This window comes from Apostichopus japonicus, chromosome 8 (assembly GCF_037975245.1).
Source record: "Apostichopus japonicus isolate 1M-3 chromosome 8, ASM3797524v1, whole genome shotgun sequence".
NCBI classification, from domain to species: domain Eukaryota; kingdom Metazoa; phylum Echinodermata; class Holothuroidea; order Aspidochirotida; family Stichopodidae; genus Apostichopus; species Apostichopus japonicus.
The window spans coordinates 19,520,678-19,664,856 of record NC_092568.1 but is presented as its reverse complement, the minus strand read 5'-3'; the positions used below and the strand labels follow the sequence as shown (position 1 = coordinate 19,664,856).

At 37.6% G+C, this 144,179-nt stretch overlaps 3 protein-coding genes, 1 long non-coding RNA gene and 1 pseudogene across 8 annotated transcripts; 2 read left to right on the top strand and 3 right to left on the bottom strand.

Moving 5' to 3' along the window:
- Positions 1–12,203: 12,203 nt before the first annotated feature.
- LOC139970986 (potassium channel subfamily K member 1-like) lies at positions 12,204–38,897 on the bottom strand. 2 transcript variants are annotated; one of them, XM_071977101.1, is made up of 5 exons: positions 38,491–38,897; positions 29,108–29,976; positions 16,717–16,875; positions 15,294–15,542; positions 12,204–13,894 (listed from the first exon to the last, which is right to left on the bottom strand). In XM_071977101.1, the coding sequence occupies exons 2-5, from the start codon at positions 29,436–29,438 to the stop codon at positions 13,677–13,679; spliced, it is 957 nt and encodes a 318-aa protein (XP_071833202.1). In that variant the 5' UTR covers positions 29,439–29,976; positions 38,491–38,897; the 3' UTR covers positions 12,204–13,676. The 2 variants fall into 2 exon arrangements, with proteins under 2 accessions (XP_071833202.1, XP_071833203.1); XM_071977102.1 differs by having other exon boundaries at positions 29,108–29,973.
- Positions 38,898–65,447: 26,550 nt separating this feature from the next.
- LOC139970936 (uncharacterized) lies at positions 65,448–70,065 on the top strand. The gene is made up of 2 exons (XM_071977013.1): positions 65,448–65,780; positions 67,687–70,065. The coding sequence occupies exon 2, from the start codon at positions 67,735–67,737 to the stop codon at positions 68,356–68,358; it is 624 nt and encodes a 207-aa protein (XP_071833114.1). The 5' UTR covers positions 65,448–65,780; positions 67,687–67,734; the 3' UTR covers positions 68,359–70,065.
- A 2,836-nt stretch (positions 70,066–72,901) lies between these two features.
- Positions 72,902–140,406, top strand: LOC139970934 (uncharacterized). 4 transcript variants are annotated; one of them, XM_071977009.1, is made up of 30 exons: positions 72,902–73,180; positions 80,476–80,564; positions 99,476–99,641; positions 104,434–104,627; positions 106,072–106,202; positions 106,645–106,788; positions 109,576–109,815; positions 110,571–110,759; positions 111,559–111,783; positions 113,070–113,192; positions 115,226–115,348; positions 116,515–116,637; positions 116,893–117,015; positions 122,104–122,226; positions 122,482–122,604; positions 123,790–123,912; positions 124,928–125,047; positions 126,114–126,236; positions 127,240–127,359; positions 127,619–127,741; positions 128,568–128,684; positions 129,082–129,204; positions 129,730–129,852; positions 130,830–131,066; positions 131,837–132,008; positions 133,470–133,627; positions 134,488–134,617; positions 135,441–135,556; positions 136,166–136,286; positions 137,317–140,406. In XM_071977009.1, exons 1-29 carry the CDS (start codon positions 72,986–72,988, stop codon positions 136,282–136,284), a joined length of 4,215 nt encoding a protein of 1,404 aa, XP_071833110.1. In that variant the 5' UTR covers positions 72,902–72,985; the 3' UTR covers positions 136,285–136,286; positions 137,317–140,406. The 4 variants fall into 4 exon arrangements, with proteins under 4 accessions (XP_071833110.1, XP_071833109.1, XP_071833112.1 ...); XM_071977008.1 differs by having other exon boundaries at positions 124,925–125,047; XM_071977011.1 differs by lacking the exon at positions 115,226–115,348 and having other exon boundaries at positions 124,925–125,047.
- On the bottom strand, positions 75,132–104,396 carry LOC139970935 (uncharacterized). Its single transcript, XR_011794257.1, has 3 exons — positions 104,172–104,396; positions 88,233–88,282; positions 75,132–79,940 (listed from the first exon to the last, which is right to left on the bottom strand). It is a non-coding gene; the product is annotated as an uncharacterized lncRNA (long non-coding RNA).
- Positions 108,471–108,546, bottom strand: LOC139972687 (U2 spliceosomal RNA; annotated as a pseudogene).
- Positions 140,407–144,179: the final 3,773 nt, after the last annotated feature.

Genomic DNA, 144,179 nt, shown 5'->3' with positions numbered 1-144,179 from the left:
TAAAAGACAAATGCCAAACTTTGGGCCAATCAGGACCCTTCAAAATACCATGTGCACTACAATAGCATCGCAATAGCATCGAAGAATGGACGGGTGACGGAAGGGGTAACCTGGAGGGAACAAACTTGGAGGGGCAGTTAGACTTTGATTTGTCAGGGGACATACCACATAGTTACCCTCAAACTTTTCAGACAAATATGGATATCCTCTGTGTACTAAATTCCAATTATTTTGAATGTCTCATGAATAAAAGTGTACTTTTTTATTACAAGTTTTGTTGTTGTTGTGATATTTTCAACAACATAGTAGCATGTCTTAATGTCTCACTATATCCATATGATAATTGGAAACTATTCGAGAGGAAAGGGCCGTTGCTAGGAAGGCATTCTAATAAGGAAACATTCCTAACAAGCCTCGGGTATCCGTCAAAACGTCCAATACACTTAGCTCGTCGAATGAGTTGTTATGCGTGTCAACTTGTACTGAGAAGAAGCTGTAAAAACATATGCAGACTGCAGATGTGTCCTCCAGTTTTTTTTTTCTGTATGTAATGTTTTGCCAAAGTACGGATGGCCGAATATGCATTAAATGTCTGCATGGAAACAACTGGACCGTACCTAATGGGTATGACAGGTCGCTTATGAACAGTTATAGGTAAAAAAAAAATTATATTTACTGGTATAATGTCTGAAATTATCACATCGTAACAGTTTACGCACAAGCATCTTAATCGGACAATAGTACGGTAGGCTACATACAGTACCAGGGTACTTCCCACTAGAACCACAACGTACGTGCGTACAGTTACTATATACAGTTATTTCACCCAATACTCATAGCTAGTACAGTAACTACTGTTCATGTTCCACAGCCGTGCATCAGTAACTACTGCGCTGTGTTCGTAACACGGTAACATGTGTTACAGGTGGCACAGTAATTACTGCAAGTTTTTTCTTACTGCAAATTTTAACATTTAATTTTAAAATTAAAAAAAAAAATTAAATTAAATAAAAAAATTAAATTTTTTTTTTTAAATTACTGCAAATTAATTTACAGATTACTGCAGACGGCGTAACTTAGCGGTGAAATAAGAAACAAAAGGCTTGTTACTAACTGACTAGAGTACATATTACCTATATCCGGAACGTTGCTAGGCCCTTGTGATTAGGGGGTAGGGGGGGGGGGTGTAGAATCATAATATTCCAACTGGTTGGAATCATAGGATAAAACTGACTGATATAGAAATCTACTTTACTTTATTAGTTAAGGTAGGCAGGTGGCCTATACTGTAGTTTGCATTATAGCTATACCTTAATTTGTGAAATGACGACCGTAAACACCAACAAATCTTTCCAAGGAAATTCCGATTTCGACATTTTCAGCAGCATAACACGCTTGGGTTGTCAGTTCTGTGTACCTTCAATATGCTATACCGGGTACTGAGTTAATATGCTATAAGGTGCTAAATCGAACGCCAATTAGCCGTATTCAGACAAGTTTAAAAGTTAGTTTGTAGTATTTTCAACTTTATTATGGGTTGTTCAAGGAGTGAAACAACAAATTTCGGTTAATTGTAATTCGAATTTTGTCAAATCTTGTACTAAAGTAAGCCTACAATCATAAGGATTAAAAATAGCCTAAAGTTATTGGCTCAGAAATCAGAATGATTTTGTCAAGAGTGCGATCAGCTTAAATTATTTTAAGATATCTTGCATAAATCAAATTTTCCATCAACTGTCATGTTTTTGAGCACCGATATTCCATCTATTGGAGAGTCAAGCCAATTGTCTCACATGAATGTACGTCCCTGAATCTAGTGCTGGTGTTTTTCGTACTAGAGACCCACAATGTTCATGTATGCAGTTACTATGCAGTTAGATACCGATTACTACAGAAAGCGTAACTTGACGGTAAATAACAAAGGTGTGTATCTAGCGTGTAGAAAGGGAGTTTCTTTTCACCTTAACAATAATAATAATAATAATATCAATAATAATCAAGCAGTTATTTAAAGCTACGTTTCATTTTGTGGCGTAACATAATGTAACTGGCCACGCTATACACAGTAGTCTAATATTCACAAAATGAAACGGGATAACTCTCAATATGATTAGGGGGCCTATTTTATGTGGTTGAAGTCATATCATAACCCTATTTCGAAATAAACGAGCTTATATAATAGTTTAAAGCCTCATTCAAGCATTACATTATTAACACAACTTAACCGACACCAAAGTCTACACCATATTTTGTGTGGTTCTGTGGTATTTAAATAATGACACACTGATGACGTGGAACATTTTTGCCCATTTTTTGGGCCCATTTGCAGTCTAGATTGAGTGAATGAACCAAAAAATTGCTGTCCGTGAAGGTCAATACATCTGTCTGTGTTTTACACAAACACGGACTATCCTAGATCCCCCCCCCCCCCCCGCTTACGCCGTCCCGCCCTGTCCCCACCCATGCACCAGATCAGTATCTTATTTCAAATTGCAATAGTCCTACTCAAGACATTCTCTTTGTATAATTGTCTATGATACAAACGGGTAGGTTAGAGTAAAATAAATTGGTATACGCATGCCTTGATAGTTGCAGACAATAAAAGTTTCAGATCATAGTCTTCAAAGTATAGACAAGGCTGGTAAATCTATGATGATGTTATATGCAAGTAAATGTCCCAAATTTATGGCTGATGTTTTGTCTGGAAGGCGAGCGGACATTCTAAATATTTTAACAAAATAAACTTTTTGTGTATTTTATGCAAGACTATAGCAACATTGATTTATTTCCAAATATGTACTCGGCGCGAAAAGTGCACATCATATATAAACAACTTCCATTTTAAGGATAATATGTATAAAGAGGTTATATGTATTCTATACAATGGTTGATTATTATAATGGTCGCAGAATGGCTTCTTCTGTGACGTTATATACTTTTGTTTTACGGTGTATGATAATAAACTTGTAATAATGCGAAACATGTACTAATCTATACTGGTGACAATTTATGAATGCATCTGGCAACAGTAGAGTTAGTGAAGTCATCATGACGCAGGGCGCAACCCAGTGTAACCCACCGGCTGACAGAATGCTATCAAATTCGTGATGTCTGTACATACATATACAGCTAGTGAACGCAGTAAAATCTAAACAATGGAAGAAAATTCTTCAACATTGTTTCAAAACTTTCCAAGTATAGCATAATGTTGCATCTAAGTACCCTCCATTTCACCAATGGAGGTCAACCCCTCCCTTCAGACTCCTCCTCTTAACGACATAACATCTTATCCCCGATCACCCCAACCCCCACCCCCCCCCCCCCCACCAGTACAAAAATGGTGGTTGCACCCGGCCAGACCGCGGGATGGCATTCATTTCCTTCTTAACAAAAAAATGACTTGTTTGTGGAAATAAATCATCTGTTTCACATTAGCAGTACATTATCTTAGCACTCTATGTATGAGTACATGATGTGTAATGCAGATATAGGCCTACAAACGATGTAAACACTGTCAAACTAACCTCCCTTCAAAGTCCCCAGTCTCTTGCCATTCTATACGTCGATTGAACTAAGACCTTGGCATGCAGGCACGTAATATCTTCCAATTGACATAATATGAACGATACGGACCAAGTGGTTTGTGTGTATTGAGCTTTCAACCTATCCATCGACATTTCTAACCAAAGAATGTTTTAAGAAAGGAATAAATTCCAGTCAGTGGACAACCCCAGCCATGGAAAAGGGATTCGATATTATTATCAGGTTTAAGATTGGTGAGCAATATACTACTGTTTATAGCGGCCACCTGAAAGGAAGAAATATATTGCACAGTTCTACAATACACATGATCTTAGCCAATAGTTAAATCTAATTCCTATTTGAATTAAGGAACATGTTCAGGTGCAGACGCTATTGATGAATAAGTTTAAGACGTAAGAAATGTATAGAGTCGTTGCATGCACTTAGATCAGCAGTGAGTTCTTGTGTAAGTCTCAAAGAAGTCATTATGAACCCAGACGTGGAATGCTGCAACATTCTCTGGTCCTGTACGCCACAGGCATAATCATTAAATCCTTTAACTGCTATTAAATGATCAAAAAAGGGTGGGGTGGGTGGGGGTGGAGGTGTCAGGTCTTATATATTTGACTTGGAAATTATACAAAACAAGGACTGAAATATTTATTTGCAAAAGGGTAAAGATCTGTGACTCCTGCCACCTGGATAAACTTGTGGTTGTTACTGAGTGGCAATCGTCGAGAGTTTTGAAAAACGCCAGAAGAAATTTTATCCATTTGTTAAAACAAACAGCACATATTCAATATTTGTATTTATTACCGGAAAAGGCTGATGACTGTGTCGTGTTTTGATCAACAGGTTCAACGAAAGAGAACCGACACCCACTATACCCTCACCACACCCTCTTCGCCCCTCTCCACTCCCCACCCCCCCCCCCCTCACCTACCAGATCCTTAGAAATAGATATTGAAACACTGTTATTAGGATATAGATTGTGAAGTAGTTGATCTCGAAACAAAGCTTTTTTAACTCTAGGTTTCTCTCCATATGATGTGGTTTGGTAACAGGCCCGAATATTTCACTGCTTGATTGCTGAGGTGTCCATATTAAATTAGTATCAATGAAAACTGACTTTTAATTATGTAAACGATCCTTCAGTATGGTAGCGTCACAATGACGTCATAATATATTTGAATTATACCTGGTGTTGCTTTCTTCTGGATTCATGACGTTATGAACTCTTAAGCCCGGGTCACATCTGCGCGATTCAACACGCGATTCAACTCGCAATACAATTGAAGGTTGAATCGCGTAGTTAGACACGAGTATCAACTTGTTGCGCAATAAAAGTTGCGCAGTCGATTTGGGTTGATTTGCAATAGAGCAATGTCCTAATCAGCGCAACTTCTCAAAAGCAACTTTTCTGATTCGCGTGATTTTAGTTGCGAGTTGAATCGCGTGTTGAATCGCGCAGATGTGACCCGGCCTTTACTTGCCAACATGAAGTGTACATTAGATGGCGCTATTCATTTACGTTGTCTAAACATTTTATGAAAAGCGTAATGGCCTTTATAAGCTTCCGTAGACAAAATTTTAGGAGGGGCGACTCATCGGGCCACGTATTCACTGGATATGGGTTGCACACATGCCGGTCACAGAGAGTGTCTTGCCCTCTGGCCAAAGGCAAGGACTCACGCACGCCACCTAGAACGCTTCTGGCCGACCTCTGGCCAACCGACACTCCTCGGTTCCTCCCGGTTCGTTACGACAACAAGGGAGACATGGCACGGGATCCTAGGCCGCAAAAGGTACCATACCTACAGCCGGAGGAAGTATGCCTCCAGCCTGTCTCGAACCCTAGCCACGCTTTACTCGATTAGCAGTGCAAGGTCTTACGCTTACACCGTCGCGCTAACCAACACATCAGCTGAAATAATAGTTTCAGAAATAATATTTAAAGATCCGACCCGGAAATTGTTTGTGAATGAAAAATATTTCAATCCTCACAGTTTCAGTGGGAATCGAACTCGGAACTTCTAGCTCATTGTCATTAGATTATCCACTAAACTATTCTGAACTGACTGTTCTATGATTACGGGTGTTTAACTTTGCTATACTGTTGCAATCACTCTTGCATACCAAAGGAGCATATTCAGTATCACAGCTTTGAAAGAAGTTACTATGAGGAATGTGAATGACCGTACTTAAGTTTACGCAGTAGTTCCTTTAGTCCTTTTACATGAAACAATGGGGAATTAGAACTGTCAATCCTAGCAGCTACTGCATAGACAGGGGGAAAACAATATTAAAAGTTTTAATAAGAGGACTTTTTCCTAACAGTTAATCAATAAACCTATTCACAAACAAGCTCTATGTGTATTGTGCTTCTTTAGATTTAAACTTTGTCAATTGTACTGAAGTTTGACTGGATGTCAACAAAACCAAAACAAAGGATGAGCCATTTCAGGTATTTATATATATATATATATATATATATATATATATATATATATATAAATAATCAATTCCGGTATATATTCAGTCCCGGTGGAAGCTAGAAGTTTTTTCACTGTTCTGGAATTTCAACTCACTGCGATTTAAATTGTTATATATACATTTGCCTTTGTCGTTTACCTCCATTTCACTAACAAAAGTCTGTTCAAAGTATCTCTTTCGAGATCCGGCTTTAGGAATCACAAATTATTTCCAGTTGGTTAGCATCATGTTTGATCTCTAGAGTTAGGCAAATGTGTCACCAAAACAGAACAGTATTGTTCGATACAGGTGACAAACGCCTACAGTGAAATTACGACCTTCCTTACCGGTTTCGAACCTCTGGACATACAATCAGCGTCCACAGCCTAGTGGTTAGGGTGTCCGCATGTAAAACGGGTTTTTTCACTGAAAGCTTTTTCACTGTTCTGAATTTCCTAACTCACTATATACACGATTTCAATTATATATATTCAATATATAACTATACAATTCCGTGGGCGAATTCTCCTTTTGCTCCTATTTTCCCCTGTTTTCTCTTCTTTTTGATATTATCCAAGTAACCTTCCGAGCTATTTATGGCATAAGTTTGTGCCACCAATATATGGTAGTTGATAATGTATATTCTCTCGAGTTTCATTACTAATCTATTGTTTTCCATACGACAGAATTGTCATCAAACGACCGCGCTTTTCACTAATTATCTTGATGGTTAGCCAAACGCGAACTAGTCTAAGCATCATGGCTGCCCACGCGTAATTTTGATATAGCTGAACACCAGCTGTTTCCCATGATATATATATATATATATATATATATATATATATATATATATATATATATATATATATGTACCTTAGGTCGACCTAGTGTCGACCTAGTGTCGACCTAATGTTTTCACTACCATTTTAAGACACTTTTTCTTGTCGCAAATAGCTTTATAATGTTCTCCGTCCTCTAAAACGTTCATTTAAAAGTTTTGGTTAGGGTCGGTTAGGGTTAGGGTTAGAAAAAGGGTTAGGGTTAGATTAAATTTAGTGTGTAAGTCAATGTAACTGTCGACCTAACGTATGATCCATAGTTATATATATATAAATATATATATATATATATATATATATATATATATATATATATATATATATATATATATATATATATTATATATATATATATATGTATATGAAAACGTTATGAGAAGGAAAATCCAGAACAGTGAAAAAACTTCCAGCCTCCACAGTGTGCCAAAATAGAAGAAACAATAGAGAGAGAGAAAAACACAACACTGGCAAAATTATTCAAAATATAGTTAAACCGTTTATTTTAACCTACATTCCATAAATGTCACACATTGATTTTCAGTTTATCTGATTTTTTTTTAAAATTAAACCTAGATTCATTCGGTCAAGTAATAAAGATAAGTATCATTATTATAATATGATACATTTAATTTGGGTATAATTTTCATGACCACTATAGCTGTGCACCTTTTATTGTAACTGAGGCCCGGCTATATAGCTGCCTACCCCCCCCCCCCACACACACACCCCTCCACCTCTACACCCGCCCTCCCTCTTGTCAGGCTTGGCTATAGCATTTTTCTTTCAAAACAGAGAGAATTACTACTCCATGGGAGGAGCTATTTAGATGTTGCCTCTTTAAAGGAGTGAAATTCCCTTTTTATCAAAGAAGTCACGGCATGACAATGCAGCTCTCCTTATAGAGGAGCACAAAATTCCAAACGTCATTTATTGGTCTGTGTGATATATAGCTAACTGTCATTATAACAACATCCCTACTTAGGTAAGAACACTCTATTCCATTTGATGCTCTTTCACAAACACAGGGCCGAAGACTTGATCAAGTCTAAATATGACGTAATCAAGCCACATGCATAAGCTTCAATCTTATTATTTATGAATTTTTCTTTTATATTTATTGCAATGTTATTTTTTTTTTTTTTTGTAAATGAAGAAAGGATTTTGCAAACAATGAATGTAACATTTTGAACAGATTGCAAGACCAAATTATGGCACTGGGCTCAGGGTCAAAACTTAAATGTTTAGACTTTTTAGACTGCAAAGAAAAACAGAGTAACATGCCTCGGTAAATCTGCAGTGGAAAAAACAGGTTGCAATAACATTATTAAGCTAGAAAGCTAAATAGTAATTAAATATTTAAAAAATAACAACAACCAGCCGTAATGAAACGAATCCAGCTGCATGAATAAGACGAGTTCTATCTACTTGAATAACCTCATAAATTTAAGAAAATCTAGGAAAAACTGATATAACAGGAATCAATTGAAAAAAATCTATAATTTAGAGGTCTCTACTTAAGAATTATTTATTTTAAAATGAAAGAATTGTTTTTTTCTATCATAGTTTGTCACTTTCAAAACAATTTCTTTGAATTCACGAAAATGTATTTTTTTAATTTTTTTTAATTTTTTTTTTAAGTCTGTTAACATCTTAATATTATCGATCTTTTTTTAAATTTAATTTGCATACGATACATATGCAAGGTTGACATCGTCTCTTATATACAGTTATAAATATAGATACAATATATATATATATATATTTAAACATTCGATCACATATATATATATATGAATATATATATACATATATATATATATATATATATATATATATATATAAACATTCGATCACGTGACACGAGTTATACATATATCAATCTATCTGTCAGTTAATACATTTCAGCATTTCAGACGTAACGAATACACATAATACTAGACAACGAAATCCGAAAGGAACAGGAAACAAGTAATAAATAACCAAAATGACAATTAACCAAACAAAACTAAATTAAATTAGATCGTCACAATGAATCCATTGTTTTTAACTTGTGACGTCAAACTAATGAATACTGGAATCAACCATCAACACGATATCATAATAATCACGAATGAATCAAATGTTGTAACATCTTATTTAAAAAAAAAAGAATAAAAAAAAAAGATAAAGGAAAAAGAAAGCCGAAGGGTTGGCTTTAGAATTGTTTATATTATAAAACCCAATTATTTAATAATAATTCAAAGTAAAGAATATTACATATAGTATATGATATTAAAGTGGAATGGCAACGTCCAATAAATACAAAGATGGTTACATCAAGACAGACAGACAGACAGACAAATTAAAGGACGTTTGATGAACACATGTCACGAAACCTTCGGTAAGATCTATCAGAACTAGATTATGCATCATGAAGGTTTTACTGTTAAGGTCTATAGATCCAGTTTGGGTCAGTCAAAATCTCGAGTTTGTGAGACTGAAATGAGTCTAGCTAGTCTCTTACTATCGTATTAAAGCCTGGTGTCAAGTCTCTAACACTCGGAAGAGTCCTAAAGTAGCGAGTCTGAGACAGTCATATTAATCATTACATGGAGTCTGTGAGAGTCGCAGGAAGCCTTGTATCAGGTATGTTGCACTAGAGTTGGATCCTATTATACTTTTTTAAGAAAAGTAACCCAGGAAAGAACCTGCATGGTCACGAAAACCAAACTACCGAACGACTGATCCGCTCTCAACCCCAGTCCCCTTGCATCGGGACTGATTGTGTTATTATCGTCGGGTGTGTATCACCATTCCTCTCAAAAGGGAACATATATCTTAGCCAAAAGGTCAAGGAGCGTTCCTATTATCACATTTGTAACAGACAGCAGAGTCCTTGTAGCGAGTTGTGTGACAATCGGATGAATACTTCTATAGTTAAGTCTGTGGCAGTCGGACGAAGCCGTTCATCAAGTACGGTATGTTGCACTAGTTTTGGATCATATTATCAAGTCTGTATCCATAATACATTTTCAAGCTAGTCTCTCGTTGTTCTGCTCCTACAAGTAGAATCAAAATGCTTAAGCACCTGTGTCACATCCCTCAAACACACACCGACTAAATGATTTCAAGAATAGTCTGCCTAACAATATTTAGTTGCATTCCTTAAGTTGAAAAACAGCAGATGTCAAATGTAAGGAACGATTCACAAATTTATAAGAATATCATGGTACAGTGTCCTCCTTTGAACTAAGCTTGTATTTGCTATACCTGTCAAGGGTGCTCTAGCAATGTTTGTAAGGAGATAATGTGCTTCGTAAGCAAAGGACCGATAAAAAAAAGAATATAACCACCGATCCGCTGAGGCCGGCCGTCGGCCATAATCACCGATACCCTGAGGCCGGCAGACGGCCATAATAACCGATACCCTGAGGCCGGCCGTCGGCCATAATCACCGATCCGCCGAGCCCGGTCGTCGGCCATAACCATAACCGGCGAAGCGTCCAGTATTGATACAAAATATGAAGTCAGTAAATCAAACGGGTCACAAAATCAGGAATTCAAGAGAAATCCTGTCCACGACATATAAAGCATGAGAGTGCCATATCCGGGCGTCTAGGGGTGCAACAAAAATTGCTCACCCAAAGCCCAAACCATGGTTGGTATTGGCTGAATGTGAACTCTCCTTTGAGGGCCTATTCCTATTTTGGTACCAGGGTCTTGTTGCTGCTTGTTACGCCACTGTTGACAATGACCAGCCCGTGTACGTCGTTGTTAAATGTTAAAACACTTAATGCATTGAACAGAGGACATTTCAGACCAACACATTGTTCAATATCTATGAGTTTATATCTGAGTCTAACATGCTCGGTGTGCTAACCTTAGTTTTCAGTCATTTTGCCTTATAAGAGCCCTGGTGATTAACGGTCAATTTCATCAAAACATGAACATATGATAGTAAAATGCAAACTATACATGCACGTGCATGTATATTTTTAGATGTTTTACAATGTTATTTTCTACCGCCCCTCCCCCTCCCCCTCCCCCTCCCCCTCCCCCTCCCCCTCCCCCTCCCCCTCCCCCTCCCCCTCCCCCTCCCCCTCCCCCTCCCCCTCCCCCTCCCCCTCCCCCTCCCCCTCCCCCTCCCCCTCCCCTCCTAAGTTATCCTGCCGTTAACTTTCTGGAACAGCCTGTCACAAACAGATGATAATACTAACACTGCCCATAGAAAATCCCAGTACAATACCGATGTCTATAATGCTATGCTATATGTAGGAAGTACATGTCAGTAGGCTGCATCGTGAAGTAGAAAATCTAAACTGGAAACGAGTCATATAAGTAAAATATGTAACAAAAGATGGGTCTACATTATTGTATCTTTCATATTTTCAGTTGTTTCTTTTTTTTCTTTTCTTTTTTAAATGTTTTCTTCGTATTTCATTCCGCATTATTTTTTTATCGATTTTTTTATTGATTTTTAGGTTACTATAACTATCTACCCCCACCCCCTTCCCGACTTTAAGAGAAAGAAAACAATGATAAAATTGAATAGAAAGAAATTAATCTACTAAACAATAGCGATGTAAATGAAAGTTGAAATGAAAATTACAGCGAACGAAATATAATGACGACGAAAATGATTTCAATTTTTATACGTATAATGCTCATAAATGTCTCTCTCTGTCTCGTATATTTTCGGAATACATAAAATGGTTTAAGACTACTTTCGTACTAAAAGAGAAATCACTTTTACAGAAAGTACATTTGTGTAAGAACCATGATTGGTATAGTAAGAGTGAGTGAAACAGAGGCACAATACCTTGGGTACTTTGAGCAGAAACCTCTCGGTAAGTTACAGATTCCTGTAAATTGAAATCGTATACTTGTTCCTACAATTTCAACTCTAGAAAATATCTTTATACAAAACGGAATTGTGTATGACACTCCAAGCGTGTACTATGAGTACCGGTATTTAGTACAAGTAGAATTCTATCATAATATGTCCAAACGTTCGAGTACAGGATTCTAATCACGAGTATAATATATACGTACTATTGCAACTATATAGTCTATACTATAGACAAAACTATTCCAAAATTCCCCGAGTTTTGCGAGTACACAAATCCTCGATGGTGAGTACGAGAACATGTTACATTGCGCTAAAGAATGCTAGTACTAGTATAACGGGCTCACTGCAAGTCTGCTCATTTTAATGTGTGACTTTAGTGGATGAGATTTCAACAACAACAACAACAACAAATAAAGAAAAATTAAATTTAGGTAAACTATAGGGGAACACATTGAAAATGACGCGACTTCAAATGAATATGCATCATTCTTAAAAAAAATAAAAAAATATGGAAAGTTAAATATGTCAGTGATAGCATAGTGATATGTCTATATACCTCCCTGTGTTATTATGCTATTGTTTCCTATCTAATACTCTGCCTTATATCGACATAATTCATCTGTTACGTGCCTTGTGGTATACACATATACGGTTGCGACAATCAGTTCCACCTGAGGTAAGTCACCATAGACTGACTTTTCGGGTGAGAGATTCAGGCTGTTCTGCTTGAAGTAAGACGTTGGCTTTCAAATTAAAGTTACTTCGAAGTGTATACAGAATCAATAAGGGAAAACTGTTAGTGTACAGTTTTCGACTGATGTGATGATGTTAATTGCTTCTCTTTTCTTCTGTATTAAAGGGAGACGGTCAATAGGGGCCCTTTTTCAAATTTCAATATAAATATAAATAAACAATTTCAATATAATTTATTAACTTAAATTCGATCTTACCATTTTAGAACTAGTGACCAATATTACCATATGAAATGACAAATGCATTTTATTCTTTCAACCTAGCAACGAAAACGTGTGACGTCATCAAACAGGCAGGCAGATCATGTAAGTTTACATTCAAACCTATACAGTGTACAACAAGATTTCTGTTAACGTCAGAGCAATCTATCTAATTTAATTTCATTCTAAAACTAGATAGAAAATTTTAATCCGCGATATATAGAGAGCAGTGCCGTGGACACATTGTGATATGAATTGTTCAATGCTTAATGTTTGTTTATAAAGTTATCATTGCATGGACAAATAATATGACTTAAAAAAACGAGTTTCATTTGGAATACCACAAGTTGGTATAGCCCCATCCAAGGGAGAAGGTATTATAGGGGCAAGATCAATTAGGAAATAACATCCAATTAATTTAAGTGAGTGAAAGAAGCAATTCCCCAAATAGGAACACCCCACCCCCTCCCCACTTCACACACACACGGACACACACCTCGCCAAATTGGTAAATATCCTATTTCGATTAGATTCAACTATAAGTTGCAACTCCTGCTTACATTTGAATGGGACATTTCATATTATAAATATGGTCTACTGTTTCCAGTGTTTCTTATGTTTAGTCCACTCCCTGCATCCAAGTGTGCTCATCCCTCGTGGATTGTGTATATTTGAACCCAATCATCTTAAATGGTAAATAACACGCGACATGGCACTTATAGACTACTGTGATTTTCAGTCGATTAGTTTTCGAAAATTTGGTAGTGTTAAAAATAATCATACCGTAATATGTGTGATTATAACGCAGATGTTTTGATAATGCAGGTCTATGCAGGTGTACACTATTTATTAAAAACTTGCAAAGTATACATCAAAGTATACGCATAATAGTTCCATTTTCATAGTATGATTTTAACTAAACTGTTGTTGACTGCCATGGTTAATAAACTCCTGTGAGTTGGAGTCACCGCAACGAAACGTTGAAATGTGTTTTTTGTTTCTTTTTACTTTCATTTCATCTGATATGCCGCTGTTCCTTCAAGCTTGTTCGTGCATGGTATCTCAAGGAGGAGATGGAGTACCTTCACTAGCTCCAATACTACTATATTCAGTCAGTTGTTGAAGGGATTCCTTGAGTTTAGCTTTTTCGCTGGCTTTAGTGAGGCTGTTTCTTCTACTCGCACCAGGAGAAACCACATCCCATATCTGACCCACAGTAGGAATAAGAATACAAAACTCCACAATCAGAAACATCATGCAGATTCCCACGATAAGGTACACTGAAAGAGAGAGGAGAAAATATAATTATAATAACAATAATAATAATAATAATAAACTACATTTACATAGCTCTTAATACAGCGTTTCAAAGAGCTTAAAATATATCAAAATTAAATAAAAAAATAAAAAAATAAAAAATAATAATAGTAAAAAATAGTAATTAAACAAATTAATTAATTTTTATTATATAAAAGTTTATCTTTTAAGAAAATCCAAAACGTCCCCCTCCCCTCCCACCCCACCCCCTCTCTCCGCGTCCAATGGCGGATTGACGTATACTGGCATACTGGCTTAGAACCAGGGACGCAGCTGCGTCCGCCGCGGCAGATTACGGTACCGAATGCGCCTCCTCTTGGTTTAGTTCTGAGGTGTTATATTCTGCACTTGTTTCAAATGCCCTAATGCCGCCGGTTTGATCACTAAGGCGGCAGCAAGTATAATACTAAATGTCCGCGTTTCTTCGCCAGTGACGAAGAGGAAGCTTTCCTAGTATATATTTTTTTCACACTCTTAGAAGTTGACAAATCCATTCCTTTTCCATCCTCTTCCTCTCTCCTTCCTCACCCCTCCCCCCCCCCCCCCCCATATCCTTCTACTCCTTTCTCCTTCTGTGAATTACGCCTTGCTTATACCATCTTATGCTAAATTCCACTGCACATATTTGGCTGCATGCATGCACCACCCTTTTAAAAATTACCCAATGACCATAATTTTTACCTTCAGTACGTTGTTTAAGCAAATCTATTTTGTTGATACATCGCACCCTTCGAGAATAACAAACACCCAGAAACCAATTAGGGCTGGCGTAAATGCGCGCCGTTGTAATAAACTAAAACAGTTACGATATTTAAGAGCACGCGTGATTCGTTTTCTGTCAAACAGAAAAAATGTGTTGAAATATTCATTCCTTTTCGTCTGAAAATAAACATTTGTATTGCAGGATGTCCGCGTTTCTTCGATGATGTGAATGTAGAAGAGATATCAACTCATATTCGCATACGGTAGTACTATGTGAATGTATGTATTTGTATGTAAAAGTACATAGTATATATTTATTTGTATGTATATGTATATATATTTGTATGTAAATGTATATGTTTATTTGTATGTATATGTATATATTTTTGTATGTAAATGTATATGTTTATTTGTATGTATATGTATATATTTTTATGTAAATGTATATATGTATATATATATTTATTTGTATGTATATGTATAAATATATATATATATATATATATATATATATATATAAACATATATATATATACATATATATATATATATATATATATATATATATATATATATATATATATATATATATATATATATATAAAACATATGGTTACATTTATCATGATCATATATTATTTATAAGTTCTTTTCCGTTACCTGATGTTGCGATTTGATAGAAGGCACGCTGTGATATGTAAGTTGCTTCGTGATTGAAACCAGGCACGAAATCTCCCAGTCCGACAGTTGTCAGTGATATAAAAGTAAAATAGATGGCGTCGAGAAAGTTCCACCTAGGTTCCAAATAGTCAAAGAGGATCGCGGGAGCAATGAAGAATATCCCAGCCACAAAGATGATGAGCAAAAACAGATGAACCAATCGTATAGTTAACTCTGGCATGTAAGACTCTGAATAAGAAAGTGAAAAACAACGCAGGAAAAAGTGAAAATAATCAGAAATGTAGATCTTTATAGAGATGCAAGGAACAGTCATCTCGTCTTCTCTTGGATGTAAATTCGTCAGTCTGCAGGAATTTGAAACCTCTTAGATTCAGTCAGATCATGTTGATTCCTGAATAAACACTTGTTGAAGTTTTCATTTTCTTAAAGTATATATACTATGAAAATTACAATACATTATTCTTTATTTTCCAAGTTTCGCCGGCTTCCGTTATTGACCCCGTGCTAGAGGACTGTGGCCCCTCGGGTACCCCCCCCCCCCTCTCTAGTCAGGTGTTTGTGTATATCACCCGTTCTTTTTTGATTCAACAGATTCAACGCAATATTACAAAGTTATCGAAAGGTTATAACAATTCTTTCATCTGCAAATTGCAGCGGCTGTATCAGTCTGATGGTTTAGAAAATAATTGATTCTTTTTGTACCATGGTAACCAAAGTAGGCGTCGCGACGCTTTTTAATAAATAATCGCAAGGACAAAAAGAAGGTGCCGAAAAATCCTTTGCCAGCAATTATTTCCAAAGTTTCAAATTATCACCATTGGAACCAACTTTGAGGAGCAGTGGAACATTGATAGGAAGGGACAAACCACAAAACTGCTCAAAACTCAACGACAAAATGGATATTCTGCGCCACGTTGTACCACAAAAGTTTTTTTTCATAAAAGGGCAGCTTTATTTACAATTTTTTGTTGTATATTTCAACAATTGGGCATCTTCTTTTAACTGATCAACTTAAGGGGGACTTTTCAAATAACAAACGGACACTCTTCTTAATTACAAACATGGATATTTAAAGAACAGGGATTCTTTTTTTTAATGTGTCTGTTATATTTTGTTCGCATTTTAAATGTAAACTTAATTGAAACAAATGGATGTATTAGTATATTTGAACGGTTTTTTATTACTTTCACATAACATGATGATATAATATCTATCGAAGCCCCTGCCCCTCCCAAAAGGAGTACCCCCCAAAAAAAGTATTAAATGGTATTATATTATTATATCTTATATCAACAATAAGACCTAACACGTCACTGCAATTGAACACAAACTGATAATCCTCGTCTCCTTTGTGAGGGTTATAACTGAACGTTCTTTTGAAAAAAAGTTTTAAAAAACTCACCCCATCTAGATATCATTTTTTCTAGGAATTTGTGCACCGGTTTAGCAACAATATAGGTGAGTGTGCCCACAAAGAGAAAGGTAAGTGGAATGCCGAATAAAGTGTAGAAGATACAAGCGACTTTTCCAACGGGCGTCAAAGGCGTAACTGCTCCGAAACCTGGAGGAATCAGATAAAGAAATTATGAAGAAAATATATCAGAAAAGTGTTAGAACTTAAATTGAAATGAAAGCATGCCTGCCTTACCCCACCCCACCCCCACCTAGGCGATCCTTGACAGACATTTCAAACATTATACGGTAAGTATATAGCGTGCTTCGTTTGAAATGTGATGTGTAAATCTCTATATATTATTCACTCATTCCATGTCCCCGTCCGGGCCGTCCCTCACCCCCCCCCCCCCCTCTCCATCACACAGTGAGACCATTTTTCTGTTCACTTGTTCCATCCTAGCTCCTGCAAAAAAAGAAGTTGTATAAAAATAGTGCGTTTGATGCTATACGCATGGCAAACGTGGTAATATATATTTGTATATTCCAAATGATATACCGGTAGTGCATGTGAAGCTGGCCTATTAACCCAAGTTAATTTGATGATGAATTGCACGTTTCTCAATCTTGTCATATTTTTCTAATGAATCTATCGCACGTTTTACATTATATCAATTAACCCAAACTTGGTGAAATCCTTCACTTGGCCGCCAAACAAGAGAGATAAAACCCCAGTTATTAGTACGTTATGTTTATGCGTGCACTATAGCTCCTTAGTAATTAATTATATATTATTAGAAAAGCTCAGGTGCGTAAATTTTTAATATCATTTGTCTTAAGAGTTTATTATAAGGATAAACTGAGAGATTGGACTTTATGGATGGTAACCTCTGCATGGGGCTCTCTGACCGTGATGGGAGACAATTAATAAAGGAGAGCGTGACGTCATAGATGAGAGGGGGCACTGATCCACTCAATCTCACATGGGTGATTTTGACGGTGAATTTGTCCTTTTTAGGCTTTTGTCTGTGATTTTCGATAAGGAATGAATCACTGCCCATGAGTAATAATCCCATATAATGAGGCAATGTCACCAAATCCCATATTGTCTTTTTTGTTATTTAAAAAAAAGTGAATTTAACATGACGAAATTGATGTCTTATGAAAAGTACTTATAATTGGACAATTCTGGTAGAATTATAAACTAAATTGTGCCCAGCCCCCCCCCCCCCTCTCTCTCTCTCTTCTCTCTTACAGAGACGCCGAGAGATAGTTCAGGAACCCGGACACTTGTCTCCGGGCCCCCTTTTTCTTTCATTCTTCATTTTCCATTAGTATATTATGAAAATGACAATAGGCTATTCGTTATCCCGTATTTTCACGGGCCCCCTTACGTGGACCCCAGGTCCGGAGCTGTACCCACTGGCTCCCAACCCCCCCCCCCCCTCCGCCCTACACCTCGTCAGGTCTGTAGACCTGAGACTGACAGCTTAAATTGACTTAATTGTAAGTGTAGTCAGCAGTTTCTGAGTTGATTATGGTTGATCTGAAACATCTGATAGCCACAGAACTTCAACCCCTCCCCACCCGCTCTCCCCCCTCCCCCTTCTCCCTCCCTCCCCCTCCCCACCCGCTCTCTCAATTCCTTTGTTCTACAAAAAGGGTAAATCGCACTACAATATAAAGGGTCATCCGTATAATACAATAGCGTAAACGCCACATCACCAATATTTACTGTTTGTGTGTGTTCAATCAAAAATCTCCTTTAATTTTCAGAACTGTTTATCAGACACTGAAGCGCGATAAACCTTTATGAACTATATTGCAGTGGATATAAAATAACAGAAACTACAGTTCTCGATAAAATAGATATGAAATCATTTGTCTATTGTAATCACATTTTGCAGTGGTCTTTCTGGTACATTTTACGACCGCTATTTTTGTCTTTACGATAAATATTTTGTTATATTTGTCAGTACCCCCTGCTGTGCATTCGTTATTGTATGCATGGCTCTCCGCTGTTTACGGCGCCATTGTTGCTGGTCCGACGTTCTGTTTGTTGTCAATATTGCTGTTCCTGTTGTTTTGTATGTATGTATGTATGTATGTATATGTGATCTTCCCGCAAGCAGGAACTCGCGTTTTGTTGTTGTTGTTTTGCATGCAAGAGACGGCGAGTCATTACATGATTAAGGGGGTGGGGAGTCAACGTGGCTTCGGCCCTGACCCCCCCCCCCCCCAATTTTAGGGCTCCAAACAATTATTTCGACGTTAAAAGATGGGCAATATGATTTACATGTATACGTCATGGTACACGATATGTGCTTCAACAGTCTCATTGCGATGTGAACACATAATGCGATGTGTTCACGTGATATTCAATTATACCGCTCTAACGAAATACAGGACACTGTCGCTATGACGTAACGCAATACTGGGCAACATTGCAGTTATGCATATAGGAGTTTACATTACAGTGATGTCGTTACAAGTGACCTAACGTTAGCTAACTATCAAATATACTGTCAGTACCCTAATAGGCTATTCTGAAAAGCCCCTATACCGCCCCCCCCCCCCAAGCTTAATCTAGTCCAGTGGTGAGTGTATAAGATGTAAACATAAAGAGGGATTCTTTGACCTATGTTTTCAATGTCACGTACAGACGGATTACGGCTCAAAAATAAGTAACGTGTGCAAAATGTCACCACAATATTTACGACTCTCAAGATTGCCGCCGTACCACGTGATTGGCTGTTTCTTCTTCCCTGTTTTTGTTTTTGTTGTTGCTTTTTTTTTCCTTTGAAAAGCTAAGTTTTCTGCTCTTTTGTTGTAATAAAGTTTGGCGCGTCCTTTTGCAAAATTTGCGACTTTGCCAAAACTTACAAAATATAATCTCGACCAATACGGCTTATGAAAATTGAACTAATGTGAATTTTTGTTTTTTACTTTTTACCGTCTCCATGGTGATGACATTGGGAAAAGATACACTGAGAATCCAATAAGATGGATTAAAGTTAAAGACCCACTTTACTTGTGACGTCATCATTATTTATACGCAAATTCAGGAAATGAGTTCGCTTTCAGTATATATCTCTCTTGAAAATTGAATGTATTTATATATATTATAGTGAAAGTGATTCGAGTTCGTTGTTCTTGTATATATAAATATATATATATATATATATATATATATATATATATATATACTGTATGTAATCCTCAATGTAGATGGTTATCTTACACTCAGCTCAAATCAAAATTTATTACAAGATAACAAAGACAAATTAGTATAAGTAATATACATCTAAAGAAATTAATCAATAGAAATGATGATATAAGAAATATATTTAACTTACGAGAAGTAATAGTCGATCAGAAATTTAGTATTAAAACACAAGCTTAGGTTGAAAACCCACAGGAGAAAGGTTTTTAACAAAGGTTGTATATTTGCATATATATATATATATATATATATATATATATATAAATATAGCTATATATATATATATATATATAATGTATATATATGTATATATATATATATATATATATATATATATATATATTTATATATATATATATATACCAAATTTTGATACCTTTTCTTAACAGAATGATTCTAATAATTGTTCAAATTGGAAGGGTGTCTTTGGTCTGGTTCATTACACTGAGGGGTTGATTCGGAATGGATATGATTTTAGTTACGGTAATAAATAGTATTGTAAAGCCTTAAAATTGTTCTATCTGTTAAGGGAACGTTATGGAATACATTATAACAGCCACTGCACACACATCATTGTTAAGAATTTAAGATCGTTTTATTTTTAAGGATATTAGGGACAATTAATTTAATATTTAGTTCTTAATATTGTGTTTACCTTCAACCGGATAGAAGGTGTAGCCACACAGGAGCAAATATATCAGAAATAAAAGAAAAAGGTCTGAGGTAAACGTGATGAACTAAACAAAATTCTTTTCAGCTCTATACAAAATAATTTGGAATAATAACTGTTTTTCCTTTCACAGAAAGTCTCATCCCACTTATTAACAAATGAAGAAAAATGGTCTGAAAGTACATTTTGGTATTTATAAATGATAAAGCTTTCGACTCTTAAGCGAACGAAAGGATTTTGGAAACCATATGCGACCTTCCTTGTTACTTCTTTTATGGAATACGTTTACAAAGGCATGACCTTGAAAACTGGAGAGTATATTCGATTTCAGTTCAATGGTTAATGGTTTTTAAACAGTTTCTCTACTGCAGAACGGAAACCAAACAACAGGTCGGTACGAGGCTTAAAACTGGGTGTGTCCATACAACTGAGTTGCCTCCGTATATATCATATACGCATGCAGCGTGACACATCTTTCGGCGAATCCATATATACGTTTTACGTTATCTAAGGAAGTAAATTGTTGCTGGTATCCATCTAAACTTGACGGGAGATAAAGTCTATGTCGTACACGTTATTGCTGTATACGAAGCTGAATATTTCCCGAATAATATAATGGTATATCTGCAGGGAGACACGATACTGACATTGTTAGGAGTTAAAAATCACAACTATAATTACGATGAAAATTGATCAATGTGACGTCACAGCATCACGTTTGGATCTTCTAATTTCATTAAAAATTTCCATTGTCTCGTATATATAATGATAAAACGTTGTAATAATATTATTCACCTTAAAGTAAAAATTATCATTCCCAAATTAGTATAGGTGATTATTTCATGACGGAGACCTATGCTATGTTTACACCTATTCTTCTCTATCTCCCTCTTTCTCTCTGAAAGTCCATATTCGTGCGTGTCAATTCGATCTGGTAGAATATACACGCTGAAGGTAATGAACTGACATTCTAAAAAAAAGTATTGAAATGACGCAGATGGCCATTTTGCTTTTTTTCTTTTAGTTTAATGAGTCTTAAAAAGTGAAACATTTAATTATTAGAAACAACCTGAGCAAAAGCATTCGCGCGGAGGTCGGTCTAACCGAGTCCTCTTCGTCTTTTTCAAGCTATATTTAGGCCTATATCAGATTTATATATCCTTCTCGTTTGTTCGAAATTTCCGGCAAAACTAAATTAACTTTTCATTGATTATTATTATTGTTATTATTATTATTATTATTATTATTATTATTATTATTATTATTATTATTATTATTATTATTATTATTATTATTATTATTATTATTATTGTTATTATTATTATTATTATTAATTTGATTATCATTATTAATATTCAAGGAATAATTATGCAATTTATCAAGCAAATAAAGCTATTGTCTAGCTTTTGTTCACAATTGAACATTAATGAGAGTGTATTTCATGCTATTTATGATATCTTACTATTGTCCACAAGAGTACTGTTTTGGTGGAAGACGATCAAAGTCATTGCTAATTTTGCCCGGAAATTTTGAGCTGATCTTGAGGTTTGCCTCCTCAACTCAAAGCCGTATGTTTTCCCGATGCCCCCTCAATGCCTGCGCCCCTCAGGATTGAACCCTTTTGGAATTATTGACAGCTTCTTCCATACGGCAGGTATATATGGCCTGACTTCATCGCATATTTATAATGGAGTAGAAATTGATCAAAATATGACAAATTTTCTATAAATGTTTTCACTAAATGAAAATGCAATAAACTTGAGCGAGTGGAAATTGGTTCCAGCTGACTCATCAAGGACAAAAAAAAAAGAGATGCCGAATGCTTTTAAAGTGTGAATGTTTAAAAGCGTTTACACCGTGACAAACCTTGTAAGTGTAGGCTACTAAAGGAAAACACAGATATTTACATATATATATATATATATATATATATATATATATATATATATATATATATATATATATATATATATATATATATATATATATATATTTATACCTATGGAACTGTTATCAAGAAAGTAACATATTGCAAAGGTACTGTACGATAAGTAAATGATATACAGTGTGAATAGTAAAATGTGTGACAATTGTATACCTGCATAAACCAGCATGAAAGATACAGACAGGGGGCGGCGATCTGTTTCAAATATTGGGGGGGGGACATTTGCTTGGATGCAGGCGAATTACTATCAAAGCGGAGCGCCACCATTGGTTGGCGCGCAGCGTACAAGAAAATTTTTGGTTTTGATAGCCCCCCAGATCACTGGAAATGGCACTTCTCGGGCTTGAAAATGACCAACCAGATGTACACTTTTGCCTGAGAACCAAGGTTTACCTAATAGATTTTTTTCTTCATTCATCATACCTTTTTTCAAGATTGTCACCAGTCACACATCATGTTCGACCTCATTGCATCTCCTGTGGATCATTGCTTTTGTAGGTAATTCTACGTAACGCCCCTTAATACCCGTCAGCCCCACTTTTCAAGGTTTTAAGCCCATTATTTGTCCAGAATTTGAATAATAAATTCACTTCAAAACATACCCATAATGTTGCACAAAATTTAATCTATGGACAACCAATATAGAAAACCCCCCTCAACCCCTAACAGACCGGTCAAAATTGCACGAGTAGAGGGAAGTATGATGAAGAATGTTGTTCAAAGAATTTTCGAAAATTCAGACACAGTTAAATTATTGGTGTAAAAATATTGAAACCTCTTATAACGGCTACTATAAAACTTCGATATCATAGAAAATCCAAAAAAATATGCTCGAGGGGGAAGGCGGTCTCCACCCTTCACCCCCCCCCCACCTCCCTTGGCTAAGCACCTGCGGTTAGAAATCTTGTAGGAAACAGGCCAAATGGAAACCCAGTGAACCCATATCGATGTGGATCATATGTGTGATTGTACGTACTTACACTCATACACAAGATTCCAACCAAATTTCATTACGGATGCGGTCCGTCTAGCTATTCATTTCGAAAAACAAGTAAAAACTACTTTCGGTCATATATAGTAACAAATTGTGACACGGTTAAACAGGCGCCTTGTGAGGAATTTGCCAAGGGAGGGGCAAAGCTTGTACCCAGACTATCTAAGCGTAGCGCCACCATAAGTTGGCGCGAAGCGCAAAAGAAAATTTTGGCCGAAAATGCCTCCCAGATTGCTGGAAATGGCACTTCCCAGGCCTTTTAAGTTGCATCTAAGCATTTTCTATTTTGAAATTACTAGCGATATCATAAAAAAATACAAAACATATGCTTAAAAAAAAACTATGCCACCAAATATTGGGGGGGGATATTAGATACTATATCCCCCAACAAAAATATTGGGGGGGACATGTCCCCCCCGTCCCCCCCCCATGATCGCCGCCCATGGATACAGAATCATTAAACACCCAAATGCTGTAAATGTTATAGTGTGGTCGTTTTATACAGAGAATGCTATTACTCAACCTGATAATATAGCCTACACGATGGCCTTCCGGTGTGGAACGTTTGCCGCATGTAAAGGCATTTATCTTTTAGTTTATTATATAATATATAACATCATTATACCCGCATGAAAGCAACAGTTTGGAGCTTGATATAATAAAACGAGCAAATGCGATAAATGCTTTTAACACTGCATCGCTGTGCTGTGTCGTCGTTATATATAGTGATTGCTCACTCAAGCCATATACACACGGCCGGTTGGTTCTCGCATCTTTATGATAAAAGCAAGATGGCCTATTGGGGATACATTATTCAAGTTTAGTGCAACATTTACACACGATTACAGAGACTAACCGAACGGTTAGAGAGACAATTTGGATTTGCCTATTAGCCCATCACTATAAGTATTGGTCTGTAGAGAAATATTAGTTGGGGCAAAAAAACAGGGAGAACCAACTAAATCTCACTATACCGTAGTGTGCAGGGTTTATATGCATGCGTAGGGTGATCAAGCATAGAAGGCTTTAAGAACCCACATAATTGATAAGTGTAAGCTTTGCCGGAAGAATTGAAATCCTTCGGAATGGAGGAGGGAGAGGGAAGGATATTGACCGGACGGGCGCCTATTTTTGTATGTATGTATTTTAGATCCTCCTGCAAGCAGGAACTCGCGAAGAAGCCATCGTTGGCTTGTCAAAGCAGCAAGCTCACCGAAGTCAGTCTCTTAGATTCATATTTAACGTCCATGATTATGAATTGTCAATTTTCATCAACTCTGTAACTGGACGACATACATTACTCTTTGGAGTGACTCGAACTCGGGACCTTATGATTGGAAGGCACCGGCGTTAAACACTGAGCTAACACTCCTAGAACCATCTTTTTTTAGAACCCTTGATGTATACGGTCTTCTGGCACAGTATTTTTAACGTTCGGAATATTTCAATGGTTTAAACGATTGTAAGCAATTCTATCAGGAGTTGCCGGTGACCACAAGGCATCAATGTTTCCACCCATTACTAATGTAGACTCAACCGAGATTGTTCTGCGAATTTCTAACGTTTAAAATCCATCTTGCTGGGCATAAGCAATCCCCACCCCATGAATTCCCAAACGTTTAGGGTATTGGTACAAACAATTTTCTGCATGAAAATAGGACCCAACCCTGCATAGCTCCATAAGCCTATAGATTGATTGGCAGGACCGGATTTAGCCTTAAAATGGATGACCCGGGTTGTGGGGGTCATTTCATGACCTATCGGTGTAATGGCAGTATGTATTAGTGAACATTAGACTACGTGTAACGACAGCCTTGTAATATAAGCTGCTAAGCAGTGTTAGCAATATTGCGTTACGCCTTTATCGGTAACATGTTAGTATAGGTTATTACTTTGTTATTATACTTAACATGAATAACAGGTAACCTCATCTCAGGTACACACATACTCACACAAACACAGTCGTAGTGCCCATCGTGTACGTGTATAAGATGGAGATTTTTTAATTCTAACATATGCGGCGTTGGGGAGGGGCGGGGGTGGGGGCGGGAGCAGAGCCACCGACACTGTTCATGGGTATCTAATGAATATCGAGTAAACATCAACGTTTGTGTTCACTGTGAAACTAAATTACAAATGGTTATTTCCTTTATAAGATTACATCGGATATTAATTTTTTTATAAAATACTTGTTAGCAAGCCGTGTGTTAGGTAATATTGAGTAAAAGAGGATGGCTTAAATGACAGCAAACGCAAAAGCATCTGTTGGCTGAATGTCGACTTTTTCATTTCGATGATTTTGAAATCTGACTGATTTCTTTCTCTTAGTATCTTCTGTTTGCATCTTACAACCTCAGGATGACTGGATGCATACGTGATATAGCTAGGCCTATAATATACAACAAAGATACTAAAACGGGTCGGGTAGAAGGTAACGATGTGGGTCCAGTGGCGGAGCGTCCATACAGTCAGGGGCGGATGCCCCCCCCCCCACCCTGACGGACTCAAATGGACTGCTGGCGCCCTTTTCAGCTCTTTACCACTTTTTACTTATTCGCGATTATTGACTATTTTATTGCGCTCTCATCTACCTATTGACATTTGTCACATTTTGTTGGTGTACTTTGGCGATGACACCTATCTATTCTTCGTTTATTTGCAAATTAGCCAGGCCCGGAAAGAGACATTTCCGGTGATCTAGGGAATATCTTTACTGAATCAAAAATTGTTGTACGCTACGCGCCAACCTGTGGTGGCGCTCCGCTTAGATAGTGTCGAAAGCGCCCCTACAGACCATTCTCGCCCCTCCTGACCAATGGCCCTAGCTCCGCCACTGTGTGGGTCATCATATAGGTAACGCCATTATGACGTGTTTGCGTTATATATAAGCTGGCGGATGAAAAAATGTGAAATCTATGCTGCATAATGTATCTGTAAAGTTGTATGATTAGGCCTGTATTTGAACACATGTATATAGTCAGTTATTATTAATGTCCAAATAATTGAGTAAGTTTGCTCCTTTTCACCTCTCCGCTTTTGCACGTTTCCACCCCTCCACCTCGCTACACATACCTTCACCTGTACCTCATCTCACACAGAACCGTCGAGAGGTAGGTCCAGCTATGAGGACAATTCCTTCTCACCGGGTCCTCTTTCTATCCTTTCCATTTTGTTTTAACTCAATAAGTTGAATGAATATTATTACTATCTTAATCACATATTTTTCCGGGGTCCTACCTTCATACTTCCCGGGCCCGTTCCAAATTTTCTCGGGGCACGTATATAATTTGACTCAGCCTAGGTCAAGGGCCCAGAGGCCGTAGCCCCCTCTGACCCCCTAGCCCCCTTCTCCTCTCCTGGTCTGCCTCTTCAATCTCCTTCCTCCAATTGTTACATTTAACTATATGCATAGGACCTGCATCTGTATATTGTTATCTATGCTTGTTAGAATTGACATGTAGTTTTCAACTGTTAACACCCTTCTCCCTGCCTGCCTGCTTGCCTACCATAGATAAATTACAGATGAAATAAACATGTTTTTCTAAGTTTTTGTGTCCGTATGGTATACACTTCGTGATTATGCGTAAACTCTAAAGACAAATATTGACTAAGTGTAATAATATCTACATCCTGTATTGACTTTTCACATAATACGGATATAAAAAATGCGTGAAACTAGACCATCGGGTGTTTTTTTAATATTCTTGTTTTAATATATGTACTTTTATACAAACTGTAATACCATATGTGCAGAGACAATCGATCGTACTTCGCTTGGATTAATTCATAGATAAAAGTGAAAAAGTATAGAATTTTAAAGGCCAAAACGTCACAGTGTCAACACATGCTAAAGACGTAGAAGGCTTGCTCACTTTTTGTGTTGTTGCTAGAACTGATGGAATTATTGCAAGTTTCACAGGCATGTTCGTGAGAGCGTTTTTTTTTCTCTTATTATTTCAGCATGATAACAATTCACTACGGTACCGTAACAGAGGAATTTCGTTTCTTCGCATAAATGCGCTTTATATGCACGGGATGTGTAAACGAACCTTTTTCTGAACATTACATATGATGCTGGCCTTTATTGTTGCTTAGCTTAACTTGTCTATACAGTACTAACATATAGCACATATATTCTAATCTAATTTGCATATAAAATTCGGGCTGAAATTGTCAAATAATCTAATGAGAAGACCAATGATTTGCAATGTATGTGTTCAGAACAATGTACTAATGAGTATACACCAAGTATAGTCTATAGTTTCAAACAAAACATTTCGCTCTTAAACAACGTCACACACTCAGCGTTAAAGATTTTACCTCACACACATTAACAAAAAAAGTGACAAATATGACGACGTAGTTTAATCAATTTTAATGATGTTTTTCTGCCGTTGTTAGTCTCAAATCGGATATGTTCAAGGATAGTGGTCTAAGATAATCGATAAACAATAGTGTTGAAAGAAGTTGTGTAAGAAACGTAGGCTACTTTTGCTGAAAATGTTTATTGAAAACTTTAAAAAAAAAGAAAAGTGAATTGAGATCAACGTTTATGAATATTTGAAGACTGTTGAAATCATGCTGACATATATGTCAGTCAAAGTTGCTGGGGTGAGGTGTGGGGTGGGGGGGGGGGGTGAACGGAGAGATGGTGCAGTAATGTTCACAACACATAAATATAACATCGTTTAACATAAAGTGTTACTTTTAGCTAGTTGATGCATTTATTACCAATTATCTTTTAGCACTAGCCATATGGACCTTTCAACCTCACATGTAATATGTGTGTATAATAACGCTTGCGCACTGGTACGTACGTTGTGCTCGTTTGTTATATATAGCTTAAATATAGATTATTTCTTTTCTTGTTTGTCTGTTTGTTTATTCATTCATTCATTGTTTAATTATACATTACAAATGAACCGTCAAGTTCTTATTTTCCTGTTGAGAAGGTTATACCTGTATATCTATATAACTTCACAAGCTGTGATACGACATTTCTTCTCAACATCTGTTAAATTGCACCCCATGAGAACAAACAAATAGTGGGACCTAACGACCCCCTCCCAACCCCCGTACCACCCCCACCCCACCGCCTTTACCTCCCCGTTCCCATTATCGCATTGTTATATTCTCTTCCATGGTCCCTTTTCAGTATCTCTTAAAATGTTTTATGATACTTTGGGGGGGGGGAGGACAAACTGCACTGAAAAGTCTTTTCTCGCACTATAACAAAATATTGAAACTATATGTTAACTTGTATTATTTGAAACTATGTTATCTCCCACTTTCTGACAAAATTTTGTATTAAATAATTCAAAGGGGTTGGTCTCAAAATAGTTTACACTAAATCAAGTTTAAAGGGATTGTCTCATCATGTATAGTGAAAAGTCTATAACTTGTAGACTTCAGTTTCTTCAAATCAATTCTCTTTTTTCCAAAAATTTATAAGAACTTTTTACTTGATTTTCCAGTTTCATATTTGTGCTTAAGGTTCAACACCATTACCAACAACAACACCAACAACAAACAACAACAAGAAAGTAATAAACAGTGCGGAAGGACTTACCTATAGTTGTTAAAAGCGTCGTTGAGAAGAAGAAAGCCGCCCCGAAGTCCCAGCTTGATAGTTCAGTGGTTTCGTTGGAATATAATATTGGAAGGCCGAATTCCCATGCTTTCCTTAGAGTCATCAGTAACTCGTCAAATTCACTTTCGTCCACACAATCATATTTATCTAAAAATCTTTGTTTCTCATTGATCACGTCGTTTCTCAAGCTTTTCTCCTGCGGTCCTTCGATTTTGGCGAACATTAAAGCACCTAGACTAAGGTAGGTGATGTAGAACAAGCCCACGCACAACAGGCGACTCCAACTACCTTGAAAACAATTCGCGACCATTTTCTTATTCCAATTCGATGTTTAGACTTGCCCCTTTTTGGAAGGAAGATGAGAAACTTTTCTGCTTTCGATCCTTTAGTCTTTAAACAGAAACATATGTAAACATCACGTATAGGCCTATATTCCGTCCTGTCAGTTAAGTCTAACGAGAAGTAACGATGAAGACAGTTGACAGTATAATTTTCACTGTTTTACGACGGAATTTGACTTCTCATATCGAAAGAATCCATTTTGCTGAGTTTTGTAATATATCCGAATGAGGTAGCTGAAAATATTATTTTTACAACGTCCAGTTTGAATTGGTGATGGGGATGTTAGTTTATCTCGATGAAACTGGGTCTGCGAAAGTTAAAATTTAATCATCTTAAACTTACAAACCCGACAACGGCTATTCACAGACCACGTCTTCTTTTCCGAAAAAAACTATCACATATGGATGCGAAATATCCCCCTAAGGATTATTTCCAACAGCACCTATTAACTGCTACACTGGATACACTGATATTTGTGAATATCTTCTCGATCAGCCGCTGTTCTGCTGAAGCAAAAGAAAGAACCTGATTAAACCAAAACAAAATCAATTATAAGCTTGTGCAACCAACTGATTAATATCCCCTACTGTAAGAACTTACAGTTGAAATATTAGTAATGAAATCTAACCCAAATATGCCGCCAAACAAAATACAGCGATATATGTATCAAAATAGCTTACACAAATGTCCCGTATCGTACAAAAGCAGGCGTTACGGTAAAAACTCATTTACTTTGCGTCTGTGTGTGTCACGAATACAGGTGTAGTAGTCAAACGTATAAAGCCGTATGTCCTGCAAAGCGACTTATAGTAACACATCTATATATTGTAGCGTGTACATTCAAATTGTTGATTCACTGTACGCTCTGTGCTTCATTGGTTCAAAAACTGGTAATAATGTACAGAGAAAAACTTGTATCATATAGGCGCTTCGCATCGTGATTGGACGACTCCACAAGCTCTCCACCGCTCTCTCTCTCTCTACATCTTACTCTTTCTTGATATAAAGGCATCTATAGACTGCTGGGTGCATTAAACCTCAAATGACTTTAAAAATTTGGTGGGAGGTCTATTTCGTCTAATTAAGTCTTCTGGGAGTTCATGAACCATTATATACATTGCTACAAGAAAGAGGTAAACAAACCACCGGAATTCAAAGTTTTTTTGTGTGTGGTTGATTGTGAAGATTACGCGTTAATGATAAAACATATTTGCATAATATAAAAATAAACATCTTTATTGAACACTTAGATAGCTTTAGCTTCAAGGTTTTCTTTATTGTATATAGTATTATTTTTTCCTACAGATGTTTAAAACTGTGCAGGAGGAATACAACAAAGAAGAGTAGAAAGCGAAGATTGCGATAACAAAAGAGAAGATAGAAAGATAAACAAAAAGTAGAAATTTAGAAGTCCGAATGAGTTAATAGAATCATGCTTTAGATCTAATATGTATAGAATGATGAGCACAGCACATATATAAAGGGTGTGGTTTTTTTAAAGCCTATTTAGGACTTCATATACGGTATCATAATAGGGATTTCACATCGGGGTGGGCGTAGGGGGGGGGGAGATGAGGTGACGTTGACGTTGACGCAAGAGATTAACATGTCATCCTTTTCTGCCCGGATTTATCCCCCCCCCCAAAAAAAAAAAGATAATAATAAAACTGATCATTTATGCCGTATTTTCTTTCGACTCTATACTCTTTGAGTTTATGAACAGGATTGCCCCTAAATATACCGGAAAGTAATAAGCAACTTTCACAGTATTATGTATGTAATACTCATAATACCAATTAACTCCCCACCCACCTCTCCCCCATAGAGTCATTGAATAACGTATTTCCTTATTAACGTACCGTACTGTGTTTTATATATATATATATATATATATATACACCGTACATATATATATACACCGTATATATATATATATATATATATATATATATACACCGTGTATAGCTAAACAGTGATATATTGTATATATGTTGCCCTGTTTGGATGTCAAATTGTAACTACTTTATGCATCGAACCCGATTTCTGCAAAGCCTAATTACCGAATCTATACATATAGAACAATTCAACGCATGCGTGTTATGTGGAAAGCTTCTGTTTCCAGTTATTCTGGCGGAACCAAACTCATGGTGTCTATAGTAGCTATCGCAGCGTTGTCGTGTACTATAGGCTATACTATTGAAATAATTCCCACCGATTTTAATTGGCTTGTAGTTATGGATGTAACAGGCGTACCATATCCGGGTAACATATCCATGCTTATACGCTTCTATAACCGTTAAGGAATAAGCTTCGAATTTAAGCCAGGGAGCTGCCAATTTTTGGTCCTGTATGTAATTTTTGTGGGTAGGTAAGTTTCATGAATTGACGCATGCTAATACTTGGCGCCAATGTATGTTACCTACCAACTTTCACGTGTTGTTTTGTTGCTATGGAAGCTTTCATGTACCTCCATGTTCTATCCGCCACACGAGCTGTTCTACTACTGTCGGATATATAGTAGTACGGTACGAAAGAAAATAAACATGTATGTCCCCATAAATTAATGTTATCCACACAAACAGTCTTAATATTGTCCCCATAAGTAGTATAACTATTTTTCTCACGACCCATATTTAAGAAATAATATAAACAAGAATAACAAACACCGTATGGCTCAAATTTAAGTCAATTATTTTTAAAGAAGTAAAGGATCAAAGACAAACAAGAAACCCTTATAATGGGCAGATCAAACATAATGACTTCCGAAGAACGGAAGAATCTTAAACATTTTGAAATAATCAAATGTGTTAGTGACGCATATATGTTGTCCTCTAACTAAACCGTTAAGGCAGGCCGAATTATATTTTCCGAAAAATCTATAAAAAAAACATAGTAATTGTTTAAAACCACTGAGCAGATGTTTCCTCATCAATATATCTTCTTTTCAGTTTATCTTCATGAAGTGTTAAGTCTTTTTTTTTATTTTTATTAATTCAACATATTACATCATATTCAGCCTCAGGATAGGGCGAAGAAAATCATATAGCTTGCCTATCATAATAACGGACGCCCCCACCCCTTGCACACAATGTCAATGTCACACAATCATGGATGTGACCACGCTGGGCGGCACTGGGCGGCCCCGCCCAGCACTAAAAATTACCGCCCAGTACTGTCTTAAAAATCGTGAATCCCGCCCAGCACTATTTTCATCTAAAATCCCGACATTCCTAACAATATATTCAACATAAGTTGGGCCTAGCCTTTGCCAAAATCATACAGACTAATAATGCATCAGTTACGCATGCGAGAAACATAACTTACGGCTCTTAATCGGTCCCTTGTAAAATCTCTTTGAAACAAACTAATCACTTTTACCAGGTACGTAATATATTTCACTAAAAAAAATTTAAAATGTAAATTGTTAGCAAAACTACTACTTGTGTATTTGCTTAAAAAGCTACACAAGTGCCAGCATTTGGCATCTGAGCACCTTCAAAAATCTCGAAGGGGAGGGGGTTACCCCCTCCCTCTTAGACCCATCCCCCAGGACGGCTATCAGTATATCCGGCACTAAGGAAATCCTGGGCATGCACATCCCTGCACAATGTCAATCTTCTGAAATATAATAGTGCCATAAAAGCACTGTTATGAAGACCGGTATAACATTATGTCTTTTTGCTGAGATAGCATTATCCATATACCCTTAACCGTTTCTTGAGCTCCCCAAATAGTAAGTCAATAATAAAATCCTTTTCAAAATTAATTGAAAGCTCACGACTATGAAAAAAAACCCATTCTGAATTCATTAACCGTCACATGTTAACTCATCAAAACTCCTACGGGCTTTGTTACCGGGATAGTCGGAAATTTAAGTAAATAAAGTTCTATATAACCTTTATCAATGTTTTTATACAAGCATACTGGTTGAAGCTTACAGGATATAAGGTATTAATAAAGTAAATTACTTTTGACTGGTTATGCCAGCAATGTCATTTACTTCTTTCATCCTTTATTTTATCCAAGTTGACGTTCCTGTTTTATTCCTTTCCTTCTTTTTCAAAATGAGTATATCTCAGCCCATGCATGCACTCCAAACCAGTGGGTGGCTGAGCGGCTCCCACGTACCTTTAACTATAAAAGCTATCCATTAAAACCGACCTTTACGTTTAAACCACATTCTCAATACAAAGAGCTATAGAGTTAAAAGAGAGTTTACAGGGCGATGTCATTTGAAAGTTTAGTCAAATGAATATTCCGGTGGTTGAAGTTGATTGATGAAAAATCAACTCAATCTGTGCATGAGATGACTGAATTGAATCATCAAGTGGCGATGTGTCATAGGGAGGGGGGAGAGGGGGAGGGGAGGAGGGTGGGAGGGGAGGAGAGTGGGAGGGGAGGAGGGGAGGAGGGTGGGAGGGGAGGAGGAGGAGAGGGGTGCATATGTGTTGTGTACAGGGCCGTTTGACAGACAATGTTGGTATATGCTTTACAGTTAATCTTGTTACATTCATGCAGCGTATATGAATAATTATTTGATGATTACCTGTGTTGACATGACGAGAAATGTATCTTGCCAAATAGAATGCATGTCACTTTACAGAAAATGCCTTCTTATTGATTTCACTACAAATATGCTTAGATCCACCCCCCCCCACCTCCCTCCCATCAGAAGACACACAAACTCACCTCAAAAGAAATGTAGAAATTGGTACCGTAACAAGCTTGTCATCTACATTTTGAAATGACCTGTACGCACAGTTATAATAGTACTTTTGCGTATGTTACTCAATTTATGACTGTGAAACAACTTGGCATGCCCTCGACCATCTGTGTATTGAATCATTTTCTTACCCCCAAAAAAGTAAACGTAAACTTAAATTAAATTTACTAACTTTTTATTTTAAAATGAAAATAAAATAAAACTGTTAGCAAACTGCTTATCCACTAGAGAGCCTGTGTAGGAGAATGTGAAATGGCCTTTGAAGAAGATCCTGCTAGGATCGAAACGTTAGGCCAACTTACTTTTACACACTTTTTCTTTTAGTCTATAATGTAGATGGATTTTGACACTTACCATCAGAAGTTAAATACGTCTAAGTTGCAGTTTGTCAAACCATGCATATATATCGCCTGCATGATGACTTCGCGTGCGAGCACAGTCCTTCAGTCTGACAAATTAACATCCATCGTGTACAGTTATTCGCCGGCAACTTTATTTAGGGTATCTATACAAATCTATATATATATAATATATCTATATCTATATGTATGTAACAGGAACGTAAGGTAAAGAATGGATACGCTTGGCGGCACAACTGCTGCAGATTGATAAAATGAAAATGGGTCATTGCAGAAAAAAAAGTGCAAGACACCTCTGTTTTGGAGGTACGATCTCGTGACACCAGGTCAAGGATGTGACGTCATGCGTGACGTATCTTATACTCCATCGTATTTTACTCCATCGGTTCGTCTAATACTCGATCGTACCTAAATATTGGTATATATAATGTATAAAAACTATTCGGATATCCATAACTCGCTTAATATTTCTACTATTTTTCATATTCATCCACTGATATATGCGCACCTCCATCTTCAAATCGGAGAAGAACGTTCAGTCGATTGATTTTTCAAAATTCAAAAATATTTTCTAGCGCAACATTCCTTTTTATACCTAACTATAGACCTATTTTATGTCTATACTGCCTTAGATTGCACCATTTGACGTCCGCCGAAAGCCCGTCTGCAAAGGTGCATATACCCCTTACCAAAATCAGTCGTAGGAAATTGGAAATTCCCCCCCCCCCACCCCAACCCCACATTAACCTTTGAAATCATGGGCACGACATTGCCTTCCCCATCTCCCTTTCGTAAGGATTTGCATGGAACCGTTATCTAACAACAAAATGACGTCATATATACCCAAAATGAAGGCATATGACAAGGTGCATATCGAGTTTTAAAGAAATCACAGTTCTTGGGAGACCACCCCCCTCCCCTCCCTACTACAACGCTGCTGCATAGACCGCCCAAGTCATATTTCATTCTAATCGAAACAAGAGAAAATTTTGTTCGCGTTTTAGTTTTATAACAAAAGTGCAAGAGACTTACAATTTTTTAAACAACAATTCATTTCAACTGATGTTCTATATATCGAAAAATTAGATGAATAATTAAATTTTCAGACTTGTTCGTTCTTTATGTGTCCCTCTCTTCCAACAACTGTCATCAACATGGATATGGCTTAGTCATGTACAACATTCATGTCATTAACCGTTCAGGTACAATGTCACAGTGCTCATTCACCGATGACGACTGCCCTGGGGCTGCAGGGTATAGACACCACATTTTCCAGAAATGTACAGGGAAAGATATGTACGTAAAATTTAATATACGAAGATACAATGCGAAGAACTGTGGAAGCAATCCTTTATTAGCTAAATAGGGAAAATATGGCAATGTCCCTTCCCCCTCCCGTGCATATTACTTTGCGCCCCGCTCCCACACCCCACCCCACCTACACCAAAACACCATGTGTATACAAAGGCTACACAAGTACATAGGTCAAAAGTGTATAAAATTGTTTGATGCCCATCCTTAAATTGTCAGGGTGCCCCTCCCACTCAAAATTCCTGTAATCCTTGATCCGCCCCTGCGTATAGCACCCACGCGAATAAACAATGAAGTAACCGCTCTATACTAACACGATATGAAAGATCTTCCCATACGCCCCCGCAGCCCTTTATCAATAAGTATCTGTTCCATTTTTGCCTCCGTAGTCTAACTCGGTCATTGTTTTAACGATAAACTTTGCATATATTATCTACCTTTTATTTTACGGACGATAATATAGAGTTTAGGACTTTGAGCTCTACTCCGTCGTATATACTATATGAAGTTATAGCATTAATGTGTAAATAACTTGAGACTCGTCTGGGTTATATGTTAAGGAATCCTATGCCTTGAGTGATGGGCGGGAAACACGCAATAGAAAGGAATTCAAACCACCACACCAAGGCAACGCAGTGCAAGGCAACGCAGTGCAACGCAAGGCAAGGGCAAGGCAACGCAGTGGATATTAATATCTTTCGCTTGAATCGTCGTCCACAACATTAATGCATTAAAATAATGAACTAACATTTAAAACCTTATAAAACAATATTGATCACCACTACATATGAGAATAGTGTTTATTTGGGGGTTGGGGAATGGGAATGGTGCAATTAAAGTGGGTGGACAGGGATAAGCAATCAGTTGCATGCTTTACGCCACGAACTTAGGCATTCAAGAGTCAAGTGTTCCCTTGCTCTCCTGTGTATTTCCCTCCAATGGGTTAAACGTTGTTTGTTGACGAGTGAGAAAACGGTAGCCTCCTCCTCTCCTCCTTCGGTATCATGAGCTCTCACCCCCCCCCCCCCTGGCCAGTTCTCTGTACTTGGCATGAGTGGAAAACTGCACATGTATCTGTCTGTATATTTGGCGGTTAGTGTTCTGAACCTTTGTAGGATAAAAGGTGGGGAGGGGGGAGGTGGTTGCGGACGGAGTAGGGCGGTCTGTGTTAGCTTACATTGAATGGTAGCTCACCCCAGACTATGCCAGGCAACGCAACCACGAACATTCCACTATATTTTCGCGAAAAATTTCTACCGGTAATGACTAAATCTAAGTTTCAAACAGACTGTCTGCAAAATATAGAAAACAATCTTCAATCTGCAAATAAGTACACTAATATCATAGGTCATAATTACTTATATGTTAGGCAATGTGTGCATATAGATTACAAGCACGACAGCTGTAGGCTATATGTAGATGTATGATATTATTATATATGTGAGAGGTTTATATTGTATTAACCGTTAACAAAGTAAAAAAATATGAATAATTCGTGAAATACATTTCCTTCATCGCCTCTCTCCTCGAAAACAATCGTCAACTATAATTTTACAGTATTCCATTTTCAATACATTATAGGTATCGACTGTCAAATTTTTTGGACGAAGTCATATTTCTGAAATTGAAGTTCTTGAATTACAAATTGACAAAGATTTGAAACTCAGCACTGATTATAGCGACAATAACACATTCAGCCTGGATCTAATGCTACTAAATAAGCTAGGCTAGTTTCATATGCGGTGAATAGTGCGGTAGGCTTACGCTAACTGTTATTGTTAACAGGCAAATACTTTTTAAAGATCTTTGACAAAAAATAAACACAAAGTTTCTGGTAATGGGAGATTATACTGCCAACTGCATCCCTACAAGAATAATCCAGGGGTATGTTTATTTTTGACTATATGAAAGAGAAACCTTGTTCCTGTATTTTTCGTGAAATGTACCCTCAAAGTCTCTGTGATGTTTTCGATATATTGATACCAGAATATGTACAAAAGTGCAAAAAAGATACCATAACTTAACTTGAAGCAATACAGGTGGTATGTCATAGTTGCGAACTGACATCAAAATGTTTTGTTTAAGCTGTACTGTTTTGGTCTTTTTCTGGTGTTTTGACCGGGGAATGTATGGTTATATACGGTTCCACCACTTTGCTCTACCAAGGGATATGAATTAGTTAACAGCCGATGTCATGTATGAAACATATGATGTTTGATCCAAGTTTTTTTAAGAATAATTGGACAGGATTTTTGAAGAAGAAATAAATTGTCAGTGGTGAATCGATGGCATCACACCGTACGGTGTATCAGCCCTACCAAAGCTTATAGTACATACGAGAAAATATATAGAGGCCTAGCTTTATCTATAGGACATGGCATTTACCTAGCCTTATCTATAGGACATGGTCTATACCTAGCCTTATCTATGGAACAGGGTCTATACCTAGCCTTATCTATATGGACAGGGCCTACACCTAGCCTTATCTATATAGGACAAGGCCTATACCTGGCCTTAACTATGGAACATGGCCTATACCTAGCCTTATCTATGGTACAGTGCCTATACATCAGCCTTATCTATAGGATATGGCCTATATGAGGCTAACATTAAATTATAAAACTTACTTCATAAGTCGTATTATGATCCTTCTCATTAGTTTGACACGAACATATGCCTTGACTTTATGCAGGCATATAGGCTAACACACCTCCAGTTCATTGTTTGCATTCCTTACTTGTGAAGTCGTTCACTGAATTTACTGTACCGTACCGTTTGAACTTAAACTATTTACTTTTCAAAATCTCGACAAACAATTTGGAGTGGCTTATATTAGCTATAGCAAAATCGAATATATCAATAACTGGCTTTATTGTCGTCCAATATGCCTTCATGCCTATTAGAACAAAATGAACGATAACTATTTATCGTCATATTCAGGCGATCTCAGTCACTGCAGCGACATAGTCTTCGAAAGTTGATATATATGGCAGAATAGAACCTGGTGCGGTGTATTGAATATTTTGTACGTTAACCGGTGCATAAGCAGGAAATATATAAGAACGAGCTGGTATTATAAATAACTGATTGAACAGCATCATGTGATAGCGTTAGCGTATACCTGCATGTAAGGTTTCGGTTTCATAAATATCACAAATGTAGGACCGCAGTTAATGAAGTCTACGAACTTGGGTTTTTGATAATTGGTGTAACGGAATCGTCCGTACGTGATAGAACATTTGTTTACGCTGTTAATATTGATTATTGTTGTTATAGTTGTCATTGTTTGGCGTTGTTTCATTATAAGCAAATGACTCAAGGCTTGTAGTATGAGTAGGCTACAATCCTATCTGTAGTGCAAATACAAGACGAATTCCTCTTGGTATATGAGTACCAGGCGCGGCGGAACGTGAAAATTATTGGGGGGGCTAATGTATGGAGACTATCTAAGCGGAGCGCCACCATCAGTTGGCGCGGAGCGTACAAGAAAATTTTCGGTTTTTTCAAACCCCCAGATGGCCGGAAACGGCACTTCCCGAGTGTTTTATGCTGCGAATACCTAGCCCTAAAATATGGGTCTCAAGCCTGCAATTTCTCAGATTGCACGTAAAAATCTGTAAAAACATTGTAATTTGTATATTCGATGGTGTTTTAAGAGAGTAGCTATTACTCGTGTAGTGTACTCGCAAAGACGTTTTTGACTGTAGTAAATTACTACTTGCAATTACATGCAATAATTAAATAAATGTGATACGAAAAAACAGAAAGCATTTCAATAATGTCAACAAATGGGTAATTCCGAAACCATGTGCAGTTGCCAACAAATTTCTATGAACCAAGCACTGTCACGAATACATGTACCCTATACAGTACAGGTGAAATGCTAATATTGTGTTTTTGTTCGTTTAATAATTGATTGCGTTTAAACATAGAGCCATGTTCCACGCCTTGCGTGTAATCGTAGTGTAAACGCAAATTTTGATGAGTGTAGCGTTTAGCTTATTACACTCTTATTTAAAACACTAATATTCGATGAGGCATGATACAGACAATCAATTATCAGCAGCCCCCCCCCCCACATTTACTAAAATTATTACACCTATATATAGTATACGTGTGCATCGGACAGATCGACAAGTATATATGCATTGAAAAATGGGCAGATGCACGTTTCGGAGCCTTGGTAAATATTGGGGGGCTTATCATGCATTTGCCCCCTCAACTTTTTCATGGGGGGAGGGCTGAGCCCCCCAAGCCCCCCCCCCCCGGTTCCGCCGCCACTGATGAGTACAGATATGAGTACAAGCCTCTTAACGTGAGACATTTTGCACGTAGAGTAATCTATACTTTAGACTTCCAAAATAGCGGAGAACGAGTATAATCCACCGGTGCGACAACAAGTACAAGTATAATTATGATAGAACACGAGTTACATATGCGGACTCACTACACCAGTGGCGTATATAGGGATCTCTCAAGACTTACAAGGACAAAAACTCGAGAATCTGTTTTGGTTTTAAGAAATACTATAGTGGCCGTGATGGGTCATTCCTAATTTCGACTGTGACTAATTTCAACACTTTGACTATTTTGATCTCAAAATTTTGACCATTTCCTCGAAGTTCGACTTTTTATATATACCGAAAATTCGACGTATCTCAAATTGTTCACCATGTGCATCTTGAATTGACGATCACGCCCTCTCTACTTGACGTTTAATACCTTTTGAAGTTTCGATGATTTAATTTCAAAATGTATGTGCAAAACTTTTATGTTGAAAATGTGGTAGTTAATTGTATGTCAAACGTTCGACTTTTCAACTTAAGATATCGACTTAAAATAATTTCAAATTTTCTGGCGAGGCACAGAACTTGACTTGCCTGCGGGTAGTCTTTTGCCCATCTGTGTGTTACATCCATGCCTAAGGATGGCACTCTGTTCGCCTACATGACATGTTAGCTAAAATGTCCTACCCCCCTTCCCCCGCCCACTCTCAGCTCCACTTTGAGAAGCAAATCGATATCCATGATGCCCTTACAAATCTTGCGATCTGCATTGAATTTACAGTCAGCCCTGCACATGTCAATATGGGACGGTGTAACATTACATGGATGCGGGTAAATGTCATGTTTACTCTCCCGTAACCCACGTGGCAGTTAACAGGAGACAAATACCAAACCAACATTATTATTATTAACACACGTGACAAAAATGACTATACTGAAAAGGAAAATCATTAAAAGCTAAATGAATTTCATTTCTAGAGTTATGAATTCCAGAACAAGCGTGGGTGACATAGGCTATTATAAAGGCGAACTTTCACCTATATGTAACATCACTGAACTTTGATCTGATTCCTGCCATCGCCACCTACTTTATTAAAGAAACGAAGGACTACGGTATTTTTTTTTTACAGCTTAATAACTGTTACAATGTGTGGATATTTGTAAGTGAATTAATTCCTTTCTCGTGGGATATATATATAGGCTATACACAGTGTTCGATTTTTCCGGTATCGCATCGCAAAATGCGATCCAAAACGACAAACTTGCGAGACGTTTCCAAATCAGCATCGCACATTGTGCCGATTTGTGCGATACAAATTCCTAGTCAGATTTGGGAGCAAACACTCAAACCTTAACTTACGAACTGTCGATCACAATGTAGAAGTTATAATTTATTGAGTTTATACTCAATGTACAACTTATTCACTTGACCGTATAGCGAAAAAAAAACCTGAAAAAATAATATCCTACCATAGTTAAGTGTGAAGCAACTAGCCTAACCACCTCGGCGGTTACGGATCTCACGTAACTAAAAGGTTCCCTGGCAACGTGCCAAAAAAATGTTAACAAACAGGTGTTACACAGGGGATGAGCTCACAGTTGTTGGGAAGGTACCTTCGCAGCACATGTACCGTGGTACAGTAGTTGGGTATAGGGTTAAACACTGCAGTTGTAAAAATGTACGCATAGTGCACGCTATTCATTGTTAGGCAGTCTAGAAACGGGGCTTTGCTGAACGTTGTTTGTTTCATAATATCGGAAGTTTTGTAAGTTGCACTTTTTAAAGATTGAAAGACAGATTAAATCTCTTTTCATTTTATAACATAATATAGCTACTTTAACTTGTCATTTTAAAATTTTCATCAATTTCGTGACAATTTAAATAAAAAAGTTGTCAGTATTTTGCATCCTCAACTGCGAATTTGTTCATCGCCAGACATCGCAAAATATGACAACAATTTTCGGGGGCTTTCGCCCCCAGGATCCCCACGAGGGGTTCTACCCCATGACCCCACCATAGCCCTAAGACGGGCCCCTGGACACCACGCCTATGGCAAGCCATGTGGGACAAACACCGCATAATATATCCGCGTATTAATTCGAATATATACGCGTATTAATTCGAATATATGTGTTGTACATGTGTAAAGTTTCGCTTTATGAAGCGATCTCGCGAGCCCGCCAAAACATTTATCGTTGGTATTAATACACAGCAAGAGCGGAAATGTGTTTTCGTGTATATTCTAATTAATCCGTGCATATATTGGATTTAATCCCCATATATATTCTATTTAATACGTGTATATAAATATTCGAATTAATACGTGTATATATTCTAATTAATACGTGTATATATTCGAATTAATACGCGGATATATTCGGGCCATATGATTGGCCAATAATATATACGTGTATATATTCCAGTTAATACGCGTATAAATTACGATTAATACGCTGATATATTATGCAGTGTTTGTCCCACATGGCTTGCCATACACGCCTTTATGCTCGCACGTTACGCGTGCTAGGCAGGCGAACACCAGCGGGAAATCGGCAGTGTGTTCGCGGGAAATTGAACAAGGTTTTCCAACACTGCTGAACTGTGCAGTTACTGTATGCATCATGTTCAAGGTTTTCACGGAGGCCTTTGAGGAAATGAATGGTTAGTACAGTGTATATATGCTGCACTAATGCTGTTTGTAGGCCAAGGTTCACGAAGGTCATTGGTTATATTCGCGCGCCGTAGACGTGTTTTTAGATGTTACGGAGAGTCAGGTTTCCATGGATATTAATCGAAAATGAATCTGAGTTTAACTGACGCTAAAGAAATGGATCGTCTTGGGCAGATTAACAAATCATTGCAAGTATAAATAAGTACAGGTAGCTCTGCTGTTAAAAAGAAAAGTTCAATATCGGTTTGCTGTTATCGGCAATTAGGCAAAATTTTCCCGATACCGATATGCTGCCGATATTGCAAATATCGGCCGATACCGATATTGAAAACGATTATCGTAGCAACACTAGTATAAATAATAATAAACACACATTTTCTAGTTAATACATTGATCGCCAACATTTGGTCCGTTTTGTGGTAATTTCAAAACTGCTATTCAAGATTGGGGAATTGCTATGCAACAAAAATATTGTATAGCAATTGTCGAAATTTGTTGCTATGCAATTTTTGGGCCATAAGTCGAACACTGGCTATACACATACCGAAGTATTGCACATTACACAAGCGTATTATATGGTACGCATTTCATCCCATTGTCACTGCTTGTGCATGAAAAGTGGTAGGGGGATGTGCTATGTGCATTTACTATATAGGGTCTGTATATACCCAAGTTACGCAAAAAAAAACCGCGCTATTGATGTCAACGTTAGAATCTTCATTAAAATCATTTATAGGGAAGAAGCATTATAATTGAAACGGTGGTACTCCATCACTTTATAATATAGAGAATATATATAGACAATCAGTGCGTTGTTTGCTTAGGCAATTAGCTGTCGAACTCAACGGTCCACAAATTACGATCTCAAGTCCTGCAGGCTCAATTAGAAAGGTCGTGGAGGCGTATTTGTTTCTGTACTTAAGCATGATACTTGAAAAATAAACGAGCCATTTAATTAGGTAGTCATTTTAAAGAATCATATAACTATTTCATATAGATAGAGATTACATAACCAAGGCAAGTGAGGTTTGTTCGTAAACTGACGCAGTTGTACAGATCGTTCCAAAATATACTCAAAACGCATTGTGGCTTAATAATGTTGCTAAGGTAACATGGTATACGCACATCCGTTTATTGATATAAAGGCTACTCAAGTCAGTTCCGATATACCAATCCCAGGTTCGGGTATATTTACAACTGCCAGCACAGAGTCAGCACAATTTTATCCACATATACATATCACCGTATCGTTGGAGTTGTCAAACACTGACAGAATTCGAGTCGGAATTTTTGTTGTTTGATACGTTATGCATATATATATATATATATACACACATATATACACACATATATACACACATATATACACATATATATACATACATATATACACACATATATACACACATATATAAGCAGCTGTCACCTGCATTGAAAGTGGGGACTGGAATATGTTTCTGCACCCTCTCAAAATGTTTTATGTTTTACCTATAGTAATACCCCCCCCCCCCCCCAAGGAGTGGTAGGACCATTCAGGTGGAAACTTTGAGTGAGTGCGCGGCTATGAAATGACGAATCTTAGATGAATCAAACATTACCAAAACAAGTTTCACGAGTGCTAATATTACCTGCTTAAATTGTTTATTGGGCACTTACTAACATAGGATGTCCTTCTAGGCAAGGGCCCCCAAAATGATCGGCTTTGTGCTCCACCCCTCCCCCTCCCTCAAACACACACACTTTTTGGAAGCTTCCCTACACCACTTATGTACGCCATAATATATCATTTATTAATTCATGCATAACATGTCGTGTATATGATGATATACCTGTAAATCCTGCCGACGATTGTGAGTATAGGTTGTAGGCCTATACTTTGCCTCATACTAAAGAAATCTTGTAATAGTGAGACATAATTTGATTCCCTGCATTCTAACAGAGAGTTGCGTGATAACGTATTTGCTGGTACTCGTTTAATTGTTTCTAATTAGCGAATAATTAATGGTTTTAAACCTCCGATAATGAACGAAACCGTATACCATGTATTACATTATATTATTGCCAAACATTTGAAATGATTCTTGGTAAGGTTTTGGTGTACTATAAGGACAGTAACAGATTCTTTTTTAGGATAAACTTTATCTATTCCAGAGCCGTGTTTAACATTTGGGCCAGATCAACCCAGACTCTGCCACCCCCCCCCCCAATAAAAAAAAACAGTGGACACCAAAACTTAGAAGGACATCAGGGGCATTTATCTATTAGTACATTTTCACCGAATAGTTTTGAATAAACGAGTTTTATTTATTCATTTGATTTTTGCTGATATATATTACATTACTTCGGTATGGCTATATGGAATCGTTGCAATCGACTCCAACGAAGCAGGGTCTGGAGATGTTCCCTGCAGCCTCGAAAAATAATAGAATTTTAGACGTCAAATTGTCACGTGCATTCAGACACATATTCGTAGTTTAAATTAGCTCTTTATAGTAAGGTTTGAATACACGGTTATGTTAACAATCTTACTTTCGAATTTTTTTTGTTGAGGTTGAATGGGGGAGTGATTAACACACACACACAAGAAAATGGCAAAGCCCATGCATGTAACATGTAGTTAACATATATCCTCTGCTTACTATGTAGCCTATATATCCCAACTGACACTGAATGACAACAGTTGTAGTATCTTGTATATTTATACCACGTAAGATAATCTACCTATATACTTTACCACATAATTATCTCTATATATATGGATTGCCTATACCCTCATCATACACCGGTACGTCGTTTTCACCTATCACAGTGTGAAATACGGCAGGTTGTAAGAAATTTTATTTTAAGAAACTCTTTGTACTGGTATTATTCTATTCAAGTCAAGGGTGCCGAGTTTGAAGGCCATTAGAACTAAATCAGTGTCACTAGAAAGTCAGGCGCGTATCCAGGGGGCGAATTTTTTTTTCCAAACAGGTTCTCAATTGTGTATAAATAGTCGCTAATGATTGGTCGGAAAAGTTACGTCATAACAATATAACCCTTCACTTCGAGGTTATCAAAATGTCTGCATCCATTCGTTGCAACGAAGATATACCCGTTCAAAATTACCCGCAGCTTTTCGTAAATATATGTAGATGTGTTTGGAATTGGTTTAGACATAATGAGCACACTAGTATTGTATGATCTACTTTGATCGAAGATTTCTGTGAAGGCATTTATCGATAACATCGCACAGTGAAAGTTTCGTACAGGGGTACATAACACATGCGATATAGGCCTATATGTATTATAACTGTGTACACAGTGCAGTGACGGAAATACATCATACTGTAGCATGGTGGGCTCATAATTGACGCACTTAAGGATTTGATCAACGATTTTTATCAAGGAAAAATCAAAATCACTCAACTGTATGTGTTTTTCATATGTGTGGTTCCTCAGAAATGTAATGATCTCAATATATTTATTGTTCTGTGCATATGCAACGTACAATTGAGCAGAACTTGACCACAAAATGTCTGCCGTGTCAAGTTCTTTCATACCCCTAAATTGACACATTCGTCGATAAGCTAACTGTAGTGAAGGCTTTAGTATACATCCATTGACTTTAGATGCTGTTTGCTATACTTTGAGCCTCTAAGCTTAGACAGATCAGGTCCCAGAGAGTAGTGTTGTCCATGATATTGAGGAAATGTTGGTTATTTTTAGGGTGCAAGATTTCCAAATGCCCAAAAACTGAACGTACAAAACCGGGGGGAAGGGTGTTAAAAGCTTAAAAATTCCATAGCTGAAATGGATTCAAACTCATGAAATATGTAATTCTGCTTGACTGCAAAAAGTTTAGGTGGCCTGCTCTATCGTTGCTAGTAATAATTGAAGGTGCGTCAATTACGGGGGTGCGTCAATTATGAAGCCTTGACTATACACTAAACTGTTTTGCGTATATTCATTCAAGGCTGAACTCGCGTCGTGAAGTTGATTTTGGTGTAGGCCTACCCATTCCACGAAACGAATTCCGATTTCAATAGAACGGCTGACGAATCTTGGATGGCGTAAACACGAAACCGATAGAATGTAGCGTATGTATCATAAGTAAGGTCAACATGTTATCCAAGCATTAAAAGTAAAAGTTAGGGCGTTTGCAGGGAAACCGCGTAACAAGACTTTATAAAGTGTCAGTGTGTAACTCAGTGTATGTCTTCGAGCTATCAAGCGCTTGATGATGACGTCACGAGCAATCTGATTGGCTGAAAACTCCGTAATTGAGAACCTGTTTGGGAAAAAAAAATCGCATCCAGGGGGGGCGTTGGGGGCGCGCGCCCCCCGGGTAAGGAAAAGAGGAGAGAAAAAAAGAGAAGAAAAAAGGGAAAAAGAGGGAGAAAAAAGAAAAGGAGGAGAGGAAGGAAGGGAAAAGAAAAAGAAGAAAGAGAGAAAAAGGAGAAAAGGAGGAAGTAGAAGATAAACGCCAAGACCTCGGGAAGAGAAAGAGGAACAGTCATAATTACAGCGCTGATCCCTATTATATACACATGGTAGCCAGTGACAGATCGAAGATTACAGAGGGGACGTGCGCCTCACCCGACCCCTTACACCGACAACTCCATATTTAGCTCATACCAGCATGCTGGTGTGAGCTATTGTTACAGTGCGGCGTCTATCACTCTATCCGTCAACAATTGCTAAAACCGCTCCCACTCATACAGTATTTAATGGAATTTCATGAAACTTGGACACAAGGACCATTGGGTATAGGGCCATCAGAGATGGTCCGAAATTTGGGGTCAATGGTCACCTGTGGGCCATTTTGTGGAAATACGCAAAATGCTTCTTCTCCTACAGATTCCATGGTACAATGTTGAAGGTTTGTCACGATAGTACTATGGAAGTTTTACCTTCAGGGTGTTCATGAATTTGAGATCAAAGATCAACTAGGGGTCTTTTGTGGCCCGGGCCGCGGCCCTATATTTTCAAATTGCTCCTGTTCGTACAGTGTATGGCCAGTTATAATGAAACTTGGTCACAACGTTCCTCGGGATGAGGGTTATGAGGGGTGTTCGGAAAATTGAGGTCAAATGTCATTTAGGGGGTCATCAGGGGTCATTCTTTGTAATATTTTCAAATATCTCAATCTCCTCAAGATTTTGATGGATCATATTCAAAGTTGAACTGATGATTGTTGGATTGTGTATGAATAAGATGATGCCTAATTTTTGGTCAAAAGTTAATTAATTACAATTAATCCCCATTGTTTAAAAAAATCTGAGCCTTCACCTTTTGCCAAAGCTCCTTTAATTTGTCTCCCAGTCTCTGCAGTGTTTGTTTACATTTGTGGTTAAGCTCTGCAGAGGCTGTTAGTGGAATTAAAGCAGGACTGGGAGTTGTTATTAATTGTTGAACTGTAAGCATGCAAGTAAGTAGCCAGCCAGCCAAAATTTTGGCAAGGAGTGCTTCAGTATGGAACGCGAAAAGGGCAACCATATTTCGTTGTCTAAACTAAGTTTGTTGCAGTCTAAACTAAAGTTGTTGCTGCTGTTTTACCACGTTGTTGCTCAAACTCACGTTGTTATTTTAACTTCCATTGCCTAAACATACGTCGTTGTCTAAACTTACGTTGTTGCTATCGGCGCTGTTCAAAATTGCTCAACCGCGTAATGTAAACCAGAATGCAAAATGCATTGAGGTTTCGATGACTTCAGTACACTAGAAAGGTGTTAGTATAAGCAGAACTAGCTGTTACTATAGAAATGGCCCGAACCACCATTTTGATACATTAACACTACGGCATGATAAACACAGGTCAGTCTACTGTGCGTGGCTATACACACCTGCACCAAAAACAATAGGGGTCTTGGAGGTCCAAGTCCATTTGGAGTCACCAAACGCAAACTTGTGGAAACCTTGTTTTATAAGCTACCGTATCTCCCACAGCCAGCCTATCAGATAACATGTGCGTTAGTACAACTCATACGAGTAGGAGGCTGCACGGTAAACAACTTTTAAAATGTTATAATGTTATACTTATAGGCTATGCATATACGCTGTGAATGTCGGAAATCAGGTACAACGTCGAGTGTCTAGACAAAGTACCAGCATAAAAATACTGCACTTTTAAACTGATTTCATTGAGCCCCTCCAACAATGTGTAGAGATAATCTGGGAATGTAAAGTAAAGTAAAAAGTCAAGTAAAACGAGTGTCGAGACAAAATGCCAGCATAAAATACTGTACTTAAAATTGAATTATTGAACCATTACATAATGTCTGGATATGTTGTGAATGTCGGCAATCAAGTAAAACGAATGACAGTAATATTACTAAAGACAAATGTTTTCGTCCCGATCGAACACCAATTGCGTTTATTATATTACCTATCTTTTTACTAGTGTTTATAGTTGAGAAGATGCGATCTTATCACTGCCTGTACTTTGTGAATGCTCTACACAATATATATATATATTGCGGATGCCATCCAGTGCCCTAGCTTCGCTGTTTTACAAGGGCGGCCGTCCGACCTTCATTTTGCCTGCCCTGCCACTCTTTCCTCCTCTCCAACTCCGTATATAGTACCTCGATGCTTTGACCTGCAGCGATTTCACCAGCAACCCCAACTCTTCAAATAGCCTATCCCCGCAAATGTAGTGTGCATATCTCGCTAAATTCCACGCAATTTGTATTAGGCCTGTTCAAACTTCGGAGTTTCAACTGCACATGCGCATATCCTGAAAATTTGTGGAGAAAAGATCATATCACCTTACCTACAACACATAGCCTTAGTCAAAACTCGAGTGTATCTTGGATGATTCGTTTCTTGCATAACATGTTAGCGGGTTTTTTGGTCTAAAATTCTTAACAATGCTGAGCGAGGTTTGTGTATATTCCATTTACAACACAATCCCTTTCGCAAATCGAAACTCCGAACTGGATTGGTGTTACGAATGGACTTGCTTGGCGGGTTTAGTAAACTAGTTCTGTGAGTCGTATTGCCTACGTACTTCAATACTGTGCCCCTCTTGTTGCTCACGAAGCGCAGACTACATCCAACCATAGAGCAACTGATCCAACATTTACCCTGGATGCTTTTCAGTATTTGGAAACAACCAACTCCACGAAAATTATAGTATTTAAATAACATTTTTACGCAATGTCGAAACTTCAATGACTACTTTTGACGATGTATGACTGCAGTAGTTTATGCACACGAATTAGTGTTGCACCAGAATCATGACTTGAAGCACGTGGTCAGAGGGACCGCAAAAATTTACGCAAGTTTGCAACGAAGAAATAACTGTGGTATAAATGCACATTTTACATTATCAACTCTCAAAAGGGAGAGAATATAACATACTGTGAGACCTAAAGTCCTTTTCAGTATCAGAGATGTTGTGGTAGCTTCCCGCAAAATTCATAGATTGTCTCAACTCATAACTTTCTGTGATAAAACAATTATTCAAATATGACATTAACAATATAAATGTAAATAACGTCCTCGGAGTTGTATCAACTATCATGTAAATATCGTTAACAACGTGATTTTGTTCGACAAATCAGGTTGTTAAGGATATTTACATGGCTGTTGCTACAAATCCGGCATGACATTAACGATTACCCCCCCCCCCCCCCTTTTCGCGTTACATAGTTAAACCATCATACTTTGCGTTCATTGAGCACCGAAGATGCAAGCATGTTTGCAGACAATGGGTAAGGGACTATTAACCAAACAAATCTCGGGAAATTTGAGAAAACATCATTGGCTGTATTTAGCATGAAAATCTCTGTAATAGATATGTTGTTAGCACTGCACGGAAGCAACTTGCGGTTGATTGTTATAATTTTTTGGAAAAGAAAGCATGATGTTCGTTCACAATGTGTTCACAACGGAACTTTAGATAGCAACGAAAGTGTAGATATCAACGTGAGTTTAGACATCAACGTAAGTTTAGACATCAACGAAAGTTTTAGACATCAACGTGAGTTTAGACATCAACCGTAAGTTTATAAATCAACGTGAGTTTAGACATTAAGGCGCGTTTAGTCGTCAACGTGACTTTAGACATCAACGTAAGTTTAGACATCAACGGACAACAGCAACATGGTAAAACAGCAGCAACAACTTTAGTTTAGACAGCAACAAACTTAGTTTAGGCAACGAAACAAACTTAGTTTAGGCAACGAAATACGGTTGCCTTTTTCGCGTTCCATACTTCAGGTCTGCTCAGGTAGAGGGGAGAAAGTTTAATAGGGTAGGTCAGTGGTATTGTTTGAGAGAGTGGGTAAAACAGGATTTAAAGGGGGAATATAGGAATTATAGCCAGTGGTGTGGCCAGTATTCTGCTAACGGATGGGGGGGGGGGGGTTATCCCTCATGGGCCCAAAATTGGTGGAATCTGAAAAATGGCCTGAAATTTGGTGGGCCATAAAGTTTTGTGGGCCCTTCATTTTTAAGCTCGAAAAGGTATGAGCTTCTGCACCATTGGTGCTCTAGTTGACGTTTCCATTTTTCCTCTCTCACTAATGTATCTATATATATATACTATATATGGTCTGGCATAACGCGTGTATGTGTGTATGGACGCCTTAAACAATTGTTCAATTGTGCAATGGAGCCAACTGTGGCTGGTCTTGAACTCGACCGAGTCGTCGGGGAACATGACGCATTTCGGGAAGGGGCGACCGCCCCCCCCCCCCCCCCCGAGCAAATTTTCTCTATGATATCGCTAGTAATTTAAAAATAGACAATGCTTAGATGCAACTTACAAGGCCTGGGAAGTGTCATTTCCAGCGATCTGGGAGGCATTTTCGGCCAAAATTTTCTTGTACGCTTCGCGCCAACTCATGGTGGCGCTTCGCTTAGATAGTTTGCCTACAGGCTTCGCCCTTCCCTTGGCAAATTACTCGTTACACGCCTGTTCGAATTTGTAAAGCAAAGAGCAGACATCACATAATATCAGTGAGCATGAAAATACATGTTCAAAAATGAACAGCCTCAAAACTGTCTATGTGTGTAGTCAAAGGCGTAGGAGCCCAATTGGATTTGGGGGCTGTAACGACTTGCCCGAAAAATATAACCAAAATTTTTCGCGCGCGACGCGCGCGTTCAACATGTTAATGTCAATATCATATAAGCAAGCAAAGGTCATTACATCGCATGGCATCGTGTACCGTACGGTCTGTGAAAGTTGCGCAGTATTCCGCAGGATGCTAATGTAAACAACCAAATGTCTTATGTAGATGGAGAAAAAGCATACAGGTCCAATTATGTCAAAACTCTCTTTTACAGTAGTAATGGCGAATTAGTCTGCCAAGCTTACAACTTTATTTTAATTACCAAGGAGATCATTTTTAAACTATTCATTTATTCTCAGCATATTGCCCGAATTTTCAGGGGAAAAAGTTTGGTTGGGGGGGGGGGGCTGCAGCCCCCGCCTCCTACGCCTATGTGTGTAGTGTTCGGTTTCGAAATATCTGATATCGGAAATATCTGGTATTTTTCATTTCCTTCAACGAAGTTTTATAATTGCCGTTATAACAGGTTGTAATATTTGTACACCAATAAATTATCTGTGTCTGAATTTTCGAAAACTTCCAGACCAACATTCTTCATCATACTTCCCTCTACTCGTAGCAATTTTGACCTGTCTGTTAGGGGTTGAAGGAGGTTTTTCTTTATTGGTTGTCCATAGATTGAATTTTGTGCAACATTATGTATATGTTTTGAAGTGATTTTCTTCACGAGAAATGTGAATTTTCAAATTCTGAACAAATAATGGGCTTTAAACTTTGAAAAGTGGGGCTTTCGGATATTGTGGGCCGTGACGTAGAATCACCTACAAAAGCAATGATCCACAGGACATGCAATGAGGTCGAACATGATGTGTGACTGGTGAAAATCTTCAAAAAGGTTATGGATGAAAAAAAATATTGGGAAATACTTGGTTCTCAGGCAAAAGTGTACATCTGGTTGGTCATTTTCAAGCCCGAGAAGTGCCATTTCCGGTGATCTAGGGGGTATCAAAACCTGAAATTTTCTTGTACGCTCCGCGCCAACCGATGGTGGCGCTCCGCTTAGATAGTAATTCGCGCCCCCCGGGTTAGAAAATCCTGGATACGCCCCTGAAAGTGGTATATGGTCACTCATGCCCAATAAACCGATTCCACGCATGTATGTTAACTATAGACTCGTAGTTTAATTCTACAATGAATGAATGAATGAATGAATGAATGAATGAATGAATGAATGAATGAATGAATGAATGAATGAATGAATGAATGAATGAATGAATGAATGAATGAATGAATGAATGAATGAATGAATGAATGAATGAATGAATGAATGAATGAATGAATGAATGAATGAATGAATGAATGAATGAATGAATGAATGAATGAATAAGTTTTGAAAAAGTTTCCAGCGATTTAAGGGTTCCTAAGCTCAGTGGATCTATTATGCTGATGATCTTTAAGTCATACGCTAACTGGGTAGGAACGTTTAGTCCTTAAACTATCTAAAGGAACAATCTACTTGCGACCATTCGCTGTTCATATTCTGTGAGTTAATAAGCATTGTAACCCGACACACTAGCAACACACTAGCAAGCCGCCCCATAAGTATATATCTGATTACATCGTTTCTGGTGAGATATTTTTGTGGATTGAATTAACCATGTTGTTTTAGGTTGCCAAAAATGATGCAACTTAAAATAATGTTGTAAATTTGTTAGAAGGATCAAGGTTTATAGAACTTTATAAAAGGGTAGTTAAGTCCACGATAACGAGTAACAAATCAACATGGCGCCTAAAGCTTTGTGCCCATGCGCATACATACGTCGTTCTCTAAGATATCTGGTATTCCAATGTTTTTTTCCTTCGTGACGCCAATTTCCCTCCACCATCTTGCCGACCTTCCAGTGGCGGGTATTTTGGCCTGGGGAAGGGGTCAACGAGGAGGAGCCACCTCCTCTTCCTTTGAGAAACTTTTATATAATGAAAGTGTCAAGTAAACTATACTAGTTAAAAACTTTTGAATTTTTCTTTTTTGATGATTTTAGTTCATTGTTTCACATATATCGGCAACTTCTCTCCCTTTTCTTGCGAAATTGTTGACGACACTCCCAAAACGATTGTGGCGACCCTTTGAATGCCGGAGCTCTAGACTATGCTTTCGGAATGGAAGTCCGGTACAGATGCGCGTGACGGATTACCTTTTTATACAGAAGTTTGCCAAACGCAATTATTACTATGGCATCTATAGGCGACGAGTTAATGTCGGATTTAAACTCATTCCAAACACTTGTTGTAATTGAGTTTCTATTCAAATTATAATTTAAAACAAAAAATATGAAGAGTACTTTGAAATGTATGCGCGCGTTCTTGTATGGTTTGTATATGTGTACATGCATTCGTGTATGCACGCATACATGTAAATCTGGTCAGGTTTCGTAGACAAGGAAATATAAACTTTAATTAGTAAAGAAACAATTTTAGCTGACCCTCTAAGATGTAATTTCTTAGAATGCTTGGGAGCATTCTCCTTGCATTCCCTTAACGAAAACGGATGAAGAACAGAATTCCCTTGAGCGTTACTTGCTCTCTCTTGCAAGACAAAATATGTAAAGCACATGAGAACTTTGAGACTTCTGCAAATAATTGTGTTCATTCTCTAGATTTGTAACTGATGCACGCGCCTCATTATACCGGGTTTTGGTTAATCGTATACAAAGCATACAATTGCACATGCAATTATTGATATAGACAGGATTTCATTTTTGTTTCTTTGTTTGTTTGCTTGCTTGTTTGTTTATTTCGCAAGTAAACCCGAAATACGAATGGAGGCAAATTGTAATAAATTATGATAATTTGATATTATTTGGTACTAAATTATATCTCATAATATATAGATATTTGCCTATAGCATGATTAATCAACTTTCATTTCTGCGTCTCTGGTTTGTTACTAATTCGAGTTGCCGGTATAGAGCACGGAGTTATTTAGTTTTTTATACATGTATGTATACAAATAGCCTATATGTGTGTATGTGCGCATGTAACATCTTACAGCACTGTATATATACATGTAATCTATAACGAATAGATACGGACGTGATGGCGACTATGAGAAAAATGATCTTGAAAATGTCTGATTGCGATGCGATTATTGATTCTTACATTTGGGGTGGATATATATATATATATATATATATATATATATATATATATATATATATATATATATATATATATATATATATATATATATATATATATATATATATATATAGATAGATAGATAGATAGATACTACATATACGTGAACATGTGTAGGCCCAAGTGTTAGTCTGCGTGTGTGTGTATTTGTGTATGTTGAGTGCCTGTGTAATATGTTTATCGATTGCATATATCCTATACCGTGATGCAGATAAAAAGAAACATCAGTAGATTACCGCTGCAGTTATATACCCTGCCCGATGGTTAACAGTTTTAGTTCGTGAGCGGTGATGGGATATTTTTTCCCAAGCTCTTCCTTTCAATGGCTACTAATGAAGCTCCAACAAAAGTCATTTACCGCTCTAGTTACCTTGCATGCACGAAATCTAAAATTTAACTCTCCACATGACACAACTCAATGTCCAAACGCCTAATTGCGTAGGCAGTATATCAAGTCTTTAAAGGGGGTGCACCCACCATTTACGTATACACTGTCAGGATTACAGAAATGTTGTAATTATCATCTCGTGTGATGAAATTTAGTGTACAGGGGAGGAGAATGTTACTAGGTTTGCATGTGGGTGTTACAATGGAGGGGAGTCAGGGGGAGGGGTGGGGGTGGGGTAATGAATCCCGGTAAAGAAAATCGTGTCAAAGTGGGAATTATATTGCTGGTTGCGTAGGAAGATATTAACAATTGGGTGCAGCTTGAAATCGGGGCTTTGAGCTCTGTTTATGCGTACGTATTATAAAAATATGTTTAGACCAGTATTCCTATAGTCTTCTAAATCACAAAAAGTAGGGAGACGAAATGCATTAGTGTTCCATTACTCAACAATTGGTTCACAACCCCCCTCCCCCACCCACACCCCTCCCTCCCAAATCGACGCCCACACACTACAGGTCTGTGTGACTCCTCGTTATTTACACAGAAGACCAGCATTTTTTGTATCTTTCCTTGTAACGTTTATATTTTCTATACCTGACCATGGGGAGGTGGTAGGCGTCGCACCTTTGTGAAATGTTGAAGGTTTTATTATTGACATATTTGGCGGGAAAAAGCTCGAAACAATGGAAAGGTCACACGTCTTTGTGTAATCATGATCATGAAGCATTGTTTATTTATTTATCTTTTTCTTCTTGTAGTTTGAAGGTTATCGATAATAAAGTCCAAAAATAAACACTAATTGTTAATTCATATATCGAACATCTCATTTTGTGTTTGTGTGTAAGGAGTAATTCATATATATATATATATATATATATATATATATATATATATATATATATATATATATATATATATATATATATATATATATATATATTTATATTTTAATCGGAATAATAAAATCTCCTTTGAAGGTATGATGATATCATTCATAAGATGTAGCAGTGGTGCAATAAAATAGACGAATTTAATTATGATATCCTGATTTATAAAACTGAAAAAAATACCAACAGAAGACGAAAATAAACAGAAAAATAAACAGGAATAAAAATATCGAATAAAATATGTCGAAGTTGCTTTCCTCATGTTATATGAAGGTGACTCTCTTTAAACAGAAGTCTATTTAAAGATACAGGTAGCGGCTCAAGTTAAATAAGTCCACTAGACACGTAACAAGTCAAGCCCCTCATTGAATATTTAATTGACAGTTTTAAGGGGAGATTTTTAGTAGCTGACGGAGAGACGCACATACTCTTGAATATTAATTTAAAGAATCTCCTTAAATATGTAGACGTTTGTCACTCCGTCAGACACATCATGATCTTTGTTTTACAAATAATGACGTCAGTGATTACGTCATTAACTTCCATTAAGACATCACACCTTCTTTAATCGTGTGTCGTTTCGTACAAAGTTTCATAATGAGATAATTGAGCAAGTAGTAGTATACTAATTAAATATGTAGTAACATGGGAGTTGGAAAACATACCTAGATTAAAATGTTTTACCTTCATTCATTTTAGTCAATTTTTGTTTTTAATATTCGGAGCCCATGGAATGCAGTCAGATTTGGAAGCTCTAAGCCTCTTAAATGAAAACAAAAATATAATATGTTTTTGCAAAAGAGGGTGTGCAGGGCTGAAAAGGAAGTATAGTATAATCCCACTCTTACGTATATTCACTTTGATGTCAACCGATCGTCAACTGGGACCCAAAGGGTGATGAATTCATTCAAAGTGGCTCATCGATCAAGGTTTTGCTAATTTGCATATACTACACTCCTACTGTTCTTCAATATCCTGCTTCAAAGCAACCGTACTGAGAGTAGGAGCAGTATGAATATCCTGTTTCTATCAGATAACAATTAGAAACTGTTCATATTATCATTACAAGTCCGTTGAAGCATGATATGAGAGGACATAATAAATTTTTATTTGCATTATGGGAATCGTTCCAACGAGTGGCTGAAATACGTATGTCAATGATGTAGGCTACTGCATTGGTGTTTGCAACCACTTGATCTACGCTTTACAGTTCCTACCCTACCAGTGATTCTACTGAAAGGGCTACATTTGAATACTCCCCTTAATTACCCCCCCCCCCCGAGCCCCGCCTCCGCCCCGTAAAATGATGCATTTTGTGGCATATTTAGACTATATGGTAAGGATATATGATTAGCTCTTAACACAAGGTTGTTCTAATAAATAGTCCCTATTTTTTTTTTGGTGTGTGTTGCTGAAAAGGGTGTTTACCACTATAACAGTGGTATACTTCTTTATTAGCTGAATGTAACAAATCTCCGGACTAAACCTATTTTGTTAACAGACGATGGACGGCCACACCCCCCTCCGGCCCCCGAAAATGTGAAAATAACGTTAAAAAAATATTAAAAAAACACGGAAACTAACTTCTATAGTATCATTACGATTTGTCTATGGGTAATAGTTGTACAGCGCCATCACAAAATGACCATTTCCGAAAAGATTGTGTCATAATCAGTTGCCGAACAACTCCCTGGTTGTAAGTAGATATTTGACATCGGTACAGAATGAACTGTACAGGTCTCGCGCCACAATTAATTGTTCCATTGACTAACACACTAAACTCGTCACTTTCAAGACCTGACAAAGCATAGATATAAGTTTTCAACTGGTATATCCTACCCACCAAATTATAGCTTAGATCTTGGCCTATCTTGGCATTGCAAATTTCCATATCATGACCGTTTAGATTTTGAGCTAGAAGAGGAGCAAGTTTAGCATACTGAACCCCCACCCTTCCATCTGCTCGCTCGGAGTAATATCAACATTTAACCAAAGATTTTCTCAAATGGTTTATATTACCTTGGATCCTCCCTATTTTCACACCATCTGTACTTTAAATTATGCTCTTTCATATAAAGGCAAAACAAACGATGACAGTAACTGATTACATGCTTAAATAGGCTTTACCTTAGGTACCTTTACCTCTGGTTAACCTTTCGAGCGGATGTACACTACTCAAATTGTGGTACGGTACCTAATCAATTGCCGAATGATGGCAAGTTAAATAGATGTGAAAGTAGATATTTGAAACCGGTACCGAATGAACTGTACAGCAGTCATTCTGTGGTATACATATTACCAGCACATGTATATTATACAGCACGAGTTCTTCTTTCTTTCATATTATTATACTGACGGAAATACAACGTTGAGTCGTGGGAGTCAAATCACCATTTGCAAAATGCGGAGTGTATAGCGGAGTGTATAGTGTAGTGTATAGCGGAGTGTATAGCCTAGTGGTTAACGCCGGCGTCTCCCAGTCATGAGATCCCCGGTTCGATTCCCCGCCGACAGCAATGTGTGTCGTCTGGCAAGGGTGTTGTTCAATAACAACTTCCCGACATGGACGTTAAATGGATGTGTGCCGAGAGATACCTACGGTCAGCTTGCGAGTCTATAAGCCTCCATGGCTTCTTTCGCGAGTTCCTGCTTGCGGGAAGATCACTATACATACATACATACAAAATGGGTCGATGGATAATATGTTGTGGGGAAATGAGGCGTGGTTTGGAAACGAGATACGGCAACAACCACAAAAAAAGGCATTTAGCCCGCCCGCACACTGCACGACTGATCACGGCTCGAGGCAACTCAGCAACTGTCGTTTCGTGAGAAATCGTGGATATTCGGGCATTGTGCGTGGGTTTAAAGGTCAGCTGTATAGACCCCAACTATAGAACGCTATCATGGAAAAGTTTCTTGAGATTACGTAATCGACCTGCCTTGGTGGTAAAATGACCTCTTTTTACCAATTAGTCTGCAACGCATGCCACATACTTTTTTCTTGTATGAGGATCTTTGTGTGAACGCTGGATGTATGATAAACTACACTGTAGACATGAAAATATTTCCACACAGTATTTACACAAAGAGCCTACTGGTGTTAAGAAGTTATGCAGGCTAATTATGAAGCCTGAGGTCGATTTACGACCGTGGCAGGTCGATAACGTAATCACAAAACTTTCATAGCTATGGCGTGCTATAATTGGAGATAATAAAGCCTACGACTCATCATGATTTTTGCCAGTTTAAATGATGCGTCGGTTTCAGGCGGGAAAAACTGAACATGTAGCGTTATCCCGACTGACAGTCGTGCTGTACCAATATAACCAATCACTGGTCATAAATTCATAAAAGCACAGTATCGAGGGCGCTCTTTGCATTCAAGACACTAAGACAACATGGATTATGGTTTACAACCGTGTTGGATTTCATTTCATTCACAAATGTTTGTGACCCACAAATTAAATGTAATGGATTATGTTTCTTCATGTACAATCTTTCTTATATTATAGCCTAATTTAATCTTTCACGGTGTCTTAGGTTGTTTTGTTTTTTCCATTTGTTTTCGTGGACCAGAATAATAGCTTCCATGGACATTATTTTTGTTTCTTATAAGGTTGGCTTATACAGGTTGATCACCAGAAGAAAAACAAACTTTTGGCTAAATTCAGCTAGGTCTATTTAAAATATAAATGTTATAACTTACAACTGAAGTAATGGTCAAAGTACATATGATATCTGCATAGCTAATAAAGCTATAAACTGAACTGTAAGCTGGATTCAAAACAGTTAAATTATTCGTTCTGAGTATGCGCAAAGTGAATTCGTAATCAGCGAGATAACAAGAAATCTGCATATACCTTAAGTCAGTCATTGATACGACTACTCGAGAATGACTATAAATTCTCTCTCAACTCGTGTAATAATGAGATTTAGTGTTTTTAAAAGTCACCAAAGTATATTTTTAACCATTTGATGCCGGATGCAAAGCTTCCATGGTTCCTCGTCTCCAAAAATGGAGCAAAGTACAGAGCAAACGTTGTCTTAAAAGTTTCTGTCGATACTCGACACGGTATCGACAAAATATGATACGGCCATGTTAACTAGACCGGGAACACAATTTGCACATGCGCAGTTGAATTCATAAAGTCAGTTCTACATATCGGTATATACGTAATTTAGAAAGAAAGAACCAGCAAGGTTTACATACTGTAACCCATATGGCAAGCCGTTTTAGTTTTTATTCTGTATTTGATGATATCACCAATTATTTGCTAATATCATCAAATAATTGGTGATTGGTGATATCATCAATTATTTGATGATATCATCAAATACATAATAAAACTAAAACGGCTTGCCATAAGCCCACACCCACGTCGTGCGTGTGATTTATATCACTGGAGTTATTTATAAGTATCAAAGAGACGGAAATAAACAGTGCAGATTTTTGTCTTTTCTTTGCGGCCGTTGTCGAGTGGTTTATTTAATAAGTATTTTACATCGGAATGAACCGTTTGTTTATTTGTTACCAGTAAAGCATTAACTTAACTTTTCTTATATAAATACAATAGTTACTCGGTATACCTAAACGTTCTCTTGGAAAATATAAGATTGACCAAGAAGAACCCCACTCCCTCCCCAATCCGTTCAGCGCCCATCTCTTATTGGCAAACAATTCTACACGGAGACGCCATATTATGACTGAACCCACTTTAAGTCGATGTTTCAGAAGTCTGCAACTGACAATCTTAGTCCCTTTTGTACCATATCGGTTCCCTTTCCCCTGTTTTAGAAGTGTACGGTTTACACTTTGAATAATGATAAATTTGTCAGCGTAAGTTTTCTTGTGTTTTGTTTGACTTTTATTCTTTTGACTCTAGCAGCAATAAAAGACAAAACGTTGTCATATAAGCAAGTGACATCCTACTGGCCAAATCCCTAAGCGGCCTTCTGTTCTTGGACATCATACTGATAATCATATTTTGTAGATCTATACATGCTATAGAACGTTTGGATAGATATGTTTAATTTATAGTAGCATGACCTGCACACAACATTACGCAACATTTAAACTCGATCGCGAAACACAATCATGTGTGTACGCAATACTGGCAGAATGGAACGCTTATCTTAAGGCTTTAAACCATTTGAACTTGAGTAACAGTATATAAGTCCATCTGCTGATCGGGCCTACTTTTCATGAACAAACCTCTCTCGAATCCATCCAAACTATCGTATCATGTATCTATCGTGTAGCACTGTTCTGATACTCCTAAAAAATGGAATAATGAGGGTGCATTAAGTAATAAGTACCATTCACGCACAGCGAGTTTGATTTTCAGTATATTATCCATATAGGCCTAGATTCCTCTGCATGGCACGCGCTCCTTCAAACGGAATTCAGTTCACGCAAAATGTTTTGATCCGTTATATATGACAAACTGGAGCCATTCGTAAGCTTTCGTCTGGGGCTCCATTGCCTTTAGTATATACCATATGTCTTCAGTTAAAATTCATTGTTATGAGGCTAAAAGTACTTTTCTGGAAATTTTCCTTCCAAGTTGATTACTAGAAATTAAAATTGTAACCGGGGTCAGTTAATCGCTCTTTTCAAAGTTTAAGCGTGTGTAACCATTATTATATTTTCTATATCATACCTAGGTGGCCATATTGATGACCCGTCGGTTTTCTAAATATAGCTTCTTTAATTGGTCACTACAGGTCTATTACGTAGTATAGTTGTTAGCACTATGACTATACTGATTAACACGATGAACCCCACCAAAGAAAGGTGCGCACACCACTCGTCCATTCCTCTGCACATCAAAGTAGTTTCGGAATCTTCTCGGAAATTCTGGTCAGTATATGTGTTCGTCTGTGCCCTTCTCTTCTTCTCTAACTTGTCGATTTGGATAGACGTGTGTGACGTACCAGGATGGTGAGCCTTTTTACCCCTGTCCGACTGATTGTGAGGTAGCCCTACTCGCTGTTGGTGTCCATTTTCATCCTTATAATCCATTACTGTCCTTCGGCTTTCATCTTGTTCAAAGTTTGAGTCCGATGTGTTACCAAATTTAAGATTCCCTGACGCATGCGCCTCATGTAGTTGTGGATAGTTACTAGAAGCGCTAGTCAATGTACCCGATTTATCCTTTGCGATGTCAACATTACCCAATTTGCAGTTTATATCTATTCTTGGGTCCGATAGACTATTCTGCCCTTGTAATACGATGCATTCCATGAAACGTCCTGTCACGTGGTTAATACCTCTTACGTCATCGCTTAAGCCTTTTCGTTCGGCGCATAGTCTGCGGTATTCTTCGTTGCTGTCGTCTGCGTTACAGTTGAACTGGTCTTGATCGTAATTCAGCTGATCGGATATTTCCCGCCAGTATCTGAGATGGTTATGTATATGCTGTCTGTATTTCTGCATCAATCTCTTGCGGCATACTTCATATTTAACAGTGGCCAAGCTGTATTCTTCGCCGGCTGCGTTGGAACACGATCCGTCGATGATCCATCGTACGGCGTCACCTCGAGAACACACTGGGCAGAAGAGATCAGCGGTGAATCTCCCTAGAGGCATTGTCTCACCATCTATCACTAATCCCTCCACACAAATACGACAGAACGTATGGCCACACCCGAGAGTCGTGGGATTCAACGGGATGGGACGGGTGCAAATTCTGCAATCAACACGTTCTTCCTCGTCGGTACGCTGTGAATCGCATTGTTTACCATCAAGCTCAATGGAATGATGCGATTCCCCTAAATCGCACATTTTCACAGCATTATATTACTTGAAGCGATGAGTTGTCATAAATTAAAACATACTGCCTTCACGCTTCGAGAAATCAACGTGGTTTACGCATATGCATTTATAGATGTGCGCTTTGCCGAAATACTTCAAATTATTTGCGCGTATTTCTGTAGACAAACTGTTTAATCAACGATTTTGTTTTGAGCATGGTACTGGATTCATGACTTGTAACACATAGAGAGGTGTAGCCAGTTACAGCGCGCGTTCGTATACACTTAACTGACGAAGCAAACTAGCGCGTGTACTCCGCGCAAATTCATTTAAAACGGGTAATCATCTCGTGAAACGACTTTGCTACATTTCTCAGATGGCGACCAAAACTAATGATTTTCGTATAGTATGGATAATTTATGTATGTGCATGTCTATCTGAGATTTGCGCGCGCGTTGTATGTCTACAGATATCAGTAAAATCTCACGCATGAAACACACCGCAGCCATGTGTCATGTCCAAGTAACAACTTTTGATACATCATTTGGAGAGCAATAAAGAATGTGCATACACAATTACTATTACATATACATACCACGTCTCATGCCGTCCTCGGTTATTGATTTATATATATCGTCACGAATGTAACAGAAAAGCGTTTACATTGGTTTGTATATGTTGTTACAGTACACTTGGGACTTGCATCACCACAGTTATCTCTCAAAGATCAATGATGTTGTTTGGGTTTGTGCCTCCATGGTATGGGTTTGTGAATTGGATTCGTTGTTTAGAATCACGTTCATTTTGACCAATAATTCATCTGCTCTTTCACATTTTTTTGTTCCTTTGCATGGATTGTTACTAAAAACCCACGACCCCCAACCCACGACCCAAACTTTTTATGTCAATTTTAACCGGAGTCGTGGGGGTTGTAGTAACAACCATTTAAACATTTCTAAAAACCCCTCTACCCACTAATGTGACGAGAAACCATATAAGCATTTCTAAAATCCCCACGAGCCGCGACTCGGTTAAATTGACATATAAAGTTTGGGTCGTTGGTCGTGGGTCGTGGGTTGTGGGTCGTGGGGGTTTTAGTAACAATCATTTGCATGACATTTTCGATTTTTGGTCAAAGACAGAAGAGGTTCCTGTTTCTTCCTGTTTATCTATGATTCATGAATTTGTTACCAGTCATCCTCAGACCACTTCCTGATATAAATACAGTCCGTTTTCTCAAAACACAATCAACCATCAAATTGTTGATAAATCTGCAAGATAAACAACAGAACATATAAATTACGTGTATGCTTAACGGAAACGGATACCACTGAATCACTCTCCTCAGTGATTTCACCTTTCTTTGTTTACAGTTATCCTCGGTGAAAATGCTATAAATAGAGATACATAAGTTCCTGGCGGCTTCCGTTTTCACGAATAAACTATGTTTTGTCGTTCAAAGGTTGATCTCAGGATTTTTCTGTATATATGATATATATAGTCTTTGGTCAAGACTTTCGTATACTGTTCTGCATATATAATAGCCTATTTCCCAGCAAACACAAAAACGTTTTTAAAACGTTTCGTCTTTTGTTTTGATAACGTTATTTGTGGTGTAATAAATATGTCACGAAACGTTTTCGACTATTATTTCAAAACATACTTTCGTTAAAACATTAATATAACATTAATATCTCATAAAAACGTTATGCCGACGTTTTTATAGCACCACGTTTAACGTTATTAAAACATATTTTAGAGGCTCTTTTAAAATGTTATGAACTTATGATAACGTTTTGTGTTTTCTGGGATGATCAGTTATCACAAGCGACAATATTTTGAAAACCGGTTTTATCACTCTTTATCATGTGGAGGAACGAGTGCAAGAACTGGGTGACATTATTTTGTTAATTTCAGGCTTATTTTTATTCCAGTAATTTCCTGACAATAAAGTGCTAATTGTGTCTGACTCAATGACTAAGTTAGATGTGAACAGGCTTTCTTTAGAAAGGTGTTATAATACTATCCTAGTTTTATAATGATAAGACTAGGAAGTAGGCCTACACATGAACAATTAAACACTACAATATAATTGATAAGCTACAGTTTGTAATCTTTAAGTTTTCTTTTCATTTTCAAAATTCGTAGCGTCAGTCACAGATTACCGTTAGATTGACAGGGGATTAAAACTGTCCGCTTCCCTAGTAAGTCACAGGTTCCTCGACGAAGAGGATTAAAAGGATTCAATGGTGATTGAATGTACGCACCAAAAGATCTTTTGTGTCTAACAAAGGTGTTGGAACCAATCACGGTCCAAGCTAAGTACCAGATAGAAACTAGGTGAACAATATTTCAGTTTTGTTGTTGTTAAATAGTAGTGTCATAGAAAAGCGGAAAGTAATTCTTGACATGTGTCTTGTAGTAGTACTGGAAACAGCAGAAACGAAAGTTTTCTAATACAACTCTCTGAACGTTATTATAGTGAAAGAACTAGGAGTTTACAATTTTAAAAACATTGCGCCACTATTCAGACTTGTCACAAGTCGAACAGGCCGTGCAGATATCAAGTCGCGCGTTTCGGGCTCGTGGAAGCATGCACTGCAGCATTATAGAAATTCTGTGATATTATCGGCACTGCCAACGGAGCTGTGATTTCTGATAGCCCAGCTGAGCTGCATACTGAATCCTCGAGCCTACCACAGCCTAAGCAGGACGAGAAACAGTGAAGGTTGGTGAAAACCCCTGTATTACACTTACGATTATAGTTATATATTAGTTGTGATTTTGGTAGTTGAATGTGAAGGAAATGGGTCTATCTGAAGTATAAATGTTCATGTTTGTCTTCGTTGCATCATGTTTATCTTCAATTTGTCAAGCACGATTGTACCGTACTTGCTGCACTGATTAATAGACTCTGTTATTGATGTGTTCGTTAGTCAAATTGTAACTACCTTTTCAATCGCAGTTTAAGTCATCAAAGCCTAAATTGTCTTCATTTTTTTTCGGTTGAATTTGGTCAAACCATTGATGGAACCACATTGCTAAGAGATAGAACAGCTGAGCAAAAGAGCGAGATCGTAATCACCGCTACCCTTAAAAAGAACATGCTCTTGTTTACGACTTGAGCTTGTCATAAATGCTAGGCTGCTGTGTCTACAATATGGTAGGGAAGGGCTAACGTAGCATTGCATCGTGAAGCATGGTAACTTCTGTTAATGTGTTCTAAAGTCAAATTGTACCCACTTTTAACGCAATTCTACTCATTAAGACCTTAGTGAAAAATGCTAAACTTGCAACAGTGAAACAAGGAAATATCAATGTTGTATCCAAGAGGCATTTTCATGAAATATTTCATCATTTTACTGGAATTTAGACCAGGCCTAATTCCGGTCTATACAGTTAACTTCAGTGCATGCAATCTCAGGCCTTCAAGGTTAAAGAAAATTTCCTTGAAAATTTACTGTATAGCAACCTACAATAAAACAGCACAGTTGAGAGTAATGACACACTACATTGAATCGTTTGTTTTTGCTGGTTGTTACATGAATTCCTAATATTAGTTATGCCTAGAATCTGAGTTCAGCAATGTGTTACCTAGGCTACGTGAACATCTTCTTGAAACATATTCTGTCAAATATTAAATGTAAGCTAGACCTAACTAATTCTGCAACGTTAGTTATAACTTAGGCCTGGTCTAGGACGATTATAGTCTGATGGAATAGACTAGCTTGTGCTTGGCCCCTTGGTCACAAATACTGCCTAAGGCCTGGGTTATTATGAAATGACAAATATGAACTTGAATCTAGCCTATATCGGTGAGAGCATTACAAAGTTATAGCCTACGATTGTTCCCTTTTCGAGGTTATGATGGCAACAAGCAGATTAAACATAGGACTTTTAGCTGAAGTAGACGGAGAAACCTAATAAAAAATAACAAAAACTACAGATGTGTACATTTACAGGATATGCTGGTGATCTTTTGACATGGTCTAGGCCTAATTTGCCGAAAACATCATATGTTGCAGTCATGTATTTGACAAATACATTTTGAGACTGGCTTAGCACAACAGGTTTATGTAAATTTGCATTGCTCGGATAAAATTATAACAATTTTTTAAAAAATGCTGTGAAAGAACTACCATGCCATATTACTTACTATCATAGGCCTCATTATCTCTGTTATAGTAGTTTATTTGTACGAAGCCTACAGTTGAGTATACATGTCCCTTTGACTAAGTAGCTCAGGAGGGTGAGGAGGGAGGAGTTTGAAGGTCACCATTTTCTACCCAAATATTTGTTTGCCCTCCCCTCACCGAGGGTAACATTTCAGTGTGGTCTTACTAACTTCAAAGTCTAGAACACCAGAAGATGCAAATATTTCCATTGTTGTTTTGTGTGATTGTTTTAATAATACCTCAACAAACTTAATAAGTAAATAACAATGTTTTGACTACAGAGGTGTATAGCGTATATTATGTCAGATGAACCATGACCTACCCTAATTTGTAAAGTAAGTATGGGCTGATGTGCATATACCTTGTCATGTGATTAGATGGTTGGAGTGATGACGTACGATTTCTTGGCATTATTTCAAACCATACATTAAATGTCATATTGAATGTTTATTTCCGCAGACACCAGACTGCTGCACAGTACCACCGCCACACCAAGGTCCACTCAAGATGGCTGCCATTGAATTTGATGTGCCTGCCATGGAAATTGAAATACCTGCCATGGAAGTTGAAGTTCCAGCCATGGAAATTTTTCTGCCTGCCAACAGCGACTCCTCCATCTTCTTGTGCTCGGAGAGTGGAGAAATCTGTCAGCACGCATGCTGCGCCCAAGATCACAAGATTTTGTGGCACAACGCCACGTTCCTGGAGAACGACAGCGACGTGGAAGACGAGAAAGAGACGACCTCTAACACGATCTCGGACATCATCGAGACTTTTCAGAGGAGAACGTCTAACTTGGGCAATCTCACGTCCGAACTTCTGTACGCAGCCCAGTCAGATTTCGAAGAGGCTCTGACCGACGCAATCGTGGAAAACTTTATGAGAGAGTACGGCCTTGAGAGTGGAGATGAAGCAGACCCGGAGGAGGAAGACGGAGAAACGAGCGACGGAGATGGAGAGGCGAGTCAACGGGAAGCGGAGGTCATCGACAGGATCTTAGCGAATTGTGTGTCAGACTCTAGTAGCGATGACGACGACGATATGTTCTTATCGCCTCCGGCGGTTCGGAGGAGGATCGGTAACTTCTGTGCCTACGACGACGAAAATGAAGAGGAAGGGGAGGAGACATAGACGAGGCTTTGTTACGATCGAGTACGATTGTGACGGTCGTGGAAATGAAATTCAGACGGAGGATATCGTTTTACAAATGTCTGTTCGACTGGTCCTCGGTAACTTTTGCTAACTTGCCAACAATGTGTACGCGGTCTTCCTCAAACTGTGCAAGATGTCCAGTGCAGGAGATGGAGATGATCTGATGGAGCAGCTGTTGTTGTAGATCATGGTGCATTAACTATAGACCTCATGTATAGATGTGAGTTTCCACTATACAGCAAGACACAAAACCCAGCGTTTCCGGTTTTTTGTAAATTTTGATTATCGATCAAAATGATAATTGGTAGATTATGCAAAAATGCTTTGAAAACAAAGTTGGAATCAGACTATGTTTTAGGAGGATGAAAACAAAGTTGGAAACAGACTATGTTTTAGTAGGATTTTGTTCATGTTTGAAGTAATTCCTATTGTACCCATCAGGGTCATTTAGAATGTTGAGAAATGCTATGTATACCTTAGCAGTAAAAATCCAGCCACTGCTCAACGTTAAATGTTATTGTCATGCCAAAAAATGTTCTTAAGATTTTACTACAAATTTGAATTGTAAATTTGATTTTAATCATGAACAAGTTAATCCTATTACTGTGATGCTTTGTTCTCAATACTTAATATTCGGTTGGGCTGCATACAGTCAACTACCCAGTTATCACAGGCCATCGATAAATTCACTTGATGGGTTTGTAAACCTTTGCATGACACAAGTGTAGGTGTGGGCCTCAATCTTTATCAGTTGAAAAGGAGGTTGTCGATTTGTACCCCAACATTCCGTAGGAGGTGGATGGAGATAATCTCCCGCAGTGAGTTAATCTTCGTTGTATCACCTCGACAGTGTTTCAGCATAAAAACATGGTGCAAGCAGGCCTTGTTCTGATTGCAATGCTGCCATAAGTCAAGTGTGTGTAACCTTTGGGTGAATTATATTTTTTACCAATTGACTGGAATTTTTATATACTCAGCTTAATACTGCAGAAAGTACATCAAAAGTGTCATAGGAATCCATCATTGTTTGGCCAATGGCAATCAAAGAAATAGCTGGGCTCAATAGAGTTTCAAAATGAAAGAAAATGGGTGAATTAAAATATAAACAGTTGCCTGGTATTTTGTACTTTTCTAACCTGTATAAAAGTATCGCAGCAACGGATCCGTTACCTAGACCTGAAATTTACCCGGTCGTCAATTATGATTCTAAGTGCTATTAATTAAATTATTCACAGGTAATAAGATTAAGGTCTGTTATTCGTATAGCACATTTGTAGGTTTTATGAATTTTTCGGGGGGTCATCAAAGATTGAAATACACGACCTATGTGTTCTAAAACTGTGTCATACATGGGAACTGAATTATCTGGTAGTATAAAACTCGATATTGCTTTCGCAAATTGTCAACACTTAAGTTATTCACTCATGCATCTTAGCACTTTGTGTAGTAGCATGATGACCATTTTGCATAGTATAATCTTCTTTGTAAAATGCCAAATGAAGCATCCTCTGTAATAACTGATTGTAAATATTACAGAAATATGTCATGTGGCTCGGTCACATTTGGCAAACTGGCAATAAAAAAATTGCCTAATTTTCTGATCTAATTTAACACCTTGCTTTTGAAAATTGTCTAGAACAAAATTTTCCATTTTGTGTATCTGATTAAAGTCTCAAGGCCTAAAAACACAAGGATTAAATGGAGGCTTTTGTCAGGGAAATGTTGACTATTATATTTGATTGGTTTTGAAAGTTTTAATTTTTTTAGTTTTTAAACAAGAAAAAAATAAGGTGCGCTGTCATAATAAGCTTGTTTTGCTTTTCAGACGAGCAAGGGCTTCCCAGTTATTTCTTTGATGTTTAATTTAACTAAGCTTTATTTCAGGGTACAAATGCTGTATTTTCGTCTTTGGTTAAAATCAATTTGCATTATTGTGACCAGTCCGGTCCTAATGACATTTCATATATAAAGAAGACATCTGTTAAGATGTGACCATTTGAGTGCTCCTGCCTTCACGGCAAGCGACATGTGAACAAATTTTAGACAGAACTTTAGGTTTTGATTAATCATAGCTCAAGAAAGGAGAAGAATTTGATTGCTAGAAATGTCTCCATAGTCATTCTACTTCATCTTTTAAATACGTTACAATTCGGGAATGCTCCTTTGAAGCTATTTTGATGAGAAAGTCCGCTCCTCGGTGGAATTCTGTTTATTCTGATAACCCACCCTGATCATTTCAGTTTCAAATTTATATGAACAGCAGAGCAAACTTAGTGTGACATTCAAGACCATTTGTCCATGACAAGTTTGTTTGGGTCGAAAACATAATTTAAGTCCATTGAATGTTATTTATTCCTACTAAATTTGTGTTGCTTCAGGGGGAGGGGGACTGAGTTAATGGTCTGTATGTAAGGCTAAGATGTCCAGCCACTTGAACTGATCACAGTAGCATCAGATGTTAATAATATTATTTTCTCAAAAACTTAAAATGCATTACAGAAAGACAAAATGAACTGATAAGTCACATTTTATAATGGTCCCCAATTTATGAATATTAATTTTACAAGGGGATTGTGTAGTGGTCGGTACCCACATGGCACCAGATACTCTGTTGAGGATGTCTTCATTATCCATATCATCTCACATAGAACTGGAAAGACAAAGTTTGTAAACATTGGGGTTGCATCTCCATTTATTTCTCTCATTCGCTGGTTCTCTTCGCTATGACCTGTCGGTTTACCACATTTGCCTACGATGTTCTTGTCTTGCAACGTGTTAGAATTGAATCAAACTGCGTGTTAATATTTTGTAATACAACATTTTTCAAAAATTTAATTTAAGTTCACGTAGAGGTATTGTATTCTTACCAAAGGGTTTTGTCAGTGTGATACTGGAGTACTAAGAAAGTGACTGGTTCCCATGATCCAGTATATATTGTCAGTATATTGAAATAATTAGTTTATAGTAACAAACTAGCAGCAAATGGAGGCATGTATCTTGACAAAGAACACCACCTCACACCTTTGATATTGCAGTTAGGCAAAAATTTTAAGGATATATAGAAATGGAAAATAATGAACACAAGAATATGTTTTCTGTGCATAGATCTGTCACTAATATATGGATATTTCCAAGTGAAAATGTGGATACTTGGGTATACATACCTCAAGTTACTTGGATGGCTCTGTTGAGTGTGGAATATGGTTATGAAATTTTAAACAGGCAGTTAAAAAATATTTAAGTTTCTGTAGCTTCCAGGGTTTTCGAACAATTACTTCAATTCATAGTTAGTGTTGCTGACATAGTAATATGAGATTCACACCTGTGTCGTGTGACCCATTGCAATGAAGCTTGGGAGAAGTATGTTCTTGTGGTGATCTGAAAGTCAATTGTTACTGGAATAAGTATTGTTAAATGAGTACTTAGATGATGATGAAGGTAAATGTGGTGGTGGCGGGGGGAGGGGTGGGGGGGTGGGGTGGGGGGACAGTGGGAAGGATGTGGACAATATTGATACCAAATTATATTTTTAGTTCAATTGTAAAAAAATAAAATAAGAATGTTGACCTTTATAAAAATTTAAATCATTTTTGAATTTTAATGTCATTTCAGTCAACAATTTGAATCATGATTAGTGAACATTTCTCCATATTTAAGATCAATGTAACTGTAAAAATGAATGAGGGTTTGAATATTTTCAGAAACAAATGTACAGATTCACTGAAGACCAAGTGTATGTCTCTTTTTTTATTTTATGTTTTATGTATTTTACACTTTTTGTTATAAAAAAATATTAAAATTCTTAAAATTTCTGGTAAGGTCCTCTCCTCTATATGGTTATCTCCCAAACCCATCCACACACCCAGCGGCATCTAGAGTCAGGTTGGGGCCATGGGATAGTGATGTCATCAGGCCCCCTTTTTGAAGTGCTCATGTTTCCTTTAGTTTTTATTATGAAAATGAGAATACATGCTTTAACCCATAATTCCCCTCGGGTAGGCAAATTGACTCTGGGTCCTAGGCTGTAGCACCTGTGGTCTCATCTGGTTAGGCTCGCACATGCCCACATTGGTACTCCCTATTTTGCTGGGTATACAACTTTTTGCAACCATTTGATGTGTTAGAGCAAATAATTTGTTGTACGAGATTGTACCCTATGATGCACCATTATGCCTGAAGCCACAATTTAAATTCAGTTCTTTTGTATGGAGGGCCCTGTAAAGTGTTGGTGTGTCTTATGAACATGATATCGTTGATTTTATCATGACATACATTTTCTACAGGAAAGGCCTGGGATTTTTGGGGGTAGACTTTAGGAACCCCAGTGGCGTATGCTTCAATTCCAACTCAAGTCCTAACCCCCAAATGATTGCTTCAAATGTATTCCGTATCTACTTCTCACAACTTAAAATTGCAAAGTACCCCCTCTATAACCACAAAGCGTAGAACGAAGTTACATATTTCTGCCCTTACACGAAACTTTTCTTGTCGTCTGCAATGATTGAGCAACGTGATTTTTCACGTTGATCATTGTGGCTTCGTTCTGGGACAAGGCAACATCGCGGTTCATTTAGAAAAGTAAATCCCATTCGGATATATCGGCAACATGGCCGTAAGAAGTGCCCAAATATCGTTGTCTTTATTAGTAGGTATCATCGTATGCCTACGGCCTAGTTTAAGTGCAGTCCTGTACGATTATGGTGAATCAGCAGGAGATATCAAAGTCACAAAGGGAAGAGATGTCGCTCAACAAGTGGAGTTCTCCGTCAACTTTCTACGTATGCCTTTCGAGACTCTGTATGTAAGTAACTGTTAGGCTGCAGCTGACGTTTTCATCCATTGTGACTTGATTAATTGTTAGAATATAACGGTAACATTTAAGTTCATGATATAGTTTTGACATGATTAGCTGAAAATGCATGATTTTCAGTGATCTGGGGGCTATGTAAACCACATTCACGAAGCATTTCATGTATATTACCGCATTTTTCCGCCTACAGCATGTACAGCTACGAGCAAGCTTATTTTTGTACTTTGCCTAGACTAGGACCTATAACGTTAGGCCTAGGCCAAACTTTGGCCCTAAATTTGAACTTAGCCAAGGTCTACTGCTTGTGTAGGCTATATGTAACTCTGACAAAGCCTAGGCTACTGTCAGTGGTGTAGCTGCAACATTTTCAGATATTTCTTGTTCTCTCATAGTGAGTGATTTTCAACACAAAATTGTATGTCAGAAAAGGGAATTAAGTTTGGGAAAAATTGGAATCTCAGTCTCACTGGGCCTATCATGTATTTCCAACCAAATTAGTTGGAGGTAGGAGGGAATATTTCCTGTTTCCAGACTGATTTGGTAACAATTGTTTGTCACTTGAGCATAGTGGGAGAGAGTGTGACAACCCAGAATTTCTGTCCCTGGTTATGCTTTAAATAATAAATTATAGTGATACCTTACAACTTTCTCATGGCTTTATTTAATTGTTGTATAGCCTCATATTTCATATTTGTAATTTTCATCTCAGTTTCATTAAATAATGGAGTTCAAACCCCACAAAGTACCCTTAGTGCTTTGAAATATGACCGATATCTACAGCTTAAAAGTACAAAATGCTACAGGTCAATCTATATGTGGACAACTTTACTTTCAACATAAGTGTATCAATGAATCGTGTAAGTTTCAAATTATTTGAAAGGTTTAGTGGATTTGTATAAAAACGTTTTTTCAATATGTATAAAAAGTGATATTGTTCACTTTAAATAGAAGTAATTTGGTACTAGATGGCAAGCCTTAATTGTTTAAATTTCATGTGGGTGTTTGAAAGGGTAATACAATATGCTTAAAAAGGGAAGGGCAGATAGGTTGAGATGTTGAAATAAGATTGTGAAGCTTGCTCTTTGAACTCTCGAGAATAGAATTATAAAATTGTGACAGAGCATCTATGGATCAAATTGGTGTCCTTTTCTCTTTGGAATTTCAAAGAAGGGCAGTCCAAAGCTGTTATGGACAGGTCTGCAGATAACAGATAATTTTAAATGCCATGCATGCTTGTGACTTACGTACTGTACACATAGGAAGTTTCATACATGTACTATTGTTATTGTGCCTTTACAATCTATCGTATTCCATGGCACTGCACTTCAGACGAGAGAAAATTTCAATCTCACGATAAGCTAAGAAATGATCATTTATGATAATTTGTACATTCCTATGCAAATCACACTGATGGAATTTAAATTTATGTTGACCCTCCTCTCTTACCTTTATCATCTCTACAAAAACCCAACTTCAGGTATACATTTGACCTAGTCCTATATATAAATCCTCTAATGTCCATTAGTATTCCACTGAAATGGCCGCTACTTCTGGATGGGCCCTTTGGGCCTTCATGAGCCATATCTCCTATTGTCTAGGTTGCAGGTTGAATATGAATTAAATATTTATCTGTCAAGAAGTTTCTCATCAGTTTTGTAATTGTCATACTTCATCTGTTTGTCATACCACATCCATCTCATAATTTGACATAGATTTCATGAATTTGAATGGAAGAGAAAAATTGAAGTAAAAGGCTCACCCAAATTAAATGTTGCTACTGAATTCAGGTTGGTGACTCCAGTGAACTTTCAAATTGTTTCCCACAAGTTATGTCATATTTAATACTGTCTCAACCCTAGAATGGGACTTTAAACTCCCTTAACATCAACTCAACTATTGGGATCAAAAAAGGGGGGGGTGGGGGGAATAACATTGGAAGTTATATTACTGAACTAATAATTGAATTTTGGTGCGAATATCAGTTGATGTGCAACTACTCATAATATCAATTTCATTGATGCGTAACTTCAACATTCGTATTTATAGGCCATCCAAACCGTTTTTAATTTTTTTTTACAAAGATCAAAATGGTTATCTTCTTGGTTTCTTCCCATGGTTCATCTTCAGTCTTTTTGGAACTCAGTTGCATAAATAATGTGAAATCTGTCCTTCAATGCAGTACCTGCTGCACTTAAGGTCCTGAATGTGAGGCCTGGACTCAATAATAGAATACCACCATGTGTGTGGGCTGAATAGATTTTCTTACCACATCACTGCTTCTGGCTTTTGTTCCATACACTTCCTGTGTTATTCTGTGCCAGCTTTACCTGTTGAATAGGCTTTTGCCAATCCGATCAATGGCTTATTGTGCTTTTCTAAACAGTGTTACCTATTCTTTAAAACTTGTATCCCTTTTTGCAATAATTGATCTGCATATAGTTGACATTTTCCAAGGGAACTTTCATTCTTGGTGGTTCATTCACCAAGAGGGTCGTAAAGGTTTCCAAAGAGCTTTAGGTGCTGCACATTAAAGTTAACAAAGAAATTGCATGTTGTGTCTTAAAAGTAAAGCATTTAAAGGCTGTAAATTATAACAGAATCACGGCCATCAACAAGCTAAATTAATAACAAAAGTTAATATATACGGTGAACCCAAAATTACTGGATATGCTAATTGGCCATCATCGTTTAAAAGTTATTACACACTTTTGATCGTTTGTAATATCGACCTTAGAAGTCTACAGATCTTCTTCCTCATGATGTTTATGGGAGATGGCAATTGTAGCAGTAAACTATGTATTATTTTGAATGTTAAAGCCATGATACAAAAATAATTCAAAGTAGGAATGAAATGTCAAAGGTCATCAGTATTGCCCCCCCTATATATGCTAGATAGTCACATAGTGGTCCAACATGTTCAAACTGTAACAAGTATTTTTATTGCCACCTCGAAAGGATACTGTACATACCTAGTAAGGAAGTTTTATGTGAAAATACAGTTTTAAAACACTCTGCAATCTCTGGGAATAATTTGGAGCTCAGTCTCAGATATCTCCATAAAGGGCATGTTTGAGAAAACAAATTTCCATTTCGAACATGCTTGCTTAACTTCTGGATCAGTGTTGATGATTTGTCTTAAATTATCTTCAGTATTATGTTAATTATGTACTTTGAAATACGCACTTGTGCATATGGAACTCACCTCAATGTAATCAGGCAGCTATTTTTATGACGCTTACTGTAAGCGACCAGGAATGTGGGAGAAGCCTGCAAGGGCTAATAGATTACAACTTTTATGCAGGGTGGCTTCCAATCCAATCAATTTAGAAAGTCATTTCAGATAGGAAAACCGTAGATTGTTCTTGGATGAAAATACCTACCTCGCTATGCCCCAACTGAGGATCGAACCCCGAACCTCCTGATTGCAATGCCTCGTTGCTTCAAATCCACTTAGCCACAGCACCAATGTGTGATAGAACTCCCATCATGATACAGCTTTAATGCAAATGATGCATGTCACAATACTATTAAAGGGAAACATCATTCCTCCCAGTCCTTGATGTTATTTAAATGGGGACTTTCGGCAGAATTTTAGTCTTGATATGTTATAGATAAGAAAAGTAGAAATTGATGTGTCAATAAAGCCATTTAGGTTTTCAAGATATTCACCTTTAAACAGTGCTATAATTCTGGAATGCTCCTTTAAGGCTTCAGGCATAATGATGTGAGCACCTCAGTGCAGGCATAACTTTATGTTAATTGTTAAAGCATTGTTTTATAAATATTAATAATGTAGCCCAAATATGTTCTCTTAAATTCTTGTAAAGAAGAGGCCACCCTTGGATGGTTCCTTTAAAGGTAAAACTTAAACACATGAAAAAGTTTTATAAGTAACTGATGTCTTCATTTTAATATCCTTTAAGTTACAATGCAAGGTTTGGTGATCATTTTCCCCCTTTTCTCGAGTGACTTTGTCATTAACCACTATAAAGGTAATTTAGATAAAAGGAATATTGAACAATTTTTCAAATATTTGAACACTTTTCCATAAATATACCTGTATACAGTATAAAACCTGTCCCCCCCCCCATCACCCATCCTTCAGAAATGTAATCATTTCATTTCAAACATACCCAGACATACCAGTCTGTCTAGGTTGTTGCACTCTTCAGATCCTAATAGAGTATATTAGTGGAATGTCTAATGGGTACACCATCAATTAAAGCAGTCCAGAGAACCTTCACTGGACTTTCTCTGTGATCAAATAGTGTCCTTTGTTCATCTAAACATATCTGCAGGGAAAGGGGAATTGCTATTTAATCTTATTAGAGTTTTCTGTTATTTGATTGAGCTGTGGAGTCTGGAGTCCTTCCTCTTGACATAACACTAAACTAACAGTTACCACTGCTAAATAAATGGTAAGACAGGATTCACAGGAAGAATAATTTATGTTTGATTAAGGCAAACAGCCTCATTATGAAATTTGCTGAGTGCGGAGGAGACTATTACTCATGGAAGTTAAGCAGGAAAGGGGTAAGGGAGGAAGATGGTCATTTCAAAGGATAATCTTATTGAACGGGTTTTAACGTCCAAGATATGCTTTGAAACCTGTACAGATATTCTGGTCATATCATGCCAATCACAGGAATAGGGATTAAACCGTATATCAGTGGCGGAGTGTCCATACAGTCAGGGGGGGAGGATGCCCCCCCCTGACGGACCCAAATGGACTGCTGGTGCCCTTTTCAGCTTTTTACTACTTTTTACTTATTCGCGATTATTGACTTTTATAGCGCTCTCATCTACCTATTGACATTTGTCACATTTTGTTGGTGTAATTTTCTGACAAAATGGCGATGACTCCTATTTATTCTTCGTTTATCTGCAAATTAGCAAGGCCCGGAAAGGGTCATTTCCGGCGATCTAGGGAGTATCTTTACTCAAAAAATTTCTGTGGCGGCGCTCCGCTTAGATAACATTGTCGAAAGCGCTCCTACAGACCATTCTCGCCACCCTGACCAATACCCTTAGCTCCGCCACTGCCATATATGAGTATAGATAGATACAGTAGCAGTTTTGAAATTGATAAATCTTTATGAAGACACTGGTTTGATAGTAACGTGGTAGGGTACCGTGGTAATGGTTCACCATGGTTCTGCATTGTACAAACACTTCACTAACATGTACAGTACATATATTTGCATTTGTGTAGCAACTTGCCTATTTTGCAGATTTTATTTTGCTATGTACAGTATGCACCAGGAAAACTATACCCTTCAAAGCTGGTAGAATGATGATGCATGCTTGTGAATGTCAAATATAAATTTAAGGTAAACATTTATTTAGAAATGTTGTAGAAAAACCAGTAGAAGTGAAGAGTTATTAGTATGTGTAAATTTACTTGTTAAATTGATAGTTTTCTGAGGCCAAGGATGTGGAAGATAAATTTTGCTACACTTACTGTACAGTAAAGTGGTATCAAATACAGCTTCTGATATATATAACTAAAGAAAAGAAATTTAGTAAAGAAAGCAAACTTAAAATAAAACAACCTGGGCATTCAACCTGTAATTGATGCAGTTTAAAGTAGGTCAGTAATGAGCTTAGTGTGTGGTAATTGACCTTAGCTAAGTTAAATAGGCCTGCATATTTAATAGGCCTGTGAAGTAGCTTTCGTCCTGAGTGCTTGTCAGAACGTCCATCCACACATCAAAGCATTTATGGCAGAAAGTAATAGAACAGATAGGAATCCTGTCCTAACAAAGGCATTTCCTGTCTGTTGCGTTAAAACTGCAGACTTTTAAAGATGTTCCTTAAAAACTTTCGTGCTAGATGATAAAGTTGATTTTTAACTTCCTGCACCAAGAATGGATGGTAGCTTGACTGTATTGAGAGATTTGGAGATTTTGGAGGAGTAAAATTAAAGTTACATAAACAGTGATAAGGAAATCATCACAGATCTCATGAATATAAAACTATTCCTGAGTCTTACAACCTACTGAACTGTGTTCCTTAGTTGTACTTTTATACTTCATTGTTTAATGCTTCTCAGTGAACTGCACCATTAACTATGACAGTCATTCACAATGTTTTGGTTGCAGTCAACAGCGAAACTTAATTGTAGGGGTGGTGAATTTTTGGCATGTTCTTCATGTACAGTAGTCAAATTTTTCCACCACTGTGGTAACTGTCTAATTTTAACCAGTTCCCATATTACATATGGCCAGGAAGCCAAGGTTTGCAAACGGAATATACAGGATTGTATTGCCATCATGCATTTGGACAGTTAAATTATCTACAGTAGTGAATTTACACCTATGTCTGGAAAGAAGAAGGCAAAGCCAGAACCTACATGAAAATACTTTAAAAATAACTCTTTAAGAAGATTTAGTATGCTAAAGTAAATGCTGGCAGTAATGATGAAAAACTAGTACTGATCATGCTAATCACATGACAGCGTTACTTAAATTAGACTGGTTAATGTACAATTGCATTCAATCACTGTAGCTCCCCCGAGCAATTTCTGATATCATATACTTCATAAATTGCCACAAAAAAAAAAAAAATGTTTATGGGATAACTTGAATATTTTTCCTTAATTTCAAATCTTGCCTGGTCATTGATGGTACAGTAAGATGCAGCTTTGGTATGTGTAGGTACTGTAGGAGAGAGCATCTGATCTTCCATGGATGGGCCATGTTATCATTTCTGTAATGACTCATAGTAGATTCTTCCACTGTCTGAGTCTGACCTGTAAAAAGGGGAAATATTACAGAAAAATCCTTTTGATCGGATTTTTACAAAAAAGTAAGAAAACAGAGGTTGTTTCATACGGAGAGAGAAAGAGAGAGAGAGAGGGGGAAAATGTTTGGTTAAAACAACAGTTCAACAAAAGAAATTTAGGTATTTATGAAGCCATTGTCTGGCCTTATGACATATTCTGAAGCTGCATTGGAAAGGCTTTTATGGTTAAAAAGAAAGGTGTCAAATTCATGATGATAACCTAAGGGAAACTTTGTATTATTAATTTTTTTAAGGAAATCCGTCAGAACAGGTGTGAATTTTTACTATTGGCGGGAACAATTTTCCCTTGGGTGAGCAATAAAAGTAAAGGCACATAATAATAATTCATTTTCGAATAATTCATTTTCTATGGTGCTGTTAAATGTAGTAATGGTACCTATTTAATAACTTAAATGAAAGGGGGAAAGAATAGACAAAAGCGCTCTGATTTTGTTTGTCTTTAATCGTGGCATGTTATTTATTTTTTTCCTTTTCTCAAACAGATATCTACCAAAGGCGCTATACTATTTGATACACCAGCAGAACCTCAGAGTCGAATGATTGCTCCTTTCTATGCTGACATTGACAACAGGTTTGTATTGAATGCAGTCTATGCTGATGTAGTACAGTACAGTAAAATACAATGTGCTGGTGTAGTACTGGTGCTGTAGGACTGTAATGGTGCTGTAGTGAGCTGGTGTAGTACTGGTGCTGTGGTACTGTGCTGGTGCTCTAGTGCTGGTGTAGTACTGGTGCTGTAGTACTGTGCTGGTGCTGTAGTGAGCTGGTGTAGTGCTGGTGCTGTGGTGTAGTACTGGTGCTGTAGTGCTGGTGCTGTAGTGCTGGTGTGGTACTGGTGCTGTAGTACTGTAATGGTGCTGTAGTGAGCTGGTGTAGAACTGGTGCTGTGGTACTGTGCTGGTGCTCTAGTGCTGGTGTACTACTGGTGCTGTAGTACTGTGCTGGTGCTGTAATGAGCTGGTGTAGTGCTGGTGCTGTGGTGTAGTACTGGTGCTGTAGTACTATGCTGGTGCTGTAGTGCTGGTGTGGTACTGGTGCTATAGTACTGTGCTGGTGTAGTACTGGTGTTGTAGTACTGTGCTGGTGTAATGCTGGTGCTGTTAGTGCTGGTGCTGAGGTACTGCAGTACTGTAGTGTGCTTTATGTATTACATTATGTAGAATCTGAGCAGTGGTTTGGGGATATATATATATATGCTGGATACAGTGTAAAGCTATCTCTTCCAGATGTCATGCAATGAATAGTCAGTAATGAAACCATTAGTGTTGACTCCCAAGTTTGAGCAGCCTAAGAATTTGCCAACAGTTTGCACAAGGTATACATACAATACCTGTCCTGTACTTTTCTTGGGGGTTAATTGTGGTGACTCACCAGTTTTCCCACACTCTTGGAAATTTTGAAATCTAAATATCTCAGTGAGTGGAAATTATTCAAAGGTGGCAGTGAATTGGTAGTTGACGTTTATACAGGGTTTAAGCTACCATTATTATGATATTCCTAGCATAGTCATTAGACACGTTAAGATCGCTGGTAAGTTCAGAGCGGAATGAAATCGAAGCTGGTTCAGGATGAAAGCATGAGTATCCATACCTCCTGAAGTAATAGTGCCCCCCCCCTAGAAGGCACCAAAGTGGTGGCACAATTCTTGTCTTCATATTCATGGATAAATGCCTTAATGCAACTGGTAGGCCTGTACTGTTACATAAAGGTTGGATTTGGGATCTGAAGACCCATCTTATGAGCCACAGTTGCTCATCTGTTAAGCCAGAGAGGCAAGGCATTCTAACTGTAAATCCTGTGAGAACTGTCAACGAAAATATACTCTAGGAATATCACTGGCTCATAACAGTGACCTTGTATTTCACTTTCTTCAAACTGAAAGTATGTTAATGTTCCAATAGTTTTTCATCATTCCTTCCACGGTGTTTGCATAATTATAAGAACATTGCTGTGTATCAGACAAGTGATGGTTTCTTACGTGCAGTTTTTAATGTAAATTATGTTCGACAAGGGCCGCAGTGAACCTTCTGATGGTAGACTAGACAGAAGCTGTCCGTGTGTTTATTTAACGCACATTACCGATTGGTGGCACTTTCACCACTTGTCACTCTGCGGAAGAAGTCACTCCGTGCACAGTTTTGCGTTGGCCTGAAACTTTGTCGTCTCATGTTGTCATTTCTGACAGATATATCTGAAAGCTTCCCTTTGAAAGCAATTATTGTGGGATTGGTGGTGGAAAAGGAAGTTATCAGTTGGCCTTAAACATCCATCTCTTTGAACTGGTAAAGTCATGCATGACCTTAAAGTTGGTGGTATCAAGCTGAAGATTGAAAGCCAAAGATAAACAGATACTACACCTTGCAACTTTCCAAAACGGAAGCCCATGTCACTTCTCTTTGTAAATGTACTGTATCTCAATGTGAACATGCTGTACTGTGACCTACAGTAGGAGTTTAAAAGTACAGTGCAGATGGCTCCTTGCAGAACTGGGTTGTGTTTCGTTACTGAATTCATATGCAAGGTCGTTGTTGTAGTGCTGTTCCAATCAAGAGTAGAAATTTGACACTTGATTGTTTAATATGTCTATTGACCGTACTTTAAACAATATCATCCACTCGCCTGTGATGCAGTAGGCTGGTAATTGTTTCCAGTAAAAAAACAATAAAAATGAAGCAATAATCACATAATTCATCACAATTGCAGCTTTTGTCTAGAGGTTCAAATACAAAGTAGGCTTAGGCCTCAAGGTAGATCGCCTGGAGGTGTATTCGGTCTTCGAGCCGCTTCTCCGAGGTTGAATCGAGCGGTAATCCCTGCCGAACATTTCACCACAGATTTTGAGGTTTGGGTCAGCGTCTAATTTCGTGCACCGTGCTGATGAGTTTGTGACAATCCCATATACTTCAGTCCTCACTATTGCCATATAAAGTAATTTCAGTTTATGTTCACAAGTTTTTAAACAATCGGTGATGTAGACTCTGACACCAAGATAAAGGCTTCACCGAAGTTTGATGGATCGAGTGATGCCTCTTTTAACTTCACTTTGTATACATGTCCCTTTTGAAATTGTCCAAGTCTGACTTGTAAGTACTGTGAAATTGATTCACTTCAGTTCAAGGCATGAAAATAGTTAAATGGCCCCCATTCGATTTCTGACTTGTTTCATTATGTAGTAGGCTAGTAGTTATCACAATAAATGGAAAACCCTTTGGCCTTCTGAGTCACACCCATTGACTGATTAATAAAGAGAAATCAATACGCCCTGGGAGTCATAGTGTTCAGCTGTTGAACAGACCGGTGGTATGCAGAGAAGGTACTGATCTTCTTGTTGAGTACTGGGAACATACAACACTTCAAAGTATGGAGAACACATGGTGGTCGGCTCTTCATTTGAGACAAGATTGTCCTCCAGATATATGGGAGACAGGCATTTTTGCTAAGGTTGATGCACAAATATATTTTTTGTAAATGTTTTTTTTTTTTTAAATTAATTTTATGCACTTGAAAAGTCAGTGAAGCTTGATTGGTGGCGATTCGCTCTGAGGTCGGGGAAATAAAAGAACTTTTCAAGACTTTAAGGCTTTGAAGACTGGCCCCAAACCGCGTGCCGCGCTCTGAAAAAGTTAACTTTCCATTGCTTTGCAAGTGAAGTTTTCTGCTTGTCGCTACAAAATGCAGATAGTAATGAAACGTGATACCTTGTTATACCTGAGATGTCCATCGCTGTATCGTTTGTACTGTACTGTGGGTACTGACCACAACTGTATGTACTGACTGTACACTAGTGTCTAATTACCGACGATAGCAAGCTGTGTGTGTATTTTCTGGGATCGATGGTGGTGTCTAGCACTTCTGTTACACCTCATTCGAAACTAGGTCAGATTACTGGCATTAGACATTTCTTTTTGCGCGAGAGTTCACACCCTTTAACTGAATTGAATGACAGACTTTCAGACATTATGGATGAACAACCGTAGAAAGTGAACTCCGACAATATTGTTCATTTATTAGTATATTTCATTCAGTGGATCTGTTTTTAATAAAAAAATATCCTATACAATTTATGGAAACATTTGACATGCTCTCCATCACATTCTAAGTTAAATGTTTGTGCTCTGTAAGTTGTCATGTTGAACATAAAATGAATTCCAAAATTTGCACTAAATTTAGCATGTTGTATTGACAGTGGTGTTAGGAGTGATACAAAGCCCCTCAAACGTTTTGCTTGCATGGTGACCCCAATTTTCACCTCGATCATCTTGGTGACCCTCCAGCAGCTAATGTTGTTGCCATGGAAATAGGTCTATGCCACTCAAAAATTATATGAAGGTTGCTTTGCAGAATTTGGAAAATGGAATTTTATTTTCCAACTTTAGTAGTGTATACTGTATTTCATGTTCAACATATTCCCCCTTTTTGCTATGTACATTGGCAATATGATGATTTGTTCCAAATATCTAGCAACCCTCCTAGACATTTTGGCGATCCTAGTGGAATACCAGGTTATGAAGGATGGAATTGGGAGGGAAGCATGAAGGTTAGAAACGGAAAATTTTCTGAATATCAATTAAAGAATTTTTAAATCACATTAGTTTTTTGTTTATATCAGTTGTACTTTCACTCATCCACCCCCCCCCCCTCCTTCACCCTCCCTTTCCAGGTACCATAGACTTGAAGATGCTCTCAATCATCTCCAGTGCACTCAATTTAAGTAATACCTTAGGTTCTGTAGAAAAATACTGAAAGTTGGTACAGCACCCTAGCACAAAAGTCTGATCTAAAAGCATTTTACCCTTGGCAGCTATCAGGCAATTAAAGCATGGTGTAGTTAATCAGGGGGAAGTATAAACTTACAAGTAAGCCTTTTATCAACACCGACTGAGTCTATAGAGTTTAAGCTGTTTAGAATGGAATAAGTGGCTTCGGATTAAAAGTAATTGAAATCAGTGAGGTAGCTTTCATTCTTAATCCCCTGGTGGTTTATTGACAGCTTTAAATACCTTCTTTTTAATAAACTGGAATAGAAGGTAACAAAGTTATAGTAAAGGAGGAAAGATATAAGAATGGGAAAAGTCAACAAGAGATGATGGTGTATTCTAATTGAGGTGGAGAGAAGATTTTTACTTGATAATTCACTTCCTTTTTTGGTTACTTGCCATAAGGCAGGCAAATAACCTATGTAGTCAAGTTGGCATGTGTGTGTGTATGTGCATGTGATGCCCTAGCATGTAAACACCATATCTCAAGGGAGGTAGCCTCAGCAATTCTCATATATGGCATGTGGCTTCCCCAAAATTGGTATCAGAACCCTATTGTTTTGGGTGGAGGTCAAAGTTAATTTGGGGTTAGCAGAGGGTAAAATGTGAAAATCTCAAATGGATCTCATCAAGTTTAAGGCATTGTTCGAATACTCGCCCCAAACCGCGTGCAGCCATCTGAAAAAGTTAACTTTCCTTTGCTTGCAAGTGACGTTTTGTTCGTGTCGCTACAAAATGCAGACGGTACAGTAATGAAACGTGATACCTTGTTATATTTAGCTGGACCTGAGATGTCCATCGCTGTATTGTTTTTACACTGTGCTGTGGGTATTGATCGCAGCTGTATGTATTGATTGTACACTAGTGTCTAAGTACCGATGGTAGCAAGCCATGTGTGTGTATTTTCTGGTATCGATGGTGGTGTCTAACACTTCTGTTACACCTCATTCGAAACTAGGTCAGACTACCAGCATGTGATGTTTCTTTTTGGGCAATCTTCACACCCTTTAACTACCATGTATAACAAATGCAGATTCAGCTCTTTGTTGTTAGAGCGAGCAGGCAAAAATAAGTCACCAACAACAAACAATGTCCCTCTGTCTTCCTATCATCGTTGTGGTAAATGTCACACAATCATCAAACCATGTCAGCACTGACTCTTTGTAAATTTATACTTTACAGCCTGTGAAGAAGATCCTGCTAGGATCGAAACGTCAGACCCTCTTACTTTTACACAATCCATTACACAGGCGCTGTTGTGGATAACCAGTTTGCTAACAGTTTTGTTTTATTTAGATTTATACTGGTCTCCATCTGTAGTATGAACTGTGACAGCAAGGGTTTAGCTTGTATAGCACTCTTGTGCTGCATATGTGGTGTTTTTAAAGGCAAGTAAACCCTGGGAAGGGTTTCCCTCTGGTTAATTCCTTGCTGGAGGCACATTGAATCTATGCGATGGTGTGTGTGTATGTGACACTTGCATTCCAACACGGTAACTCAAAAAGTTCATGGTGGGTACTAACTTCATACTTGGTTTATAGATCTGTCTTCATATTTAATTCTCTATTAAGTACGAACCTTCTTCTAAGTGCTAAGAAGGAAAAAGATAAAAAGTATGAACCTCCTTCAACATCTGGAAATAGCCTCAAGTGGAGACCAAGAACTCTGTCAGAAATGTACTTTTGAAAATTCTTAGCAATTTCAGCAGGCTTATCATTTTGGAGCCGATATGTTGTGATGTTTCCATAAACTTACATGAAGTAGAAAAGAAAAGCAATGTGGAGAAGGAAGAAAACTGGCCCATAGCTAAAATATTAGAAGAAATAAAAAGAGATATAGTGGGAATAGGATGGGGGGGGGTATGGGACTTTGTGTGAATGGTATTAGTTGGTCAAGCACATTACCACAAGACTGAAAAACATAAGTACAATTTTACTTTTTTGTTGCTGACTATGCAGTACTGTGCTTTTGGTCGTCTACAGGATTTCCATAATAATGACCAATTCTAGACATTTTTCAAAAGTCACATATGAATCATTGTGGTTGTTCAAGGCTGTCTCTCTCTCCTGTGACAGGTAAAAAGGCTGTATAAAATAACCCTTTGTGATTGGTTACAAAAGTTCCATTAATAGCAGATTTGATGACCTGCTGTGAAGTCTCACCTCTAACCACATTTGAAACTGGACAAATCTTACAGTTGCCACATTTAATGACTGACTCAGAGTTAAGTGTCTCTCTAGGGGGTTTCCAGAGGTTACAAGTTAATCTCTCAAGTTCTAGTTGAACCTAGTTCTTTGGGAGAAGTATTGCTTTCTCTCTTTCTCCCTCCCTCCTTCTCTTAGACACTGAACCCTGAAAATATCCACCAGCAATTTGGAGAGAGAGAGCATCCCATAGATTTCAATATCATAAATTCTTTCATGGTATCAATGCAACTCTTTGTAATTTGCGGTACTTGACCTGAATAAGTTTGCCAGCTGACAGAGAGGGTATAAGTAGCCAAGGTTTTTATGTGCGGTAAGCTAGGCATCAGATTCTATGACAGAATCAGTGTAGACTCTCTCCACATGAAAAGTAAAGGGGGGAAAAATATATTCCAGCTGGTTGTAATCATTTTCAGAAGGGCACAGAATATATCTAGGGTTTGCATTTACAAGGTAAGATAAAAGATACGGAGTATTATATCTGGTGGTAATAGGGGATGAAGTAGCAGTGTCTTGTGTTAGCAGAATAGACTGGTACATTAGCACAAGGGCAAATGCATGAGTTATGAATACAAGGACTCAAGGAGAATTCCCACTGGTTAAAGTTTGAATGACTGGTCTCAAAGTGTCTCTCTGCTCTAGATAGTTACTAGAGGTTGCAACTAGTACAGGTATAACAAATGTATGCCAGAATACGATCACTATGGACGGACGCAATTCATCAAGTCTTGGTTGTAAACGGGGACATGGCATGGATGGCAGTGTGCTGTATTCGTCTGAAGTCTCCTTAAAAATTAACTCTTCAAACTTTGATGAAAAAAAACTTAAAAGTTAAGGATTTCGTTTGAAAAATGTAGTCTGTCAGACAAGAGGTTAGTCATGGGTCGATCAATTGCTACAGTCCGGAGGGGGTGGGGAAGAGGGTTGAAAAGTAGGGACACCTGGGTAATATAGGGAAAAGAATATAATTTATCCTAATCTGCATAACGAAGGAAAAATAATAGACTTCAAAAAGGACTTTTGGTGGCATACAGCTTGGTCCTCTCTCTCGGTGACATAATTGTCCCAGGCCCAATCTGGTTCTCAAAAACAGCCATGCCGATTAAAGACCGCACTGTATTGTAGATTATGATGTATCACTAGTTGTAGTGACCTGTTGGAGACCATGATGAAGCCACCAGCAACAATATTGATATAGACAGTGCTTTGGTCAAAGGATATCCTGTGACTTAGTTCCTCTGTCATGCCAGGATAAATAATTCCATGGTTTTCACTAACCATGGAGCCGCTGTTTTTCTTCCGTTGGTTGCGTTGCATTCCATTCAGAACTGTCAAGAAAAAACAAAACAGAAAACAAGATAACAAGGCCATTTAAGAATTTAAAAACAGATTGTTAAAAGAGGTTTCTAGACTACAGTCGGTTTAGGTAAGAAAGATTACTTAATAACACCCAAAGCTCTGTGCTCAGTATTAGCGTCCGCACTTACAGTCTCGCTGCACTTTTCTGAAATTAGCTGTTTGAAAAATGCTATTGTATATGAGACCTTGCCAAGTGTATATTACACATTTTTGTTTAGTATGCCACTTCAAAACTCTGTCGCCTAATAATTAACCTATTCAGTAATCAAAATTCAAAAGGGCCAGCTATATGAAAATGATATGACTTCAAAAAATTCAGTTGTGTAGAGCAACAGAAAGACAAGAAAAAGATGAAATGAAATTCTAGTTAGATTCAAATTATTTGGTCTAACAGCTGTCACTGTATATATTGGTCTGTGTTTAAATTTTCTTTTGTGACTTACGCCTTCAAGTGGGCGGCCAATTATTTTCAAACCGTATACTGCAAGAACTTTAAAATGTACATAAGTTATTGTTATAGTATGCCTGGTGCTGATTGACGCATTGATAAATTACAACTTATTGTTTCACTGTCTCCCCCCCCCCCCCCCTCTGCCTTCTCATTCATTGCCCCATTAAGCTTTTGTACTGTAAATTGTACCATATCCTTTCATAAAGAGTCCTACATCTGTATCTTTTGTTGTACCCAACAACTAGTGCGGTTGAGTCTTAACCTGGTGGTAAGGTCACTTACTCACTGATTGCTACAATGAAGATAAAGAGATTTCCAACGAGCGTACTTGATTTTACTAATTGATTTGATTGGTAAGGTTATGTTTTGTAATTTACCTTGATTATTTAATCCGGAGCTAATATTAACTGTATCTTTTCTCAGGTCGGAGGTAAACCAAAGCTGGAAGCTTCCATATTAAATGGTAGCTTAATGCAGACCAAAGGTGGTGTTTCAAATTTTATACCCATTGTTGGGGGGAGGGGTTGGGGGAGGGGATCCTCTAGTAGTGTTGAACACCCCACCTCCCCTCTTCTTAAAGATTTTATCAGGGGCTTGTGCTGAATTTTTGAAATATTCACAGGGACATTCTAGTGTCATCCTTTGCCATGAATAGGACAGTCCCTGAGATGAAAATTTATTTCTGCCTCATGAAAGAGAAATGTTCTAAGGCATTGATTACCAATGTTTATTGAACTATTTTAAGATAAGAATTTTCTACATTTATCGCCTCAAGCAGATTTTACACTTGCTTCGGGCATCCCCTAGACATAGTAGAATGGGGGGTGGGGTGGGTGGGGGGTTGTACAATGTTGCAACTCCACTGAAGGAGGAGACTTTGTGGATCATCAGACACCAACCTTGAGGTTTCCAACAGCTGTAGGTAATTGACAGACCTGAGCTAATTAATTTACCGTGTACCCTGTATTTTGTTGGAAGTATGAGTTTTGTTATTGGTGTTGTACATGCTGACAACCTTCCCAAACTTCAATCTTCATTTACACCATGGTAGATGAGTACCTATCACTAACTCTCGCAGGTTAACTTTCTGTTTTTATATTAACATGCGGGATAACAACGTCTATGGGAGAACAGACCTTAGGATGTCATTGTATTCACTAAAGCTCTACAATTTCAAATTCCAGGTGTGAAAGAAATTATAAGGTCCAAAATTATATCAGTTTTAGTTTTCCCATCACCAACAGCTCTGAACATTTCAAGATAGGCAGCTAATTATCAGCTTTCCATGTCATGTACTATACTGCAGGTTCATACAGTTAGTTATCTGGGTTCTTTTGATTGTTTTTATCAACTAGCTTCATAGGACGGTTGGGGGTTGGGGAGATTCTTCCTCTCTACAAACACTGCAGAACACTTCATGAAGAGGATGCAGGTTTGTAAACAGTCTCATGATGTTCCACCTGTTCGGTTATATACTAAATCTAAAAGCAATTCCTCTCACTGGAGTTATTTTCTTAAGGTAAATAATCAAACTCCAATCCCTTGAAGTTGTTTATATTGCCATGGTCAATTTTAAATGGGGCTCCTTTACTAGGGCTGACCTATAAGCCTACTCATTAGGACTAAGTATATTTGAGCTTTGAGTTGCATTGTCCAAAGTGTGTTGAATTTTGAGTGTGGTTAACCCTAGATGATCCTTGTAGCCCATACTGTATGTCTGTTATATATCTATATATGTTGGTTGGTCCTCCCAGTGTTAGCCATGCAATCTCGGTAGATTGGAAACAGCTCACTTATATGATTGTTGATCCCCGCAGTTCCAGTTAGGACAGTTATTTAGGGGTTGTATTTATTTTATGTGTGAGTGAATATCAGTAATTCGGTATATAAATACAGAACATAACATTCATAGATAAAAAAACTGAATTAAAACAAAAAAATTGTATTGGGGTACTGTCGAATGATCAAACAATTACCATAATTTTTTTTGGCTCAAAAATAAAATTCTCGGTCTAATTTTTAGAAGTGCAAGATCCACCTTGTGTGGTGGGATCGGGATTATAACCCCATCCCAGATTAACCCGCATCCTAGCAGTGACAAGATACAGTGGTAAAGTTACAAAATGTTATCTCCCTGGGTGGGTTTTTAAGGATGGTACATAAAGTTTTTACTTCATGGACCACTTACTTGATTCCTGTGTTACTCTATATGGGAGATTTCTCTTGATAAGGAAAAGGAAAAATGAAGCATAAATTTATAAAATATTGTAACTGGTCATGGAACTATCACCCTGCCAGGGTAAAAACAGCATACAGTAGTTAACACTAACTGGCTTAGTGCTGTGAGGCTGTAGGTCGATACAGGATTCGTCTTTTATACTTATTGCCTGGAGTGATTACTTTGACATACCAGGGGATCGATATAACCGGACTTTGATATCATAACATCTATCTCTGAGATATTATAATTAATAGATAGTGCTTGGATGAGTTCGTGTGAGATATATGGGTTGGACTATAGATATATGCCTGAAGTATCACCATAACATGTATCTTGTTTTATTGTATCAGCTATTTACGGTGGGTATAGTTTGGCCTGTTAAATAGTAAATTTAAACATGAAAGTAGAAATCATGATAGGGGTAATGCATGTGCAGAGTTGTGTACAATACATTATATTTGCAGTTTTGGGAGTTTAACAGATCTTCTGGTGATTGAACTTGCAGATTGCTTAGCAAAATTGCAGTTTTTTTTTGGGGGGGGGGGGTGGGTTTGGTCAATGCCACATCCTCCTAGTAGTTGTTGGTATCATAAATGTATGAAATTTTTGAATTAGTTTGATATTTTGATAGGGAGATGTCCCCCTGAAACTTTAAGATTGCACAGTACTGCACAAATACCACAAACTTCAGCTAACATATATGTGAATCCCCTCCCAAGTCTCGCCATACCCCCACCCCCCCATGGGTGTGCATTAGCCCCCTCCAGGTGCACATCAAAGATCTGACAACATGCTCATCATCAGACTGATCTGATGACGATGTGAACACAGTGATTGTCACACGTTATTGGAAGCCAGCCATAGGCGTAGGAGCCTCATTTGATTTGGGGGGGCTGTAACGACTTGCCCGAAAAAATACAACCAAAATTTTTCGTGCGCTCAGCGCGCGTTCCACATGTCAATGTGCATATCATATAGGCATTCATCGGTTATTACATCACATGCAAATAACATAAAATCGTTTTCCGTGTTATTACCCTTCCATATTGGTAATAATTATTGGGGAAGTCGTTACAACAACAATGATAATAATAATAATAATATAAGTTTAACCATTGAAAAACACATTGCAAATTATTCTTCTTTCAGTAGGTACCAGTGGCGGAGCTAGGGGAATTGGTCAGGGGGGAGAGAATGGTCTGTAGGGGCCCTTTCGACACTGTCTAAGTGGAGCGCCACCACAGGTTGGCGCGGAGCGTACACAAAAATTTTTTGAGTAAAGATACTCCCTAGATCGCCGGAAATGACCCTTTCCAGGCCTAGCTAATTTGCAGATAAACAAAGAATAAATAGGTACTGTCATCTCCATTTGTCAGAAAATTGCACCAACAAAACGTGACAAATGTCAATAGGTATTTGAGAGCGCAATAAAAAAGTCAATAATCGCGAATAAGTAAAAAGGGGTAACTAGCTGAAAAGGGCACCAGCAGTCCATTTGAGTCCTCTAACTGTATGGACGCTCCGCCACTGGTAGGTGCCTGAAAAATTTTCAGCATATTGCCCAAACTTTCACCCAAAAAATTGAAAAAAACACTGCAAATTATTCTTCTTTCAGTAGGTGCCCGAAAAAATTATCAGCATATTGCCCGAATTTTCACCAAAAAATTCGAAAAACACACTGCAAATTATTCTTCTTTCAGTAGGTGCTCGAAAAATTATCAGCATATTGCCCGAATTTTCACCCCCCCAAAAAATGAAAAACACACTGCAAATTATTCTTCTTCCAGTAGGTGCCCGAAAAATTATCAGCATATTGCCCGAATTTTCACCCCCCAAAAAAATGAAAAACACACTGCAAATTATTCTTCTTCCAGTAGGTGCCCGAAAAATTATCAGCATATTGCCCGAATTTTCACCAAAATAGTTGGTTGGGGAAGCTGCAGCCACCCGCCTCCTACGCCTATGAAGCCAGCATATTAAGCAGAACTGATGTAATGAACACAGAATATTAAAAGTATAGATTAAAATGATGTTGATTTCTGAAATGAGACTGATAGGCCCTGAGGTCCCCTGATGGAGCACACACAAAAAGTAGTAAACATGATCCATGGTAGCTCAGTGTGGAAGTTATGTCTGTTTCTAAAGTTTATAATTCAATAATCCCCTCTATAAAGAGTTGGAGTAGTAGAGGAACACGATCTGAGAGGTTACAGTCAGTTGAGTGTACGAGCAGGCAAGAACCAAATCAAGGCAAGCCTTCTTTATTGTTGGAGTACTTGAGACATTTTTTAAGAATTTGCTGCAGACACTTTGTGGTTTGCAACACTAACAGGTCTTGACAAATGTATATAAGTGCTACACAGAGCACCTCATTCACCTGCTGTGACTGTGGTCATTCACCCATTTAAAATAATTGCATATAGTAATAGCTGACCATTTAAATGCTACATAAAGTTCGCTACAATGCTTCAAAGGATTGGCCAAGTGAAAATTTATTTCTGGCCAATGAAAGAGGAACACACATATTCTACACATCCTGATGAAACTTACATTCAAGTCCCATGCATTGCTTTTGAGACAATAGGCAGTTGACCCCCCTGTTTTGTACCAAAAGTGAACGTGAAACAAGCAGGTGTGATGTAATAGAGGCACAGTAACACATTTTTTAAGTTGTTCTTGAAAACAGTTCATGATGTAATTTTCTTTTTCAGACTTGGAATGTTTCATTAAAACAGGAATAAACTATATAGTCAATGGGGGACTGATAACTTTGCGTCCCCTAAAGCAAAGTTGAAACCCTATCCAAACGAAGGTCAAAAAATGATATTAGAGTGAACAGTAAAGAAAATGAACCGTTTTGCTGTATACCAGTGTGCAACTATGACATTACACCTGTTAGCTTGAAACAAACTTATGGAACAAACGTGACAATTTCAACTATCACCATTTTGATGAAAGCAATACAGAAATTTTGCATGCAAATTTCCCTCAGGATGCTTTAGTATTTATACGCTATACCATTAGTCAAAACTAAATTTCCCTCTGGAATTACTTTAAATTAATTCAGTTTGTATAAATAACAAGTATATAGTTTATAGTTGATATATTTATATATATATATATATATATATATATATATATATATATATATAAATACACACACATATACTTAAGTTTAGCATTGAACTTGCTCTGAAGTAGTCTGCTACTTATCTACTTATCAAGAACAGAAGGAAACCAAAAGGTTATAACCTAACTGTAGTTGTAAAATCTCCCCGAAATGTGACAAGGCAGAGTTTTAATAGTGTGACCTCACTGGAGTTTGACAAGATGCAGAAAGTTTGAGAGTATGGCCAGCAGATGCTGCTGCTGATAGCGAGGAGGAGATCTATGAGAACATGCAGCCAGCTAGCTGGTCAGTATTGGTTGTGTGATATGATTCACTCATTACACACATTTGTTAACATTCCTGTCTCCTTTATACAACTCCAAAGACAGCGCCCAGGTAAAATTTGAAACATGTGGGTTGGTTGTGGTTTAAGCTAGTAGCTGTTGCATGGTGGCGACCATTGAAGCAGATGTTATTGATAAAAGTGTGGGAATTATTTTGCGAGGAAGTTATCGAAATTCATACCCTCACGTCTGTTTCCTGCTAGTACTTTGAAAACAATTACAAGTGCAAAATTGGGTCAGTTTTTATGCAAGTTTGTAGAACTATTGCGGCCTGTATTATACTGCATCACAACGAAACAACTGATCCTAAACGTAGATGGCCTTGGAGATGATAAAAATTATCTTCCATCTCTTAATTTTAATAAAGAAAAAAAAGAAAAAGAAAAAAAAACTTTATAATACCAGCAACAGTTAATGTCATTGAATGTTCAGTATTCCCAGGCCTTATAGTCTTCATTGACCTCTTAATGCATTAACAATGAAAAGTTACTTGCTTTGTTTTATTGCAAAGTTTTTTAACCATCATGCATTTGAAACTATGGCTTCAGTTGTTAGTCTAGACATAGTTTACCCAGGGGAACTTTTGCTTGTAAGCTATGTTGCCTTAAGAGTGTACAGCTGTATATGTGCCATGTATGTTTGTTAGAGGTTCAAAATACTGAAGAGAACCCTCATTCCGTATGGTTTCTATCAGAGATTACAGTGTTGATTGATGAACAGACAACTTATTGTCCTTTTAGGCAGTAATATTCAGTTTTGTCATGAATGATGTGGTTTTGCAGTTCAAAAGTTCTAAAACCTTGCATGTACTTAGGTCTATATTACTTATCAATTGTTTTGATTCCAATCAGTATGGTCCCTTTGAGAAAGTATTCAGTGATGTGCCCAGGATTTCAAAGGTGCGGGGGGGGGGGGCGGAATGGAAATCCGCCCACCCCCCCTTGACTGAGTTATGCAGTGGCATGAACCTATTATCGAAGGGTTGGCAACAGATTCAAATGTTAAAAAGAAGAGTGTGGCTGTGGGATTGAGGAGTTTTGAAATTCACCCGACTGAACATTTTCCCCCCAACTGATGATGGAGGTGAGGACATGACCCCACCCCTTTTGTGCACACCACTGAAATAGTTTACCTTTATAGTATAACTTGGAGTTGACTTCCTTACACCCCTTATATTATTCTAGGCTACCATGCTCATTTTGACCTAATTCTCATTCTTAGTGCAGCTGGTAAGTTGAATTTGAGCAAACAGTGAATGAGATATCCAGTTGAAATTTGTAGAACACTGTACTCTACTGGTACTTACTGTAGTGGGTAGATGTGACAGTATTTCAAGGTAGTTTGTACACATGTGTGGTCCCCCATATCACTGTGATCAATTGTAAATAGTGAAATGTTGCTGTGAACCCATCAGAAAGTAAAGTATGGCAATGAAGCACTAACAAAGAAAAGTTAAAAATAGTTCTGCAAAGTTTGTATGTTATATGTGAAAAAGATATAAATACTGGGAACAGATTTTTGCATTTGGTTGGCCAATTCTACCAATCCTTCTGTACCAAGTATCACCCAAAATGAGATCACAGATTGTTGATCAAACTAGAACATCTTCCAAGATTCCCCTCATTCCCTTCCCCCCCCCCCTTCACCATCCTCAAATGAATTTTTAATGAGAATGTTAGTCATATAATGATTCTGTTTTGTTTTGTTCTTGGAGACTTAGCCTGTTTAAGCATTAAATTAATCACATGTAGTTGGTAATTAGAACTTAAGTGTTAGATATTGCATAATTGCCATCATGGATACATCAGTGTATTCACTGAAGAATTGAAGATGTGATTTCGTATTTGTTCCTCACCAACATTTGGCAGTAAACTAACGATTAGAACTTATTTAATTTAATTCTAAATCAATTTTAATTGAGTAAGCTGAAAGGTTGAAAGTAGTGATGATTGTCGAAGGTCGCCAGCCTTGTTTCCAGACCGTTGCGATTTAGGTGTTTTAAAAAAATGAAGTTATCAACAATAATTAGAATGTCTCAAGGAAGGTAACTTAAGAGTTTGAGTGTGTCTGGCTGTAAAATGCTTCTTGACGTATGAATATTTTCTAAGTGACAGTTTAACTTGACTTTCTTTCCTATTTTGGGGACAAAAAATACTACCTTTATTTCACGTCCAGAAGATGAATTCTGGTCATTCAAGTAGATACTCTTGCACAACATACTGTCATTGCAAATTGTACAGTATTTCCATGGTGAGCATCTGGACTACTTTATATATTAAATTATACTACTAGCCATCAGTTGGGCTGTAACACAGTCACATATGTTGTCTACTGAACCTGGATCTTGTCCTTGTTGTAACATAAGGTGACCATTTGTAAGTGGTGTGACGATTTCCATGTGTGAATGAACCTGGTGACCTCAAAATATACATTTCACCCTGTCATACTTGCTGTCTCATGGCTGTAATTCTCAGGGTTTTCTATGATGAATTTGAAAACATACTGTGTGGAGAGGTTATGAAAATTAGTGGCTACAATTAGGGCACATTCTATATAGTTGCTTGTCTGTTTATTTACCTGATTTGATAAACCCTGTCCGGTCAAGGGAAAATAATTTTTGAATACTGAAAGTCAGCGTTTCCCTCTGCGATATGCTCTTCGTCAGATATTAATTCTGTGAAGTTGATTTCACTCAAAGAGTGACAGATCAACTATGGCAGAATCAGATCATTTTGTATTTATTTCTATTTACTTCGCTCCCCGCTTACCTGTCTCCCCACAACCTTAGCACTGCATTCTACCGTGTCTAGTATGCCCTGGTAATCTTTTAACACTGTGCACCCTCAGTGACCAGTCATACTCGGTCAATGGCCTTCCTTCTCATTCTACCATCCAGTAAGTTTTATAATTTTTACTCTTGACCAATTTGGTGGAAATATTGTGGATTTGCTCCCAGATGAAAGACCCTCCTCCTTTTCTGATAGCTGAATTCCTACAACATCCTAGATATAGTTTCATTGTTTCTTTAATATGTAATGCCTAGAGCTGCTTTTGAAGTCCGATAGCAGCTGTTTATACCAACGAGAGCCTAGCTTGATGATGTGATAACAATCGTTGTTTCTTTCTGACAGTTTATCAGAGAGAGAGATGTAGGTAAATCTCCGCTGCAGTGTTTTTGCAAGCTTAAAAGCTACTGAAAATCTGTAACAGTTAACTTTTGCACTGATGCAATCCTTCAAATTATACAGTGAAATGGAGGGTTAATGGAAAAATAATATAACCATGATAATTGTCTTGGGTGAGTGTTACTACAGAGTGGCAGTAAAATCAAGGATCTCAAAAGTTTTTTTAGATGACCACTTTTGGCCTTTTCAGCTAGCATATATTTGGGATGAAACTGTGGCAGAGCGTCCATACAGTCAGAGGGGGCGGATGCCCCCCTGACGGACTCACATGGACTGCTGGCGCCCTTTCAGCTTTTCACCACGTTTTACTTATTCGCGATTATTGACCTTTTTATTGCGCTCTCACCTACCTCTTGACATTTGTCACATTTTGTTGGTGTAATTGTTTGACAAAATGCTCTAACGGCGGTCTTTAATTTATCGGCACTTCCGTTGTACGAAAATATTTCCAAGAACTGTACAGGGTTTTAGATCTATTTTTAGACGATACGCCACACAGAGTGGCTGAAATAGTAATGAACACTAAACTTTAAGTCGGCATGCAGTGTACGTTATACGCCGCTCCATGATCAGTGTGATGGAAAGGGTCATTTTGGCGATCTAGGGAGTATCTTTACTCAAAAAATTTCTGTACGCTCCGCGCCAACCTAGAGTGGCACTCCACTTAGATAGTTTCGAAAGCGCCCCTACAGGCCATTCTCGCCCCCTGACCAATACCCCTAGCTCCGCCACTGGGATGAAACTGTATCAATGTATAAGTTGTATCATTGTTTGGATCATGGATATATAGATACAGCATGGAAACATTTCTGACATAATGTTTGACACCTTATTATTGATGGGAAGACATTAGCCAACTTTGTCATAACATGAGGAGTCTGTTTAATGTAGTCATTAAACAAGGCTAATGGCCCAGACAGATTCCAAGTTGATTTGCTTTAAAGGAGAACTGAAATGGCTAGATTGTAATAGAATAACCCACTGGTAAAGGTTTCAACTTTATTCGGACACTAACTGTTTCAATAATTTGCAGATGAAACAGGAACTAAGAAGAGGCAGCAGAGGATGGGGGGGGGAGGGGAGGGGGTGAGGGAAAAGGGGTGGTGGACTAAACAAACCCAATAATGTTGTGTTGGGTCCTGCTGTATCATCTCAGATTATTTACACACTGTGTACTCTTCCAAATTATAGAGATAATAAATTTCATTATTTGAGTTTGCAGAGACATTACAAGAATGGAAACTGAGAGGTCAGACTGTAGCAAGTCTCTTTAACAATTCTCTCCAGTGTACACACATCCATATATTTTTTTTTTTTAGGCGCGGATGTTGGTTTGCCCCTCCCCCCTCCATTCTGTCTGTAGTTGCTGTCTGTAGTTACTGACATGTTTTGATACTATTGTGAGGAGAGTTGTCTGCATGTTTATGTGCCAGTGCCTGTCAGAATGTTATCCATGATTCGTTACATTTTGTTATCCTAGCATCTTTGTGTAGGTAGAAGATGCCATAGCAACACGATATGTATCCATCACCACTGCAAGAGATGTACAAACATTACTGCAAGTACAGATAGTTTGCTATCTGAGCGATTTGAAAGATGTTCAGATCTGGGGGTAGATATTCTTCCAACTTTCTAAGCTGGCCCTGATTGATAGCAGCTGAACAGTAGTAACATGTCAGAAGGATTGGCTCTTGACATGACCTCTGACATGACCTCTGCTCTCTTGTCATTGCAGCCTTTCACTTTCTATCATCAACCATGTAAATGACAAGAGCTCTTTCCTAATTATATTTTTTGTTTGTATTTCACTTCACTTTGATGATATTTCTCCTTATTTTCTTTCTTTTTTCAGTAAAAAGGGAAGAATTTGGTATAGGACTAGCTCAAAGGAAGATGATCTGTCTAGAGCTGGGGAAGAAACCTCAAGATATTTTCCATCCAGAAAGTTTAAACCGACCAATATACTTGTGGTGACTTGGGAAAATGTATGCATACAGAGAAACAGAGGGTTGTCAAAGGTTTGTACAGTACATAAATCCAAATCCCAAGTCAATTTGTAACATCCATCGAAAGGTCGTGACATTTTATTTCTAAACTTTTACAGCCCTTAGTCAACAGATTAAAATTCCGTTTTGGCATTTGGGGAGGTTTCTAGATGCTGAATGTAACTTATACTATAGTACTGACTGATAAAGGATAAATTTACTGCACCATGAGGAATTGACCCAAACATGTGGTGATTATGACCAGAGTGTGAAGTGAATTCCCTGTATGTATTACATTTTTATGCTTCAAAAAAAACTTTGCATTGCTTCAAAAAAAACTGAGAAATTTCCTATCTCTTGAAAACATTGGTGAACTCTAATTTGTCCTTATTTTTCCAGTCCACATTCTTGTCAAATAATAAGCTGTTTTGTGACTCCCAACTGAGCTTGGGTGTATTTGAGTTTGGTTTATGTCTTGGAATTGGGTCACTGCAAGCATGTGACATGTACAGTTTATTTTCAACATATGCTGCATAAATCCATGAAACTCAGATGATTTTGCTCTGATTTTCCTTTTTTGGTGAGGAATTTCCTTAAAATACTAAAAGTTTAAAATTTCAAGGTTACAGACTGTTGACTAATTATTAACATTCACACCTTTAAATAGTTAAATTTTGTGAATTACAAAAGAAAAAGTCAACTTAACATTAACCTTCTAAAGGTTAATGTTGCTTTAAATGTCACAGCTAGTATTTTTTTTTAACTTTATGCAATGTATGTAAATTATTTGGAATCTTGAAAATTGCTTAATATTGTAAATTGCCATTTGCAGTGCATTTGGCATTTTTGTTTATTAACAATTTACACATTGCTCACCAGCCTTTTAGAACCTGATCATGTGTAGCATATATTCCCTTACCAAGGGTCTCATGATACTCACTTGAAGTAACATTGTCATGATCACTCGATATACAGTCTTTGATGTAAGGGGGGGAGGGATTGGGGGGTTTGAGAGTGGAACAAGTTGCTTGGCTTTCCTTGCCCAGGCTCTTAACCAGCCAAGACTTTTCTGACAAAGTATATATTTACACATAACTTGCAAGATACACGTAATAACCAACAAATAAAATCCTCTGTATATCTGTGTACCCTATTTTATTGTATCTATCTTTTTATTAACCTTGAATTTGTCCTGATATCCTGCAGAGACTCGCCTCTATTTTCTTTTTTTCTGTTTGTTTTGGAAATATTCTGACTTTTAGTATCAAATCAAAGGAACCATGATTGAAAATGTCATGCTATCAATTTGAATTTGCCTGCAAGGAACTAAAAATTGAAACAGTTATGAAATATCCTTTGAGAAAACAGTGATGTACCACCAGTTGGTCATTTTCCCAGTTGGGATTTTCTAATAATATTCTGTATAATTTGAAAACATTGGCTAAAATGCGGTTCAAATCAAATGACTATTTACTACCTTGTTGGTGGGTACTGTACCTTACAGCAGGCCCAGCTATTTTAGTATGTATGACCTATTTCATTAATAAAATAATATAAATTATTTATTCTTTCTAAAGCTTTCTTGTAAATTTTATATATTTGTATAAATGATACAAAGGATAAATTTGATCTCTCCTTAGGCAATAACCGCATCAATTTTAGATACATTCCTCCAGCGTAATACGTACCACAACTGCTCAAGAATCTTGATGAGAACCTTTCTACAGAAACTGCCCAACTCGTTTCATCAGATCATTATGATTATATACAAAATATCTATATTTGTGTACACAGTAGCACATCGCAGATGATAGACATATAACAATTTGAGGAATGAATGTGACAATGGAATAAAATTGGACAATTTTCAAAATGTGGCAAGTGTGCCATGATAAATCACCCCATATTGTATCATTCTACAACAGCCAACTATACAGTTCTGTATGTGTATTAGACTGGAAATTTGAACCATATAATGTTTGTGTGGCACCTAGCCAATGCTCTACTCAGATTTTTGGCAATTGATACTTTTAAGAGAGTATGTGCAGTAACCATACCCCAGAGCTACAGTAAATTACCCCAAATATCTCCCACTATTTTACATGCAGAAGTGTCTGGAATGCCAAATCTTCATTGTACACGAGCTACTGTACAGACTTGTGCTTGTATTGGAGCTTTTGCAATGTTGACCCCTCACAAGTCTTGTACGTGACCCCTCTCTTAAGGAATTGGCACTAATTTCAGTCAAGTGTTAAATTTGATCTATTGAAAGCTCTTTTCACGAGCTGCACTGATTAAACAAACTTTACATGCCTAGTGTTAAGTACTTTCTATTAAAAAAACGAACAGAAAACATCTTGTATTGTATGGAAAGCAAATCACTATAAAGTAAGACTGTTGAACTGTACTGAAGTTTGCTTTAAATCGGTGTAAGTAGTCTACAAACATGTCTTGTTATCTGGGGTTTCAATGCATTGAATTTTTTTCGTCCACGAAGGTGAGAAGACTCTAGTAACGGACCTTGTTCTGTGTCATATTCCCAGCGGGATAATTTATACCGTGCAAAATGAATATATAATGCCCACGGTTGATTGTCGAGGAATAAATTGTGAGAACAAAAGCACTCAAAAATCTACGACCTCCTTAAAGGCATTGAAGACTCTCCCCAAACCTTGTGCCGCCATCTGAAAAAGTTAACTTTCCGTTGCTTGCAAGTGAAGTTTTTTTCTTGTCACTACAAAATGCAGACAGTAATGAAACATGATACCTTGTTATCTTTTATCTACAGTAGACCTGAGATGTCCATCGCTGCTGTGTTTCTAACACTTCTGTTACACCTCATTCAAACTAGGTCAGATTACCGGCATTAGACGTTTCTTTGTGCGCGAGTCTTCAATGCCTTTAACGTTGGAAGGAAGGGTCCATCGTGTGTCACCTCCACCTCCCCCTTCACACACCCACTGCCCGGTCACTGACGTTAGTCCGTACCACACGGCTCCAGTGATTCTGCTGGCACTCACAACATTTATATTTGGGTACTGCTTCTTTTGATGCACCTGTCACCATAGGGTAGACCTGTACACATCTCTGCCTTGTTTGCCCTGTTGTTGTAAATTACAAGTGATTATGGGAGAGTGTGTGATTTTAACAATGTTTACCATGCACACACTTAGTCTTGTTTATCAGTTTATAGTGATGTAGCCCAATCTGAGATGTGGGAAACTCAAAAGGAATCAACGTAAAACCTTAAATCCAATATCCATCCAGTTTAAAAAGTTGGCATTTAAACAAAACTGACATCAAAATTCAGCAGGAGAAATTAAAGTAACTATTATAAAAAGGTTCTGTAGTCTTTCAACTTGGTTTAAGAGCTGGAGATATTGACATTGATCCAAAAGGCAAAGATATCCGTAGGGGAGATGGGGTTTAGGAGAGCTTATAGGCCCCAACTTATGTTTCTGCCTCCCTCCCCCCCCCCTCCAACCAAAAGAAAATGGAAGTCTAAAGTCCCTGCAACACTATCATATATCATACACATTCTGTGGACAATTCTACTCTGTATCCAATAGTTGAGTCGCTGTAATATCCACTCTTTGATCATCCTGCTTCTTTCTATGTATGGACAGTTTCTAGAAATGTCAGACCTTACAGATGGAGAAATATGGTTGCCGTTGAGCAAGCACATCATTTAACACCTGAAATAGCTAGCATATTGTAGCTTGACTGTTCCAACCTTTCCACAACTCTACCATTAATTTTTATTGTTTAAGCTTAAATTTTTTGTTTTATAAATTGTAAATAGTCATAGGTCAGGGCTTGTATGCACTTTGCGGTAATGAATTTTGTACCAACTGTTTCACAATGATTGTTCCTGTAAACAGGCCAATGGCCAGAATAACCAATTTCCCTTCCCATTGATGAAGGTTATCTCAGGGTGTTAGAAGCACAATTAGACTATTGTAGGCCTAGGCCATAAAACTGATAAAAACTGGGTGGTATCGTGTATGGTTTATCGGTTTTATAGGATAGGAGTATTATCCATTGATTGGTACAACCTTAGCATTTTTTTATCAAGCTAAAAAAAAAAAAAAATTGCGGGGGGGGGGGGGAGCACAGGGGCCCTGTTCCCCCAGTTGGTACATGCCTGTCTGTAAAATCAATAGGAAACGTCTAGTCTGTTCTGATATTAAGGTTATCAGTGATTAATGAGTCTAATTACAATCAATTACATAGATTACAGTACAAGTTTCCAGTTGGAAATTTGTTTTTGTATGAGCCTCATGGTAAAGCTGCTTAGAGCTATCCCAGGAATCTTATCACAGGACTCAGCAGCATAGTAAGATTTATGAAGGTACCAACATTGGCGACTGCTCTGTGGTACTTCAGACAATGTAATTAACATCAGTAGCAGCAGTAGTGTATATCCTACAGCAGCATTCTGCATGTTGATGATGTACTCAATCATTATTTAACAGAGCACTGACTGACTTTGAAAGCTCTTTCAGATGATTTTAAAAGATTTAACTTGAACAGAACTATGCAAAGCCATAAAAGAAAACATACTTGTCAGCAAGTCTGCGATATCCATGCCAGCGATGATTCCACTGTTGTCGTTGTCGTATAATATGAGCCACAGCCTGAAACCTGGTTGTAAAGTTTATTGTCAATATAAATACCTTTCTGAGAGAGAAGAGAGAGAGAGGAGGTCAGAAATGTGTGTATCATTATGCTAGGCGTCAAAGTTTTTATTGTCTGTTTCAGTTACCTTAAAGAGATTTATTTGAAAGATATGGCAATTAATTGAGCAGTGTCTCTTTTCTTACAGGGTATTACATTCCAAGCTGTCATAATTACCGATCACCATTACACCTTTGTGGAGTTCATCTACAGTGACGGTAACGATTTCCCCAGGGCGCGTTCCATCCCAGTGTCTCCAGTCATCGGGTTCTCTTCCTCAAACGTTGAATTCTTCGACTATGCCGTGGCCGAAGAGACTGCAGTTGTGTTTGAAAAGACAAAGTAAGACTCTTACCTGTATCAAACAGGACACAAACCCAGCCATCACTTTTTGCTTTCTATATGAGAGAGAAATTTTTGTGCTCAAAACAGCCATGAAAAATCTTGCTCGGTTTAGGAGATATATCCTAGCTTTAAAAGTTGGATCTGGGGGGGGGGGCTGTCTTTTTGTAAATCTGTGATGTCATAGAGCCACTAGTATCAGGGACACAGTTAAGTTTGTCTTTGTTTTCCTCTTAACATATTTACAAAGGTCAAATGCAAATTTGCAAAGGTCAAAAGGTCAAATGCTACCACTGTTGACATTGTAAACGATGCCATGATTAAGTCTTGTGCAGACTCTCAATGTTTTAGAGTCAGCATTCCAAAACCCATCTCTGTTACAGAAAATAAATAAGTAATGAAAGCATCAATTTCGATTCGGAAAATTGAAGCATGTGTGGTGGCTTGATAATGTCCTATTTAGACTTGATCAAGTCTTCTGCCTTGCAGATGATAGAAGTAATTATCTTGCTTGATGTTAAACCAATTAAAAAGTTGTTAGCAATGTTAATAAGATTTTCCTTAGTAGTGTGGGGAAGTTGTTAATTATAATCCATCTCCATCATAAATTGACCATTTAATGAAGGTAGGGTTTATGTCTCCTTGAAAGAGCTTACATGTAGCTGTGTAAACTTGCTTAACTGTTTTAGTTATTATAGGTTATCAAATGATGCTTCTAAATTTTAAGCATATTGATAAAATCTGCTTAAAGCTTGCAAACTTTCTTTTCCTGGAGTTTCTTACCCCCTCCATATTATAACCAGATACTGAGGAACGTTAATTCAGAAAATTTAATTAATAATCCGTCCAATTCTTGATACAATATTTAAAATTAAAAAAATTGAAAGTTTAGTCTTGTTTAACAGCCAAGACCCTCTCACACGACTTTACAATGCTTAAGTCTGTTTAGTTTACCCCAAATGACAAAAAACTTCTATAGCCCAAAGGGCTGTAAGAAAAGTAGGTTTATGTCTAGATAAGATATATAAGTTATTTTGTTCTGAAAAGTTATTCCTAAACATGTTAGGTTTTCTTCAACATTAACGGTACAATCTTAAAGATTCACTTTACATTTCGTTGGCAAGAGATATTCGATTGCAAACATGACGAGCTGCTTTAACATGTTAGGAAGCATTTCTTTTTGGGAGAAATCTCAAAGGCTGTTATATTTCTTAATAAGGATATTATTGATATGGAGACTTCACTCCTCTTATTCCCATATCCTTTCAACATACATCACTAAATTGTTATTATTTTCCCATGTCAACATGTATCACTCTAGATGTGGACCATTACAAGACAGGTTGTTAACACCATAAAAATATTTTTACATTTCTGATATCTTGTTTGACACTTTGAGAACTCTGCACAGTTTACTATCTTTTCTCTTCCTTGCTTTAATTAGATCCAGTAATGTCAATGAGGAGGGCTTGTGGGCATTTCAGATTGATGGCATTGATCCTTATGACATTATTTGGGGTATCCCTGAAGGGGGCAACATCCAAGGAGATGAGGCCATTAACGATGGCGATACAGGTGAAATGAAGAACCTTTTTTAATTGAAAGTCTGTTGAGTCGATTAGACAAGCAATCTTTTATTCCTCTCCCTTCCATTTCCATTTCACCTCCTCCTGCTAACTCTCTCCCCTTTCCTACCAACCCTCTCACTCACTCCTCCTTTCCTCCCAACTACAGGCTTTTGATATAAGGACACAAGAACATGTCTAGCTCAATGTTTTTAATAACTACTAAGGGTAATAATATCAGCTAGTTGCATCCATTTCTTTGGTCGTCATGCAGAAATACTCTAGTACCATTCGTTCAGAATAGTTAGCTAAGTTCCTATGGAAAGAAGTGTAATATGGTGGAAAATACTGTACCTTAAAAGTACTTAATACTTAATATCAAGATTAAATCATTTTATATTCCATTATGTTCCTGACTGAGTATAATATTCGTATGATGATCCTCCCCTCAGATTTGAACATCAACGTTGGTCTGGTCGGTGACGACTGTAACAGCTGTGCTGCTACAGGATCCTCGTGTGTGGATTACGGAGCCGGATCGTGTTGTGTCTGCAACGTCAACTACATGGGAAATGGGATATCTTGCTTGCGAAATGGTACGGTCCATACATAATTCTACATACTAAACCTGTAGGAACGTCTATTACATGCATTACCTGCTCTCAAGAAAAAGTTGTGAACCATGCACGAAGCATTCAGAAGAGTCCACAGCAAAAAAAACAACATGCGAAACATATAGAAGATTGTATCCGGTGTTGAGTTTGACACTGGGACATGTTTCGCCCATGGGTCATAGGTCCACATGCAACAGTGTGGCCTTTATCTTGAACAAGCTGGGTTACCATGACATTGCTCCTTCAAATGTTTTGAGAAAAAGTGATCCAGGGAAACACGGAATTCTATGTCACCTCTAGGGATCTTCTACTTTCAAAACATACACACCGGAGAATAATTAATCCAGTGTCACATCGTAAAATGCTATCCGAATTCAGCAAATTGCTATACACGTGTAAAGATGTACAGCGGTTTCTGTACACAGGAACCGTAGTCTTCTGTAAGGGAACATTCAGAGTATTCAAAACTGCTATACAAAACTTTTGAGTCATAAATTATTCCCTGCAAACACACAACAAAACTTCCTTTGCTTTTTAGATAGCATGATTAGAGAAGTTGATGTGTAAATTTACCATTCAGTGTGGCATTTGTCCATCAGGACCAAAATCTGTTCCAACATGGTTCTGTGTATATGCATGCACTCTTGATATGTAAGATAATGGACACTTAAATGATCTCCATTGTGAAGAAGATGTCACTGGTCAGTGGAAGTAGACTTAAGAGAGTGGTCAAATTAAACTTTGCATTGCTTTAACTTTCAAATTTGAAATATTCTGTAACTTTAACCAATTAAATGCAACATTGAATATATTTGGACACTGACAAAATAATTTGTGTGCATTTTAATTCCCAACCTAGGGCTGATGCAAGCAGCAGTTAAATGTTACATTCAGCTGTCAGGTCAAAAAAAAACATCACATCATGAAAGTGTTTGTATCATGTTCTCAAATTTACAAAAGAGAGCAAAAAGAAAAGAAAAAGATGTGAAAGGAATTCTCAGCCCTTCAATGCCGCCACCCGAGGGAAAAATAATATATTTATCCCGGAATGAGATTTGCACAACAGGTGGTTTCAATGGATCTTACGACATGTATCCATTTCTGTTTACAGTGAAAATTGGCTGATGTGATACTTGAAAGATCAAAGTGACACGTTTTAAAGAAGGGTTGTAGTACTTGACGACAAGGGAACATGAAAGTGATGTTTGTTAACTTCCTTATTAACCGATTCTTCAGTTTCACCAGTTGATTGATTGATTGATTTATTTATTCTATGAAGTTGAGGTATATTCTACTATAACGTAAGTTTAAGTTGACATTTTTGATGCAGAAACTGTAACTAGATCACCTCTTTTAATTTGGGGATAATACTGTGTATAGACATGAAGTCACAGATTTTGATGAACATTTGACTAGCCCGGAGTCACATCTGCTGCAAATATTCTAAGATTTGTTTTTGAAAGGGGAGTTATTATTTGCAACCCCTGAGGGAGAGTGGTAATAGTTTTCCCTTGTATCAATCAACCAGCCAGCAAGAAGCAATTGTTATTGGCAATCATGTTGCTGTAGTTTAGGCTACTTTTTAAGAAAAAGTCGCCCAGGAAAGAACCTGGGAACGAAAACCAAACTACTGATCCGCTCTCAACCCCAGTTCCCTTGCATCGAGACTGTGACTGTGTGATCATCGTTGAAAGGGAACAGATACTACACATGATCTTAGCCAAAAGGCCGAGAAGCTGTAGGTTAGGCTTCAATTTGCAAGACCCCAATCGTGACATTCCTAACCTGAGTCGACCAAATGGGTATCGGTCATAGGTCTCTGGGAATGCCAGTCACACCATGCTTGTTACATAAACAGTGAAACAAAGAGTATCTGACTTGGTCGTTACTTGTAAATTGATAAATTTTTCATTGATGAAATGTTGGTATGCTATTAGGACTTCACCATCACAAACATGTATTAAAACCATTTATTTCTTTTAATACAGGAAATGAGCTGATTTATTATGGAATAACAGTGTCTTAACACTGATATCGCATGTTAAATAAGTTTATCATGAATATTCATGATTAGTTTAATGAAGAGATCAACGATATCTGTCTCCTGATAAACCACGTCAGCACCTCTGCTTTACTGTGCATAGAATGATCCGAGTAACTTTTGTTGACATTCTGTTCCATTGGTGACTAGTCATTTTCAGGTCATGAGAGTGACAGCATGTGACCCTCCTTTATACAGTAGCTATAGATTTTTCTGAATGGATGCTATTTCCAGAAGCTATGGCCTTTTGTGGTTTTACACTGATAAAAGGCTGAACTCTATCTGGTGGTATATAACCTAATTTGCTCCTTATAATGATGGCATATCAACGATTAATTTTTTTTGCTTTATTGATTAACGTCATTTAGTTCTTGTATGAACATTGTGAACTGTTGTGATCAAGTTACAGTGCAGCATATGTCACCTGTTCAGAGTGTCTTATGTTTGTAGGGATAGATATTGTGATATGTGTTGTGGAGTATTCCTACATATACACGTGAAATGATTTAGACTTGATTTTCATCATTCAAAACCTGTATCAAAAAACAGGTAAACATCAAGTCATTGTACTATGGTGTTCAAGTAACCGTAGATCGTCTTCGCTTGTTTGATTCGTTATTTCGGTTTTGACGTGGTAACTTTATCGTTCTTTACGTTGTGAAAAAGACAACATCAGCGATATCGACTGTGATCTTTTAATGCGGCTGCTCCCATTGTCCTCTTTACAGAGACCAACAAGCCCTATCGGGCTAATGGGGTCATCAGTGGAACAGTGAATGGAGATGCGCTCCCTAGGATGAATGTCCATGCTTTCATCATCGCTTCAGAAGGAAGAACATACACTGCAGTCAGCCCTACACCAGAGGGACTGAACTATACTCTTCAACTCATCCTCCCAATAGCAGAGACAATTGCATGGCTCTTCGCTGTACCAAAGAACAAAGGAATAAATGGAATGACTGCAACAGGTTTCTAAAATTCTTACATTCCCTTTACCAATATGTTCGTCTGTTTCAATTTAATGGGTCATCAGTATGTAGGTAAACAATGTTTATCCGGTGCTGTGGCCGAGTGGATAAAGGCGGTGGCATTTGAAAGCAAAAAGGTTTAGAAATCGGGAGGGTTTGGGGTTCGATTCCTGGCCGGTCATAGTAAGGTGGGTTTTTCATCCAAGAGCAATTTTCTGTTTTATTTTCCCATATGAAATGACTTTTTAGATTGAAAAGAAGAGTTATACTCGCCCGAAGCTGGTGGTCTTATTCACCAAACCTACACACATCTCCTACAGTGTACATATTATTCGTTCCATGTTATTTTTACTGCAGTTTTTCAGACAACCAAATAAGATCTGCTTGTCTGAGGAGAACCAAGAGAATATTTACCCTATTCAATAAGTAAGCCTACAACAAGGTTATTAATAAGGTGAGAGAACACCCATCCTCCTATCTGTAGATCAACCTAGCCTGTCACTTACTGATGGAAACTTAATCTCAATGGAAAGCCAAACTTAATTGACAGTCTTAATACCAATGGTTTATTGAGTAAATTCTGCTTGGTAATCTAGGAGAACTTTTCCTCTCTGTGGTTTAAAGCAGTATCGGGAAAAAAATGTACACATCCCAGATAGCATCGCGATCTTTGTTTTGTTCTCTCGTCGTTGAGGGCTCAAACACTTTGTCATCGACATATTTGACGGCATGATCTCTATTCACGTCCCTCCCAGGTGGCTCTTTCTCTGCGTCATCAAGATTGCGATTCAACACCGGTGAGGACCTAACCGTGGAGGAAGAGTACATGATCACCGGTGAAAGTATTCGTGCCACCATCAATCTCGACGGCACTCTTCCCCAGCTGGAGGAGAAATCCCTCCGTGTAGACGAAAGCACTGCAGTCTTCACGAGACATCGCCCGGGTAAGCCAGATTTGACATTTTGGAGAGCAGAATTTGGAACCTACGCTCATCACCAAGTTTAATTCATGTAGTTGTGACGGAAACCCATATCTGGAATAGAATCTTCCCTTTATAGGACAACGATTTTCCCTTAAAACATGTCACATGCACAATTCCATTCGAAAATGAAAAGCCAAACTTTTAGAATATTTCTTGTTTTTCTTTAGTTGGAAAGATGAAAATAAATCTCTCTGGTCAAGAAAACAGTTTCTGACATGCTAATAGATATTAGAATGTAAAAGGATTTTGCAATACTTGTACTTATAATTATTTGTTATTTTATTCATTTATCTTATTTTATTTTTTTTGAGTTAATTGTTTGTTCTCCTACAAATTTCATATTACACTTTTCTTATCTTTTAAAATAAATATGTTGAATTAATTTCCAAATTACTTTCATTTAGTCCATGCAATATGTACTCTGGCAACATGCAATTTACTCCCCAAACAGTAATAAACTGTTAATCTGGGTTAATTAGGGATCCCTAATTTTCCCATTGTTTTTGTTTCCTGTGATTGCTGGGGGTCGCAGTTCAGGTATCGAGAGCAAACGTCAGGTCATGATTGATTTCTGTATCGGGATTATTGAACGCCAATGATGATCAATTTTTTCTCATCTCATCTTGGCACTGCATCTTATCACACATTGCATGATAGAGAGTTAAATGATCTTTTGCCAGTGTTTTTTTTTTCAATTTTTTTTTTCATTTTCCCTTTTTTTAATTTTTTTAAATTTTTTCACTTTCGATTTCACTTGCAGGCATCATCCATTCCTATGAGACCAGAAGGGTATTCACCGATAGTTCTGATATTGTGTTCACTCTGGAAAAGACCATCCGCTATTCAGATTGCTTAGCCGATGAAGTTGACTTTGATCTTATCCTCAACTCCATGAGTCTACAGTATTCCTCTGTCAATGTTTTCCATGAAGAAGAACACCCTAACCTTAGATTCTCCCTCAGAAGCAGCATCAGTCCAACTTCAGGTATGGAAAAGGGGGCAAAAAATTGGTTGGGTAAACTGCTATTTAGATAAGGATGACACATTCTGGCTTATTTTCATGATCCGAAATCAGAGTTGGCGAATCTGATAGATTGATAAGGCCTTGGTGGCAGATCTTTATTCCAATGCATTGCACACAATCTTATCCACCAGATTATGAAATTGCATGGAGGTTCAGTCGGTTAATGGTGTAGTCTCTGTAAAGTAGCGTTTATTAGTCACCGATTGTCACGGAACCTTAGAAGCACTATCAACTTACATCAAAAGTCAGGGAAGTTCTTCTGTACAGTCTATTAAAGACTACAGTAGGGATAAGAACACTTCGAACGAATATTTGGTTCTTGCAGGTGGTAAAGATTAGAATCATGCTTGAGTTTCCACCCATTCTTTTATCTCTGATCATTTGACATACCTTTTACCATGTTATCCAAAATGTCATAGTAGAGTTCTGGGTGTGACCTTGCCATGCATGTCTCTAAGGATCCACTCAAGAAGACACTTATTATTTAAATATGATTTAAATATGCAAGAGTGACTTCTTGATTTAACCAACACTAATGTAAATAACGACTCGTGTTAATGCTTATTTAACAGTTGGTCTGTTTATGAAAGCAAGAGCAGTATTCTTTTCTGGTGTGATGGCCTGATAAATAGCTCACGGTGCACAAGTTGACAAGTGCACGACTTGCACGAACATATTCTCTGTTCAAACGATAGAACCCACTCGAGATGTATACCAACGCGGAGTGGTCTCGATTAGTCTGAATAAAGGTCACAATATATATGTGATCAGTAAAATATATATTTTAATTTCTTTGACGTCTTGGATCTATCATATGATAGTGTACGAGAATATCTGGTAAAAAAAGAGGAAGAAAAGTCATGAAATCTGGAACTTTTTACACACTCGATCTTGTGACTCTCTTGCTCAGGCAAGATGACTCAAATTATATGAGAGAAGGGTTCTAAAAATAAAAAAATTTCTGCTAGTACAATTCAGACCTATGCAATGTCTAAAGACACATGTGCAGTAAACATTTGAGAATAGCTGCTCAACAGTCTTGCTAGTCTTGGGTTTACATATGTGGAAATTGAATTTCAGTTCTGCCATAGGTAATTACCACCTTCCAGATTTCAAATGTTTATATAAGAATGAATTTTTATATCTTGCACAAAATTTTGAAAAACTTGATCAACCTGCTGCTGCTGCTGATAATCTGTGCAGCAACTTCAAAGTCTGACGAATAACTCTTTGTTCTCACTTTTCAGAGTTAGTCAGGGACCCATGTGATAGCAACAATTGCCACACAAATGCCGTGTGTCTCCCGGACGCAGACTCCTATAGGTGCCAATGCTTTGAGGGCTTTGTCGGTGATGGTTTCTCTTGTGCAGGTCAGAGTTAATACAACTATGCATGTTCTCTGTCGGTTTTGCTGTTGCCGTGGTTTCCCTGTCTCTTCCAAACTGCCTCCTCTCACACCCCCCCCCCCCCATTTTGAGTGAATCTAAATTTAGCTCTTTCTCTCAATATGTTTCACTAACATCTAATAAAAGTTGGTACTTTAGAACAATATTTTGAAACATTCTCAAGTTCATTATGATGCATGCTGGGAAGATAGTAGAGTAGGGGTTTAACATCAACAACAAGCATCATCGTAGTTTATGTCACAATGGTGTTACTGCTAGTTTGACAAATGTTAGACATTTAGAAGTTTACCAAACAAAGCTTAGGAGCTCTACTAGTTGTTTGTGTGACTTCTTGGTTAGCTCTCATGGTATCAAAAGTTTCTGTTGGGAACCACTGCCTTGCATTTGATAGCAAAGTCACATGGGTTTAACTTAAGGAGGTCTGCATGAGCTCAGAACTTTAATCAGCATGGTATGAAAGAAAAGAGGGCATTTATTAGCAGTACAGCAAATTTATAGAAAAGTAATTTGAATTCAGGTATATAAGGTGAAAGATAACACAAATGTTAATGCAGCTCCATATTTTAAATAACATTTGATTACCTAGAATATTTTAACCGTCGAAAGAGAGACTTCTCTGAAGTGTTTTGTTAATGTGAAACCAGTGCAATCGGCATGATCCCGAACTTGATGTATACTTGATACTTGTTCAAGATTGGTTGGCAAATTATCAACATTCAAGTTTTGACAAGAGTCTGAGCATTATACAGGCCAACGAATCGGTACCCCCCCCCAAACAAACAAAAATGTGAAAAATAGTAGTTTATCATGTTCAATTAACATAGACAGCTGTACACTTAATTTGCTTTAGTTAATTTTTAAAATTTAATTAAAATATGTTGGCCACTCTGATTTTACAGCATTCACAATGTATGGTTGTAACATATTTTATTTTAGTTGGACTAAGAGTTAAACAGACCATAAAAAGTTGTTTTTCACGAGATGAAACTTGCCCTTGAGACAACTAGACATGTAGCAGGGGGACTGTATGATGTTTTTGCATTATTTACCATCTCTATCTGCCACCTCCCTCCCTCCCTTCTTTCCTTCCTTTACTATGCTTATATGATGATAGCGTTAATCAAAACATTTTCATTTTGTTGTGTAAAAAAAACCCTCAATATGTAACACTTATTTGCCTAATTATTACCTGTTATTTCAGTCAAATCCTTTTTCAAGAATTAGAAACAAAATCCTCTCTTATTCTCCAAAGCCATCCCTATGTACTATATTGATATTATTTACCATGTTATAATATATTCTCTACTAACTCGGCTTTAATTATACCCCTACTATGAATCTTGTAGTATTAAAGGAACCTGCCATCAAAATATATTCCTCTCAAGGCCCACATGCTGAAGCCATCCACCCCCCTGTCCACCTCCACCTCCTTTTGGTGGTTGAACTTTTCAAAGTAACTTGATATGCTCTCTACTTTATTCAGATAGCTTGTCCACTTTTCAACAGATTTTTTTAAATTGATAATATTTGTGGTTGGTATCTTATTTGTCTGCTATTGAAGACAGTTCCAACAATTGCAAAGATGGTGTACAATTATCTTTGATTGAAAACCTCCCCCTCCCCTCCCCAGCACCTCATCAGGCTTGATGGCAACAACAAACAAAAATTGCCATTGTAGGACTACTTATGCATGCAGGGTTGATATCTGTTTTGTTTCTGTGTTGTTAACAGAACACAAAGATCAGATTTTATTGTAGTAATCGTTTTAGCTTGAATGTTAGTGGTGGGGTTAGATGAGCATGAATTTGGTTGCATGTGGGTCTGAAAGAAAGGAAAACTGCAGATTTCCTTTAAAAACCCTTTTTCTGCATCCTTGGCATTATGTATACTCTTTGCTGTGTTTTTTTTTTCTTCTTTTTTTTACCACCCTCCCTTCCATTTTACTACTTTCTGCATCTATGGTATTCATGCTTCTAATTTTCTGCACCGACTCTTAGAAGAAATAATTGATCCTTGCCAAGAGAATGCATGCGATGAGAATGCAGAGTGCTCGCCACTTGACCGCACTTACACTTGCACTTGTTATCCTGGTTATACTGGGGACGGATTCATCTGTAAAGGTAACTCAAATGGACCTCAGAACCAATTACAATCTTTTTTTCCTCTCAAATTTTGATCGTGTCGTTGCAATAATACGTTTTTCTTTATAGCGATTTACGAATATAATAGGTAAGTTTTAGAGTAAACTCTGTTTGTATAAATGGAATATGTTCACAAAGAAAACAATGCAGTACGTCATCTGAGGTGAGGCGGGAGGAATAACATTTAGTGTGGTATACCTGTGTATGTTTGTATTGCACAAATCAGAAAAGATGCCTGCCCCTCCTCGTTAATGTGGGACACAGATTTTGAAGTCAGGCTATTTGCTGGTTAAAGTCCAGTGGATTTTTGACATTTACCAGTAGGAAACAGAAGGCACTTGTATTTTCTTGCCAGTAGACAGTTAGAACATCAACACATGATAAAGTCAGTTAACAACGTTCAGTCAAACTGTCAACATGGTTTACTTGGTCGTACGTGGTCGTACGTGGTTACATGGTCATACGTAACATAACACCCCCGTATGACTGTTCATTATTCCGAAATATTACACAGGCTGCTTCTTCCATAAGCCTAGTGTACAGTAACTGATGTGTTTTGTAAATCAGGTTTTCATGTTTTTCATGCCCTTGAATTTTTCAACAAGTAGCTAAAATTGTGAAATTCTACGCCTGGGACATAAAGGAATTTTTTAAAAGGTTTTTGAAGGTTTTAAAGGTTTAAATGTTTTTTGTGATATTATAGGTCTTTTGGAAGTGAATCGTCACACCGTTATCTCTTTGCCCTCCAAAATACCCAAACAGGAAATATCTCATTGTATGTAATTTGTAATGATGAGAATTTTTTTAATTTTTTGGATGAGAATTGCAGTTTTAATAATAGATATTTCAAGTTATGCAGTCTTACATGTTTGACAATGATCTCTATCCTTCACTGATTCTGATATTATTCTACAGTGGTGTTTGATAATCAATTCTGTTAGCTATATTGAAACTGAGTATTAAAGCTCTGAAAGGTCCATTTCGTTTCAGTTCTGAGATAGTATTGCATGATTTCTATTATGATTCTTTGTGTGAATAAATTTTGAGGAAGTTTATCAGCTGAATTCCAGAGTTTACCAGCAAAAATGTCAAATGTTGCTTTTTGATATCTCTACTTACAAGGAACATTTGTTTTTTTATTTTAGAAGAAGTCGTAGATCCATGTGAGTCCAACCAATGTAGCGTCAATGCTGATTGTACACCAAGTGGAGACCGGTATTACTGTACATGCCGGGAGGGCTATGAAGGAGATGGAGTCACTTGTACAAGTAAGATTTTCGAGTCGACAAGGCTTTGTGTATAAAAAGGTATTCGTTTGTAGCGTGGGGGTCTGCAACTATTATTGAGGTATTCTTTGTTACTAACACAGTCTACCTGTGATAGAATAAAATTGCACCAAGATATTATAAGAATATGGCCACATTTTGTTAGAAGCTTTTGCACATTGTTGGATTGCAAGGTCATTAATGAAAGTTGACTTTAATGTTTGAATAACAAATGCTCAATAATGTTGATCATTGTAGGAGAGGTCGTAGATCCATGCGAGTCCAACCGATGTAGCGTCGATGCTGTTTGTACACCAAGTGGAGACCGGTATTACTGTACATGCCGGGAGGGCTATGAAGGAGATGGAGTCACTTGTACAAGTAAGATTTTCAAGTAGATATCAAGATGTTTCGATGTAATCTTTGACAACTTGCAACAAAATTTAGTAAATGATTGGAGGAATGGCAGGCATTAAAAGGTATTCATTGAAATATTTGCCAAGGTCTGTGTTAAGGTATTTGTTTGTAGTGTGGGGGTCTGCAAGTTATTGTTGAGGTATTCTTTGTTAGTAAGTGCAGTCTACTTATCATAGAATAAATTTGCACCAAGATGTTATAAGAAAATGGCCACATTTGTTAGAAACTTTTACACTTTTTGGTTTTGATGATAATCGTAACCTTTGCATTCTAGATGGCGTACGAACATGTGTGTGTTTGTGACGCCCAGCTTGTAAACATGATATCTGAGAAGAGAAGGTCAACCAATTTCATATTTGGGGTGTAGAAGTATCACGCTGCATACAAGAAGCCTATTGTTTTTGTGGAACGGTCATTTGGGGTCACCAGGTGTCAACTTGTGAAAACCTTGTAAACACGATATCTCAAGAAGGGAACCTTGAACAGATCTCATATTTGGTATGAAGATGTACAGTACTGATTTCGCTTAACTCCCGTTGAAAAAAAATCAACGATCGATAAAAAACGTTGAAAATCGATAAAAAAAGTTGAAAATCGGTTAAAAACGAATAATTTCGTTGACAAGATTTTGACTACTGCGGGCACGGGTTGTAAACGAAGTTTCAACGAAAATTCCACGAAAGTTATCGCGATCAAAAACCGCAAAGGCTATTCTAGACATATCAAGGTTGTGACTTGCGTTGAATCCTTAGTTTAACTACAGCCGTTTTCAGACTCTACCAGAAGTTGTAGAGGAATATTACAAATGTTACAAAAGTTTGATTGTAGATAGAGTAAGTTCTTTACTAGGTGTTTGAAAAATGATTTGGCTAGGATAGTAAAAACTAGTCTTGATCGATCGTATTAAGCACATTCTACGACTCTTAAGTTATAGGCTAGTATTAAACTAAGATAAGTTTAGGTTAGCTCACCAAGGAACGCAGCGTCAGAAAAACTAGAAATAAAAAAAATATCCACAATGAAACAGTCGTAGCTGGATATCAAAGAGATCTTTATTTCCAATAAATTCCTGTGTTACTTGACGTACTACAGTACCGTTTACTACAGAACATCACTCACTAAACAAACTTTTCTGAGAGCGCATTCCGTACAAAAAATCTCCCCCAGCTTCAATGCACGCAAAAATAAAAAAAAAACATCCTGTTATTTTCCCCCTAACCCGTTACTGTAAGTTGCCCGCGAATGCAGATGGACTGCCCTGGTATTTAGGTCGCAGCCTGGGTCTGGGCCACCTGCAGTTTGCTGCTAACATGTGTATTCCCTACCCTGGATATCCCCACCACCAAACTTTTTTTGAGAGGCTTAGTCCAATCATAAACCTGGCTTTGTCAAATTCACGCCTACCATCTGTTAATTAGCATAGTATTTATCTGAACCTTTGGCTGGCTGCCTCTAGAAGCAAACATTATTTTACCCCTACTGTTCGTAATGGAATGGATGTTACCTGAAAACCAAATATTCATTCATATTATAAGTAGAACAATCCAGCAGGGATAGAAAGTTTATCTTGAATGAACCAATCAGAAGTCGTGCTATTAATAAAACTTGAAACACCTGGCCAGCAAGAGAGTTGCAAACAATTGTATCCATGACTACTAAGAAAATAAAGCAGTGACTTGGGGCCCACGTTGGGTAGAAATCTGTGGAAAATGAATATATTTTCATTGCTTATTTGAGTATTGTATATTGGGAAGAGCTGATCAAACATTAGTAGGGAGGGCTTTCAACTGGCCTGACGGCTTTCAACTGGCCTGACGGCATGTACATTTAATTTAGTGAGAAGGGGGAGTTTTTATGAGTCTCCCGGTATGCGTCACATGAGAAGTAAATGTTTTTGTTTTTCGGTTTTATCATCGTTTTTCAAGTGGAACAGCTCATAAAATCATATCAAATGAAAATAATACATATTTGAATATCCTTCCTTAGTTTTACTAATCAGGAATGTTTAATAAAGCATGCAATGCATCGTTCGAAAAAGGTAATTTTAAAGTATAATTGAAAATGAACGACATAAAACAATATCTGTGAAGCGTGTGGAGCACAACTTTGAATATTCGTTGTGAAAGAAAACATAGCGAACGATGCTTATTGCGTACAGTAAATAAATTTCGCGGAACTGGTATAGAGAAATTACGTACTGCAGCTTACGTCAGAGAAGCTCATAAATGACACAGGTGGATAGAGCGCATCAAAATTCGGTTTAGGAAATCCCTATACAGCCGACAAAAGTCGATATCTCCTTCCGTTTTCGAGTTATATGGGATTTTGTGTTTTTGCGATATGGTTTTTAGTATATTTTCATTCAATAAGGTCGTTTTTGTGTGTGTTTAAGTAAGGGTGTGACCCAACAGATATTTCGCTAGCCGTTTCACCGTATCGCCTGCCGGTCGGTTTAACGTTTAAACGCCGTTTCCCGATCGCGGTTTTTTTCGACGCACGGTCACTCGACTTTTAATGAAAATAGGACATAATGAGTACAATAATTAAGGTTTTTTCCCCAGCAGGTAGCAATTCAGGCAACAAGACACTCGATCAATGTATGTTAATTACTAATTAGGCCCAATAATATTGCGAACCTTTCGTGTAATAATTGCTGAAAAGAATAACACACATGATCAGTATTCGTGGTGTTCAGAAGTTCAGATCACTGAATTTATATCACTCGGCCTTCGGCAACATCGTAACTTTTGAAGAAAAAAACAATATATTTGTCTATCTATCACAAGATTTTTAACAAAAACTCGCCTTAATTAGTAAACTTACCCACCTTTACTGCTTACTTATTAAAAGTCATGTTAAGAAAACAAATTACGCACGCACGTGTTGTGCGATGGGTTGTAAAAATCAAGTTGAAACTGGTTTGAGCAGCCTCCGATTTCATTTTCTTTCTCTTGTGTCACATACATGATACAGTACCTTACATTAGATACAAAAGTTAATTCAACAACAGCCAAAATTTGTGTCGCGATAGGTTAAGTTTTAATCGCGCTGCGCAGTACCATTCATAATTTGCATATAACATCAAAATTTACACTCGGCGTCCAGATGGCGGGAGATGTAACATCATGTTCAATCTGTTGTGTTGTTCCCATGGTGCGATGAACTTGGGCAAAGTTCAATGACCTACTTATGTTCTGTGACCAATGTCAGTGGGAATTATGTGTGTAAAATCTCGGGTTTTTCCATGTGTTATATATATAGAAGTTTTACGTAAGCGGAGCGAATTTTAAGGCGGCTCGTTGATTGTGAGGAAGCACTTATCTAAGCATCAATATTTGTGAAAAATATCGTAAGTTTTTCATTTTCATTCATTTTCTTTTATGTTTGCCGCAATCCCGCCCGGGCTGTACACGTACAGACCTGAGAGAGCAAACTGGCCTTGTGTTGTTAATGTTATGACGGTACTTTCTAGAACGACCATTTGCGTCTTTTGGGGTCAACATATTTTCACACGGGATTTCAACATGCCATTGATCGATGTACACGGGTGATATATGTCACAAATATTAACTGGGAAAACGAATTGACGACACTATCATGAGCTTATGACTATTGGCCTACTACTTGAGTTATATTGAACACATTATTCATGCCTAAAACATCGTTTTTCTGTTTTTTTATAGATAGTTTGCAGTACATTACTAAGTTCTTCACATATTTTTAAATAATTTTCATGTTTAAAATGTAAACAAAATAGAAAAAATAAAAAGAGAAAACGCCTTTTTGAAAAATGGAAGCGTCCTCGCAGAATGGGCGGGGCATCTTTATTTTGCTTCAAGTAACATGTTTTCGCTCGGAAACAAAGTTTCATACTTCAACTCGCATAAAAAAACAAATTTACATCTCTTAGAAATAACTATTTTTCGTATTCTGCAAGTAAACCAAGTTTATATGTCCATTCACTGTTATTTAAATGGTTAAACAGAACTTCAACTTATTTGGAAGGGTGCCTCGTGGTACATAGCTTTGACTGCAACCTCTCTAGAAGCCTGGCGAAGTTAAGACTTATGTCACTGTGTTTGGGGTTCACAGTCAGAAAACGTCCCCCGTCAGTTTAATTACACGTTTCTTTGAGTGTTACTACTCATATAAGCATGAGAATGCTTTCGAAAATATTCCCTCTTTCAAACGACTGAACTAAAGTCTAACTGATATTAATAAACGAAGTTACGCGTTTTCCGACGTTTCGTGTAACCACAAATTGACCTTCTATTTCGTTTAAAAAAGAATTTCAACGTACCGTTGAAAATTCCACGAAGGAAATGACTGAGATAACCAATCGATAAAATTCGATAAAAAACGATAAAAATCGATAAAAATCGCCGAATTTCGATGAAAAACGAAGAATTTCGGTTATTTTTCTTTCAACGAATTTTAACGGGAGTTAAGCGAAATCAGTACTGTACCATATCAAATTTAAGGAGCCTATGGTTGCTCTTGGTGGAGGTCAAAGGTTATTTGAAGTCAACAAATGCCAAACATTTATTTCACTCCTTCTTACCTGTCTCTCTACACTAACGCACCTTCCTAAACATAATATCGCAAGTGAAGCTTGGACAGATCGCATATTTGGTATGTAATTGTACCACATTGAGTACAAGATGCCTAATGTGGGCGGAGGTCAATGGTCGTTTGAGCTCACTCGGGGTCAAATTGTGAATACCATGTTTTACACAATATTTCAACAAGGACAAATGTCATAATTAGTATGTTGCTGTATCACATTTAGTCAAAAGCCTGTTGTTGAGGTCAATGGTTATTTCAGGACAGCCTGTGTCATTGTGAATTTATTGTTTGTCACATCACACTGCTTTTCACTGTATTACGGTGATCAAGTATGTTGTACACCCTCACTTTTCATGATGTCAGATTCATGAAGAAAACTGCTCATGTTACATCATCAAAACCACAATGAATTTTAGCATTCTGGTTTGGATTACAGTTGAGTTTAATGCTGGAATAACAAATGCTCAATGATTTTGATCATTCTAGGAGAGGTTGTAGATCCATGTGAGTCCAACCGATGTAGCGTCAATGCTGTTTGTACACCAAGAGGAGACCGGTATTACTGTACATGCCGGGAGGGCTATGAAGGAGATGGAGTCACTTGTACAAGTAAGATTTTCAAGTCAACAAGGCTTTCTGTAAAAGGTATTCGTTTGTAGCGTGGGGGTCTGCAATCTATTGTTGAGGTATTCTTTGTTACTAAGCACAGTCTACTTTTGATAGAATACATTTGCACCAGGATATTGTAAGAATATGTCCAGGTTTTGTTAGAAGCTTTCACACATTGTTGGATTATAATGTCATTTATGAAAGTTGAGTTTCAAGGTTGGAATAACAAATGCTCAATGATTTTGATCATCCTAGGAGAGGTCTTTGATCCATGTGAATCCAACCAGTGTAGCGTCAATGCTGATTGTACACCAAGTGGAGGCCGGTATTACTGTACATGCCGGGATGGCTATGAAGGAGATGGAGTCACTTGCAGAAGTAAGATTTTCAAGTTGGTTTCAATAAAGGTTTTACGAGTTGATGTATTCCGTGAAAATATATAACATAATTTTAGTTACTTTGAATAAGAAAACATACTTTCTTCTTTAGGCCAACAATGTAAATTTGGAAAATGGCAATCTAGATTTCTGTGGTTAAACTTTTCCCGTGCTAAAGTCTGTTGCTTTTTCACAGTCACTTTAGTCTTTACCTGCAAATATGTCCGAAATTGTGCGGTCATCGATCTACAGATTAGAGCTGTTGAAATTGACCATCGTTGACAACTTCCAGGTGATATTTATATTCAAAGATTATGTTTCCAGCAGAGTGCTTTCTGGTAAAGAAAAAGAAAAAATGTGAAAGATGATGATAGCTTAATAGTTTTAATGTTTCCAATAAAGTGAATGTGCCTAGATACCCCCCAACAGTGCTTTTTAAATGTACTTATGATACCATTTGTGTGCATGTTGTAAACATCTGTATAACAAGAATATTTTTATTCGTGCGTGCGAAGTTCGAGAATGTTTCCATTGTGGGTTTAAGGTTAAGTATCTATAAAGAAAGGGTTTCTCATTTTTAACCTTACTTTTGTAAACACAAAATTTCAGAACCAGAAGGATGTTATTAAACAGATAGTCTTTGTGCAAATAATTTCCAAACAGAACAAGCTCTTTACTAAGTACAATATTAATATTCAGTTTGATTTGAACCCAGTTTTGATGGCTATGAAGGAAATGGGATCGATTGTACTGGTAAGACGTCTTCAATGTGTGTCTCAGTGTCTGTGTTTTCATCTTCCTTATGTCATTGTTCTCTGAACTCAACTTGCAATTATTTGGAAGAAAAAAAAAAATTGGGTAGAAAGTATAATATATCAAAGCAAAAATTCTTTCATAGATCATGAAGATTTGGGCACTGCCTGTTTCAGCCACAAAATGATCAGTTGAAAGATCAATTGTAATGGTTTAATAAAAAATAAAACCTGGGAAAAGTACTCTCTTCTGACTATATTGGAGTCGGTAAATAGATTTTCAGGTGTCTCCGAGGGGCTCGATAAAATTTTGTCAGGGATAAGAAATGAGGCTTTCGCAACCAATTCCATCGTCCTAGCATATGAGCTTTCATAAAAAGAAATAGGTCATTTCTGTCTTTTCTGTACTTTGTAATTGCTTTATTTGTTATTAGCTGCCAGTAGAGGACCTTGTGATGCCAATAGATGTCACCCCAATGCTATCTGCACTCCAGAGGGCCGAACTTACTACTGTCAGTGTGAACCAGGTTTCGAAGGTGATGGATTCGACTGCGAAGGTGAGTGGGCACATGAATTCTATCTCCACTTCTCATCTTTAGCAAGGAGAGTGCTACAGTTACACAATGTTTAAAGAATCCAATTGCAAAAAACCCTTGCTTCTAGATTTACTGATGACAAATCTGAAGAAAGTAATTTCTGTTTCAAAGTTAAATTACTTAGTGCATGAACAGTCGTAGAGGATTGACAAAGGTTTTTTTCTGTAAGAGAAAGTGAAATGACTTTCATTCTGTTGCTAGTCTTTGTGATGAGTTAAAGGCATTGAAGACTCGCCCAAAACCTTGTGCGGCCATCTGAAAAAGTTAACTTTCTGTTGCTTGCAAGTGACGTTTTGTTCGTGTCGCTACAAAATGCAGACAGTAATGAAATGTGATACCTTGTTATCTTTTAACTAGACCTGAGATGTCCACGCTGCTATATACACTGTGTTGTGGGTATTGAACGTACAGCTGTATGTATTGACTGTACACTAGTGTCTAATTACCGACGGTATAGCAAGCTGTGTGTATTTTTTGGGATCGATGGTGGTGTCTAACACTTCTGTTACACCTCATTCGAAACTAGATCAGATTACCGGCATGAGACGTTTGTGCTCGAGTCTTCACACCCTTTAAGAAGCTTCCCAGGATGTAATATGCATATATAGTAAGCCAAAGAAGGATAGCATATGTGTGTATGATCCCTCACCCCCCCCCCCCACCTCCCCTCTTGAACCCAGAAATGTTTAATGTACTTGTAGAACTGAAAATGGCATCTTTTTCCTTGGCCATAAAGAGTTTAGACAGGCCTGCATGTGGAATAAAGCTTTTTTTCCCATAAGATTAGGCTCTGGTTCTATGAGAGTATTGTACCAAGCTATGTTAAAGGACATCGAAAAATAATCAAATCGAAAGATTTAAGAGCAAAGAAATAAAAAAAAAAAAAACAATGTCTGATTTAACTAGGATCGAATATACTTTGTTTCATAACTATATCTGAAAATTTGACAATTTTTTGGGGTTTATCCCACAGCAGCTCAAGTTAATCAGTGTGAAGGAAACAGATGCGACGCGAACGCTGTCTGTTTCCCGGACCGCAACTCCTACATTTGTGAATGCGTATCTGGTTTCGAAGGAAACGGCTTTATCTGTGAAGGTAAAAAATACTAATCCACGCTTTTCACAGCATCATTTTAATTGCAAAGTGTGTTTCCATGATGGTATATCTATTCATGACAAGGTATACCTGACAGTACAAAGTGAAACATAACCCTCAAAAACTAACCCCTTAAAAACAAAACTGCTACAACATTAAAAAGTCTTTCTGGCGTAACTTGGCTTGATCTTGGTCCGCCCATTCTGTACACTTTAAAGGTACAGGCCCCAAATTATAGCAGGCTATAATTGCTAGAAGTTTTCAAAAAGGACTTTTCCTGGAGGTCTTTACTCTCCAAATTGTTCTCAGATAAGTTTTTAAGGAACATACAAGATGACTGAATGTCCCAGTGAGGAAAATTTCCTTGAAGGTTGTAATAAAAACAGATTAAGAATTTTGACCAAAGGTGACCATATTTGAATATCTAGCATATTATGGGGCCAATACAGCCTACCTTTAAGCTAATGGGCTTGAATTCACTAAACATGCATTTTTTACCTTTTAGCTGGAAAAGTAGACATATGTTTCAGGTTGAAGGAAACTACTTATCATTATGATAAAGACACATCATGACAGTTTTTGTTCTCAAAAGTGACATATAATATTCATAGACAAGTTTGCAATATACCCTTATAGTTTTTGCAAAAAATGAAAGCCATTTTTAGCATGAATGAAAATATAAGGGTTACTGTGTAGTTCAAATTCAAACTATTGAAAGAGAATTTTGACAAAAGAGCAGCTTTGAAGGACTGATCTCAGTAAGGCGATCGGAGAGCTCTTTCAGCTGCTAGTCGAGGCCAGGATTGGGACTCATCCTTGATATTCATTCCATTATCTAGGGTGCTGCGTAGGAGGACCAACTACTAGTCCAGCCCTGTGTGTACTCTCCTGGCTGTTGCCTGATAACAAGATGCTGAAACACAAGACCTCTGGCAACTTTTTATTAATACCGCTACTAGTAAAGCAATATCAATTGAAGGAAAGTGGTATTAATTTTGGTGTTTTTTTATATTTTTTTTTTAATCTTGTTTTAGAACTGAAGTTGTTTTGTATTGCTTCATTTTAGAAATATTCATGGATCCCTGTCTGGAGAATGACTGTAATCCGTTCGCCCGATGTATTCCCAACGAGTCTGTCTACGATTGCGAATGCCTGGCTGGATACGAAGGCGATGGTTACACCTGCGTCTGTAAGTCAAAACTGTTCTTTTGCTTGTTTGGTAACAGTGGAAGCTGATTGTTCCCCTTTATGATAACTCCTCTGACATCCCCCCCCCACCACCTAATCTGCACCCCTCTCTCTCCCTCATTCAGTCAGTCCTTGTCAAATGATTCCTTCTTAGTATGTACACTACTGCACACTACTTGCAAGTCACAACCCACCCCCACTTGTGAGATTTAACAGGCAATTTCTGTGCAAATTAGGGTCATCAAGTTCCCAATCCTGATTTCACTGTTCCACTCTATTTAAAAGAGAAACTTTGAAAGGCTTGTATTTTATGTCGGCGGCAGTTTTACCAAACATACTGAGTACTATCCAACTTAATATAGCAATTTAATCTGACTATATTGAAACATCCTTAGATATCTGCATCAGATGAGAAGGTTATTGATCAAGTAATGAAGTCAGTGCCTTCCATATCAAAATCAGTCATTTTTATTATCGTTAATAAAATTCCTGTCTAAACACCAAACACAATGAAACAAACAAATACTTCCAAGTTCTAGTTCTAAGAAGAAGTAGAAACTTTGATAGTACAATCAAAGAATAATATTATTATAGTAAATCAACTCTCAACTGTGGTGTATAGGTTTGAGGGAATGAAGCAATTACCTTGTACAATGCCCTTTTATAGCCCTTTCAGCAACTTGAGCCAGCCTCTGTATACTTTACTGTTATAATGTAACATCCTTGCTTATATTCAATGCCACAGGGTTGGTAACACAGTCTGTACTGCTGAAATCTGGAAAGTCGGAATTAGTCTAGTTCCCCTTGCAAGGAGAAAAAAAAGAAGGAAAATTTGGGTCATCTTTGACTAATTAGGAACAGTTCCCTAGTTCCATATCCCTCCCCTTTGCCCCTCCCCCAGCCCCTGTCTTTAGAGGTCAGTGATTGGTTCAATGGACAAAGCATTTTGTTTTCTTCTTTAAGATATATCTCATGTTACCTCTTTGTTTTTCTGGTTCCTTCAGCATACCCATGCAGCAGCAATGAATGTGATGTGAATGCTGATTGCTTTGCCTCTAGAGATGGAAGAAACTATGAATGCAGATGTAAAGATGGGTATGCAGGGGATGGTTATGAGTGTGAAGGTAAGCATACCCTCACCCCACCCTCCCCCCACCCTCCCCCCACACGGTAAATTATGACTTTAAGAAATGACTTTAGACATTAAATTAATAGCGACATGTTGTAAAAATACAAACTGAATTTTTGAAGTTTTGTAAATGCATATAAGCTGTTAGCCTTTTTGTCTATCACTGCAAATGTGGTTTGCCAAACCTTTTAACAAGAAAAGGTCATTCGGCTTTGCAACTCATATTTTATATGTCCTTTATCTTTCTTGATCAGACAACGCTGTAGATGTCTGTGAAGGCAACGAATGTGACCGAAACGGAGAATGTGTCCCACTGGTCAACTCCTATGACTGTCAATGTCTGGACGGGTTCCTTGGAAATGGCTTCTTCTGTATCGGTACGAACACATGCTATAACTCTCTGCTTAATGTTGTATCGGTACGAACACATGCTATAACTCTCTGCTTAATGTTGTATCGGTACGAACACATGCTATAACTCTCTGCTTAATGTTGTATCGGTACGAACACATGCTATAACTCTCTGCTTAATGTTGTATCGGTACGAACACATGTTATAACTCTCTGCTTAATGTTGTATCGGTACGAACACATGCTATGACTCTCTGTTTAATGTGCATGCCGCCGCACACTGCCCCCCCCCCCACCTCCCGCAACTAGACTGTCACGATTCCAATATTTGATTAGTTAGCAAGTGCGATATATAGTCGTAAAACTAACCCTGGGCATAAACCGGGGAATTCGATGATGCTTTGTTAAGGTCATTCATACATGTATGCAAAGTAAGTTCCCTGCTGCAACTGGTTACATTTGTTTGAAACTGGGTGCGTAGTCGTATTTGTGAACCCCCTGCAGGACTGTCACCGTCTGCCAATCCAGCAGAGGCTACATGCAGAGTTCCATAACTGAAGCTCCTGCCATGTAAAATGGCCGCCCTTAAATGCTTGTAGCTCGATGACAGTATTTTAAGGGAAGAGTACGTTTGAGAAATACCTCTCTAGGTGATATGTACCAGTGATTCGGCTATCAACAATATGGAAAATTTGAAGGTTCTTGTCCAGTGCTGGTTATACCTTAAATGACCTGGTTTGATAACTGGTACAGTTTTATGTTATGTATACTATTTTGTTGTTGTTGTGTCAATAGGGTCAGTATCAAGATGAAAAGTCTTTTCTTTTTTTTTTCCCCACATGTTTGCTACAGCTGAAGACCCATGCTATGAAAATTCCTGTGATGGCAATGCTGATTGTAGTCCCCTAGGGGATGGCTATAGGTGCACTTGTGGGGATGGTTACCAAGGAGATGGTTACTCTTGTCAAGGTAAGGTTAACGAGTACGGCTCCAGAGAACTCTATGTCAAACCCTCATTCACAACATGGAAGGTTGACATATTGAATGTTGTCATGGAAATGATAGGATAGGAACTAAACAACAGGGTGTCTGTAACCACATGAAGCACCACTTTACATAGGTTGGCTCTGACCATGTAGCTACTGACACATTGGAGTACACAGATACACCTACACCCCTGTAGTACTATGTGAGAGAGACAGAGCTATGTTGTGTTTGGTTGTAGTTTGTGTGGAATATAACATTTCATATATGCTTTGAAAATATGTTTTTCTCTAGAATATTCACCTCCAGTTTAGTAAATGGGAATAAACCTCTACATCTGTTTTGTTTGCTAGTTTTTCTTATTTTCTTTCTTTCTTTACAGACATCGATGAGTGCTCTCTTTCGATATCACCTTGCGATCGTAATGCAGACTGCACCAACACATATGGAAGCTACAGATGCTCTTGTCTTGAAGGTTTCGAAGGCGATGGAACGTCTTGCCAAGGTAAGTGCAAACTTGGAGGGGAAATTAGAAGGCAAAAAAACCCTCGGAGGTCAAAGGTTAACTGTTCATTAATATCATTCACCGATCTGTTTTATCACGAGTTCAATGAACTGAATATGAAGTACAATAATAGACCAATGAAAAAGAAAACCCATTGATGGTTTAAGAACTAAAATACTCCCATATGTGACTTAAATTACCACAGAATTGTTATTTCCATTAGAGGGAGGAACACATTTGAAATTATACCTATTAAACTAGCATTCAGGACTTAACTGGTATTGAAAAGATAAGCAGAGAGATATACAGTCTCTTTACCTGTCGCAAAACAATGCGTGTTTAGCGTGAAAGCTGTAATTATTGTAGAAAAACCTTTATGGTTGTGTTTGGTTGTGGTTTGTGTGGATATAAAATTGTACAAATGCTTTGAAAGTATGTTTTTCTCTAGAATATTCACCTCCAGTTTAATAGATGGGAATAAACCTCTATGTCTGTTTTGTTTGCTATTTTTTTATTTCTTTATAGACGTTGATGAGTGCTCACTCTCGTACCTTTATTGCGATCCTAATGCATACTGCGACAACACATTTGGATATTACGCCTGTACCTGTCGTGAAGGATTCGTAGGCGATGGGACGTCTTGCCAAGGTAAGTGCAAAACTTAGGAGGGGAAATAGAAGGAAAAAATGAATGATTTCCACAAAACGAAAAAAAAACCGGAAACACTTTCTGTACTGTAATGATCATTGAAACATGTATTAAACTTGTCCACAGTGAAACAACGACATTGCGTGTAACGACTTAATGCTTCGTTACTTACTTTATTGCCGTTACCTGAATGCCATGTATTGTAGACATGTCACATTATACATGTTACCTTATGATGTCAAAGCCTCAAAATTTAGGCTATTGCCAGTGCATTTTGCTGTTTGCCAGTGGAAAGGGCACTGGCATTTTTTCTGCCGGTATACAATGAGAATGTAAGCATGTGATAAATAAAGTGGGTAAAACAATCGCCAGTCAGAATATCAGCTTGATTTCCTGTATCTTACATAAGCACCGTATCAGCAAATGTTATGGAATTGCTCTCAAAAGCTTGCCTGTACAGTTATTAATGTGTGTTGTCATTCAGGAGATTGGCAGTGTGAACTTAAGAGTTTAGTCAAAAGAAGACTTTTTAAGCACTTGCTTCTTTTAGCAATAATTGCTTTAAAGTATAGCGAATTGAATAATTGTGTAATTCTAGACCTGGATTTTTAACACATCTCTTTTGCCTTATGAATTTTTTCATATGAGTATTGTATTTAAGGACGTCACCATATGAACTTTGACTTAATGAATTTGATTTATGCTATATGGACCTAAGAGATGTGTTACTTTAAATATTAAGTTTACCTTTTGGAAATTATATTAAGAATGCTACCTTACACCCCCCTTGAAACTTGTCTTCACCCCCTTAAATTTTATCTTCACCGCCCTTAAAACTTATCTTTTCCTAGCTCATGTCTGTTCTCCATACTCATTTTACCTTTGGAATGGTACGGTCAAACATTGAACTAAACCCATTTTACAATATCAGTTTATATATACCATAACAGATCTTATACATAATTTGCCAATTTCAGCCTCTGTCCGACCCTCTGGAGATGGCATGCTCCTCTATGGACAGGGAAAGGCAGTCATGAAGATGCCTCTAGATCCCAACGAGGAAGGGGCCCGTGTCATCCACAAGAAGAGACAGACCATCGTCGGCCTCGCCTATGACTGTGAGGACGATGTCATCTATTTCACAGACGTAGCCAAGGGAAGTATCAGCAGGGTGAAGCCCGACGGCACGGGGTACAAGAGATTAATCGTAAAAGGTACGTTGTGACTGCAGTCAGCTATTTACTGCATTCTTATAGAATAATGTCAGTTTTGTCTTATCGAATGGTCAGTAGCATTGATCTTGGAAAATACCAGACGGCACATGGTACAAGAGATTAATCGTGAAAGGTACGTTGTGACTGCGGTCAGCTATTTTACTGCATTCTTGTATAGAATAATGTCAGTTTTGTCTTATTGAATGGTACAAGAGATTAGTCATGAAAGATAGTTTGTGACTGTGGTCAGCTATTTTACAGCATTCTTATAGAATAATGTCAGTTTTGTCTTATTGAATGGTCAGTAGTAGCATTGATCTTTGGAAAAATAAGAAAATAATTGATAAGGGTATATCCTATGGTCAGCAATTTAGAATATGGTTTAACATAAAAAAAAAAGAGGTTTCGGTAGTCGATTGAATTCAACTTGAATTAAATAAAGCAGCACCACTTTCCTTCTTTTAATATAAAAGAATTTGTCGAAGGGTTTATGGCAGAACTGCTTCGGTTTTCTTTTTGTGATATCTTTGTCGGCGCCCAGATTGGATTTGTCCACCGGTGAGCATTATAAATAACATTGGAATGGTGAAGGGAGCTATCAATAACTCTCAGATATTCTGGTCTTGACCTTATTCTCTCCAAATAACTTGAACTCTGCATCAGTATTTAGTCGACCGAGTGAAACATTTTATGAATGGGAAGGAATCACAAAGTCTCTGGGTCTGTATGAATCTCGTCTTTGATGACGGTTTTATTTGGGTTTCTCTCAGGTCTTAGTAGTCCAGAAGGAGTGGCAGTGGACCATATCAGCCGAAACCTCTATTGGACCGATTCTGGCTTTGACCGAATCGAAGTGGCAAACTTGGACGGGCAAAACAGACGTGCCTTGGTCACGACGGATTTGACCAACCCACGGTCCATCGTCCTCGATCCTGTGAACGGGTAAGTCTGCGCTCACCGATTGATGGCGGAAAATATCGTTCTTATCATCTCATCCAGCTCCTCCGTCTTGGAAAGAAGACGATCCTGTTTCAATTTGATAAAAGCTTACACTGTTCATCGTACTGTTTTAAAGTGTGAAGAAATAGTTGTACAGAATGTGAGCGACAGGAGGATTTTTCTTTATTTTTTTTTCATTTTTTTTCCAGTCTAAATATAAATATTTATAAACAGGACATCAAAAGTGAGTACGTAGTAAGAAAAAGAAAATATTATTTTAAAATGTTAATGTACAATCAAAAATAATAATATTAATAAAAAATTATAAATATATATATATATATATATAAATGAAAATCATAATGAGTTGGAAAATCAAGAACAGTGAAAAAACTTCCAGCCTCCACCGGGATTCGAACCCGGGCCTCCCGCTTTGTACGCGGACACCCTAACCAACTAGGCCGTGGATGCTGATTGTATATATATATATATATATATATATATATATATATATGATTATATATATATGTATATACAAATCGTACAAGTGCAGCTGTTTACAATAAATTATCAAGATTACCATTTTTGTAAATAAATAGCAGCAGGATAGTAGGAGGTGGTGGTGTAAGAATAAGGTCATACCCACTAGAAGCATCCGTGCGGCTGGCATTGGTGACGTTCAAGAAGAGGGGCACAGTGATGCGTATGTTAGGGTACACTATGTTCATTGACCAGAGTTAGAAGGTCTTCAGATATAAATTAGGACTTTCCTCTCATACTTAGGTTAGCAGTCTCTGATTTTTTTAATTAGGTAGTCATGATATTTCAAATTAAAATGGGAGTCACGATATATTCAAATTAATCGGCTCTGATAGTCTAATTCAGAGGAACTGGTATTCTAAATGTGGTATATTCTTATGTTCAGAGTATAAAGGGGTCCTGATATTCAAATTAGGAAGGCCCTGATATTCAAATTAGGAAGGCCTATGATATTCAGACAATGTGTTCTTTGTATTTGTGTTAGCAGGTTGTGATATTCAAATTTATATTTGATATTCAGATGTAATAGGCCTTGATTGATATGCAGATTAGGATGTTCTGATACTTGAATTATGAACTGATATTCTAATATCAAGATATGTTATTCAAATTAGGAAGGTCTGATATTCAAATTAGGAGGGCCTGATATTCAAAAGTGGTTGCTTTTGTACTTTAAGTCTCTTGTTCGGTCAAAAATTTCATAAAACCTGGGCGTTCAGTTTGGGATTATTTTATTCTTGATTATCACTGCCCTTTCAGACTGGTTAGATAATACTTGAACGGTAGTTTCTCCTTTCAAAACTCATTTGTAAATGCTCCACACACTGTGGTAGATGTGTTTGAGATTTAGCTTTGTTTGTGACCTCATTACATTTACATTAACCTCCTTTCCCCCTCATTAATTTTCCTGAATGTCTCCCTCAGATATTTGTACTGGACTGACTGGAATCGCGATGGTCCTAAAATCGAGAGATCCTTCATGGATGGAAACGGCCGGGAAGTGTTGGTCAGTGACGGTCTCCAATTACCCAACGGTCTCACTATAGATTATATCTCACAGAAAATATGCTGGGCTGATGCAGGTAAGTTTGTGTGCATAATTAAGAGAGGTCTGTTCTTCGTTCTTCTTCATCTTATTGGAACCTAAGAAGTTTGATAAATGCCTTCCATCAAAAAAACTGAAAAATGTACAACATCATATGAACCTAAATGTATGTTTTCCAGTTCAGAAAAAAAATGTACTAAAATCACATACATCTTTTTCAAAGTTTGTTCCTAAACTACAAAGAACAAACATCTTTTTACAATGTCAGAAACAATGAACTTTTCAGTCTTGTTTACAAACTATCAACTGCGGTGGGTCTTATGTTATAATACCAGATTTATTAGATATTTCTTCATCATTAGAAATGTAGACCCTTCAACTCAACCACTTACAGAAATATGTCCTGGTGTTAGCAGAGAAGATATTACTGATTGGAAAGGTGTTCTATCATTGCCGAGGATGTTAATCCGATACAAAGTTTAAATTTCTAAAGTTGTTTTAAATTTTAAGCGTTATCTTTCTCTCCCTGTTGAACGTCGTTTGGAAGTATTTATCAGTGGCAGAAATATAAAGAGGGGTGATCCATACAGGATATATTAGGTCTGAATTTGTAGCCAAAATGTACAAGAGTCATTTTGAAAAGAAAAAAAAAAATCCATTTTCAAAGAAGTGTTTCGAATGTCCTTTGCCCTTATTTACAATATGATTAAAAGAAAATAATATGTTGGTTCTCTCACATCATACATAGTGAACATGTTATGTTGGTATCGATGTCAACAATTTATACATCGCAAAGCTTGACTAGATGTTAAATATGTGTGTGTGTCACTTTTGTTCTGTTGTCCTTTTAAGGACTGAAGTACATATTCATTTCTTTCTTGTCTTCTATTTTCTCAGGGAGCGAGAAAGTGGAGTGCATAGGTGTCGACGGTGATCCGCTGACCCATACCACGGTCTTCGCTCAAGCCGACTATCCATTCGGATTGGCTGCATTCGATCAGAATCTGTACTGGACCGATTGGACTATGTAAGCTACTATTCATTCGTTATTTCTACGTTTTCCTCCTTAAATTTGTTTACTCTTTGATATATTCAGTTGAGAAATTCAATTTTTAGTAGATGATACTACTGAACCCAGATGTCTCTTTCCTGAAGATATTCTTCATGCCTTTGGTGAAAGAATAGGGAACTGGTGAAGGAATGCAGGAAGAGTATAAAGGGTTCACCCACCCCTCTCATCTCCCTCCCCCCCCACACCCTCCCCCAATAGAAAGTCCCAAATCTTTTGACAGCATATTAACCTTTCTTGTTTTCATGTCACCTCTTAGAGCTTTTTTTTCCCTCACCAAGAGAATTTATGATTAAGTTACCATCTTAAACTGTCTATGGAAAAGTGCAACTAACTGACAATTTTAAGACATTTGCAGATATTTTTAAAGGTACATGTAATATTATATGGAAAAGGAAACTTGTAATGGGAATTACCCTAGGAGCTTGGAACAAGTTGGTTGGTCGCTAAGGCTGAAATTGATTTTCCTTTTGAGGAAGTCTGGGACTGTCTCCAAATATTCAAACCAACTGTTGTGATGATGCTTATTCAGTTCTGACATTGGCACAACAAATTTGCAGTAGATTTTCGTTCGCACTGCAGTGGTTTTGAATGGTGGATTGAAGAATCCACAACCAGGTTCATTTAGTATTCGACACTGGGGACTCTGTAGGGGTGGAATCCGGGCAAAATTTAAAAAATTTAAAAAATTTAAAAAAAATTTTAAAATTTTAAAAAATATCAAAATTAAAATATTATATATATCAAAATTAAAATATATATCATATCAATTTATCCGCAGGAACTCTGTCTTCTCTGTGAACAAGAACGGAGCATTGTCCGCCGATGAAATGGCCCTACCCCACGGTGGTACAGGAAGACTATATGGTATAATCGCTGCACAAGAATGCTCACCAGGTATGCTATTCAGAGACTACCGTAGTCCTTACATCGCATTCGACCAGGAAACTTGATCATCGGGAATAGAAAATGGGGTTAATTAGAACCAAAAAGCAGCTGAGGAGTAATAACAATAATAATAAGGACAAACCTCCCAGCATGTAGTATGTTACAAATTAACTTCATTTTGGACATTTAAAAACCTTTATTTTCATGTTTTATAAAAAGCTGCTGGGAGGTCTTGTCAGGAAAAGAACTGAAGAGAGCACAATTTGAACGAGCTGATCATCTTTTAAAAAATTACAGAAAACATTTGACCTAGTTTTGACAACAGGTTGTTGGCTGAATGGTTTAATTGGTGGAGAACAGAAGAACACACATGCCCTGAAGTTGACAAAAGAGAGTGGAAACAGACAATAGAGGAGCAACAGAATAATGCAAGCACTGCAAAGTGATCAAATTTAGAAGATCAAAATAAGAAGAAAATTTTTTCTTTTTTATAATTGTGGTTATATAAAAAAATCAAAAATGTTGGGGGGAAAAAAGTTGCTGATGCATTTGATTTTGGAATATTTTTATATTTCTTTGATATTTTTTATCCTGTGTAATATTTTATTATTATTCCAGGGTCTAACGCATGTGCCAGTAACAATGGCGGTTGCAGCGCTCTCTGTCTACCGGCACCAAGAGGCGCGAGGACCTGTGCGTGCCCCACAGACGCCAGAGGAAACGAAATCCCATGTTAAAGGTCAGCAGGCATGTGTTTTGCCATTGAAGCTAAATTCTCTCTTTGGGGGTTACTGGATCATGTCATATTAACTGTAATAGTTCATATGGTCTTGCTGGTTAAAATAACTATATTCTTTCCTGGTGAGCTGATGAAACCTCTGGCAAATGAGTAAATTAAAGCATGGTTTGTTTTTTAACAGTTTTTTTTTGTTGTTGAACATGTTATCAATTTGTGCAAGACAGAATTGGAAAACTGAGTTTTTGAAGCAATGAATAAATCAGAAAGGAACGAAAAGCAATTTTTTGGATTAAAGGAAATGGCTCGATGAAAATCCAAAACATTTGATAGACATGGGATAAAACAGCCTGTTCACTTTAAAGTGATTATGCCAGCGGCAAAAATCACCTTCATCAACTTGGAATAGCTCATCTTTGAGTCACATTGTCCAAGATAATGATATTGTTCTATTGTTTAGGAGTCGTACAACAGTTAATCTGCTCCTTTGATTGAGTACTGACTATATACGTAACTTACCAAGGTCGCTAGTACATAAATAGAACTGATGTGTCCTATACCCACTGTATGAAAGCTGATAGCTTGGGCTAACTAAGCATATTTCCATTTAAAGCTAGCAGAGGTCAAAGTTCAGCACAATACAGCCCAACCCATCTGCCAGCGCTTGCTGCAGAATCTTCCTCCTTCGGCCCAGGAATTTCTAAAACGCCTTAACTCACCGTCAATCCGCTCCATTTCATAGACCACCAGTTTATTTCGTCCGCTTCAACATTCAATCATCGAAGAGATTGATGATTAAACCAAAAATATACCAAAAGAATCACTTGAGCAGGAGGTCCATTATGGACTATCTCCCAACAAAGGTGAACTTTTCAAGTGGATTTACACTACTCTAATTGTGTCACGGTACCATTGGACCATCTTGTTAATGTAAGATTTGTTGAAATGGAATAGCGTCATCATTTTTTTTTTCTTTCATAATTTGCTTGATTCAGTTCTCATCACAGTTACTATCTCTTTCTTACCCTCAAAGATGGTTGTGGAGCATCTGTCATTGTTTAAATATTTGTGCGAAAAGGGACTTTTTGAGGAAGCAGAAAATAACAGAGGACTGAGGTGGGATGAAGATGCTGATTGGTTCAAAATTCCAATTGGAGAGAATTTCACCATTTATCTGGTGGAAGGAGCTGTTTAAAGGTTTTAATGCATTAATGGATTTTTTTTTATTTTTTTTATTTTTATTTTTTATTTTAATGCAAGGTTTGAGGGTTTGTGAATTTCATTTCCCGATAAATTAGTCTGTTCTGGTTTGAAATGCTGTGATGCATGTGTAAACATTTCCGAATAATCACTTTAAAGTAATAATGAAAACATTTTTTTTTTTTTAATTCTGAAATTTCAAAATCTTATATCCTATTAAATTTGTCCTTTACAAACATGACTATTGGTTTCTTTCAATTGGTTATTTAAAACTCATAGCCATGCCATCGGTGATGTTTCTCTGTTGCGGTAATAAAGGAGGAAAAAGCTAGCACCTATCAATTATGGTTCATAAACTTTAAAAAAAAAATTATGAATCACTTTTGTGTATATTGTTCTTTGTGACCAGTGAATGCTCAAAGTTTGGCTGTCGTGTAAAATTATGAAATATTATCCACTGTGGTGGTTCTATATAGCAATATCGGCTGCCATTTTTCTTTTGTGTGTTGTCATTGTTATGTTACAACCTAAGGAGTGTCAGAATCAGAGCTATTTTACAAGAGAGAATTGATCTGTTTCAAAGATGGTGCTATTTATTTCTTTGGATCATGCATTTTTCAACCAAAAGTGATCTTATTCCATAAATATGCTGCAAGATACATAACTACATCACAAACTTGAATCTTCCAGAGTTTTTTAACTTTTATTTATCTTTTAAACTTTCTAAAATAAGTCCAGTCCTGTTATCCTCCCTACCATTTTGCAAAATTCAGTTTATGTATTTATTTTTATGTTTTTGTGGCATCCCTGTTATCGCCCACAAGATTCTCAAACTATTCCTATGTTTTTCGGAAAAATTCCAACAGAGAATTGATTTTGATAAGAGGACAATTTTCGGTCGATGGTAACATGGCATGACGTTTTGGCTACGTTCCTTTCGGAAATTCCTGAAGTCGTTCCGTTTCTACCTTTTTAGTTTACTTACTTTGAGTCTGGAGACAGGCATGTCACCTTTGTATCATTGAGTTAATATCAAGTTTTTTCACAAAATTTCACCGTAATTCTAGTTTCAATGTCCGTCTGGTTTCGCAACCAGTTACCGAGTTGATCCTTCTCAGGAGGATACTAACCGCTCTGATAAATCCAACAACTAGCTCTCTCGGATTCCAACAACAATGCATTATGGGATACTTTCACTCGTCGTAATATTTCTCATTATCTATCGCAATATTCTCCTTATATATCTCGACACTATTGCTGCAAGCAGTCGGTCTTTTCAACGTTACTTTTATAGCAGTATATATATATATACCCTCTTGTGTTAAATCGAATATATATCTCATGGCCCATATTATTGCTGCATGCTTCTACCAAATTGAATTTGGGAACGTTTTAGAGACCTTTTGTTGCTATTTTGTCATCACCAAATGTTTTCCAAAGTAATGTATCGTTTTCTTCTACTGAAGTTATCTTCCGGTTTGCACAAACGAGGAGAGAATTATAAGGAGGAAATTTTCTTAAGCCAAGATCATTTTGGTTTGCTTAGTTATATTTTATATTGTGAAGCACAACAAGGGTACACCAATGGTGTTACTAAGAATGTTATTATATAAAATTTAAAAAAAAAAACACCAGCTTCTCTGTAAATAAATAAAACCAAACGCTCAAAAGGATGGAAACAAATCTTTTATTTGTCATTACAAATTTGTAGGCGAGAATAATTTCAATAACCGAAAAAAAAAAAAAAAAAATTCTGATGCACCATAAAAATCTGATGCAACATAAAAAAGCATGTATGAATTTTAAAGAAATATGAATTTTTAAAGAAATAAAATAAACCTCTTCTGTTTTGTGTACCGCTATTTGCTAAGATTAGCTTTAGAGCGACAGCAATTGTCCTTATATATACACCTTTCATCATGTTTTGGGTTTTGTTTTTGTTTTCTCAGATAATTGAGTAAATTTTTGTAATAAGTCATTTACATGAACATATATCTATCATTTATTATAATTTTTTAGTACTTTTAGACAGTTTTTTTTTTTTTTTTGTAAAATGTTTCAGAGTAGTGAGCACTTCTCTTTTTTAGAAAGTGCAAAATGTATTTATGTATAGCGATATTTTTTTTCTTTTCTTATCCTGTTTTAAACTTTCAATTTGAATATTAAACCCAGTTGTTTGCTTGTGTGTGGGTATGTGATGTGAAATGCCGTCAATTTGGCCCAATTTATGTGATGTTCATCCTCTCTTAACATGATCTGACCTGTGTTTTTTACCCTTTTTTTTCCTTCTTTTTTTTCAATTAATAATACAGCAAAAGTTAAGAAAATTTTTTTTTTTACTTTTATTAATCCAACCCTTAATTACATACCCTTTTCATAGTACTGTCATAGTCAACTGTACGAGAGCTGAAAAATGCTGCAGTGAACTTGCAATATCTTGAAAGTATAATTTATGAATTGAATGTTTATCTACAAGTGTGAGAGATAACGGCTGCTTGTTACTTTTGTACCTTCTCGCTTTGTTTCGTAAAGGATTTATAAAAGTTACATGATTCCTCTTAAGGAGTACGTTCATGAAACAACAGAGGTGGTGGTACCTGGAGGGCTGCCCTAAATGCTACGATTATAAACTAATTTCATATCTAAGCTGAGAATTGTTTTGCCGTTGCCCAAGTTTTTAGATCTGTAGAACTATTAAGAAGAACTAAAGAAAAAGGTACAACTATTGTACTTTGATGCAGGTATCTTGTATACTGTATGGTTTAATGCAGGGAAAACAGCGGGGTTCATCTGAATTCAATTGTAGAGTTTGGTTTTAATATACTCGGCCTGTCTGTTATAGGAGATAGGATATCTATGTACACAACATACTACCACATCACTATAAGGAAAATAAAGTTTGCTATTTATGAGAAAAAGACAACTCTTGCCTTGTTTTGTTTTGTTTTGACATAACATTTAGTATAAAGATTCCCTGGTTACACCACCCACCCCCTCCCCTCCCCTCCCCTGCCCCATAGTTTGGACTATATAGTTTCATGTTTTGGGGAGTAAAGAAATACTATAAAACGTTTGGTCTTGACGGTTGCGATGACAAATTGAGCGAAGTTTTGTTGGTAAGAAGGGCTTGATCCAGGCAGGAAGCCTGTGGCCCAGGGGCTCAACTATTCACTGTTTTGTTTGGCACTCACCTCAATTGCCAAACATAATTTTGCTGTTAACCAATTAAGTGGTGAAGAAATTTTTCGCATGGCCATCCTTATTTCTTATCTCTGTTTCGATGGTCTCTAGTTATATGTCGATATTGGTCCCCCCCCCCTCCTTTTATACCCTGTATCTGATAACCGGAATTGGTTGAAAGCTCCAGAAGGATATTAATGTTTCAAATTACTTCATCTGGAGACTATTTGAAACTTAGTGACATATTTAATTATAATATTAATTCCATAGTACTAAAAATAAAACTTTCCATAGTACTTAAGTATAAAGCCTTTGTAGTAAACACATTTTATTTGGGGCAAATCCTAACAGACAATTTGAAGACTAACAGGTAGAGGGGGGGGGGGGTTGAATATAAGTATACGTATTTCAGGCGCGTATCCAGGATTTTCTAACCCGGGGGGCGCGAATTACTATCTAAGCGGAGCGCCACCATCGGTTGGCGCGCAGCGTACAAGAAAATTTCTGGTTTTGATACCCCCCAGATCACCGGAAACGGCACTTCTCGGGCTTGAAATGACCAACCAGATGTACACCTTTGGCCTGAGAACCAAGTATTTCCTAATAGTTTTTTTTTCCATCCATAACCTTTTTGAAGATTGTCAACCCGGCACACGTCATGTTCGACCTGATCGCATGTCCTGTGGGTCTTTGCTTTTGTAGGTGATTCTACGCACTGGCGGATCCAGGGCCTTTGTTTGGGAGGGGCCAAAGTGGCATTAGAGTGATATGGGGGAGGGGTCTAAGGGGAGGGGGTTCCCCCTCCCCTTTGGAAAATTTTCTATTGCTGAGAATGCCCTCAGATGCAATTTGGTGAGACAAAAGTGTACAATGGTGATGTTAATTGACTTCTAAAAAAATGTTTCCCAGGTGTAATTTTCTAAAATATTTATAAAACAAAGTTGGGATCATCTTTCTCAAGAAATTTTATTACTCTATAGGTTATAAATTTCTTACAACCAGCCTGTAACTGCAAAATGGTGTTAAATACATTTACATAGCTCCCAACTCTTGAGAAGGCAAATGCTGGTCCATGCCACGAATCGCCGTCCTGGGGGAGGGGTATAAGGGGAGGCGGTGTCCCCCTCCCCTTTTGATTTTTTTGGAATCCTGGTGATGCCTACATGTAAAATGGTGGCACTTAGAAAGGCTTTTGTCACCCAAAATTTTCTGAGAAATATGCATTTTTTTGTGTGTAACATCAATAAATTGAATAGTAGGTGATAATTCATTGTTTCCCGTGGCATGAAAATGTTCGCTGCTCGCCCCAATGAAAAGAATTATAGGCTAATTTGAGGTTCAAATGATGCTGTAAAGGAGGTTTTATACTCTATTATGCTAAATGCTAAAGAAATGATGGTTGCTAAGTCAAAATTTGATGCATATTTTGTTATGTATACTTGACAATTACAATGCGGTTTTTTCGGACGCTTGTGCGGGTCAGCGGGTTTGGGTGTTAGAATGCGGGTCTAATTCCCGCGAATTACGGGTCAGTTGGGAGCTCTGCATTTAAATTAATCCAGAAAACGAAAAGATTTAGACTAGTCTACCACTGCTATTCCTCTCGATTTTTTTTAATTTCCAATCATATGATTTAGCGGATGTTCGGAAACACTTTTTGGCTCACCTTTGGTGGGGGGGGCCATGGCCCCCCTTGGCCCCCCTTGGATCCGCCAGTGATTCTACGTCGCGGCCCACAATACCCGTCAGCCCCACTTTTCAAGGTTTTAAGCCCCAAATTTGTTCAGAATTTGAAAATTCACATTTCTCGTGAATAACCTCACTTCAAAGATACCCATAATGTTGTACAAAATTTCATCTATGGACAACCAATATAGAAAAACTACTTTCAACCCCTAACAGACCGGTCAAAATTGCACGAGTAGAGGGAAGTGTGATGCAGAATGTTGGTCAGAAATTTTCGAAAATTCAGACACAGTTAATTTATTGGTGTACAAATATTAAACCTGTTATAACGGCTATTATAAAATTTGGTTGAAGGAAATGAAAAAATAGCAGATATTTCCGAAACCGAACACTACACACATATGCGTAGGAAGCGCGGCGGCAGTGGCGGAGCTAGGGGTATTGGTCAGGAGGGGCGAGAATGGTCTGTAGGGACGCTTTCGACACTATCTAAGCGGAGCGCCACCACTGGTTGGCGCGTAGCGCACAGACAAATTTTGAGTAAAGATACTCCCTAGATCGCCGGAAATGACCCTTTCAGGGCCTGGCTAATTTGCAGATAAACGAAGAATAGGGTGTCACCGCCAAATTACACCAACAAAATGTGAGAAATGTCAATAAGTAGATGAGAGCGCAATAAAAAAGTCAATAATCTAGAATAAGTAAAAAGTGGTAAAGAGCTGTAAAAGGCGCCAGCAGTCCATTTCAGTCCGTCGGGGGGGGGGGGGGCATCTGCCCCCTGACCGTATGGACGCTCCGCCACTGCGCGGCGGGGGTGCAGCCCCTAATTCGCCATTACTAATGTAAAAGAAACTTTTGACATAATTGGACCTCCATGCTTTTTATACATCTACATGAGACATGTCGTTGTTTACATTAGCATCCCGCTGTATACTGCGCAATTTGAACGGACCGTACGGTACATGATGGCATGCGATGTAATAACCGATGCTTGCCTATATGATATTGACATTGACACGTTGAACGCGCGCTTTGCGCGCGAAAATTTCTGGTTATTTTTTCAGGCAAGTCGGACAGTTTTGAGGATTTTCATCCTGGAACGCCATTTTCATGCTCACTGATATGATGTGATATCTGCTGTTTGCGTTACAAATTCGAACAGGCGCGTAGCGAGGAATTTGCCAAGGGAGGGGCGAAGCCTGTAGGCAAATTATCTAAGCGTAGCGCCACCATAGGTTGGCGCGAAGCGTACAAGAAAATTTTGGCCGAAAATGCCTCCCAGATCGCTGGAAATGGCACTACCCAGGACCATTTGTTAGCGCGAAGAGTACAAGCAAATTTTGGCCGAGAATGTCTCCCAGATCGCTGGAAATGACACTTCCCAGGCCTTGTAAGTTGCATCTAAGCACTTTCTATTTTGAAATTACTTAGCGATATCATTTAAAAAATGCTTAATGGGGGGGGGGGGCGGTCGCCCCCATCCCAAAATGCGTCATGTTCCCCGACGACACGGTCGAGTTCGAGACCAGCCACAGTTGGTTTCATAGCACAATTCTACACACGCGTTATGATAGACCATATATAGTATATATATAGATCATTAGTGAGAGAGGAAAATGGAAACGTCAAAAAATGGAGTTGTCGGTGTAAGGGGTAGGGTGAGGCACACTTTTACGAAATCATTGATCCGTCACTGGCTACCCTTCAGCGCTGTAATGATGTCACTGTTCCTCTTTCTCTTCCCGGTGTCTTCGCGTTTTTCTTTTACTCCCTCCTTTTCTCCTTCTTCTCTCTTTCTTCTTTTTCTTTTCCCTTCCTTCCTCTCCTCCT

What these genes read in the sequence shown, in the direction of transcription:
- LOC139970986 (XM_071977101.1), bottom strand. Translation starts at nt 29,438, where the DNA reads ATGGTCGCGAATTGTTTTCAAGGTAGTTGGAGTCGCCTGTTGTGCGTG. An exon ending in GACGCTTTTAACAACTATAG is followed by an intron (nt 16,876 to 29,107) that starts GTAAGTCCTTCC and finishes TGATTCCTCCAG; the next exon opens with GTTTCGGAGCAGTTACGCCT. An exon ending in CTATCAAATCGCAACATCAG is followed by an intron (nt 13,895 to 15,293) that starts GTAACGGAAAAG and finishes TCTCTCTTTCAG; the next exon opens with TGTACCTTATCGTGGGAATC.
- LOC139970936 (XM_071977013.1), top strand. Translation starts at nt 67,735, where the DNA reads ATGGCTGCCATTGAATTTGATGTGCCTGCCATGGAAATTGAAATACCT.
- LOC139970934 (XM_071977008.1), top strand. Translation starts at nt 72,986, where the DNA reads ATGGCCGTAAGAAGTGCCCAAATATCGTTGTCTTTATTAGTAGGTATC. An exon ending in GTTGTGTTTGAAAAGACAAA is followed by an intron (nt 104,628 to 106,071) that starts GTAAGACTCTTA and finishes TGCTTTAATTAG; the next exon opens with ATCCAGTAATGTCAATGAGG. An exon ending in AGATGGAGTCACTTGTACAA is followed by an intron (nt 117,016 to 122,103) that starts GTAAGATTTTCA and finishes TGATCATTCTAG; the next exon opens with GAGAGGTTGTAGATCCATGT.